Source organism: Eumetopias jubatus, unplaced genomic scaffold (genome assembly GCF_037043125.1).
Source record: "Eumetopias jubatus isolate StellerSeaLion01/CBP00866 unplaced genomic scaffold, mEumJub1_p1.0 scaffold_2, whole genome shotgun sequence".
Taxonomy (NCBI): Eukaryota; Metazoa; Chordata; class Mammalia; order Carnivora; family Otariidae; genus Eumetopias; species Eumetopias jubatus.
The window spans coordinates 47,219,252-47,363,430 of NW_028274808.1; the positions used below are offsets into that span (position 1 = coordinate 47,219,252).

Sequence of the window (144,179 nt, forward strand, 5' to 3'; positions counted from 1 at the left end):
GGATGGGTTAGCCTGGTAATGGGTATTAAAGAGGGCACATTCTGCGTGGAGCACTGGGTGTTATGCACAAACAATGAATCATGGAACACTACATCAGAAACTAATGATGTAATGTATGGTGATTAACATAACAATAAAAATTTTAAAAAAGCATTTGAAAAATGCACATAAAAAAATAAATAAAATAAATCCCTAACATTTAGTCAGCATTCAATAAGTTTAAGTTCGAATGAATGAATGAATGAATGAAAAGTAAGGACCTTTAAACCAGATTAGGCTTAATGCTTCCTCTATTTCTGCACCAAAGATGTGTCTTATCTGACATAGAATTAAACCTTCCAGCACGATTGTCTGTGAGGCCTATTACATTAGCTAAGTAGTAAAATGGTTAAAAATCACCGGATATTTGTTCATTTTAGAGCTGGGATTGGCAGTTTCTCCTCTGGTAGGATCTGAACCAATTAGTCATTGCCCAGTGTCTTCTGGAACAATTACATTTGCAAGAATGTCAGCATAAAGAGCAATGTTGAGGGCAAATTAACTCCCTGCTTTCCCCAGCCATTTCTGTGGCGGTTGTCAGAGTCTCACGAGAGGGTAGAGAAGATTTCAAGTATACTTGCAAACAGGGGAATTAAAAAAAAAAAAAAGTGATTTATTTCATTTAAATTACTTTATTTCTTTAGACACTGAATAATTTAAGTGCCATTTTGACATGAGACTTACCTCAGTGTAATACAAAGGTAATGAGAGGCTCTTTTTCAACAAGAGTTCATTATGTTTGAACAGTGTTCAAATTGTCCAATTGATTTTCTATTTGCTGAAAGAGGTGTGCTTCTAACAGTGTTCCTTAAGCAGATGTGGTCATTGGTCAGGACTAAGGAAATGGGAATTAAGATGTCTGACCCTTACTGTCATGTTAAGCACTTTGGTTAAGCATCAGTGGATTTCTTGTAGCTTATTTCTATCAGTTGGTATTAAACTTTTTTTTTAAGATTTTATTTATTTGAGAGAGAGAGAGAATGAGAGATGGAAAGCACGAGAGGGAAGAGGGTCAGAGGGAGAAGCAGACTCCCCGCTGAGCAGGAAGCCCGATGCGGGACTCGATCCCGGGACTCCAGGATCATGACCTGAGCCGAAGGCAGTCGCTTAACCAACTGAGCCACCCAGGCGCCTGGTATTAAACTTTTGAAACATGTTTTGAAATTTTTGAATGAACACAGCCACATGGAGTATGCTTTATGCCAAATCTGTGTCTTAGGGCACATATTCTTAGGGCACATAGATCTCAAGGGCAAAGGCCAGATTTATTTTCTACAGTATCAAGAGATCAAATATGAAATTAATGGAATTTCGATGTTTAGTGACAAACTTTGAACCTTTTCATAGTTCCAAGGATAGATCCCGTTTATCATGAAGCTTAATTTAGTAAACTGGCTTTAAGTAATTGGATTTTATAGTTGTCATAAGTTTTTTCTCAATTTAGAAATTTCCAGATCTTGAAGTGTATGGCTTTAGAGGGAAAATGGTTTCATTTTCAACATTATTAAAAGAAACAACTCAAAACTATTAAAGTGCTACAATAATGATTCCGTAATCTTGATGAGTGACGGATGCAAGCCTCTTTTTTGCCCTAATGTAAAATCTCAGCAGGAGGAATCCATGGTGAACTCCTGCTGACATAAAGGTTGTGAAAGGCTTTCAGAGAATTAATCCTTGCATAAGATGCTTTGTACAGAAAATGTAACCACTTTTCTTCGCAGAGGTGTACCTTTTAATTTTAAAGGTAATACCTCCTTGGAAATTTAATGAAATTCTAGGGCTTTTCATTAAACATGATTTGAAGTTGACATGGGGCTAGATTTACAGTATGTCACCAATTCATAAAATGAGCAACTGGAGAAAATATTCCAAGTCCTAATTTATGATAGTAACCTTCGTAAGAAAATGAGTTTGCAATATTTCCTACTAAAATTTTTTTGAAACTGTAGTTGGAAGAACTAGATTATATTACAACATAATACCCATGGCTCTGAACAATTACACAAATACTGAATTTTATCCATGTAGGTAATCTAATAATTTAGGTTAAAACTTTTCTCTAGTCCCCCACCCCATCTGTATTTTTACCTGTGTACAGACATGTTCCATCACTAGGTTTAATAGAAGTTTTACAATTTTGAAACTCCTCCCTCAAAATTTTCTCTCCCAGGAGTCAGGTGAGAATGTGTTGGGGAAAATGTTCTTAACCTAATAAAGCTAACTTGTAATGTTCATCAGCTAAAGAGTAACCCAAATTAGATGAATTATTGGGAGGCAGTCTTGTTGTTTCAGAATTGATGAAATCTCTTTGTGTTGTTAGCATGGTGGATTTTAAAAAGAGGGTCATAAAATAATCACGCTTTAAGAAGTAAATTTACTTTAACGGCACTTTCCAAGAGACTAATCGGTTCTAAGTGTTGCATCTCCTTTTCCACCCAGATCCTTGGGGTTGGTCATCAACATACGCTGAAGAAATGTAAGCAAAATATGGTAAAGTGCTGATTTTCAAAAGCACGACAAGAAACTCCTTTTCAGCATTTCACATCATTTATTAATGCAGTGTACATTAGATCCCAAATCCGCAGTTGCTAAGCAAACCACGTTTAGATCTTTCAGATTCTTCTGCAGTTTTCAGTTACGTCTACAGAGGTACCCTTAAGTGGATGAACAACACATTCTATAATTCTTGAAAATATATAGTACAGAGTGAAATGATTTAAATATAATTTAGGCACATATTGATTATGAAAATAGATATCTCTCAATACTTCTCTGTCTTGGTAAAAATAATAAAGCAAAGAAAATAATTCATTTCTGAAGTTGCTTTCCCTCACTTGTAAAGGTCCGATCTCCCACTATGCATGTTGTACCCTTTACTGTTAAGGAAAGCTTTGCATATGTATATATAGAAGAAGCGATGTGAATATTGAAGACATGTCATTCTCCCAGAGGAGACAAAGTAGTTCTTAATGATTCATTGCTTCAAACTGATGAGTCTGTAGAATTCAGAACCTATTTGGACACAGCTTATATCCCTGCTCTTGGGGCAGACATAAGGACACGCGTTACTGGTAAGGGAGGATAGGCCCTGTTTCTGCTACCGCAGAGATGAGGACTCAAGAAAATCAGGCTAGAATTTCTTTAAACAAAACCAGAAAATAGAAGTCAAAGACCCACAGGTGCTGACTGATTGGTATTACATCTTGGACCAGCCGAATGCCTTTATTCTTATTTCAGTTTTTGATGGCTATAATCAAACTGTCAGTTTAAAATCCCCTTATTCCCCACTGTAGGGTTCAGCTGCAGTTATGTTGAGGCCCAAAAGATGACTGCCACATTCATTCATATTTTATAGCTTGGACTGGGATTTATTAATACCTATTTCTAAGCTGGCCCTGTTTAAACTATTTGGCATCTGAATTAAATTAATAGTGCACCTTGGCTTTCTGCTTTTGACATATCTACCTATGCTTGTTTTGACTGTACAGGAGAAGACAAGGCTAGTAAAGTGGATAAAATTGCCTGGCCTGGCGTTGAGTGGAACTTGCTTCAAATGAAATTCTAAGGATGCTCACTTAAAAGCTGTAGTAATAGGTAAATTCTTTGTCCATCTGGAGAGTTCCACCTTAACTTGAGCTGACAATGATGTCTTTCCTTTCACTCTGTCTCAATCAGTAAGAACCGAGAATTTAACTTAGCTACTGCTTTGTTCTAAAAAATAAACATGATAAAAATGAACCTGAAAGAGAGAGCCTTGGGAAATCTGATCTCACCATATTCACACAGCGTGACAGGTATTTAAAGTAGGGGAGTGCATCACTAAAGCTATTAATAAACCTGAACTCTGCAAAATTTTCATAAAGTTTAACAATTTAAATATCCATACTGCATTTAGAGATTCAATAAATATAATTGCATATGTTGTGCTTTTCATAAATTAAAATCCTCAAGTACATTTCAAAACAAGATGGATTTCCACATCATGCCTATTTAAAAGCAAATATAATAGATCCTATTCCTGGTCATAAGGCCAGGCAAATCCCCCGACCTCCAGTCAAAAGGCAGCAAGATAATATAGCTTCCCTACATCCATTACATGAGTGCTTCTTTGTTAAAATCAGAATGTGGAAAAAAGTCACTTTTTTCCTTTATGCACCACGGAGAACGAGCATAATCCTCTAAATTTTTTTTTTTTTATTCCCTTACAGTGTTATTTCTTCTAGACAACTGAGTGGGTGGAGAAAAAAAAAGTGATCAGGAAAACATTTTGCATCTGGGACTCCTTCCTCCAGCCCTGAAATTCTCATCGGACACTTTGTGACATGTGTAGGGGTGTCAGCATCTCTTCAAATATCGCCCCCTTCACGTTGGAACCTCTCAGGTTGGCTTCTTGAAGATCACAGCCAGACAGATCACAGTTCTGCAAGACAAAAACAATATTCACGAGATTCAAATGGAGGTTTAGGGCCTTCTCTGTTCCCTATCAAAAGGACTCCTGGGGCACATGAAAATCAGTTATTTCTGGAAAACTTGTTTTAGGAAAGAAGTCAGATTTTCTTCGATTGGATTTGTTTTCTCTAGGTGATGCTCAGGCTGACCATTACAAATAGAGATAAAGGTTAAAGAGGAAGCATGTTTCTTCCTTTCATATATTTTAGAATCAGTCATTTAAAACCCAGAATGAGGGGCACCTGGGTGACTCAGACGTTAAACGTTTGCCTTGGCTCGGGTCATGATCCCAGGGTCCTGGGATCGAGCCCCACATCGGGCTCCCTGCTCGGCAGGAAGCCTGCTTCTCCCTCTCCCACTCCCCCTGCTTGTGTTCCCTCTCTCGCTGTATCTCTCTCTGTCAAATGAATGAATAAAATCTTAAAAAAAAAATAAAATAAAACCCAGAATGGACTCCAATGTAGTAAATATTATCTATGCAAATTTACTACAATCCAACAATGACAACAAAAGGCATGAGTAGGGCTGGGAAACACTATTAAAAAAAAATCTGAGCAAAAGAGATTTTACTTACTAAATTAAATTATGTAAGAGATTTTTGCCATTCCTCAACTCGAACATTTTTATAGCAGGGAACTGCCTTTTTTTTAAACCCCCAAATTATATGCAGTTCAATGATTTTTAGCAAATGTATACAACAGTTAACTACCACCACAATTGGGAGCTGTTTTTAAATTTCTCTTGAGATTACAGAATGGCAGATGAGACAGATTTTGGATAAGTCCCTGGGGATGGTGGGCAATGGCATATAACCTTTTAGGACAGAATGTCACCAGCTGCCCTTCAACAGTCAACCTGATTAGTCGTTGCAATCAGGAAGACTTTGACTACATGGTTAACTAAAACTAAGGGGAAAAATCATCATCTTTGGTCTGACAGTACCAATAATAAAAAATTAAATAATTGTGCTTATAATAGGTTTATACTTTTGGCCTTAGACTGGTTCTTTTTCCTTTAAGTTTAATGGGGACTGCCACTCTGTTGCTAAGATCTATCAAGAGAACAGGCAAAAACATTAAAAGAAACAAATCAATAACAAGCCAAATTTTGACCTACTATTCTCTCCAATCCAACCCAGGTCAGATTTTCTGGGACAGGGCTGTACTGTTCAATATGATGGCAACAACCACACATGGCTACTTATATTTAAATGAATTAAAATGAAATAAAATAAAAAATCCATTTCTCAGTAGCACTGGCCACATTTCAAGTGCTCAACAGCCCTAGTAGCTGGTTGCTACTGTACTAAACAGATTTAGAACGTGTCTAGCATTGCAAAAAGTGCTACTGGACAGCACTGAGAGACCCATCAACAGCGCTGAAGTCTGCTAGCTGCATTTGCCAAGTCAAGACAACATACAGAATTCTGATGAAAGAGATGCATGGACATGAGATTCAAAAAGAACATGATTCCGATTTAGAACAGGCTTTCTTTGAACCTGATTTCAAACCTGGATATCTTTTAAATTTCTCAAGTAGTTAAAAAAAAATCTGACTCCATTTAATTCTGTTTGGAATTAAAACTTAAGAAAAACACAATAAAGGGCGCCTGGGTGGCTCAGCTGGTTAAGTATCTGCCTTCAGCTCAGGTCACGATCCCAGAGTCCTGGGATCAAGCCCCGCATCAGGCTCCCTGCTCAGCGGGGAGCCTGCTTCTCCCTGGGCCTGCTGGTCCCCCTGCTTGTGTTCTCTATCTCTCTGTGTCAAATAAATAAAAATCTTAAAAAAAAAAACCACAGTAAGTCAGATTAATAAAAATACCCATCAAACTGATCTACTTGAAGGAGACCCAAGGAAAAGAGGAGAAATGAAATCAACTTAGAGCAAACGTCAGATGAATCTTCAAATCGGAGACTGGTATCTATGACTTGTGTAACTGAATCCTGCCCTGGGGTTTCAATTGGTTGAACCAAGCAATCGATAAAAAAAATCCCTCCAGCTGTGTTGGTATGCCACTTGGCAGTTTTTGCCAGCCAACTACTTTGTTTATGATTTCAATAAATTTTGCATGAGATACTCCGTAATTGTAGATTAACAAAAACTCTTTAGAAATTGGCGACTCACCTCTAAATCAGTTCCTGCCAGAGTTGCTCCTCTGAGATTACAGTTCTTCAACTTTGCATTTTTTAAGGTAGCAACTCTCAGGTTAATTCCTGTCATTTGACTTCCTTCCATATCCACACCTTTCAGATTAGCACCTAAAGTGAACATATTTGGGGAGCAGTTGAACTTAAAAATATTTATAGTCATCTACCTTTAAAAAACTGCAGGATGACTTAATGGAGGTGAATGATGACAAGCTCCTTTAATTTTTGGAAAGAACTCTGTGAACCATAAATCTCAGTCTCTCAACCAACTTCCACATAGAAAGAGTTCATTGTTAGAAAACTGTTTGCTTATACTATGAATTAAGAATGTTTTAGTCTGTATTTTTGAGGGAGGAATTCAATTCGCTCTTAAGTACTTTTATAACAGCCTCCGTAAGTTTATGATAAGGAAGGTAAATACCCTGTATTCTAAACATACAACTAAACAAAGTGACCAGTTCACTGACACAACAGAGCAACAGGAATTCATAAACAAAACATTAAATCTAACAATGACAAAAACTGACTGGCTTTGTGCAAACTGAAATTCATTTTAGTCAGTGTAAGGGTATGCTGTTTAGTTTCAAGGCTTGAGATGCTGATATTTAATTCTCCAACTAAAGCCTTATTCAATATTAAAGGCTGGATTTTTCCCTAACTTCTTGCGTGACACATGACTGAGACCAAGATAGGACTTACTCTTGTTTATTCTCCAAGTATGAGGAGAGAAGAAATCTATATCCCCCTACAGTGGTCATGACTTTCCCGTAACAATTATTTTGTTGGGCTTTTTACTTCACGGTGTTCTCACCTTAGAAAACATAATTATAGATAGAAGCTCACCTTCTAAATTGGCTTTAAGACCAGAAGGATCTTCAAAATTACACAGTTTCAGGGATGCTCCTTCTGCATTAGAACAGAGCATCTTGACTCCCTGGAGATTTGCGCACTGGCAAGGAAAGCAGAGAAGTCCATGTTTTAACCTTCAGAATTTTGTTTGGATAAGAAAAAATTGGCTCAAACAATAAAAGAAAAAATAGACAAGCTCAATTCCATACACTCACCATCAATTATTTTCTGTTTACAATGAAGACTTTTCCAACTAGACTAAGAACCGAGAACTATTTTAAGAAATAGTTCCTTCAGAAGAACCATTTTAAGAGAAAAAAACAGCCCAATTAACAATAGCATGTCCATTTTACACAAAATGTAAGAGTTTAGATGAAACAGCTGGAGAGTCAGAATTATGACATCCTAGTTCTATTTTCAGGAACAGCCCTGGGTGTGACGTGAGAGCTGAAATGTGTGGGCAAGGAAGGCATAGCCTTGTCAGGGGTAGGGATTTCTCTTCCTTATTTCTGTAGGAATCAACAAAATTCTTGATGTTCAATCCTGCTATTAACTACCTTCATTTCAAAGGTCAGAATATAAGGCCAGCAGTTCTAGGCCTCATTTGGCTATAAAACACTACAAGTTGTTTGCTGGGTCTTTCTGTACCAACCACTACTACACAACATTCACAACCTTGACACCGAAATTACAGTGCAAAATACAAAGTGTAAAAAACTAGAAAATATATGTTAGAATTTTAAATTATGTTAATTTATCTCTGAGGATTCAATGTCATCGGATTTGAACTCCAACGGCAACTGGATAAGACAGGAAGCTATGCAGGTGACATTAACATTAGAACTTCACAGATTGTGACCATCAAAGTAGATGATAAATGTAAAGCTGTCTTAAAAATTGTAAGGCACTCTATAAATGACAACTGTAGTTGTCATTAAAACAACAGTGAGGATTCTAAACTCCTAAGGCTGATCAAGTTATGTTATTGCCATACCTAACAAAAAAATCCTGTTTTGTAAGTGCAATTTCATTCACCCTATAGTCAATTCTATGGAAAGGGAGATACACTACAGATCATTTCAAATCACAGCAAATTGCGAAACGCACACATACTTTCCCATCTGCGCCTTGGCATTTACACAAGGTAGTACAGGAGCCCAGACTGAGAGGTAGGATAGGCGAGGACCCGGAAGGACCATGGTAACTAAAAGACCTAATAAGGTCTTTTAAATACTCGAAAATACTAACAAGACTGGAAGCTGAGAATATGAAAATAAATGTCTCTGGTTCTCTGTGGTGTGCACCCAGGTAAAACAGACTGTAACTATTATCGAAAGTTCCCACAGTGACAGCACAGGGAGAGCACCCTGCAGTTAGGTGTGACTGCAGCACCAGCCAACAGGTTGGGGGCTGGCATCTGGGCTGAGCCAACTATAAGCCCAAGGTGGCCCCAGACTGGCCCTTTACAGCACAGGGACCAAACCTGGCCACAACAGGAAAAAGCACTGAAGCAGCCAGCTGGACTGAAGGCAAAAGCAGCTCAGCCACAACAGTAGGGCACATGTAACACATATAGGAGACACTTCTGCCCGAAGTGCCTGGTTCTGGTGAACAAAGGCCATTGAACTACAGACCACTCCAGGACCTCTTCTTCATAAGGCCACTACTTTTAAGGGCAGAAGACATAGCTGACTCCCCTAATACACGGAAACACACAGAGAGTTGGACAAAATGAGGAAACAGAGGAATATGTCTCAAATGAAAGGACAGGACAGAATCACAGCAAAAGAGCTAAATGAAATGGAGATAAGCTATATGCCTGATGGAGAATTCAAAATAATGATCATAAAGAGCTGCGAAGAGTGAAGGATCTCAGTGAGACCCTTAACAAAGAGAAAATATAAAAGAATCAATCATAGACGAAGAACTGAAATTAAAAATACACTAGAGGGAGTAAACAGTAGACCAGAGGAAACAGAAGAATGGATCAGTGAGCTGGAGGACAGAGTAATGGAAAGCAACCAAGATGAACAGCAAAAAGAAAAAAGAATAAAAAAATGAGACTAGGTTAAGGGAACTCAGTGACATCAAGTGTACTAACATATGCACGGCACAGATCTCAGAGAAGAGACAGAAAGGGGGCAGAAAATTTATTTGCAGAAATAATAGCTACAAACATCCTGAATCTGGGGAAGGAAAGAGAAATCCAGATCCAGGGGGCACAGAGACCTCAAAAGAATCAACCCATGGACGTTCACACCAAGAGACATAATTAAAATTGCAAAAAGTAGTGATAGAGAATTTAAAAGCACCAAGAAAAAAAAAAAGTTATATACAAGGGAAACCCCGTAAGGTGATCTGCTGATTTTTCAGCAGACACAGGAGGCCAGAAGGGAGGGGCATGACATATTCAAAGTGCTGAAAGGAAAACACCTGAAACCCATTATACTCTACCCAGCAAGGTTATCATTAATAATACAAGGAGATAGAGAGTTTCCCAAACAAGGTTAAAGCAGTTCATCACCACTAAACCAGCTTTATAAGAAATGTTAAAGGCAATTCTTTAATGGAAAAAAAGGACATAATCAGGAGTAAGAGAATTAGGAAAGGAAAAATTTCACAGGTAAATGCAAATAAAATAAAAGTGGTAGATGAATCACTTATATATAAAACCAGTATGGAGGTTATAGCACCAAAGCATTAAAATCAGTTATACCCATAAAAATAAGTCAAGGAATTCACAAAATAAAAAGATGTAATATGACACCATCTACATAAAATGTGTGTGTGTTGGGGGCCGGAGAGGCGAGTGAGTAAAAAATTTAGTGCATTTAAGATGGGTTCAAATTTAAGCAACTATCAACCTTATATAGATACCTATACACCTAAGATGTAATATATGAGCCCACAAATCAAAAACCTGTAATGGATATACAAAAAAATAAAAAGAAAGGAATCCAAGCAAATCACTAAAGAAAGCCATCAAACCACAAGGGAAGAGTGCAAGAGAAAAAAGAAACAAAGAACTCCAAAAACAACTGTAAAACAAGTAACAAAATGGCAGTAAGTACATATATATCATTAATTACTTTGAATGTAAATACACTAAATGCTCCAATCAAAAGATATAGGCTGGGTTGCCTGGGTGGCTCAGCCAGTTGAGCGTTCAATACTTGGTTTTGGCTCAGGTCATAATCTCAGGGTCCTGGGATTGAGCCCAGCTTCACGCTCCACCTTCAGCGTGATGTCTGCTTGAGGATTTTCTCTCCCACTCCCTCTGCCTCTCCCCCCCTGCTCATTCTCTCACTCTCATAAATAAGTAAATCTTAAAAAAAAAAAAAAAAAAGATAAGAGGCTGACTGAATGGATAAAAAAAGCAAGAACCATCTATATGCTGCTTACAAGAGACTCATTTCAGACCTAAAGACATATGAAGATTGAAAGTGAAGGGGTGGAGAGGTGTCTGGGTGAAACAGTCAGTTAAGCATCCAACTCTTAAAATTAGGTCATGAACTCAGGGTCTTGGGATTGAGCCCCATATCAGACTCTACCCTCAGCAGGGAGCCTCTGAGGATTCTCTCTCTCCCTCTGCCCCTCCCTGTGCTCACTCGCTCTCTCAAATAAATAAATCTTAAAAAAAAAGTGAAGGAATGGAAGATCATTTACTATGCAAATGGAAGTGAAAAGAAAGCTGGAGTAGCAAAACTTGTATCTCAGACAAAATAGACTTTAAAACAAAGACTGTAACAAGCAACAAAGGACACTACATAATGATAAAGGGAACAATGCAACAAGAGGATAGAACAATGGCAAATATTTATTTGGAGTGACTAAATACATACAGCAATTATTAACAGACATAAAGGAAAAAAATTATTGTAATACATCAACAATACAGGACTTTAACACCCCACTTACATCAATGGATAGATCATCCAGACAGAAAATCAACAAGGAAACAGTGGCTTTGAATGACACATTAGACCAGATGGATCTAAAAGTTATTTCAGAACATTCCACCCCAAAACAATGTAATACACATTCTTTGTTTAGAATACACATACATGTTCCAGGTGCAAAGGGAACATTCTCCAGTATAGATCATATGTTAGGCCACAAACAAGTCTCAACAAATTCAAAAAGACAAATCATATCATGCAACTTTTCTGACCATAATGGCATGAAACTAGAAAAAAGTGGAAAGAACAAATACATGGAGATTAAATAACATGCTACTCAACAGTGGGTCAACGAAGAAATCAAAGAGGAAATAAAACACATACATGGAGAAAAATGAAAATGAAAATACAATGGTCCAAAATCTTTGGAATGCAGCAAAAGCTGTTCTCAGGGGAAGATTACAGCAATATAGGCCTACCTCAAGAAGCAAGAAAAATCTCAAACAACTTAACTTTATACCTAAAGGAACTAGAAAAAGAAGAATAAACAAAGCCCAAAGCCAGAAGAAGGAAGAGTAAAGATTAAAACAAAAATAAATGAAATAGAGACTAAAAGAACAATAGAACAGATCAATGAAACCAGGAGCTTCTTCTTTGAAAGGTTCAATAAAACTGATAAACCTTTAGCCAGACTCATAAAAAAAAAAAGAGGACTTGAATAAAATAATGAAAGAGGAGAAATAATAACTGACACCACAGAAATACTAAGGATTAAAGAGAATATTATGAAAAATTATGTGCCAATAAATGGGGCAACCTAGAAGAAATGGATAAATTCCTAGAAACATAATATTCTCCCAAAACTGCATCAGGAAGAAATAAAAAACTTGAACAGACTGATTAGTAGCAATGAAATTGAGTAAGTAATTGAAAAACTCCCATCAGAATTCTACCAAACGTTTAAGGAAGAGTTAATACACATTTTGTTCAAACTATTCCAAAAACTAAAAGAGGAAGGAAAGACTCCAAATTCCGTCTATGAGGAATTATTAACCTGATACCAAAACTAGATAAAGAGACTACAAAAAACAAAAAACAAAAACAAAAACCACAAACCAGTATCTCTGATGAACACAGATGCAAAAATCTTCAACACAACCGGAGCAAACCGAATGCAACAATATTTCATTAAAAAAAACTGAATTCACCATGATCAAGTGGAATTTATTCCCAGCACACAAAAATACAAATAATATTTGCAAATCAATCAACATGTATCAACATCACATTAACAAGAGAAAAGGTAACAACCATGTGACCATTTCAACAGATGCAGAAAAAGCATTTAGCAAGTACAACATCCATTTATGATAAAAACCCTCAACAAAGTAGGCTTAGAGGAACATACCTCAACATAATAAAGCCTATACATGAAAAACCCTCAGCTAATATTTAACGGGGAAAAACTGAGAGCTTTTCCTCTAAGGTAAGGAACAAGACAAGGATATCCACTCGAACCACTTTCATTTAACAGAGTACTGGAAGTCCTAGCCATAGCAATCAAACAAGAAAACAGAAATAAAAGGAATTCAAATTGGTAAGGAAGAAATAAAACTTTCACTATTTGTAGATGACATGATACTCTATAGAGAAAACCCAAAAGAGTCCACCAAAAAATCCTAAAACTGATAACTGAATTCAGTAAAGTCGCAGGATACAAAAATCAATATACAGAAATCTGTTGTATTTCCATACACTAATAATGAAGTAGAAGGAAGAGAAATTAAGAAAACAATCCTACTTAAAATTGCACCAAAAAGAATAAAATACCTAGGAATAAGCTTAACCAAGGAGATGACAGACCTGTACTCTGAAAACTATAAAACACTGATGAAACAAACTGAAGATGACACAAATAGAAAGATATTCTGTGCTTATGGATTGGGAGAACCTATACTGCTAAAATGTCCATACTACCCAAAGCAATCAAGAAGTTTAATGCAATCCCAATCAAAATACCAACAGCATTTTCCACAGAACTAGAACAAATAATCTTAAAATTTATATGGAAACACAAAAGACCCCGAATAGCAATCCTGAAAAAGAAGAACAAAACTCAAGGTATCACAATCCCAGATTTCAAGGTATACTACAGAGCTGTAGTAATCAAAATAGTATGATACTGACACAAAAACAGACATACAGCTCAACAGAACGGAGTCCAGAAATAAGCCCACACTTTTATTGTTGATTAATCTATGACAAAGGAGGGGCGCCTGGGTAACTCAGTTAAGTGTCTGACTCTTGATTTCAGCTCAGGTCATGATCTCAGGGTCATGAGATCGAGCCCCACGTCAGACTCCACTGGGTGGAGAGCCTACTCAAGATTCTCTCTCTTCCTCTCCCTTGCCCTGCCATCAAAAAAAAAAAAATCTATGACGAAGGAGGCAAGAATACACAATGGGAAAAAGTCTCTTCAACAAATGGTGCAGGGAAAACTGGACAGCTTCATGCAAAAGAATGAAACTGGACCACTTTCCTATATCATACACAAAAATAAACTCAAAATGGATTAAGGACCTAAATGTGAGACCTGAAACCGTAAAAATGCTAGAAGAGAACACAGGCAGTAAGTTCTTTGACATCAGCCATAGAAACATTTTTCTAGATAAGTCTCCTTTGGCAAGGGAAACAAAAACAAAATTAAATTATTGGGACTACATCAAAATAAAATACTTCTGCGCAGCAAGTGAAATCATAAAGCAAAAAGACAACCTACTGAATGGGAGAAGATATTTGCAAATTACATATCCAATAGGGGGTTAATATACAAAATATATGAAGAACCTATACAACTCAACACCAAAACAACAAATAATCCAGTTAAAAAATGGGCAGAAGAACAGATATTTCTCCAAAGACGACATTCAGATGGCCAACAGACACATTAAAAGATGCTCAACATCACTGATCATCAGGGAAATGCAATTCAAAACCACAATGAGATGTCACCTCATACCTGTTAGAATGGCTAAAATAAAAAACACAAGAAATAAGTGTTGACGAGGTTGTGGAGAAAAAGGAACCCTTGTGCACTGTTGGTGGGAAAGCAAACTGGGGCAGCCACTCCAGAAAACAGTATGGAGGTTCCTCAAAAAATTAAAAATAGAATTACCATATGATCCAGTAATCCCACTAATGGGTATCTACCCAAAGAAAATAAAAATACTAATTCAAAAAGATATATATGTACCCCAGTGTTTATAACAGCATTATTTACAAGAGCAAAGATATGGAAGAAACCCAAGTGTCCATCGATAAATGAATGGATAAAGATGTGGTACACACACACATATACACACACACACACACACGAATATTACTCAGCCATAAAAAAGAATGAAATCTTGTCATTTGTAACAACATGGATGGAGGTAGAGGGCATAATGAAGTAAGTCAGAGAAAGAAAAATAGCGTATGATTTCACTCTCATGGAATTTAAGAAATAAACAAACAAATGGGTGAAATAGGTGAAGGGGATTAAGAGGAGAGTCTAGCTCCAACTCTGTTAACAAACTAGCCTTTCTGGGCTTGGGCAAATCGCTTGGTTTCAGTGTCTCAGTCTACCAAACAAGAGGGTCATACTTGATGACCATCAAGGTCCCTGTTACCATTTATCAATCTTGGATGGGAATATGCAATGGATACGTAACAACTGAATTATTACACCAGCTTCTATGCAGCAGGCTGAAGTCACTGATAGCAGGCAGAGTATGTAGAACAAACACTCTAAAGCATGCTGACAAAATAGATAACATGGCACAGATTTCTGCTTAACAGGAGAGCAACTGCGATCACCCTGGCTGACAGGAGAATCGCATGGCTCCTATGGAAAGGCCTCACAGCCTGTGAGTGATACACTGGGTGAGAAGTTCAAAAAGAGTGGTGGACCCATTAAGTACATCTTGTGTGGCAGAGAGCTTAGCACACATCCTATTTTGTGGATATGACAGCTACTCATTAGCAATCATCCTCAATGCCAAGGAAAATTAGCAATTAGTTTTGACTTCACAACCTATATACCCTGGGCAATGACTCTTCAACATGCGCCATTTCCATCATTTAGTAATTAAACTTATAATTCTACAGCACTTCAGTTTACCAATTATACAGTATGGGTAGAACAAGTATTTACAGATAAGAAAATTATGGTTCAGGTTTGGTGTATTACTACAATTCAACAGAACTCAAAATCAGCTGTACTGAATGACCCAGTCTGTCTTTTTATCTTTTTTTGTTTTGTCCTTAACAAAACACACGAGTGGTCTCTCAACATTTCACTATTTAAAGACTAGGTCCTTCAAACCTTTCCTCTGTGCTAGTTGTCTTTTGCTTATTTTGCTACCACTGTTGTTCTTCCTCCTAAGATGGGACAAGGAGTGAAAATACTGGAAATGTATATTGGCAGATTTTTTTTACAGATCCGGTATCATAAACTTCATGAAAAAATAGGTTGCAAGTACGGAATAAAACTAAAATTATAAAATTCAATGAACATTTATTCAATGACTACTAAAAGCAAGGTACTGGGATGCCTGGGTGGCTCAGTTAAGTGTCTGCCTTGGGCTCAGGTCATGATCCCAGGTCCTGGGATCGAGTCCCGTGTCAGGCTCCACACTCAGCATGGAGTCTGCTTCTCTCCCTCCCTCTGCTCCTCCCCCTGCTCGTGCTTGCTCTCTCTCTCAAGTAAATGAAATCTCAAAAAAAAAAGCCAAGGTACCATGTTAGGTATTATTAATTCAAAACACCTATAGGCATGGGCCTTGGTATTAAGGAAACTGAAGTTGTTTAGAAGTTAAATTTCACTGTTGTTTCTGCATCTATTCTCCAACCCCAAATTAGCACAGGTAACTGTTACATAAATACATGATGTACATATGTACAGACACACACACCTATATATATAGTTGACCCTTGAACAACATGGGTTTGATTGCATGGGTCCACTTATATGTGGATTTTTTTTTTTTTTTTGACAGAGAGAGACACAGTGAGAGAGGGAACACAAGCAGGGGGAGTGGGAGAGGGAGAAGCAGGCTTCCTGCCAAGCAGGGAGACCGATGCAGGGCTCGATCCCAGGACCCTGGGATCACGACCTGAGCTGAAGGCAGATGCTTAATGACTGAGCCACCAGGCGCCCCCTTTTTTTAAGATTTTATCTATTTGACAGAGAGAGTGAGAGAACACCAGCAGGGGGAGAGACAGGCAGAGGGACAGGGAGAAGCAGGCTCCCCCTGAGCAAGGAGCAGGATGTGGGGCCCGATCCCATGATTCCGGGATCATGACCTGAGCTGAAGGCAAACCCTTAACTGTCAGCCACTAAGGTACCCCAATTCTTTAAGTAGGCACCACACCCAGCGTGGAGCCTAACATGGGGCTCGAATTCATGATTCTGAGATCAAGACCTGGATGCTTAACCAACTGAGCCACCCAGGTCCCCTATATGTGGATTTTTAAAAATCAATATAATACATTACTGTAAATATATTTTCTCTTCCTTATGATTTTCTTAATAACATTTTCTTTTCTCTATCTCATCTTATTGTAAGAGTATAGTATATAATACATATGACATACAAAATATATGCTAACTGTTTATGTTATTGGTAAGGCTTCTGGTCAACAGCAGACTATTAGTAGTTAGGTTTTGGGGGAGTCAAAAGTTATGTGCGGATTTTCGACTGCAGAGAGGTCAGTGCCCCTAGCCCCAGTGTTGTGCAAGGGTCAAGTGTGTGTATGTATATATGTATATATGTATATATATATGTGTGTGTGTATATATATACATATATATATATACACACATACATACATGTAAACACACACACACATAAGTATATATATAGAGAGAGGAGGAGAGCCACCGAGATGCTAACTTACACAGACTGACACACATCATGTTTATTTCACAATATCTCTGCCAAATACCTCTAGAGCAATAACATTTCCCCACTCCAGAAATGAGGCTGAATAGAAGATCTCAAAGGTCCTTTTCAACTTTACCCTCCTAATTCACTGAAAACAGAAGTCCTTCTAAAGTATACTATATTGAAGAGATGAGGATCTAATTTCAAGATTTAATTTCTTATTAGTTACTAAATCTTTCAGGTCTTCGTTTATTGAAGGATATCAAAGTTGCAAAACCAACACATTTCACTTTCAGAGCCTTGGGTTTTACCAACTTAATAAATTATCTGTTTTCAAGTAATAAGAGAGAAAGATCATTTCTGCTTGTTGAGACTGTTCAATAGACTAAACATTTAATTCTCTCTTATAACAAAAAAAACGATTCTTACGTCAAGCACTGATCCAGAGAGATCAGCTCGCTCAAGATTTGCACAGCAGAGATTAGCATGTGCAAGATTGCAGCGGCTTAAATTGGCCATTTTGAAGTTAATGTATCGAAGGTCCAAACGAGAAAGATCAGCACCACTGAAGTTTAAACCCTAAAATTAAAAAAAGACAAACTGTCACAAGATTTAAACCATCTGTTATATTACAGTTAATGACTAGCTAACCCCCAAGCTTCTTAGAAGCAATTGGCAGGTCAGTCAGTTGGAGTTTATTAGAAGACAGGATCAGATAAAACTCAGATATAAAACCAGTGTCCTTAATGGGTTCTTAGTAAAAGAACCTCTAAACATAATATTAGAATCCAGCCTGGCTATACTTCATTTATGTGCAGAAATTTCTAAAGAGCAATCTCTGTTGGCCATGTACCTACTGATAGGTATTATTTATATATTTTTATATATTTTATAAGTATTTAATAATTCAAGGTAGTTTTATTGAAAAGTGAGTACTGAGGTTTTTAAAATCTTTAATGTAATAAGACATAAAAGTAACTGCCAGTGACTGGCCATACATAACAATGTACAAACAATTGACTTTTTATTTTAATTGCTGCAATTCTGATGAACTCAAAAACTGCTACATGAAGCATATTAGATAATAAAAAAGGCCATTACATCTCTTTTTTTGCTAACCACTTTGGGATTAAATCAATGCTATCACCCATAATTAAATTCTATCTTGCATGAAAAAGGAACATAAGGCAAAAAAAAAATTGTGGTAGAATGCAAAGCTTTACTCACAAGCTTCGCTGACACAAAAAACTCATGCAAAAGTCAGCTTTAATTACCTGGCAACGCAATTCTGATTTGGTTGGCGTGGCTAGCAGAAATCGGACAAATTCCTTTCGAGATATTGGTGAGTGATCCTCTGGTGGTTGAGAGTTCTTGAAAAAGATATTAAAAAATTAGTGGAGCATTTTCAGAGACAGCTACAATAACTATATTACAATAACTGTAATACTGGCTAATGTAAAAAGAGCCTTACCTTTATTGCCACTTCCAGGTGTTCAATCAATGAGTCAATACCAAAAAATCTGGCTTCTTCTAACACACCTATCATAATAAAAATGATGCGACTTTTATAGAAAACTATTCATTTTAATATTTATAAAATTCTTTGTTAAATCCTCACAATACAAGTGAAATTCAACAAGCAGGCAATCAATATAGAAGAAAAATAACTCATGTGTAGAACATGTATACAGAATATTTTTAAATATTTGTAACACACAGTTTTTCTAAATAGTTTACATTCAGCAAAAGAAAAACAGAGACAACTAATGAATTAGAATGAAAGCCTTCTATATTTCAAAATTTTCTGACAATCACTTTAAATAGGCCATAAGCAAAAACTCCTAATTGCACAAGTTCCTAAAATAATTGAAATAAATTTGATTGTGAATCTAATATTAAATGACTAGTTCACCTCATCTTAACATTTAATTGACTTCAATGGAACAGATCTGAATGGGTTTGTCACAATTATCTTTTACTTACTGCATCAGAAAATTATAGAAATGAATAAAAGTAAATTAGTTTCAAAATAAGTCAACAGAATGACTCAGAAACTTCTCTCAAGGAAATTCAATTTTTAAAAAAAAAACGATTTCTAAATGATAAAAGGGATTTTATGTATCATTTGCTTTTCTTGGTAAAAAAAAAATCTGCACATTCTCTAGGTGACTTGTGTGTATACTGTTTTCTTACATCTGTTACACATCTTCATCAGGGTATTTGTGAAGAAATTGGGAATCCATTTTCCTTCAAATGAAGACCTCATTTAGTTAGCTGAGTTTTTTAACTTGTTAAAAAAATTCCTAAGGACTCAGAAATTACAAAGAAAGTAAGAGACATAATCTCTCTCTTCGAATAGTTCAAGCTAATAAGGGTAACTAGAGGTAGATATGGGAAGCTCAGCAGTTATCTGGGAAGATTATGATCTTCTCAGGGAAAGCCCAATTCCACCTCTAATATTCCAGTTACAAAACAAAGGTCATCTGATGAACAGCACACTGCTCAGGGAGCTGCTCTGGCATGACACTTTCCAGTCCACGCCAGAGGGGCCTCATCTCTGGATTCCTCTTGAAGGGGCACCCATATTTCCTATCTGTCCCTGGTAGACACCCACCATACAAAGGGGTTTCTAGTGGGCTTCACTCTCAGTGTGCCAAGATCTTCTGAGTCAGTCAGAAACCCCCCAAGGAATAGAGTAACGATTTTTTTTTTTTTTTACTTCTAGTTCAGAACCAAACCTTAAAAACTTCCGGAAAACCTTAGAAATACAAAAGGCACCTATGGGGGACAGTTGAGAAACCAAAGTAATATTTAGCAAATTTTTCTGTCAGCACAGTAGAAATTAGAGTTGAATCTCAGTTCTGCCACTCACTTCCTTTTTTGTCTTAGAGAAGCTACTTATTCTTTCTCTTAAAGTTCCTGTTTACATTTGTGAAATGGGAGTATTATCACTTTCTTCACAAAGTTGACACAAGTATTAAAAGAGATATGCATATATATTATTTGGTATAATGCCTGGCACTTGGTAGGTCCTCAATATATGATCACCTTGATCATTATTACATTGCATGTTCTCTGACATTTCAGACCATTCTCTTTTTACTGTATCAAACTGGGGTTCAGAAAATTTATGTGAACTTCAAGGAAATAAATACTGAAATGCTAGAAAAGTTTTCAAGTTAGAGAATAATTGGATTGAAGTGAAATTTACCTACAAGGTAGGGAAAGATGAGTTAAAGCAGGAAAAAGAAGGGCGCCTGGGTGGCTCAGTCAGTTAAGTGTCTGCCTTCGGCTCAGGTCATGATCTCAGGGTCCTGGGATCGAGCCCCACGTTGGGCTCCCTGCTCAGCAGTGAGTCTGCTTCTCTCCCTCCTTCTGTCCCTCCCCCCTGCCTGTGCACTCTCTCTCTCAAATAAAATCTTGAAAAAAAAATCAGAAAAAGAAGGTTTTGAAGACAAATGAAAGCAGAAAAGGAAGACATGATTCATTGGAAAAAGTGAAGGTCATTAATGGCAGAAAAATAATGAAAGCAAGCAAAAAATATATTCACTGATGAAAGCACAAATAAGGAAGAGTAAGAAATAAGGTCATGTAAGTAAATAGAGGAGAGGTAAAAAAGTCAGTGTAGATTATTATAAAGCATATAATTACTTGGGGCAACCTATAGATATTATAAAGAGTTTGGATAGATTTTGTACTAATTAGAACTAGTAATGCTTTATAAAATGAATCCAGTACAGAGCTCTGCTTGCTGAACAACTCAATAAATAAAGCAATGGCCGAGAAACCTGAAAAAGGAGCAAGCATTGCTTGGCAAATAGCCTGTAGTGCTAAAGTCTGGGAGAACATGGATATGTATTTCTGATGTTATTTCCTAGGCAGGGAGGATATGAAAGGCTATCAGTGATACAGAGAAAAATTAAACTAGGAAGCATCAAAGAGCCCATAGGATGCCTACGGTGAAGTTTAAATGTCCTCAGAAGAAAAGAGTGGCCACCAGAATGTAAGCAAAAGTGATCTACCTGCTAAAAAGCAAAGGATTGTACAAGAGAGGACCACTGCTTATTTTTCTAATAATTTCTGAAGAATGAGTAAAATAAAAATAGGTTATACAGGGTTTTAAGCAACAGTTGGTAGGTAAAAAATAAGAAAGCAACAAGAATTTGTAATGAATAGGTATGAAGCTAGATGAAAGGTCAAATAAGGTCATTTTTTGCAATGGGTAAGCTTTAAAGGCAATACAGACTTTAATACAGCAACAATAAAAGTTACTGAGTGTTGTCTATTATACTCCAGGGATTTTAAGTTAGCCCCTTTGCCCCACCACCAGCCCAGGCTGACTATAATGTGTTTGGCATGTAGTATTTTCAAAATCGTAAGATTTCACATAAAATTTTAGATTTCCAGCTTTTCTTTAAAAATCAAGGCTCTAATACCCTATGCCCACACACCCACATGGCAATAATCTGTGGAAGCTGAGTAGGCATTTGCAGTCAAGATCGCCACACACCCCCCACCACTCATCAAGTCAGACCAAATTTAGTCACATAGAGGCCCAGGAGCTTTGAATATGCATCTACTGCTTTATAAGGGCTCTGCCTGACATCATCTCCATGATGTGAAAATCCTGTGATGTAGTCAGGGACGAGTATATTTTTAATACTCAGTTTTCAAAGGAGACCCAGAGAGACTTTCCCCAAGTTAATTTTCTAGTAAGTTGTAGAATTGAGATTCTAATCCAGTCTTATGATTCTGAAGTATAATTTCCCCTTTCGATGACTCTACGTCTCAACACGATGGGAAGGTCCATAACTTGAAGTCAAGTCACAGTCATAATTCAATTAAAAAAACAACAAAATCCCTTAAAGTCCCTCGTGAAAAAATCTAACTCTGTTTAGAATCTAAAATCAGAATTTATGGTTAGACATATACCCATATACACAAAGACTATCTGTGCCTACAACTATTTCTATACCTATATATATTCATATATATAAAAATTTAGTTTTAAAAGTGGAAAAGATAGGGGTGCCTGGGTGGCTCAGTCATTAAGCGTCTGCCTTCAGCTCAGGTCGTGATCCCAGGGTCCTGGGATCGAGCCCTGCGTCGGGCTCCCTGCTCCGCGGGAAGCCTGCTTCTCCCTCTCCCACTCCCCCTGCTTATGTTCCCTCTCTCGCTGTCTCTCTCTCTGTCAAATAAATAAATAAAATCTTTTTTAAAAAAAAAGTGGAAAAGATATATTTTCCCTTTTTGAAAATGTACTATGTTACTAAGCAAGTGAAAACAAGAAAAAAAATCCTAACCTTACAAAAATGTGAGGAATCATATTAAAAACTCACCCAATAAATTAATGCCATCATTTACAATGAGCTGTCCATGACGCAAGTAGTTCAAAATGGGTTCAAAGTACTCAGGACTTCGGTCAATTAAGAAAGCTCCTCTATGATCTTGCTTATTTCCCCAGACACCTGTGTCACCATTACAGCGAAGAGAACCCCCCCCACAAAGAAAACCCAAAGTTAGAAATTTAAAAATTGTGTAACATACTAATGTTTTTACTCGTGTAAAAATTATTGATACCATTAAAAAGTACAGAAGGACAAGAGATAAGTCAATACAGCTACAAACAGATCACACAAAATGCGAAAACAATGTGTTGCACTCACCTTTGTCCTTAAACATGTGGGCCAGCATACTGTCGGGTTCTTTATTCACTAAAGTGCTCCTAAGAATTCAGGGAAAAAAATTGATTTCTCCATTTGTCTTTATAAACAAACATATTTAAGTCAAGAGTATACTCGATCCCAGCTGCTCTCTCAAAAAGATGCATGCTATAACCTGGTAGGAGTGACGCTGGGAAACAAAAACGTGCAATAAGTTGCCATTTGTCAAAATCCCTTCTATTCTGGCATTTCCTTTGATTCAAATATTGCTTTAGGTTCCTTTAACTTAAACACTAATCTATCTTTCTAGCAAGCCATTATATCACAATATTCTTGACCTAAACTTACATTGTTCTTTTTTTTAATAAAGATTTTTATTTATTTATTGAAAGAGAGAGAGAATGGTAGAGAGAGAGCATGAGAAGGAGGAAGGTCAGAGGGAGAAGCAGACTCCCTGCTGAGCAGGGAGCCCGATGCGGGACTGGATCCAGGGACGCCAGGATCATGACCTGAGCTGAAGGCAGTCGATTAACCAACTGAGCCACCCAGGCGCCCTAAACTTACATTGTTCTTATCCCTTTAACATAAGCAGCTGTAGTTGCTACAAATTTCAGTATTGTTAATTTTTACTTGTGTTGCATGTTTATTATCTGACATCTAAAAAACCTGTTCTAAAACCCTAAAATCCTTGATACCTAAAAAACATGTACCTAAAAAACAAATACCTTTCGTGCTTTCTTTGGAAGAACTTGTGGATCATTTTTCTACTCTTTAAAAAAACTTTCTAAAAAATGGTTTAAGATCACATAGTACTGGAGTCTCTTCTAAGGAAATGAGCAAAACTGAAGGAAAGAACAAATACTACATAGTGTCCTCTAACACACACCTGTGCACACATTCACATGCACTTACCGTGTAGTTGTAAAGTACCGCCCTCCAACATTTAAGGTTAGCCAGTCTGTGTGAGATCCTGACAATCCTTCAGATAGTTTAGAATCTGTCTGAGGATCTAGAAATGACATGTAGAAAATAATAAAAAAAAGTTAAGATTTGATTAATGGGGAAGATGGCAATAAGCTTCATTTTTGACACTAAAAACACACATAAAAGCATACCAGTGCTACTAGAGACCCACTGATAGCATTTAAGACAAATCTGGTAAGGTATTCCCACAGATAGAAGAGCACCATGGTATCAGCATCTTTGAAGAAGCTGACAGAAACAACAGGGTATATGATGAACCTAAGAATTCCAAAGTAATCCATACTCACTTCAAAGCTCAGCAAGTCTATTTGAGAATAGCAGACTGAAAGTGGAAGGGATATGTCCAATCCATGGGTGGGTGATGCAAGTAGTTTGCAGTAAGATCTGAGGAGGCTGGAAATGAACCTCAGAACCCACCAGCCAAAACTCCCTTCTAGGACAAAGCCCAATACACTAAGGACAAGATGTTGGAAAAAGAACCCAAGTTGAACAGAACAAAGACAACAGAGACAAAAGAGAAAGAAGTCCAGATAAAAGTTAAAAAGGTCTAACACAACCAGAATATATGAGAAGGTGACTTCCACATTTTTTAATACTTCACACAAACAACAAAAAAGGGAACTTCAGAGCCATGAAATTAGAAAACCTTCCCTAAGTCAGCTCTCCCTTCTCAAGTTAAAGAAACTAATTTTCACGTTAAACGGGCAACAGAAAATCCCCTACAAAAATTAAAAAAAAGAATTACATCCCTATAGACAATGAAAATGTGCCAGAAATGCCCACAAAATAGATAAAAACTATAATCAAATATTCCAAACATGCTAAAAGAATAATACAAAATATGAAAAGAACAACATAACCCAGATTTACAAAATTCACAAATGAGGTGAGAGAACTCAGGAGAGAATTAGAACTACAATGAAAACCCAATTCAGAAATGAAGATTAAACTAGAAGGAACACAGGAGAGAATAAACAGGTAATACCTTAAGGGAAAGAAAAGATGAAAAAGAGGAAAGCTTTAAAAATCAGTAAGAAATGAAGAAAGAGATGAAAAAGATTTCAAGAAAGATTTCCAATATAAAAGACAGGTGTAGAAGATCCAACATACAAACAATAGGAGTACTGAAAGGAGAAAATTAAAGCAAGGGGACAAAATGAATGCATAATTTAAACTTTTCTAAAATTAAAAGAAGATTTGAAAGTATATATTAACAGGGTTCACTACATATCAGACAGAGAGAATCAGCTCAGAAGACTCTGAGAGTCATTAAAAAAATCACTGTTTTTTAAAGAAAGAGAATAATCCTTTGAGTGACCTAGGAAAAATAATCATTATGAATGATCAGATTTTTTGGACACGAACATTTTATGTCAGAATAAGATTGAGTACAACATATTTAAGATACTTAAGAAAATGTGAACCAAGGATTTTTTTTAACAGCTTAATTGAGGAATAATTGATACACAATAAACCATACATTAAAGTTTTCAATTTGTTCAGTTTTGACATGATTTTATATCCAGTCAAAATGATTTTCAAGTATAGAAGCCACAAACTGTTATTAACATATGAGATGTCAGAGAACACTGTTCTTCTCAGAAGTTCTTTATAAAGAATCTACTATAGAACAAGTTTCAGACAACCACTGGAGGCATCAATGTAAGGACTGAGGGTGAGCATTAAATACATTTGGAAGAGTAAAGCTAAGTGACAGTTTTAAGAGAGAGTATAGTATATAATGGCTATGTAAGCTGATAATGTAGAAACAATACAATTGTTTTTTAAGTAAGGAAAGAAAGGAATGAGCACAGGCAAAAAATGTTTACCCGCCTTTAGCAATCATATTGGTACTGAAAGTATTGGAATTGTTACTGACACTTTTATGTGTGTTTTGTGTGGGATGAAATGAGTACTTATGTGACATAATTCTATCATTCTCTATGTCCCTGAAAACCAGAATTACTGATATGGAAGAAAGGAGATACAGGTGTAAGACAGAAAAAGTTAAATAAAAATCTTACAATCCTGATTATAAACCAAAGTAGGAGTATGAACCCAGGAGATATTTTACCTCTGTATAATGTCATATATTATATAAACCTTCATATCATATAACATATATTACACATAAATTTCATCTCTAGCTAGTTATGTATTTCCAACTCTGTCCACCAAAGAGCCTAGTAAAAATAATGAACCCAGTAGCAATGAGCCTATCTGGCACCCAGACTGTGTTCTGAAATGACATTTCCTACTAAAATTAAGATTTCTTGGAAAACGTATTGATCTGGGTCTGTGACAGAAGTATAAGATGAATACCTTGTTATTCCAGATAAGGAAGCTATAAAAGACCAATGGGGTTGTAATAAAAGGAGTTGAAGAGGTTTCCACCAGCCAAACATAAAATAATGTAGGCATCAATAAATGCAGAGCATGAAATACAAATATTTTTAAATCCAAGAGTTCATAACGATGAGACAAAAACACTACTTCATTACTTTTTGTTTGCATGTGTGCAAAGAACCAATTAAGTGACAGCTGTTTGCTAACCACTTTGTTAAGCTAATGGATAAAAGCTGTGGAAAAATTTGTGCTCATCGTTTTAAGTAGAGACAGAGAAGAGAATATACTTACTTCTAAGTTGGCAACTGCTTGTGTGATGATCCTGAGAACTCCCTCTACTCACCAAATACAATTACTGTGATGGCTTACGCAAATTAAATATTCAGGGTCAGACTGTATGGAGCTAAATATATCAAATACTCATTAAAGAACAGTGATGTTATCTAAGCCTTAGGCTCTTTCTCTTGAGATGCACAACGTATAAGCTTTCTTCCAAATCAAAAGGTAGTGTACGTGTCCTTGTGTGTGGTTGATGCCAAGTAATTTTGACTGATTTGATCTGAACACTGTGAATGATTGTCAAATGCTAACTTGTGCAAGCAGTACACTCAAAAATCTGTTACCTAACACACAGGAATTGCGACAATTACAATCAAGGAGAACATATCAGAACAAAAGTTGTAGTTTCCACAATCGAAATGACCTTATCATGTCATCTTTGATGAATCTGCGTACTTCAGAGCATTTTAAAGGCATGTAAAAAGATGAGGTATCCATACTAAAATATGGTAATATAATTCAAATTAAAACTTTACTTCAACACACACACATCCAATTTAGAATCAAAGAAGGTATGAAGAACAGAATGCTGCCATGAGGTCCTTTTCAATATTAAGCTTAGTAAGCGCATGTAAAATATTTGCCATCTTTTTCATTTTGGCAGACAAAATTGGCTTGTAAGGAAGTCACTTACCAATAAATGGTTCTCCTTCACACACAAACAAAACATCATCATCCCTGGGGAAATCAAAATTTAAAAGCCACCATCAAAATCCAGAAATCACATTAATTATCAGTTGACTAGAGGGCCTATAACTTAGAATTATGTAGAAGGCAGGTTTTGCTATCAATCTATATTGCAAGGAAGTTGACTAAGTTTCCAGTGCTTTGCTTAACTTCTTGATTTAGCGGTTTTTGGATTTAAATTCAAATAAGGTCCTGCACATGGAAGAACTTTTAAAATGACAAAAACAAAACAAAACCCACTATGCTAATTATGCAAATTCAGCTTTCTTATCAACTGAAGAACATAGTCTCATGCTCAAGGGATATGATTAAAGCCATGGCAATTCTTTTTTTACTTTAATTCTGTAAACCTCAATAAATTATTGAGGTTTTCTTCTAAATCATCAGCTGCTCTGGGCTTTGGAAATGAAAATACATTTTTATGTTACATCTAGGAAGAATATAATTTGCAAGCTAATGTCATATATTATATAAACCTTCATATCATATAATATATATTACACATAAATTTCATCTCTAGCTAGTTATGTATTTCCAACTCTGTCCACCAAAGAGCTCTGCTATAAAAACTTACTAACACCCACCACACCCCAAAGGTAAAATGATTGCACATAATCCAAAATTCTAGATTATCAGTGTATATTCTCCTCCCCTGCCTCAACATATCTCACCATTAGTGCAAATAAGTGGTCAGAGATTACACTATGAGCCACAAATACTTAATCAGGTAGATATTTTCTAGTTCAGAAGGCTTCAGTTCTGACCTTCTACGTTGTAGAAATTTTTATTTCCTGTAAGGCATCACAGGAATGCATTGAATATTTCTTAGAGGCAGCATCTGGGTTAAGGAGAAATTTAGCTTGATGCAAATCATCCAACAATGAGAATTATCTATTGAAACGGAAAGAAGCTAGGAGACAGATGCTGAAAAACTAAGAAATTCTAATTGATTTGGATTTTAAAGCTACATCTTTTAAGTCGACAATCTTTTGTACTTGCTCACTATGCCAATTAACCTAGACAGTATGAACATTTGTTTTCTTCTCATTAACAAAAATCAACTACTAAACTGTGTGACCCAGGTAAGATATTGAACTTCTCAAATGTTTAGTTTCCTCATTTATAAAATGAAGAGATTAGAAGTGATTACCTTCAAAAGCAGTGTATTACATTGAAAGGTCATTCTGACCTGAGTTTAAACAAAAACTAAACTTTGTATTAGTTTTGCTTAAAACTGTAGTTCTGTATTAGCTATTGTAATTTAGCGCATCATTATCTTCATACCATCAGTTTAAAAGACCTCCTGCCTCGCCAATTAAATGAGGTGACTTGGGCAGAGCCAATACAAGGCAACAGGCAAAGTCAGTTCTTAGCGTTCCCCTCCCATCTTCTTTCTTAAGCCTCTTCTTGCTCCAAAATTCTATAAGGCTATGAGAATGGAATGAGGTGAACTAACACTTGTTTTAAAGAGATAAATCTGCCTGGGATATTTAAAAAACAAAACCAAAACCCAACAAACAGAAAATCACTATTGTGGAGGATCACTGGTGAGTTTACCCTACTTAAAGCTCTACCTTATTTAGCAAGTTTTTACCAAAATAGGTCTTTGTAAGGTTCATAAAATTCAAAGCATTCTTAGGAGATGAATTGAACAATAAGCAGTAGCATATAAAATTAAAGAGATCAATCAGATTTCTAACATTAAAAAAATGCATGTCTTCCGAGTCAGAAGTTCTAGGCATCGGAATTTTGAAACATGCCAAATGGATATTAGCCAAACCCAAATTATAAGCAGTGGGAAAAGAGGTAGAAAAGATGTGGTGAAGGGCGCCTGGGTGGCTCAGATGGCTAGGCATCTGTCTTTGGCTCAGGTCATGATTTCCAGGTCCTGGGATCAAGCCCCACATTAGGCTCCCGGCTGACTCAGAGGGGAGCCTGCTTCTCCTTCTCTTTCTGCCTCTCCCCCTGCTTGTGTGCTCTGTCTCTCTCTCTCTCTCAAATGAATAAATAAAAAATCTTTAAAAAAAATAAAAAGATGTGGTGAAGTTAACACCTGGAAAACACTCGGCAAATTGGTCATTCGACAAACTGATTTTTGGTGAACTGGCTTTGTGTAAATTAGTCATTTAGCAAACTGGCCTGCTTCTCTGGGAGGGCTATTTTTATAACAAGTAGAGAAGAATCAGGATTTTAAATTTATCTTACAAAAACACATGTTCAGAGGCAATCAACTCATGAGTTAATGTATGTACATCAATTTTGTTAATACGAAAATAAATTTTGACACCCCTCCCAAATTGCATGTCTTATTAGATTCATCTCTAATAACAAAAAAATTCCTTAGTCATGTATGAAATATGCAGAAAAGACTATCAAAATATTGGAATGTACTGAGGATTTTCTACCTTATAGTAGAAGTCCAAATTATTTAAATTCTAAAGAGCAAATTTTAGGCAATCATTTGCCAAAATTCTGTATTCTTACCAGTAACTAAACTACTGCTTAAGGGAAACAGCAGAGCACCAAGATGCTGAGGGAACAGTGTAGACAGCTTATAAGAAGGTGAAGGTTACCTGATCAAAGCAATATCATCGATCAGTCCACCTTTCCCATTATACACACTGGTGGCTTTTATGCCGAGTTTACTGCTGGCCACAGAAAGCAAATCAGATAAAGTTCCATATACAGCGACCACCTGTGAACACACCAGATTAATTTGGACAACTTATATAATGAATTTCATTACTTACAAATTATAAACCACCATACTATAAACAGGACTAAAAATCAGACTATCAAATAAAAGGAGATTCTGAGAGGTTCTTCCATCTAATGTTGCTGAAATCCAAAACTAGAGTGTAAGAAATCATCTCTGCATGAAAATAATTTACAATCTTATGTATGTTAAATAACGCTCTAGTTCTGAAGATAGACCCACACCTGAATGTAGATTATGACATTTTCTAGCTGTCAACATGAGCCAAATTAACCTCTTTATGCTTCTGTTGTTTTAACAAGAAATGAATAAAAGTCACACCTATATCAGGTCATGAGGATGAAATGAGTTAATGCACGGTATGAGCTTAGCAAAGTGCCTGAGACCTATTAAGTCTTTATAATGTTGCTTTTACGTTATTCCTTTGTTATAGGAATGGTTTATTTTAAAAATAGGAATGATTTACTGTTTACAATAACATTTACTACATCAACCACCACGTGAAATAACTTCCCACTTCATTTATTTAATTCTTCAGCAACGACTTATAATTATAAAAGCCAGATCTTAGCTAACATTCTAAATACAGCCAACAGCTGGGATACAGTGAATTGCTCTCTCCTGCTTTACATCAGGCACAGTCTGATATATGCATAAGCAATGCAAATGCTTAGGTAGGGGGCTGAGAATCTCTACATGTAGTTAAGTTTTTTTTTTGCTCCAGTATAGTTTCAACTATGGGTTCCCAGTGGCTGAGTTGTATAGTTGTACTGTTATTGGTTAGGATCTCTGAAAATTACGAATAAAACATAGATGAGGGGCTGAACATGAAGAACGAACAGCCAATCAACTTCCCACGGGATATTGGATCAAAGTGCCATATGAAATAAGAAACAAGGCTGATCCTTTGTTTACCAGTGACTGGAGTTTAGTAGACCCTGAATTTTTAGTTAAATAAATGTAACGAATAGTGGGGTATGGAGGGAATTGCTTGCTAATATGGGAATGTGCAATCTTCATGGCAGGGTACTCAGATCCCCAACTGTTTTCTCTTGGATCATAAGGATGAAAGGACAGATAAGTATAGCAAGCTGGGGAGTCTAGGGAAGGGTTGTAGGTAAGCACAATTTAAAGGGAAGTAGGTGGATTAAAAGTCATACACAATCCAAGTGTCCTTAAACAGATGAATGGATAAACAAAAGGTGGTATATACACAATGGAATATTATTCAGCTATTAAAAGGAATGAAATTCTGATACATGCTACAACATAGATGAATCTTGAAGCCATATGCTAAGTAAAATAAACCAGACACATAAAAGGGCAAATATTATGTGATCCCACTTATATGCCATATTTAGGCAGAAAGTAGAATAAAGATTACCAGGGTGGAGGGTGAATTGGAAAGTCATTGCTTATGGGTAGTTTCTATTTGGTATGATAAATTTTGGAAGTAGTGGTGATGTTACACTGTGAATGTACCTAATGCCAATGAATTGTATGCTTAAAAATGGCTAAAATGCTAACTTTTATGTTATGTATATCTTGCCATGGTAAAAAAAAAAATAATGGAAAGCACTTGGCACAGTGTCTTGACAGAGCAGACATGCCATAAATAACTGAAACTTGAATAAAATGTGTCTCCTTTATTTCCTATCATTTTTTCACCTCTGTAATACAGCCTGGAATTCTGTTACTGCAGATACATGTTCCTGGGAGAAAAGGAAGAGAAAAAATATATAAGGCATTAGGTGCAGCAAACCCACCTGTGCTAAGAGAAAGGGTGTGGAGAGAAAACAAAAGAATCAAAAGCACAGAAACACAAGAGACTGACCAAAGCAAATGCAAATCGACTTTTATAGCCTGGAAACTGTCAGGGGAGGGTAAGAAAATCCTTTCCAACATCAGCATTCTTGTCATAGTTGCTATTATATAAAAATTTTCTAATTGACTTTTGCTTCTTATATGTTTTTACATGGCTTTGGTTAGCCTGACATTATCTCCTCCTTGCCAGAACATCAACTTTCTCCCCCAGCATTTCTTTTCACTTCTCTCCCTCAACCAGCCCTATCATAAAATGGATGAAAATTTAATATATCTATGTTATGCAATGGACACTTTCCTTTAAATAAGATAATCAAAAGGCCATCAATTAGAGAAAACAACAGTGAAATTATTGCAAGAAATCTTACAGTTCTGTAGATTTGAAAATTGCCCTTAAGTTGGGCTACCACACTTGTTTTTCATTTGGAGGGCATTTTTGGCATTTGTTTTTTAACTAGATCACTTTAGCTTTACTCTCTTGAGCATACTAACAAATAACATAGAATTATATGGCAAACATAATATTCAAAATCTGTCTTTCATATAAACCAATCAGAATATCTGATTTAAAAATAGATATATACCAACATAAAAATGTGATAGGCTTGGAAAACATTTTAAGTTGGTAAGAAAGTCTCTAATAGACTGGCTCATGTACCTTTCTTTATGTAACAAGTTTGTTGGGGAGAAAGCAGCAATGGAAATCTTGTAATATCACAGATTTGAGCTGTAATTGTTTATAATAAGCTTATTTTAGTCCTCAGAGAGGCCAAGCATTTGTAAAATGATCATGCTAAGAATGGCTATATGCTGCCCAGGGTGGACCAGGAGTTCCCATGTTACTGGGATTATCTACTTTAATAAACAAGGCACTATACTTAGAATGGAAGCATTCTATGGTGTAAACTGAGAAGGGCATCTAGTTAAGTTAATGAGAACCATATTACGTTACTATTTAACTTAACCCTTTCTAAATTTCAGACCCTAAGGCAAGAAAAAGCCATCTACCAACTGGGAAAGTAAATGTTATACTGTGACTAGGAGGGCATATCCGTTTAGTGAGTTTTAATTTGCCTTTAAACACCATTTTCAAATTGCAACCTATGTTATTCAAATTTAAAAATTAAAACCCGCACATGTACTTAAAGCATTTTTTCTTACATGCCCATATTATCTATTAACTAAGACACTATCAATACTTATTCAATTTATTTACCCAACCAAACTATCAATCACAATTACTAAATTTACTCTACCTACACTTTTAGTTTAATACATTTAAAATTAGGTTTTTTTTAATTTAAATTTCAGTTAACAGTTTAATATTAGCTTCAGGTGTACAATATGGCGACTCAACACTTGCATACAACACCTGGTGTTCATCACAAGTGCACTCCTTAATCCCGATCACCCATCACCTATTTAGCCCATCCCCCCCACCTCCCCTCTGGTAACCATCAGTTTGTTCTCTAGAGTTTTTTTTCTTGGTTTGTGCCTTTTTTCCCCCTATACTCTTTTGTCTTGTTTCTTAAATTCCACATACTTTTAAATTATTTTGTTCCTAAAAAAGATAACATAACTCTAAGAAGGCAAATATTAAAATATTAAATATTAAAAAGTCTGACAAAATCAAGTGTTGAAGAGGATGTGGATCAGTGGGAAGGTTTATGCAATGCTGGTGGGATATAAATTACTGCAATAACTCTGAAAAACAATTCAGCATTTAAAAAATTAAACATTCATATACCTAACATCCAATACAGTTGACTCTTGAACAATGCAGGGTTTTGGGGCACCAACTCCCCCTCCCCTGTGTAGTTAAAAATCCATATATAACTTTTATTATAACTATTATTATTCTGGCCTATTATTGACCAGAAGCCTCACCAATAATATAAACAATTAATATATGTTTTGTAAGTTATGTTACTCTATTTTTACAATAAAGTGTGCTAGAGAAAATATATAGTACTATAGGTATTTATCAAAAAAAAAATCTACACATAAGCGGGCCCATGTGGTTCAAATCCATGTTGTTCAAGGGTCAACCGTTAGGATAACTTATATTCACCAGGGCATTGGTTCTCAAAAGTGTGGGCCCTAGGGGTGCCTGGGTGGCTCAGTGGGCTAAGCAGCTGCCATCGGCTTGGGTTACGGTCCTTGAGTCTTGGGTCTGGGAAGGAGTCTGGCATCTCACTGGAGCAGGGGGATAGGAAAGTGGAGCCGGCTTCTTCCTCTGCCCCTCCCCCTGCTCATGTTTTCTCTCTCTCTCTCAAATAAATAAATAAAATCTAAAAAAAAAATTGTGGTCCCTAGATTGGCAGCATTAGGATCACCTTGGAAATATGTTAGAAATTCAAATTCCTAACCCCATCCCAGATCTTGAATCTGAAGCTCTGAGGGTGGGGCCCAGCAATGTGTTTGCTCGATTCCTCCAACTGATCCCAATGCATGCTAAAGTTTGCAATCCACTGCCCTAGAAAAATGCTTGCATGTGTGTACCAGGATACATACCAGGAATATTCAAGGCAACACTTTCAATTTAATAGCAAAATATAAAGAAAGAAACAACTCAAATGTCCAATGACAGGAGGACAGATAAAATGGGATAGTACTTGTATACAGTGGACTATTATAAAGCAGCAAAAATAACTAAATTATGTGGGACATTATGGATGTAATCTTAGAAATATTATATTGAATGAAAAATCTAAGTACAAAAAGATTACATATGACATCCATTTAGGGTATGTCCCGAAGATGACAAAACAACATATAATTTAGTTATACATATATATATATGTGGCTCAACTATTAAAGAGACATGGCAAAGAGAAATACAGCATTCATGAAATTGGCTGACTATGGATAAGCAAGGGAATAGGAAAGTGAACAAGCACATTAAGTTTTGATAATACACTTTTTCTTGCCTTCTGTGGCAGGTTTACTGATATTTGGTATATTATTTTCATCTTAATTTTTATGCATATTAATATTCTTTATGTGTACCAAATATATTTCTTAAATGTTTAAAGTTGAAGAGCAAAGTTCTTGTTAATGTTTAGATTTCAACAGGCAAAGGTCACACAGATTTCACCTTCCGTCAACTTAATATAATGGATTCAAATCTGGATACTTAACACCAACAACATATTTCTGACCTAATATCAAAGCCAGAAGAAAACAATTAAGTCCTGGACTAAGAGTATAAACATCAGTACAGAAGATCTATTTCATGTCCCATTATGTCTGCAGTGAGCTAGCATGGCTCCTTCTACAAAGAAGGTAATCAGTTAGTTTTGGCTGAATAAATAATGTATACAAAAGGTCTATGACTTGCACAGCCTATTCCTGAATATTCTTTAGTTAAAGCAACTTCTGTTCAAGATGTACAGAAATTTTGAACTGACATCAGGTTACTCAGAAATCACTCACTACATTCAGATATCTGAGTCCTCACTTCAAATTACTTAATGCTATTTACAGAGAATATCAAAAAGAGAAAAATGGGAATTCTGAGGCATATGGAGAAAGGATGAAGATACAACTGATTCTTTTGGAGCAACTAAAAAAGCTAAAATTTGAAGATCCCAATTTTTTAGAATTATGGCCTTCAAATGTTTTTGACTATGTACCCCATCAGTAAAACATTTTTGGGCATGTGCTCAAACATTTGTATATTTATTTATTTATAAAGTTTATGCCACAGTCAGAAAAAAATATGATTTCCCAAGTGAAGACCTTTATCGACTTAGAATATGGAGCTGGCCAGTAAAAATCCCCTAAATATTTATCATTAAATTTAGGGAAATCCTGCCAAATATAAAATTGATTTTAAACACTGAAAAGAAACAAGGAAAAGAAAAACATCTCAAATTGTCTTCATATGTTGGAAAATATTTTTAAACATCTTGCTAATTAGGATGACCTCATCTCATCATTGGCTAATGTTTCAAAGAACACTATACACTTGGGGAGTGGCTTAACAGCAGTTACTAAATAGGACTTCAAATAATCTTCTTTAAAATTCAGCACTTTTTGGGGTGCCTGGGTGGCTTAGTCAGTTGAGCGTCCAACTCTCGGTTTCGGCTCGGATCTCAGGATCATGGGACTGAGCCCCAATTCAGGCTCTGTGCTCAGTGGGGAGTCTGCTTGAAAGATTCTCTCCCTCTGCCCCTCCTCCCCACTTGCGCACATGTGCGTGCTCTCACAAATAGGTAAATCTTTAAAAAAATAAAATAAAATTCGGCACTTTTTGACCTCTCAGGTCCAGAGATCCTTCCCCCCCCACCGCCCTAAGTCTCATAGTTTATATTTGGAGAAGTGGTAGCTCTGCCATTTTCTCATCGCTTACTTGTGTTCATGTAACTAATATTCTTCGGTCTGCAGCTTCTTTGAAGGAATCTTTTAAAGCCACTTGGCATTTTGGTGAAGGTTAATTTAGTTAAAACTGGATAATGCAAATCTTAACCCGCACTTGTGTGCTTCAGTACATCACAATATACCAAAGTGAACCAACCAGTGAAGAAGTTTTCACATGTGAACGCGCTCCCTTCTCTCAGTAGACTTGAGACCACCTGACACATTAATTGAAAGCACTTCTGTCTTTACGGATTAAAAAATCAAGTTTTAATATGATTTTATATTTCTAAGTAAAAATATAAAGTATACTATTTCTTCTTAAACTCCCCTGTGGTGTACTGTCTCACTCTGGAAAGCACTATTTTAGAGCATGCACAGCCCTCTCTACAACTACAACATCAAAGCATGCACTAGTAACACTTATGTTTATTCAGTATACAGAAAAGTCATGGTAAGCATATGTAGTCCCCTGCAGTAATTCTGTGCCTCTCCAAGCCCAGGCTTTATGGCCCAGTCTGGAAACCACTGAAGAAGCTTTATAGGAGGGAAACTTATTTGAAAAAACAGACACTTATCTTATGACCAGGAAGCAAAAATAGAAGCTAAGTTAATGAGAGATTGAAAGTGCCAGATATTCTAACTGCTGGATGGAAAATCAAACTCTAATAGTAGTGCTCTGTTTCAGCATGTTTTTCATGAACATCATGTCACCATCATGCCAATCCTGGCTAGCTCTAGTCACATTATTTATACAAACATGTAAGCTGTTACGTATTATTCTGTGATTTTTTGTCAAATAAGAGTAATTGTAGTATATATTTTTTTTAAATCAGCTGGAGAGGAGAGGAAACAGAACTTTGGCAAAGAATATATTTTCCAATTGAGTAGTAAGGATTATAGTATGATTTTTTAATATTGAATATACTAGTATTCTGCAGTTTGGATCTTTCTGATCGTCACAACATAAATATATTTATCTTCCTTTACTTGAGATGGGTTTTTTCCAATTTTTTGAGACTCCCTAGAAAATATTTTTGAAACAAAAATTTTAAACCCAAAAACCTAGTCAAAACTAGATAGCTTAAAAAATACATATGGTAAGACTAACATAGCCGATCTTTGAAAGAACAAAATTCAGTGGTTTCAGAGGAGATTTAGAGCACAGTTAAATATTTATGACTGAGTCTAAACATCTTGTCTTTCAGAGAGGAACAATGAGATGCTGGATAAAAAGGTCAATCAAAGGTCTGCTTTTGAGAAAATATCACAATTGTTTGGATATACTATTTTTTTCTTCCAGTAACAAAAAGTTTTAGATTCTTAGTAGCTAACAGACAACACAGGTTTAGAAAAAGTTAATGGTCAGAAATAATATAAATCTTGTGAAGTATATTTTGAAGTAACATTTATGAAAACTCAAGAACTTGAATATATGCCAGTTGTTTTTATGTATTAAATCTCTAAAATCAGAATAACACAAAATTATAGTCAACAAACTAGACCGTGGTTCAAATTTTTAGAGATTTATTTAAAATTTCAGAGTAGTTGGAAAGCCATTTTTTATACCGGGGCACAATTACATTATTTAAAAACATACTGTTTTCAAAATATGCAGGAAACGAAGTACTGTATTCTGGCAAATAATATAGTGAAGTCAATTTACCTTTACTTTAAACTCTAAGGCATCGTTACTTCTAGATGTCATTAGCCACATCATAAATGTCTGCCTTGAGCAGTCAAATTTTCCAAAGAAGCCGAACAACTTTCATGGGTGGGGCAAGCGGCTTGAGAAGGAACAGGATTCATTTTGGCTTGCTCCAGCCTTGGAAAAAATATTTGGTACCACACCCTCAGCAAAGGCCTAACACAGCAACTAGTAATGTCAAATCAATCCATTTTAGTCTATTGTGACAGTCTTTCTAAGGAACTAAAACAAGGCGAAATAAAGTGAGTACGTAAGTTTGGCGGCGGCGGGGCTTAGGGCGCCTAAAAGACAGAGGTGGGAACCATCAAGAAAATGTCCCTAATTTTCAATTTTCTATTCACCCTACGATAGAAGAATATTTTATTTATCCACCGATAAACAGTTTTATTCTTTCTACCTGATCAACCTTCCGTGTCTGCCTTAGTTGTTAACCACCACTTTCTGGAGCAGACCATTACTCAGCACGAAGGTGGCAACAAGAGCCCTTCTACAGCCAGGGCTGGGGGGCAGCGGGGTCTTCGGGGAGGAGGTGGGAAGAGGGACATCAGCACCAGGCGCTCAGGTGACATTGGCCCTCCCATCGCCCTCCGAGTCCTCCGCTTTCCAGGACCCACACCTGGACGTGGGAACGATAAAGCACAAGCTGACCCGCGCTGGCCCCCAGGGCGGCTGGGGAATTGAAGGGCGGGCTCGGGTCAGGAATCCCGCGGGTTGGGAGGAGGCCGCGGGGACCCGACGTTCACCTCCTGGACGCCCCCCACCCCGGCGCACGCCCACCTCCCAGCCCCTCTCCCCAACTTTAGCCCTCTGCCCTGCCAGCCCGTTCCGCGCTCCGCTGCCCTCTCCCCCAGCAGGCGACCCGCCTCCTCCCGACCCCCTTACCTTTCCATTCTTGGGGCTGCCGTTAAGGAACAGGGTCACCCGCCTCATCGCGCTGCCCCCACTGGGTCCTGAGTGAGTCGCCACCCTCCCACCTGGCTCTCCTCCCACCTTTTTCTTCTCCCGCCCTTCCCCTCCCTCCACCCACTCGGACTCTCCTCCCTTCGCCACCTTCCTTCTCTTACAGAGACACACACACGCACGCACTCTAGGTCCCACACCCCAGGGTTGGCGGGTCCTCCTTCCCACCCCGCCCCTGGGCTCTTCAGTCAGCCTGGGACCCTTCCCCCACCTCTCCCAGACTGACTCCAAGCTCCACCAATCAACTGGCAGCGCCGGACAGAACTCAGCCAATCCTCGCTCTGCATTGGGTGGGCTCATACTAACCCAGCCCAGGTGGAGGGAGGGAAGAGAGGTTGCAGCCTTGCAGACGGGAAGGGTTATCAGCCAATCAGCACAACCTGGAGCCGAACGGCGGCTCTAGGCGTTACTGAGCAGGCGCAAACCCAACACCAGGTAGAGCTCATCTGCATAGGGAGGCGGGGTTGGAAGGAAAGAGGTGGAGCTCTAGCAGAGACCCATACAAGTCAGCTCCCCCCCCCACTCGCTCAAACCACGGACGAAACGGCTGCTGTCTGGACTGGATGATTGGGCAAGAGCCCTCCCGTCGTTCTTGCCAGGATTGGCCCAATGATTCTTTTCGAAGTTTGCAGCATCCAATTGAAAAACGGGGGCGGGGCTAAGATGATAACCGAAGGGTTCCTCCGCGAGACTCTCACGGAAAGTAGTCCCCCCGGATACGGGTTAGCAGCAGGTCTCTCTGGTCGGCGCGTCACCTGCAGCTAGTGGTGGCTTCTCTCGAGCTCACCAAGCCATTCCTGGTCCTGGGACGACGAGGTAGAGGCCCGGGAGAGTTCGGGGTGCGCGTGGACACGTGTGGACAGCGGCGGCGTAAAGATTCGTGGACTAACGCCGGTACCGAGGGGGCGGGGCCGGCGATTTGAATCTGGCGGCGGGCGGCAGGCAGCGGCCGGGTGGAGGAGAAGGTAGGGATCGCGGGCAGCGGGGTTGGAGTTCCTCGGGCCGGACGAGGTAGCTCCCGGCGGACGGCTTGACGGCCGAGAGTTGCCTTCTCGAGCGAACCGTCCGCACCTGCACGACACTCACCCGCGGTGGAGCGTTCCAAATAAACCCAGTGGGAGGAGAGCCAGGTTGCGGGAGTGAGAGGTAGGGCAAGGACCCTGGTCCAGCAGAGCTGCTTCTGGGGCGTGCTTCTCAAAACCTTGTTCTTACTTATCCTCCTTCACGGAGATAGTGGTTCTCCTGCGACCTGAGCCGGGCCACCCGCGTGCTTTCTAAAATGCAGATTTCCTGGAGCCCAGCCAGACCTACTTAGAATTTTTGGGAATCCGCAAAGCTGTGTCTATAACAGGGTACCCAGATGATTTAGATGTTCTCCCAGGTTGAAAAGCCATGGCTTCTGGTGTGGTCTGCTTTGTTTCATCCTCAACAGCAGTTTCCTCCATTTCTCTCTTTTTTAAAAGCTCTCAAATACTCTCGACATCTATTTTCATGCCTGTATAGGTTGTATTAGCATTCAGTCTTGAATGAGAATCTTGATCTACTCGTTAACTTGGAAGTGAGGTTTTTTTTTTTTTTCTTCTCTCTTTTCTTTTTTCTTTTTTTAGATGGATACCAACTCAAAAGACAGCGAGCCTCTTGAAACCAAGGAGCCTGGTATTCGTGATGCTGGTATGTAGTGATCTTTTGCCTCCTTGTGAAATGTAAGGTTTAGGTATTTGTTTTCATAATGACGTTTAGCCCTCACAATATGTTGTCTATTTCAGAAAATACCTCTTTCATTTCGGGAAACGGGAGGCTTGTAACTCCTCAGAAGCATGCACCTGAAGGGACTCCTAGTGGTTGCACACCAGATACTTTCAAGTCACCTTTGGATTTTAACACAGTAACAGTAGAGCAATTGGGAATTACACCTGAAAGCTTTGTAAAGAACTCTTCAGGTAAAAGAAGTTGTCCTTCTATTGCAGTGCTTTTAAAGTTTAAAAATAACTTTAACTCAGTTTTGTTCATCTGCTCTATCTCATTACTTTGACTCTGCAAACGTTCGATTAGGGACATTTCTGTGAATATGTACCATGCATCTAGCATAGCATAATATCAGGTTCATAGGGAATCCAGCATGATAACATTCAACAGTGTGCTCTGTGCCCAAACTGGAAAAGAAGACGCATGTGAATCACTTTTTGACCTGACTCATGGGATATAGGATATGTTTACTCTAAGTAGTAATAAATTTTATGCTCACATATGGCAAAAATAAGAGAAAGTCGAAGAGCAATTAAGAAAGATTGGGGTATGCCTCTTTCAAAATCACAAACAAAATTGACTTGGGCTAATCTTCAAGGAGTAGAAGTGAAATTCACCTGTGAAGTCTGATTTAGCTAAGAGAGCAAATAAACATGGACCTGGGATTAGATTGGAGAACAGCATTTAGAAATGGAGAGTGAGGGAAGGCTGGAAAGTCAGAGGACACTAGACTGGATAATGCATGATGTAGACAAGACCACAGTGGTGTGCCATTCTGTGTTCCCTTCTCAAGAACATTATTTATAAACCTTTAAAGAAAAAGCTGGATTTATTTTGTGCTCTTCAGCATATGCAACATAGTGTGTGGAAGGTGGATTGGTATCTCAGAGAAAAAAATGATCTTGAACAATTGAGAGCCTGGGAGTATATGTGCCTAAGTGGAGAGCTTTCCTTTCAGTTCTTGGGGATAAGAGGACTAATTCAGAAAGAAGAGAAGTTCTTAGTTCAAAGCAAGCAATTACCCATCCCTGTGTGCAAGAAATATGAAACAAAAATGGGAACTATTAAAATGTGTTCACGTGTTCATTCCATAACTCACTCTGATCAATGCTTTCTATATGCCAGACACTTTCAGCATCATGGAGTAAATTAATAGACAAAGATCCCTATCCAACTGACCATGTGTGAATAATTTTGCCTATAATACTCTATTTAGATTCCTGTAATAGGTGTTTATGTGTTCTCTCTTAGGCTGGTATATTACAGAGAATTCAGTACATGATTACCAGTGATTGCCTTGCTTTATTCCAATTTAAAAGAGTTTTCGTTACAGGAAAGTCCTCATCCTACCTTAAAAAATCCAGACGACGCTCTACAATCGGCGCTAGGGGCTCCCCTGAAACAAACCATCTTATTCGTTTCATTGCTCAGCAGCGCAGTCTAAAGAAGGCAGAGAAATCTTCTTTGACACAGAATTCCCCTTTTCTGGTATGATATTCTTCTAACATGTCATGAATTCTTTGGGGAGAAGGTTTTGTTCTGTTACAAATCTTTCGTACTGTGTTTCTACCTTCCTGTGCATCTCATCTGTTTTGGATCTGGGGAGATAAGGTTTTCTCTGTCTTACAGAGAGTGTTCAGTTTGCATTGATGGTGATGTTGAACATGGCTAGGTTAAGAATTGGGAAATCCTGTATAGAAATGGTTTTCTAGAGGAGCTATTTTATTTTGCAGGGGTTTTTGCCGGTTAATGTTTTTTTTCTACAATGAAGTGAGGCAATGTTTTTCAACCTTTTTCTTTTAATATTTTTTCTTTAAGTGTCTAATTTTTTTTGACTCCTACATGTAGGAGTAAGAGTTCCCCAGGACAAAATATATTTGGGATAACTTGGCAAAAAGGAAAAAATTACTTGTCTGCTGATGAGGAAGGATGTAGCTATTTTTGGGGATGTTTATCAGAATAATTCATGTTCCTAAAAAGTCAAATAGTGTACAAGGGTTACAATGAAAGACAGTTAATGCTCCCTCTTCTTGAAGGACAACTATTTATATTGTCTCTTTTGGTCCTGGCCTTCCTATTTTTTTTTTTTTTCTTAAGATTTTATTTATTTGACAGAGAGAGACTGCGAGAGAGAGAACACAAGCAGGGGGAATGGGAGAGGGAGAGGGAGAAGCAGGCTTCCCATGGAGCAGGGAGCCCGATGCGGGGCTTGATACCAGGACCCTGGGATCATGACCTGAGCTGAAGGCAGATGCTTAACGACTGAGCCACCAGGCGCCCCCTGGCCTTCCTATTTTAAAACGTACTTATATAGCCACTTTATTTTTCGGTTTTAGACACTGTGCACAGGCTATGTAGTGTGGTGATTCTCAGAGATTATCTGCTCATCCCTGGGGATCCCTGAGTCCCATTCAAGAGGTCAATGAGGTTAAAACAGATTTTTGTAATAGCACTGAGGTGTTTGCCTTTTTTCCACTATGTTGATGTTTGCACTCACAGTGCTCAAGCAGTGGTGGGTAAAATTGATGGCACCAAGCTGTCATTTTCCACAGTGCTAAGCCGTCACAGGAAATGATAATGCCAGGTTCATTTAATATCCTTGATGATGCAGTGAAAATTGTGAATTTTATTAATTCTCCACCCTTGTGTATTATGTGTGACTGAAATGGGAAGTATGCATCAGGCACTTCCAAAGTACATACAGAAGTATGATGGATGTTGTGAAAAAAATCGTGTGCATAATTGTTTTGAGCTGTGATCTGAACTCTGGCCACTTTTTTTCATGGCGCATCATTTTTACTTGGAAGAATGACAGACATCATGGTTAGTCAGACTTGGGAATGTGAACAACATTTTCTGAAAAGGAACAGTGAACCTGCCCCTTCAAGGAGAAACTGAAATATTTCTTACTGATTAAAAAACTTGAGTTTTCAGGAGAAAATTAGAATTTTGGAAAACTTCTAGGCAGCACCGTGAGCTTGAGAACTTCCCACTAGCTAGACTTTTCTGATGAGATCAGTGGAGATATTAATGAATTTGATTTTTTGATATTATATAATAAAAGGGTATCAATATTTAGAAGATCTGCAGAAGTAAGTGAATCAATATTTTCCTAATGACCAGTGCATGCAAAATATACCCTCAAATGCAAGAGACTTACAGATTTTAACGTAACAAAATCTAAGAAGTTCATTGATAGGATTTCATATTTGACATTGCAACTAACTTTTAGGAAATCTTTGTTGAGTTTTATGTTCCATGAAAGGAAGAATAGCCACAATTCTGAAAAGCCTGTTAAAACATTCTTGATAGCTATAATGCACACGAATTAGGAGCCTTTGGTGTTCTCAATAATTTTAAGAGTGTGAAGACTTCCTGAGAACTGCTGTTAGGATAGGTACAAACATGGACTGTGGAACTATTTGCTAAGGTTTGATTCTTGGCTTTATTATTAATTAATTGTGCCTTTGGCAAGTTACTTAATTTTCTTTCTGTCTGTCTTTCTGTCTCAAGATTTTATTTTTATGTAATCTTTACACCCATTATGGGGCTCGAACTTAAACCCGGAGATCACGAGTTGGGTGCTTTATAGACTGAGCCAGGCAAGCACTTCAAGTTTGTCTCAGTTTTCTCACATATAAAATGGGGGTGATAATAATAGCAAGGTTTTTAATGAGGATGATTAAATTAGTGGAGATGAAGTACTTAGAACCGTGCCTGGAACGTGGTATGCATTGGATTTACTATCATTGTAGTTATTTCTGCGAAAAATGAGGATTTTGCTCTTACGCCTCCTAGCCATAGCTGTCCTAACACTATCTCTTGTCCCCATCCTTCCAATACAATTATAATTTTTGTTTAAATTAGGACTTCGTATGTGTTATTTAACCATGTAGATATTTTTCACAAACTGCCAGGTAGTATGCTATAGTCCCATTTCTTCTCTTACACAACTTTTGTTTTTCCTCTAGTTAATAAGTACTTTTTATTATTTTTTGGTTTAGTCTTTTATCACATAATTTCATCCCCAAACTTTGGCAGATCTGCAAACCCTGAGGGTCTGTGGGTTCTTTTCTTTTTCCTTGGTGTTCTCTGTCTTCTGTGGCTTGCTTGCCATCTGGGTCTCCTGGACAGCTGTCACTGTGATTTCCTTTTCTTCTTCTGTTTGGATTTTTCTGTTTCCTTGACATCATATCTTTCTCTCTTGTTTTACTATCTAATTTTTCTGGAGCCTCTGCATATCTGATGACGTTTACTCCACTAGCACATTTAGATTTTGGTTTGTCTTAGTATAGAAATCTAGGTTGCACATATTTTCCATCAAAATTTTGAAGGCATTGCTCCATTGTTATTTTAGCTTACAGAGTTGAAGAATCCTATTCATTCATTCATTCATTCATTCAACACATAATTTTGATTCCCTATCTTTTGCATGGCCTGCTTTTTCATTTGAAGCTCTGTTCTTGGTATTAACACTGTGGGCCCTTGGGGACATTATATTTTTATGGATGTTTTCTTCCTCCCCTTGCAGGATCTCTTTGCCTTCAGGTTCCATTTTGCTACCTAATTATTTCAGGCTTTGTCTCATGCTCAAATATTTATTCAGATGTCTGATGATCTGTGACACTGTTCATTTTTAAAAGCGAGTCACTTTAAAAACTTGACTGAGAGCTCAATGTGCATGGTCTGGTTTCATCAACTGGTGGATTTCTGTGTAGACATGGCCACTTTTTCATTCCCAAGTATCAGAATTCTGTAGCTCTTTTTTTTTGGCAGATCTGTTTTTTCTGAAAGGAATTCCTGGGGATATAAACCTGAGCCCTGGGACTCTGGAAGTCAGGTGTCAAAATGGAAGTCAAACTGTTCACTGAGAAGACTTGGATGGGCTCCGCTTTCAGTGCACACTCTCCTCTCCTCAGCTGTTTGTGGAGTCTTACATCTCATGGAATCCTGAATCTCTGTGTTCCCTCCAGAATGTAAAGGTCCTTTCTTCTTTATGAAGAGACCTGTGGGTTCAAGTGCTACTGATAAGAGTTTCAGTGTTCCTGTTCTGAGTCCTGTCCTTGACCCTGGTTTTCAGAAATACCTGATGCTTTAAATACCTGAGCCTTTCTGGGGTCTGCTGCAGGTCTGATTGTTTCCTTTTGTCAGAATGCCCTAAAGAATCCCTGTCAGTTTCAGCTTTCTCTGACCTAAGTCGGTTTTTGTTTGTTGACATTCCATATCTGCTGTTGGTATTTCTGTTTTTTTTTTTTCCTTAAGGGTATGCCTATGAATATATACATATGTGTGTGTGTATGTATATAGAAATGTACATATGAAAACACCCCACACCTATATCATGTGATTATATATAGTAAAAGAATTCCTTGAATATATAACTCTAGTATCTAGCACTGTTAAAAGTAAGGGCTTTCCACTTGAGCAGTTTTTATGGACAATCATTGCTGTCCTTTGACCTTTGGAGATTTGTCTCTATAGTAAATACCCTTGGTGGCTCTCCTCTTTCAGTTCTCACCCTATCTCTTCTTCCCTTACTCAATAAATTTATTGACTGCATAAATAATATTAGTTTACACGTTTTAATTTTAATTTAATTAGTGCAAATATACTAGTAGTACTTGTTTTTTTCTTTTTGTAAAGTGTAAGGGCCTCCATGCTTACATAGTTCATCTCTTATTTTCTCCACCTTCTCTTGCTTTGTTTTTTAACTATTTTTTTTTTAGGATTTTATTTATTTATTTGAGAGAAAGAATGAGTGAGAGCGCAAGAGCAGGGGGAGGGAGAAGCAGACTCCCCGCTGAGCAGGGAGCCCGACTTGGGGTTCGATCCCGCGATGCTGGGATCATGACCTGAGTTGAAGGCAGATGCTTAACTGACTGAGCCACCCAGGTACCCCGACCTTCTCCTGTTTTGGAGAACATTTTAGAGGAAAAGTTGAAGGGCAGCGGCTCTCCATCTTTTCTCCACTACTCTTGCTTTCATTCTTGACTATTTCAACAAGCACATGGATGATCATCCACCATCCCGGAAGTCAGGCTCCTTGACTTCTGTAGCTCCTATTATCTTTTCTACCTCAGGCATCTGCTTATGTGGTTCCTTGCTACTGTATCACCTTTGAGATCTTCTTTCGGCTCACCTCACTCTGACCAACATTTCATCTTTCCAGTTTACTTCACAGTTCTCTCGTCTTATCGAAGCCTCCAGACTATTGATCTTACCGCACCTGTACTGTCTATTGATCACTTTATGTCTCTCTTACCCTTATTCAGTCTAGATCTATGTTCTAACACTCGGAAGTTTTCTTACAAACACGTTTTTTAAAGTTTTAAAAATTTATATAAATAAAAATATTACCTATGCACATTGTTTAAGGAATCAGTTAGTACTTGAGGATTTATTTATAAGAACAACGGTTTGCAGCTACCTTTTTCCCATGTTTCCTTTCCCGAGGCCCTCATTTTCAACTTTTGTAGCTGTTGCTTTGATAGCTGTTTTCCTATCTCTTAATAAAATGCTTGTTCTGTTTTTTTCCCCTTGTAATTCCTTTTTTTAATTGAAGTCTAATTGAAATACAACATTATATTAGTTTCAGGTGTACAACGTACTGATTCAAAATTTTATACACAGTTGAGCCTTGAACAATGTGGGGACACCAACCCCCACGCTGTCAAAATCTTAACTACTTGTAGCCTACTGTTGACCAGAAGCCTTACTGATAACACAATCAATTAACACATTTTGTATGCTACATGCACCGTGTACTGTAAAGTATACAATAAACTAGAGAAAGGAAAATGTTATTAAAAAAAAAACAAAACAAGAGGGCGCCTGGGTGGCTCAGTTGGTTAAGCCACTGTCTTCGGCTCAAGTCATGATCCTGGAGTCCCGGGATCGAGTCCTGCATCGGGCTCCCTGCTCAGCAGGGAGTCTGCTTCTCCCTCTGACCCTACCCCCTCTCACATTCTATCTCATTCTCTCTCTCAAATAAATAAAGTCTTTAAAAAAAAAAAAAGAAAATACAGTAACAGAATTGTATTTATTGAAAAAAAATCCACATATAAAGTGGATACTTTCAGTTCAAACCCATGTTGTTCAAGGGTCAACTGTGTTCCAAATTGATCACCACCATAAGTCTGGTTAATATCCACCATACAGTTACAAATTTTTAGGTGTGTGTGATAAGAACTTCTAAGATCTCTTCTTAGCAACTTTCAAATATAGAATATAGTATTAATTCTAGTCACCATGTTCTACATTACATCCTTATGACTTATTTTATAATTGGAAGTTTGTACCTTTGATTCCCTTTACCCATTTTGCCTACTCCTGCCTCTGACAACACCAGCCTCTCCTCTGTATCTATGAGCACTTTCTTTCTTTTTAAACTTTGAGATTCTGCATGTAAGTGCAACATTACAGTATTTGTCTTTCCCTGACTTATTTCTCCTAGCATAATGCCCTCAGGGTCGGTCCATCCATGTTGTCACAAATGGCAAGATTTCCTTCTTTTTTTTCTGGCCTAAAAATATTCTGTTGTGTATATATACCATATCTTCTTTACCTATCCATTCATTGATGGGCATTTAGGTTGTTTTCATATCTTGGCTATTGCAAATAATGATGCAGTGAACATGGGGGTACATATATCCTTTCAAGTTAGTGTTTTCATTTTCATTGGATAAATACGCAGAAGTAGAATTACTGGATCTTATGGTCATCTTACTTTTAATTTTTTGAGGGACCTCCGTACTATTTTCCATAGTGGCTCATCAAGTCACATTCCCACCAACAGTGCATGAGGGGTCCCTTCATATCCTTGCCAACACTTATGGCTTATTATTTTTTTTTTAATAATAGCCATTCTGATAGGTGTCAGCTTTTGATATGTTCAACCACTCCCTCCTTGAAACACTTTCTGCACTTGGTTTCTGGGATTCCGTTCTGACCTAATTTTCCTTCTGTGTTGTTGGTCATTCCCTCTGTGTTTCACGTGCTGATTCTATCCCTTCTTCTAGTTTTTCCTCAGAAATGCTTGAGGGCCCCACGGCTCCCCTCTGCCCCCTTTTGTTTGCTTTCCTTGCAACCTAATCCCTTCCCGTGGCTTCCAGCATCAGCTGTAGACTGACTCCAAAATGTCTAACTTTGGCCCAGAGCTTCCTAGAACTCCAGACTTTGTGAGATATTCAGTTGCCTATTCCACATCTTCACCTGGGTGTTTTAATAAGCATTTGGCCCCAACCAAACTGTACATTTCTTCTCCCCACCAGATCCTCTAGCCTAACTTCCCAGTCATAGTACGTGCCACCATCATCCAGTTGTTCAGGCCAACTACCTGTCAATCTTCCTGGTTCCTTTTTTCCACATGCAGCCCATCACTACCTTTCAGAAACCTTTCTGTAAGTCCTCATGTCCCACAGCTCCACTGCTATAACCCTAATGTGATCCTGCCTAGATTACCAACTGCTACGTCCTGACTGTTTTCCTCACTTCCGTCCTTCCCTAATCCACCCAGCATCCCGCAGAGCTGTCAGAGATAGACTAACTCAGATCATTTCTTCTGCTGCTTAAAACCTTCCAGTGGCTTTCTGTTATGCCTTGAATTAAACCCAGACCCCTTCTTTGAAGCCTTTATCACCCTTCCTGATATGAGCCTTGTCTGCCATTAGCCTCATATCCCCATCTCCTTCCGTTTCCTGGGCATGGTGGCTTTTTTTCCTGCTGTGTCCTGTTTCCATCTTAAGCTTTTGTTATTGCAGAATGCCTTACTCCTCCTACATCTTTGCTCCACCCCCAGTTTCTCATTGTTTTGGTTTCAGCTCAGCTATTGCTTTAGATAGGATGCTCTTCTGACTCAAGTCAAAGCAGCACTTCATTATGTTTCTTTTTCATCTTCTCACTAGCACTTCTTGTACCTGAAACTATTTTAATGTTTTCAGAATTTCAGTCCAGAATGTAACACCCCCCCCCCCCGCCCCCTGTGTCCTGAGCCCTTGGAACACTATCTGGTATGTGGAAGGAATGTTGTTGACTGACAAGGTTCATAAGACAAAAGAAGAAAGCAGTGCATTTTGAATGTTTCGTTTCCCTTGTATATTCCCCGTTCTTCATCAGGAAATAGAGCAAAATGATTCAAACTAGGGACCTTTCATTTGTTTTAGGCAGCATTTCAGAGTGCTTTAAATTCCTAGCACATTAAACCTACCCCTACCATGTTTACATAGGAGTACAAAAAAAAAGCCCATTGGAGGTAAATTGTATGAGTTTGGGATAATCCGTTTCTTTTCTCCATATCTTCTAGAGAAGAGTTGACCACCAGCTTTTTATGAATGTTATGTGTTATGTCATAAAGGTTTACATCATCAACCATATTTGGATTTAAAATATTCTATTATGTAACAGTTTGCTTTGTGAATGTATTTAACTGGGAATAGAATCAAGTGTGTGAGTAGATCCAGCATCAAACATGGCTTCAAGCTTTTAACTGATTTTCCTCCATATGATATCATAAAGGGAGGTAATTTTTTACTTTTGTCTGTTGGTGTAATTTTTCAATTGTTACAAGCTCCAAATTAGTGGAAATATGTTAGTCTAAATAGTAAAGGGGGGAAAAAAACCTGGATAGAGAACTTAATGATTTGTGGGTAACAGAACTCTTGAATTGTATGTTATTTGCATGTATCTGGCACTTTGGTCCCTGCCAGTGTCTATTTCATTTGATGACTTCTTGGCTAAAACCCTGTTAGCAGAGTTTCCACAGCGCTCTTGTGCTTAAACCATCTAACTGTTTGGCTTTGTGGTTTTCACGGATAGCCAGCGTTTAGCGCTAAGGAAGTAAGGTCCCATGAAATCAGGAAAATTTAGCTGGGGAGAGGGTAAGTGTGAAGGTGGGTATCTGAGCTGCTACGGAACATCTGTGTCTTGTCCTGGCCTCTTGGGGAGAGGATGTGTATGGATGGAAATAGGCAGTCAGACTGGCTTGGACTGAACATTTTTGTGCTCAACTTCTTTTCCTTTCCAGTTTGATTCGCTGAGGCAGTCTCAGGTTATGGACTCTAAGTTAGGGACTCTAAAAGAGGGGCCTTAAGCTCCCCAGAAAGAATCCTTTTAAAGAGTTGTTTAGCTCCCAAATAATTGGGGATGTGTTTTGCACGGGTGCTTTTTTAAAGCTCTTCCCCACCTACTCCAGACTTCTGTCATGTGCATGGCCTAATAACAGTATTGAGCCAGGCTGTAGCTACACTTCTAGACATACCACACAGCTGTTCTCTGTGCTCGGGTTAAAAACCAAGGGAGGAGCAGAGGAGAAACTAGGATGATGGCAGCACCCGAAATACTCAAACCGAAAATACATGATTCAAGGGAGAAGAGGCTCTGCAACACTCATTTATTACCTCTGATCTTCAAATAGCCTTTATGTATTTAGTCCTGGATGCAGTCGTTATAGGCCTAGAATAGAGACACTGTGCTTGATTTCATTTATAATACCCTCCATGTCTCTGTATTTTAACAGGGCAGTCCTGTGCTGTATCGAAATGTTAATTCTTTAAGGGAGCGAATGTCTGCCTTCCAGTCCGCTTTTCACTGCATAAAGGAGAATGAAAACATGATTGACCAACCTGGATTCTCAGAGGCAGAAGGAGAGTTCAAGACAACAGGCTCGAGTGAGTAGAAAGAGTTTAGTTTGTTTGGACTTCCGTATTTATTCAGACAAGCCTGTGAGGTATGAAAAAGATTTAGTTCCACAGTGTGAAGGCAGTCTTTTCTGAGCAGAGCTGGATTTTTAAATGGAGACTAACATTTAAAATTTGGGAAATTTCACACAAAAATTTGGATTTCTGGTTTGTCTTGAAAAAAACCTGATTTTTCAGGCATTCCTGAGGCTACAGTTCTGCATGGCCACAATTGAGTTTTACGTGTTAACTTGTCAGAGCCGGTTGGTTTGTTTCATTGTTAGAGTAAGGGCATGTGACAAATTTGAGCATTTAAACCTTGATTTTTAGAGGTTGCTTATTAAGCTTGGCAAGCATTTCTATGAATACCAAATACCCAACCCTGATGTTATAAAAAGATATATCTAATCTGACATCTTAATAGCCTGTCCTCTTCTTTACCATAACTTTGATTGTAATTCATTTGGTTACTTTTTCCTGTCACTTCTGATTTTCCAATCACAAGGCATTTGAAACACCAGAATTAGACAAAATCTTGGCATTACCATAATCATCATGACCATTCCTCTGGTGCTTTGCACCCTGAGATTCCAAATAATTTTGTTTTGGTTTCTTGAACCATCTTCAAGTACATTTCAACACCTCCACGTGCAGTGCACCATTACTCAAGTGCCGTTCATCTACCTCTCCAGTGCGTGACCCACTCCGACGTACTCGTTTGTGTTTGTAGTTCGTAACTTACCTATTTTTCACTTCTGACCTGCATTTTAAAATATTTTACTGACACGATTGCTCTAGTTCTGCAGACAATTAAATTGACTTTTTGTAGCTGGGAAGAACTGAGGCACATTTTGGCTGTATGTTTCATAAAATCATACACAAAGCAGAACCAGTATTAGAACATAACCACATCCTTTAAAATGTTCAAAAGAGGGGCCCCTGGGTGACTCAGTCAGTTAAGCATCTGCCTTCGGTTTCAGCTTATGATCCCAGCATCCTGCGATTGAGCCCCACATCAGGCTCCCTGCTGAGCGGGGAGCCTGCTTCTCCCTCTCCTCTGCCGCTCGACCTGCTCACATGAGCTCTTTCTCTCAAATAAATAAATCTTAAAAAAAAAAAAAAAGTTCAATAGGAAAGGTTTCATTGTAAATTTTAAAATAGGGTGAGATGATATATCAGAAATGGAAATGCATATTAGCATATCTTTGTACATTTTTAAAGTCTAGAAAAAATTTTTAATGTTTGTTATCCTTTTAGTAGTGATGTTCTCTTACCTTTCAGTTAGATTTCTTCTGAATAGAAAAATGTACTTTTAATTGATAAAGTATTTAGATTCAAGCATTACATTTTACTGAAATTATTATGTGCAAAATTTAAAAGTGATATAGTAAAAGAAAATATTTTTGCCTGTGTTATGTTTATACATAAAGCCAAAAAAGAAAGTCTTGGTGAATGTCAAGAGTCTGAGTTCCCTGCGAACTTATCCAAACGTCGAAGGATATCCTATCAGAGCAACTTTGATGAAAATCTAACCGATGCGGTTCATCTCCAGATACTCAGTGGTGCCACTTCTCCTAATACAGGCAAAATGTGTGCTGTTGAATCTGCTCCTGCAGGTTTTTCTGAGGTAATTCACTGACCAAAATCCTAGGAAAATGAAGCTTTGGTTTTCTGGCTAGACCGTTTTAAGACTGTCAGAACCCTTTTTCAGCGATGGTACATTGTATTTTTATATTGTAGCTGAGTTTTAAAGTATGCTGTGTGTGTATGTATCTCCTACTCGTTAAGTTTTTTTTACTGGTGGTTATCTTATTGGTTAGATAGTTTTGATTAATATGTTGCTTTTGGTTACGAAAAACACTTAATGAAAATATTAAGCCCTGTGGTCTTCTGCTTGCCAGGTATTCTAGATACTGATGGTACAACCTTGGGGGAATCATAGTCCTGCCCTTGAGCAGCTTTTAGTCCGCTGGAGGAGGCAGACGCAGGAGCTTATTATTTACACAACTGGCAAATCATTTGAAGATTCTGTATGGGCCGTGCAGCTTAGGTCTGGGGGGTCTTGCATTTTGGCCTTTCTGCCCCTAACTGGTTTAAAACTGGTGCTATTTAGCAGTTTCTCCTTTGCTCTGCTCACTTCTTTCAAGTAGGTGTAGGGATTTTTGTTGTTTATAACTACCTAAAGCCTGTCAAGATTATCAAAAGATCATAAGCAACGTGAATTAAATACTACTATTGAGGATCTTTGACCTTCACGCCCATGTAAACAGGAAGCTGGTTCTCTCATCACTGGCCTTCCTTGCTTTAGTTCTAGTGTGACACAGCTGGTTCCCATGTCTTTAGTGAGAGGAGACCCCTGACACCATTAGATCTGAAACTTTTTTTCTATAACTTCTCTGTCACAAAGATTTAGTACATATCCTATTGATCTTATTTGGACTGGCATAGTAAATGTTTGATAGTAAGATTCTTTGGGGTCCAATAAGTTTTGTTTGTAGCTTAGAGTCACTTATAATCTCTGCCCCGCCTCTGCTTTTTTCTAGTTGATATGAAATCATCATCTGGCAAAACCAATAGTTTCTCATCAGAACTTTGTTTGGACATACACCATGATTTAGAAATGGTGTCCACATTAATAAGAATGTGTTTTCTATCCTAGCCATTAATGATTTTCCTATCCTAGTTATTGATACCTTTTTTAATAATTACATAACATTTTTTGTTATTTTTTTTTAAGATTTATTTATTTATTTTAGAGGGTGTGGGAGAGAGCACGAGTGGGAGGGGTAGAAGCAGAGGGAGAGAGAATCTCAAGCAGACTCCACACTGAGCATGGAGCCCGGCATGGGGCTTGATCTCACAACTCTGAGATCATGACCTGAGCCAAAACCAAGAGTTGGATGCTTAACCCACTGTGCCACCCAGACACCCCCACTTTTTGTTATTTTTGAGAATTTCCCCCTTTAAAATTAATCAATATAGTTTTCTAGACTTCAAACAGTAAGGCAACAAAAACGTGCCCTATAAACTTTTCCTAGGGAGCTGAAATTTGTTTAGTAGGATGTTTAGGCTGCAGTTACAGTGAGTAGTCTGTTTTTAGTTCAATTCTTGTATGCTTTCTTAATGGTAGGAAATGAATGATTGATTTAACATCAGATTCCTAGATAATCTGTAATGCTTAAATCTTTACAAAGATCTCAGTACTCCTGTAAGTAATAAGACTTAATATTTCTTTAATTTTATCCCCCCCCAAGAAATCTTTTGAATCTGGCTTAACACAGTTTGGATATTTAGTTGGAGAGTCTGTTTCACTTTCTGAGCTCACAGAGGCTTCAAGTGGTAAGTATTTAATCTTTCCTTAGTACCCATGCCAGTTTACCTGTTGAAACATATGTTCAACAGACATTTATGGTTGGTTTACCTATGTGCTAAACTTTGGGAAAACTGAAGCAGTGCCCTACATTTTAGGAGCTCTCAGTCTAGTAGAAATGTTTCAGAATTCTTGTTATAGGAGAGATGACTTTTTTTTTTCTTAAACTGCCACTGATAAGAGTGAGTGAAATATTTCCAAGTTGACAGAATCTGTTAAAAAAAAAAGGATGAACACGTAACATGTATTTTGTAAGAGAAAACACTACATGTGTGTTGTTTTTGTTGTTGTTTTGTTTTTGTTTCTAAGTGTGTGGAAATGGACCCGCATTCAAAACTTTCCCCAAATCAGTATGCTTGTATTGAGTGAAAGTCACCAGTAAGGTATTAGGTTTACTATCGACCTACCTGTGTCTTTATCTTTAAAGTAAAACTTAGAGACATATAGTTAGGTCTTGCTTTTTTGTCCATTCTGAGAGCCTCTGCCTTTCCATAGGGGTATTTGGCCCATTAACCTTTCATGTCATTATTGATATGGTTTGATTTATAAATCTACCATTTTTGGGGCGCCTCGGTGGCTCAGTCGTTAAGCATCTGCCTTCGGGTCCTGGGATCGAGCCCTGCGTCGGGCTCCCTACTCCATGGGAAGCCTGCTTCTCCCTCTCCCGCTCCCCCTGCTTATGTTCCCTCTCTCTCTTTCTCTCTGTGTCAAATAAATAAAATCTTTAAAAAAAAAAAAATCTACCATTTTTTGATGTGTTTTCTGTTCCTCTGTTTCCCTTCTCCTGTCTTTTTTGGGGTTTATTTGAAATACTCTTTTTGGAAATCCACTTATCCGTTACCTTTTATTTATTTTTTAATATTTGTTTAAAATTTTTTAAAGTAAGCTCTAATCCTCACATGGGGCTCGAACTCATGTCCCCGAGATCAAAAGTTGCGTGCTCTACTGACTGAGCCAACCAGACGCCCCTACACATTACCTTTTAACCTATACCTCATTGCATCTTTTTTGTTAAGGTTACCCTAGAGATTGCAAGATACATCCTTAACCTTTCAGTCCACTTAGAGTTGATATTGTACAACATTATGTAAAAGTGTGATATAATGATTTATAAAAAAGTATATGTTGGTTATCTAAATGAATAGTGAATGAATAAATATTAATAATATTCAGATGACTGAATACACAGTTTTCTAATAGATCTAGTCTTCATCCACAGTTCCTGAAAATACTTTACAGCTATAAAGGTGACATGGGTGTCTTACTACTACTAATGGAGGTGACATTTGGACCCCCCCCCAGTGGGGGGGGGGGGGGCTGGTTGCCAAGAGGACCAAACCATGTGATTGGAGGGTGGAACTTTAAGTCCCACCCCTGACTTCTGAGGAGGGTACTGGGGCTAGAGATTGAATCAGCCAATGATGTTATTGGTCATGGCCACGGAATGAAGCCCCTATAAAAATTCAGAAACACAGGGTTCAGAGAGCATCCTGGTTGGTGAACACATGGAAATGTGGGAAGAGTGTTACTTCTAGAGAGGTCATGAAAGCTCTGTACCTCTTCCCCAGACCTCTCCTTTGTTCTCATCCTCTGGCTGTTGATTCGTATCCTTTTGCATTTCCTTTAATAAACTGGTAAACACAGTGTTTCCCTGAGTTCTGTGAGCTGCTCTGGCAAATTAAAAAAACATTAAAAGAACCTCTTTTTTCTTTATTATTATTACGTTACGTTAATCACCATACATCATCACATCATTAGTTTTTTTTTTATTTTTTTATTATGTTAATCACCGTACATTTCATCATTAGTTTTGGATGTAGTGTTCCATGATTCATTGTTTGTGCATAACACCCAGTGCTCCACGCAGAACGTGCCCTCTTTAATACCCATCACCAGGCTAACCCATCCCCCCACCCCCCTCCCTTCTAGAACCCTCGGTTTGTTTTTCAGAGTCCATTGTCTAAGAGAACCTCTTGATTGATAGTCACTCAGAAGTTTAGCAATCTGGACTTGCTGGTATCTGAAGTCCAAGGAGGAGGTTGTTGGAACCTCCAGTCTGTGACACGTCGGTCAGAGGCACAGGTGACAGCCTAGGACTTGGGACTGGCATCCAAAAAAGAACTGACGTTCTTGTAGGACTGAGCCCTTAACCTGTGGAACCTGATGCTATCTCTGGGTAGGGTCAGACTTGGGTTGAATTCTTGGATACCCTGCTGGTGTCTGAGAATTGCTTGGTGGCACTGTGTAAGAGAATCCCTTCCCCCAAGTTGGAATTGGGTCCTGGAACCCAAAAAGAGTTGGTGTTAGGGGAAATAGATCTAGACAGTTTGTAAAGTTTCTATTTCCTGTCCGCCCACCCATGTCTTTTATGGTCTTTTACACTATAGATATCCTCTATATTACTTTTATATTCATTTTAAATCCTGCAGTGTTTTTGCTTTACATAGTATAAGTATGTTTCATGCAGTGTTTTTCTTTTATATCAACATACATACACATAAATAATTAGATATAATTCAAAATTGACCTGGGCCTCATGGATTTGTATTTGCTAAATCTGGCAGCCCTAGTCAGGAATGACTGAGATAAAGTTCCCTGGTGCCCCTTTGTCGTCCCTGGCTGCTGCTTTCACCGAGAGAACGAAAGATGTCTGAAGCAAATGGCCTGGGCCACTCACCACCACACGCTCATGCCGCTGCGAACAAGAGTGCCCCTTCCCCCTTTCCTCCTGTTATAGTAGATCCTCTGATCCAAGGCCAACCCCTTCAGGGTGGTCCCTTCCCTCTTCGAGGACCTTCTGCCTAAGGTGTCCCCTCTTTTCTGAGTTGTTCATTTCTCCCATTAACATACAATGTGCGGTATTATCTGCAGTCTTAAACTGGCCCTTGTCCCAGGATTTCCTTCCAGACAAAACCCCATTTCCCTGCTTTCCTCTATGGCAAAGCTCCCTTTAAGCACAGGTCGCACTCGGTCTCCTCGCCTCCCATTCTCGCTTGCTGCAGCTCCAAACGGGCCTCGGTCACCTCTTCATTGCTATCCTATTAGTCACTCCAACAGACACTCTCCTCAGGGTCCCAGTGTGGCAGGCAGAGCTGCCAGGGCCTTTCTGGGAGAAACCATTTCTTCACTGGGCATCAGGACACCATTCTCTCTTGTTTTCCCCTGTTTAATTCACCATTCCTTATTTGTGTTTTTTCTTATTCCTTCTCTTCCATCCTTTAACCGTTAAACTTTTTTTTTTTTTAAAGATTTTATTTATTTGACAGAGAGAGACACAGCGAGAGAGGGAACACAAGCAGGGGGAGTGGGAGAGGGAGAAGCAGGCTTCCCGCCGAGCAGGGAACCCGATGTGGGGCTCGATCCCAGGACCCTGGGACCATGACCTGAGCCGGAGGCAGACGCTTAACGACTGAGCCACCCAGGCGCCCCTAACCGTTAAACATTAGAATGCCCTGGGTTTAGTGCTTGGACTTTTTCTCTCTGCACTCACTCCCTAGGTGATCGTGGGCATTCCCACAGCAGCATTCAATGCTGTCTGCATGCTGTTGACTTCAAAATTTAAATACCTGTCCTTGGCCTCTTTCCTGAACTCTTAAGTGCCCAACTGCCTTTTCTGGTCTCCACAGGAATGTCTAATAAGCATCTCAGACTTAACATACTCAAAAAGGTCTCGACTATTTTTCCTTCCCCAGTCTGCTCATCTCTGTTTTTTTTTTTTTTTTTGGTCTTTCATCTCAATTCACCCAATTGCTTGCATCAAAAACGTTGGAGTAACCTTGACTACCCCCTTTTAAAGGTTAAACTTGCAGGGGCAGACGGGTGGCTCAGTTGGTTAAATGTCTGGCTCTTGATTTCAGCTCAGGTCGTGATCTCACAGTCCTGGGACTGAGCCCATGTTGGGCTCCACACTCAGCAGGGAGTCTGCTTGAGTTTCTCTCTCTCTCTCTCTCAAATAAATAGTTAAACTTCAGTCCCATTAACAAATGCTGTTGGTTTTATCTTGACGATATATCAAATGTCTAACCACTCCCCACCCCCTAACTATTATCACTGTGGCCCAGGCTCGCACCTTCTCTTGCCTGGGTTGTTTTGTGTTTCCTCTTATGTGCTTTCCCTGCTTCCATCCTTGCTGACCCCCCTCTTCAGAGTCTTCAACATGGTGTCCAGGGTGCTCCTTTTAAAATGCTAGGTACACATCACTTCTCGGCCTTTTGGCTAAGATCAAGTATAAAACGCTAGCTACACTATGTCATTCCCCTTCTCAAAATCTTTCACTGACCTCCCACTGTACTTAGAATAGTACCCAGTCCACACCTGACCTAGTCCTTAGCCTTCTCTTGGAGCTTCTTAGCTCTCTTCTCCTTGCTCACGCTGTTCCAGCCACACTGGCCTTGTTCTACCTCTATGTGTCTGGTACATTACCATCTCAGATCTCTGCACTTGGCTTCATGCATGTAAGGTTCTTCCCTAGATATATGCATGGCTCACTTCCTCACTTCAGATGCCTGCTTGATCCCTGAACACCTCAAAACAGCAACTGCCCCCTCCCACTTTATCCCGCCATATCCCCTTAATTTCGACATTATTTCCTTTAAAGGCACATATTACTTATTACCTGTACATTTCTTTTACTTTTTATTTTGAGGTGACTATAGAGTCACATGCAGTTGTACAAAAACCATATGTAAAGGCATTCTGTGTCCCCTCCTGCCATATTCCCCACGGGGTAACATCTTGGGTAGCGGTCATACAGTGTCACAAGCAGGAAATTGACATTGATACAGTCCACTGACTTTTTTTCAAATTTCACCCGTTTTACGTCCATTCATTTGTGTGTATATTTAGTTCCATGTAATTTTATCATGTGTAGACTCATGTGACCACACTGCAGACAAGTTCGAGAACAGTTCCCGCACAGGGGGTCCCTCACACTATGCTCCCCTTCAACAGCCATAGCTCCCTCTCTCCTTCCCCACCCCCAGGTGTTTTATATTGTCTGTCTCCCAAAATACCAGAGATTTTTGTGTTTTATTCATCGTTGTCTCTCTAGCTCCTAGAAAACAGTGCCTGTCACATCATAAGCGCCCAATATATATTTGTTAAATGTCGATCATAAGGAAGTTCTCTCTTGTGAGAAAAAATATGCAGGAGGAAGCCTTGCCTTGTTTGAGAGCACACACAGCATATACAATTTTGATTTAATCCTTTCTCCTCACCCCTCCTCTTTTCCCTCCCACCACCCTTGGGTGTGAAGTGCCTCTGACCCCAGCAGTGAAACTGGTCCTTCTTCATTGCTCACCTCAGGTAGGTTTTCTGGTGCCAGGCACAGGGGTCTCGAGTACAGGAGGCCTGGGCACTTCCTTAGATTCACGGGAGCCAAAACTCCTTGCTTACCTTTACCCTCAGTAGTTAGATTTGAACTGAAAGCTACAGCCAGCACCACTTCTCTTCTTTATATATCCAAATGAAATTCCAGATGTCATTCCCTAAGCTGGATATATGAGGGTAGAACTTCTTACAGTGTGTTACTCTCTTTGCAAACACATAATATTTTTGGTGTGGAACAACCTGATTCAGATGTCTCTCTCTTGTTTACATGTTTCCTTTGAAGGAGTCAAGGTTGCTGAGTGTATAGAGGGCAAAAGGGCTTGGGATGCTGTTCCACTTGACAACTTTATAGAAGTAAGCACAGACACCACTCCCCAAGTCAGGTCCCCGGTCACTACACAGTGTAAGAGGGACGTTCCATCCTCTGAGACCTTTGTACTTCGTTCTGTGCTAAAGAAGCCCTCTGTTAAGCTGTTTCCAGAAGGCCTGCAGGTAAGTTTAGAGCTACTTTTCCTAAAGCAAATTGAATACCATTTTGGCTTAAAGCGATTCTTGTGAATTGTTGTATGTCCTACTGGTTTCAAAGGCGATCTCTTGCCCTAAATGTTTACCCCTCCTTTTGTTACTTAGAGCACCGTGCAGAGTCCCTTCCTTCCTTTCTTCCTTTCTTTCTAAACTCAGTATGGAATATAACTTGTAGATTTTAATATATGTAGACTGTATAAGAGTTTCATAGTTATTAAAGTGTGTTAATTATTTCCACCTAAAATATTTGGTCTCAGAGATAGCTTTTTCACAGGCATGTATGTTTCTCTAAACTCAGCTCGTATGAGATAAGAGTAGGTTGATGGGAACTAGCTGGCACTTATTGAGTATTTTTTTTTATTGTTTTTTATTTTTTTATGAGTGTGCGAGCACACGAGTTGTGGCAGGGAGGGGTAGAGGGAGACGAGGACAGAGAATCTTAAGCAGGCTCCACACTCAGCACAGAGCCTGATGCGGGGCTCCATCTCATGACCCTGAGATCATGACCTGCGTCGGATGCTTAATGGACTGAGCCACCCATGCACCCCTTATTGAGTACTTTCTATGGACGGTTCTGGCATAGATCATGTATATGCAGCACTAATACTCCAAGGAGAATATTAGCCCCATTTTAAGTAAACTTAGGCTTGAGGTTGTTAAATGAACCCAGATAAACCTGATACTGAAATTCATGGCAGCTATAAGTGCTCTGAGAGGTTGAGAGGATGGGTTGTGGAGTTCCAAGTGCCTGGTTTCAGATCCTCTGAAGTTTAAGAGCTGGGCCAATTATGTACCCTTTTTGTACCCTGGTTTCCTTATCTCTGAAAGGACAATATTAGTGACTACCTTACAGGGTGATTTGAGCATTTACTGGGATAATAACATGAAATTAGCACCAGTGCCTGGCAAATGAGAAGTAATTTTTTTTCAATCCATAGGCATTTAAATATATAACCGTGCCTACACATCTGTTTCTAAAGCCAAAATGAACTAGACCGCCTTCTATCGACATGAATAGTTATGGTCATTGGTTATTTTAAATGTTTAACAGTTTTTCTGGTTAAAGAGCTGATGTGGGTCTCTATGCAGCACTTCTTATTCATATCTTGTATTCGTTTTATCTTCTCAAACAGACTTCACGGCTCTCCATGATCCGTATAACCCTTACTGATTAACAGCATCACATAGCAAACATCAAGTCCTACCACTAAAATTATACAAAGATTTTTATAATCGACGATCTTTTTACTGAGCTCTCCAAAGTTTGTAGGTGTATACAGTTTGAGTTGTTGCTAAATTTTCATGGTGGTTTTAATTAAAGATAGCCTAAAAGTTCTCAAGAATTTTGTTTTCTACATTCACTTATTTCACAAATACTGATATGGGCATTTTCCTGGTCAGGAAAATAAAATGGACTTGAGAGTTGCTCAGGGAGGTTTGTTTGGGGCAGGACAGTTGTTGAGAGATGCTGCTGCTCCTGGAATTGGGTGTACTGGCGAAAATGAATAGCTGTAGAGAGCAGGGGCTGGTCTGGGGTTTAGGAAGCAGGCGATGATTTGGAGGTGACTCATGGAGCCCACAGCCCTGGCTCCCGCCTGCGTCACTCCAGTGGCCCTGTGTGGAGTGGGGCCCTGTCTGGTGTTTCAGGACTTGCACTGTCCCTCCCCAGCTTGCCAACTCTAAACTTTTGGGGAAGTAGAGAGGGTCAGACACTACCTTCTTTCCTTGTTCCTAACTCAAGAATACAGTAATGTGGACAGGAGGTTTACACACTTAGAAAAGGTGTGATTCCCATATTTTAAAAGACAGAACACCCCATCATGCCATTTACCTTTTTATTTTCGTGCAATTCTTATACCTGTAGATAGTCAGCCTTATCTGACACCCATCTGTGGTATAACTCTAGCCACTCACATTTTCCTTATCTTCATTTGCCAGATTAGAAATGATGGAATGAGTTTAGCCCATATTATGGATTTCTGTTCTTTAATCTTGGCTTAAAATATTATTTACTAAAGTAATGTTTAGGGCATCCAGTTTTTCTTTGTGGCTCATGTCATTAAGCCAGAACAATTATGAAAGTAAAGGTAATCTGCAACGCTACATAGTATCTATCCTTGGAAGACAGAGGAGTTCAGAGTGTCCCTTCTTAATGATTGTGGATATGCATTTATATGTGTAAGATTATTCACCGATGTTTATTTTGTTTAGGAACACTGTGACAATCTCTGTGATGATGGGACTCATCCAAGCTTAATCTCAAATCTTGCAAACTGTTGCAAAGAACAAAAAGCAGGTAAAAAATTCACATTTATTTTGAAGCCTGAGGATATCATTTTCTTGTGAAATATCTGATCTAGTATGTGGTATTTTCAATGATCTTTTAAATGCCTTGATGCTTCTCACATTACATGGGAATGAGGAACAGTTGGCTGGAATCTCTTTGGAGAGTCTCTCAATTGGTCTGTCCATTTCATCTGCCCATTTGTGCTTAATGGCAATATTTGTAAAGGAAATTGATATTCCAATTTTGTAAACTTCTAAGACATTTATGCAAAATTTACTTTAAAATCTATTAACCATATTTTAGGACTACTGCCTACCTTTTCCATTTTGAATTTCTTTTTTCTACAAACTGTATTTTCTATTATACAAATAAGAGCTAAATCTAATCATGTTAAAAGAGTCTAGGATATGCATTTTTAGATAAGAGATAGCCTAATTATTTTTATCTATCCATTTATTATCTATAGAAGGTCAAGAAAATTGTAACGTGCCAGCTTTTCTAAATACCAGGAAGAGGAAGAGAGTTACTTTTGGAGAGGATCTAAGCCCTGAGGTGTTTGATGAGTCTTTGCCAGCAAATACTCCATTGCGTAAAGGAGGAACACCTGTCTGCAAAAAGGATTTAAGTAGTATCAGTCCCCTGCTACTTGAGCAATCACCGGTTCCTGGGCAGTTGCAGTTATCACAACCAAATTTTGATGACAAGGGGGAGAATCTTGTAAGTGTGAAAAATGTGGAACAAACTTCTTTCTGTTTTCATCAGACCTCACCTGTTTTGTGTGAACAATAACTGTACTTCAAATCATGAAATGGACTAAATGTTATGTCATGGTATAAATTAATGCATTTTTCTAGGTAGGTTTTTTTTTCCCCCACCCTGTGTTCATCATGACAGGTGCACGGGGTATTAGCCGTGTTCTCATACTTGCATGACTCCTTGTACATAGCATATTTCATGGACCCTAAATACTGTTGACTGTAAGATGTACCATGGTTTTATGTATAACCAAGAAAAGAGTCTAGAACTAAGCTATTACACACGATGAATTGTAGGATATACTCAGATTTCAGAGGTGTGAAGATGTGAGAGAGCAACAACCTTAGAACTGATACAGTGTAAATACAAACTTTTTTCCTCTAAGATGAGTTTCTGTGGGTAGAATTACTGGATGAAAAAATAGGATTTTTTTTTTTTTTTTTTACCTTTTTGATACATATTGCTGAGTATCCAGAAAGTATACTAACTTGGACTTAACAGCAGTATAAATGGTTTTAATTTACCACACTTGGTAAACCCTGCATATTAACTGTACTTTTTTGTTTTGTTTTGTTTTGTTTTAATTTTTGCAAGATTTTATGAGAGAAGAAACTTTTTTGTCCGTTATCAGTATAAACTAACATCTTTTGAATTGTTGATTTCCTTAAAATATGTTTACAGTAGAACTTACAATATGTACTTATTGAACAGACCTAAATATATATTGACTATCGTGCTTTTTTAGGACTTAAGAATACTAAATAGATGATCTTAGCCAAGTGTTTTGTTTTTGCCACAAATAGTATCAGTATGCTATTATATCCAAGTCATCTATTATCTTTAAATAAGTTAGAATTTTTTCCTGACAGTTTATTTCCAATGATGCTCCCTCTGTTAACACACAATCTTTTAAATTGAGCATCTCTTTAACTGTACTTTTTAAAATAGCTTAATAGGAGAAAAAGATGACTTGAAAACTTTTAGTTTACTAATGTGGTTTGAACATTTTTCATGTGTTTATAAGCCATTTGAATTTCTTTAGAGAATTTTCTGTTAATCTTTACCCATTTTTATACTGGGACCATCATTCATTCTCTCCCTTGCCTATTATACTTTGAAATAAAAATATTCCACTTTCGGCCAAGGTGGAGTAACAGGGACCTAATTTACGTTTTCAAAAGAAACAAAAAAACAAAAACAAACTAGAAAATATACGCCACAATGGTTCTCAGACATAGAACATCAGGAAGCACAGGAGAATAATCCCTAAGAGAGGGGTAACAAATGAGGCAAGCTGTACAGGAGCCCCAACTTACTGCCTGGGCTGGACTTCCAGGCGACAGCACAGGAAGGGTCTACCTTGGCATATAGAAAGACTGCCTGGCAGTCTCCATGAGTTGAGAAAATGGAGCTGGGGTCCGGGAAAGCAAAGGAGGCTAGAGCTTGTGGCAAAGGACCAGAGAGGAGGGAGCTGCCCAGAGAGCTCTGGAGATGTGCATAGGGTCTCACTTGAGCCTCATTGGAGTACTGGTCAGTGTGTGCTTGTGAATAAACTGCCTGATGCCAGGGAAAGGGCTACCCAAATGGAACAGAGGGAACAATCCTTAGAGCTTACAGAGGGGCAGGAAGTGTCCCCAGCAACCTGAGTGATAGAAAAACCTTATAATGGGCATCAGGTACTCAGGAGAGTATTGCCTCACTAGTAGAACAAAATTAGACTAAAAGCCTAGCAGAGCTTAAAAGCAAGCTTTGAAAGGACACAGCTTTCCTCCAAGTGACTTTACTGCATTGTATAACCTAGCTCAAGAACAGCAAAACTATCCAGTGTCAGATAACATTAAATTCAAAACGTCTGACATTTCAATTAAAAACTAATAGATGTAAGAAAAGATGCCCCATAATGAGAAAAATCAATCCCTAGAAGTAGACCCAGAAATTACACATATGGTAGAATTTGTAGACAAAGGCATTAAAAAAGTTACTTTCACTATTTTTCATATGTTCAGGGAAGTGGAAGAAAGATTGAACTTGTTCAGAACATGAAAGATACAGAAAAGATCCAACTTGAACTCTGTACATTACGGTCACTGAAAATTATAATCTTTGGGAAGAAAAATATGTTGAATGAGATTAATATAACATATTAGAGATTGCAAAAGAAAAAATTAGCAAACTCAAAGATGTAGCAATAGAAATTATGCTCCATGAAAGAATAAAAATGACTGAACAAAAATGAGCAATTGGTGAGCTTGGTACAACTTTAGGTGACATAATATGCATGCAATTAGAGTCCCCAAAGGAGAGAAGAGATCAGAAAGAACAGAAAAAATATTTGAAACATAATGGCTGAAAATTTTCCAATTTTATAAAATTATAAACTCAAATCTGAAGTTTAAATTCCTAGCACAAGAAACATGAAATAGTATGAAAAGACACATCATTGCTTAGAATCCATGATATATGGCCTGGGAGGACCTAGAGCAAAAGTACCCGTGACATAAAGAACAACAAACATGAGAGGCAGCAGAACGCTCATTAGAAACTACAAGCCAAAGGACAACGCAGCAGCATTTACTTGGAGCAGAAAACCAAACCAGTAACAACAACAAAGCTTGTCAAACTAGAATTCTATATCCAGTGAAGCCATCTTTCAAAACAAAGGTGAAGGTCAGGCTTTTTCAGTCATGGGGAAGCTGAGCGGATTCATTGCCATAGTGGGTGAGCATTAGAAGAAATGCTGGAGGAAGTCCTTTAGTCAAAAAAAAAAAAAAAAGAAAGGCTCCCAATGGAAATCTAACAAAGGAATGAAGAGCACTGAAGCTGCTAACCCATGTGGGCAAATGTAACAGATTTTATTATTATTAATCTCTATAACAGATTCTTTAAAGCAAGGATAACAAGAGCATATTGTTTGGTTTATACCATGTCAGTAAGATACATAACAAAAGTAATATGGCATAGAGGCTGAGAGGGGTTCTTATGCTGTACACAAAATAGTGTGAGTTAAACACGTATGCTGTAAACCTTAAACACTATAGAACGACAGCAAAAATGTGTGGGATGCACGAAAGCAGGCTTAGAGGGAAATAATTAAAGCCTGTATTTCAGCATAAGAGACATCTCAAATTAATGATCCCAACTTCCATTTTAAGAAACTAATAAAAGGGGGTGCCTGGGTGGCTCAGTCATTAAGCATCTGCCTTCGGCTCAGGTCATGATCCTGGGGTCCTGGGATCGAGTCCTGCATCAGGCTCACTGCTCAGTAGGAAGCCTGCTTCTCCCTCTCCCACCCGCCCTGCTTGTGTTCCCTCTCTCACTGTCTCTTCCTGTAGAATAAATAAATAAAATCTCAAAAAAAAAACCCAATAAAAGCAAATTAAAGCCAAAGTAAACAGCAGGAATTAAGAAAGATAAATGCAGAAATAAAGTAAAAAACAAAAATAGAGAAAAATCATTGAAATAAAAAAGATGCTTTAGAAAAATAAATGAGTAAACTTCTAATCAAACTATTCAGAGGAAAAAAAAGGGGAAATACTCAAATTACCAATATAAGGAATGAAATGTGACATGACCACATATTCTAACAGGTTTTAGAAGGATAATACAGATAAAAAGATAATAAGGGTATTATAAAAAACTTAATGCCAATAAATTCAACAACATGAGTAAACTAGATACACTCCTTGAAAAACACGAACAACCAAATCTTGGACTAGAAGATATAAATTACCTCATTAACCCAATATCAACTGAAGAAATTTAAGTTGTAGTTAAAACCTTCCCACAAAGAAAACTGCATGTCCAGATGATTTTGCTAATGAATTCTACCAAACACTTAAGGAAGACCTAATTTTATGTATACTCTTTCAAACAAATTGGGGAGGTGAGAGTAATTCCCAGTTCATAAATGTCAACATTAACCTGATACCATAGTCAGACATTATAAGAAAACTATCGCCTCATGAACATAATACATCATGACCAAGTGAGATTTAACCCAGAGATGCCAGGTTGGTTGAGTATCTGAAAAACGATCTATAATTCACCATGTTAACAAATTAAGAAAAACCATATGGTCATTTCTGATAAGAACTCTTGAGCAAACTGGTGATTAAAGAAAATTTCTTCAAACTGACAAGTTTTGTTTATGAAAAACCAACAGCTACCATCATACTGACAATGTGGGAAAAAAAGATTTGACATCTGCATTTGTATTGCCATTTTCCCTGAAGTTCCCCTGAATAATACTGAAATGTTAGGTTGTGTTTATTAATGGAATGTTCCATTTACTATAGAATTAGGACATGTGATTTTAAGTAACTCAAAAGAGTAAGTTATTGATAGAACATTATGGCTACTTCCATTTAATATTTTATTTGTTGGACTGTAGTTAGTAAACAGTTTCATTAAAGATTAGTAAATATAAAATTTTTATATTCAATATCTTTGTTTTGCTTTGACTTTTTTTCTTAATCTTTTATTGATTTCCCATCTCTATGCTTACTATAGTTCCACTTACAAAAAGGGTACATTACATATCCACTGAATTTAAGGATGTCTAATTTCTACTCTTGTTTTTCTTTGTTTAGGAAAACATAGAACCTCTTCAGGTATCATTTGCAGTTCTGAGTCCTCTTAGTAAGTCTTCAATCTCTGAGACTCTTTCAGGTAGTAACTTTTATTTATCTTAACTTTTATTTATCTTAAAGCCAGATAAGTGTCATTTTCAATATGTATATATATGAAACTAAACCTTAATTTCCTTTTAAAATTTTATTATAACAATGCATGCTTGCTTTAAAAAACCATATAGTATAGTAAAGCTTATAAGAAGTCTCTTGGGGCCCCTGGGTGGCTCAGTTGGTTAAGCGTCTGACTCTTGATTTTGGCTCAGGTCATGATTTCAGTGTGGTAAGATTGAGCCCTGTGTAGGGCCCCAAACTCAGCAGGGAGTCAGAGCCTGCTTGAGATTCTCTCCCTCTCCTTCTGCCCTTCCCCCTGCTTGTGTGCTTTCTCTCTAAAATAAATAAATCTTAAAAAAAAAGGGGGGGTCTGTTGCCCATCCAGGTCTCACACCTTGTAATCACCCACAGTTAACTTCCATAGATGGTAGCCCCATTTTTCAAGTCCCTGCAGACAGTGGAGTTGCCCTCTCAACTCCTGTCAACAGTAAGCTCCTGGTGACAGTTGGCACAACTGAATGACATGGACCACAATGGTCATTTTTCAGGGTCCAGAATTGTTCACCAACATTAAGTTGGCCTCTGGGGCACTTGTACTTTTCGAGTCCCTGTCTTTATGATATGACAAGGCAAGCCGGGACTTGGATGACAGATGTCATGGGAACGATTATTCATGTCTCTCCCCTGACGGAAATCCCTTAGTGGCTTCTCGTTGGCTGGAAGACACAAACCAGATTCACTGCTACAGAATCCAAGACCTGGAGTGTGAAGTTAGAGCTAAACCTGGAAGTGTAGTCTGTCATGTTCCAAAGCCCATGCTCTTTTATACATTACACTGCTTTTCATTTCTACCATTAAAAGTGATTAAATGAAAAAGTTACCTGAATTTTGTAAGTTAAAAAAATTATTTTCACGATCATCTTAATTCCCTTTATTGCAACTTCACTGTACAAGATGTAGCTTGGAATAAATGGACATGAGTTAAATATGGTATTTACTGTAATGTGATTTCATCTGTTAGGGTAATACGGTATGCATTCTCTATGGAAAGTAGTGAAAGTTTCTGGGTATTCAGTAAACTTAAAGTTCTGAAACATGTTTTTGAATCTCAAAATTTATTCTGGGTAGTTAAATTATTTATGTTTAGATATTATATTATGCTAAAAGCAGAGGTGCCTATCCAAAACAGTATCCAGTATATCTGAAAAATGATGGCTTTTACAACTTTTTGTTAGCTACCCTAATTATTCTTATGTCTTCTTCATCAGGAACTGATACCTTTAGCTCTTCAAAAAACCATGAGAAAATAGCCTCCCATAAAGTTGGTAGAATAACACGGGCCTCTAACAGAAGAAGTGTAAGTGTTTGTATTTGGCACAGTGTATTTGTTTTTAAATCTTGCTATAGATTTTTTCTGTTTTTATGATCACAGGATTATGGGTAAAATCTTGATTTGATTAATGTCACTGAGAGCTAATACCTTACCTATGTAGCATATAACCCATGGTAATGCTCTTTTTCTGATTTGATTTTAATTCTGTTAGAAGAAAAATACAATAAAACAAGCTGCTTTCAGAGTTTGTGTTAATGTAGAAGGTAATCTGTTTGGAACATTTATTTGGGATCTATGTGGTTTTATGGATTTTATTGAGGTACACAGTGGACAAGAGTAGTGTGTAATTGGGGCGCCTGGGTGGCTCAGTCATTAAGTGTCCGCCTTCGGCTCAGGTCATGATCCCAGTGTCCTGGGATTGAGCCCCGCATCGGGCTCCCTGCTCTGCGGGAAGCCTGCTTCCCCATCTCCCACTCCCCCTGCTTGTGTTCCCTCTCTTGCTGTCTCTCTCTGTCAAGTAAATAAATAAAATCTGTAAAAAAAAAAAAAAAAATTAGTGTGTAATTAACAGAGCCAGAAAATGGCATAAATATATCTTTTTACAAAAATATTTCCTTTTTTAATTTTTTTTAACACTGGGTTTTTTTTTAAATTAATTTATTTATTTGAGAGCGTGAGAAAGAGAGAGAGAGAGTGTACATGGGGGGGGGTAGGGGCAGAGGAAGAAGCAGGCTCCTCGCTGAGCAGGGAGCCCAATGCGGGGCTCAATCCCTGGACTTCGGGATCATGACCTGAGCCGAAGGCAGTCGCCCAACCAACTGAGCCACCCAGGCGCCCCGTTAACACTGGGTTTTAACTCTTTTCAGTAGGAGCATAACTCCCATTGAATGCATGTCTTTTCCTATTTCATCAAACTAGATAAAATTGGATTTTTGTCTAAATTCATAAATATATAACATACCATTATGGGGCTTTTAGCTGATATTTTTGGGTGATAAACCTAGAATTCACATTTAGATAATTTAAATGCATGTTTCCACCCATAACTCAATAGGAGTTAGTTCCTAAATTGTAGATGCTTAGTAAATATTTGATAAAGAAATAAATCAACTAATTAAAAAATTTTTTTTCTTTCTTAAAATAATGGACAGAATGCATATGCTTCTGGGTCTGTTTAATAAGATCAGAAATTGGTAGTTACTCTTCTCCCCCATTCAAGTTTAAGATGGTTAAAGTACCTCTAATGGGGGCGCCTGGGTGGCTCAGTCGTTAGGCATCTGCCTTAGGCTTAGGTCATGATCCCAGGGTCCTGGGATCGAGCCCCGTATCGGGCTCCCTGCTCTGCGGGGAGCCTGCTTCTCCCTCTCCTGCTCTCCCTGCTTGTGTTCCCTCTCTCACCGTCTCTCTCTCTCTGTCAAATAAATAAATTAAATCTTTAAAAAAATAAAGTACTTCTAATGGAATTTGTGAATTAAAAGGAACTGGGATGGAAAATGTAGAAGCAGTGTGGGAAGGAAAATAAATGTGAGAAACATAAATCATAATGCACTTGCTTGTGTTTTATGGTATCCTTCCTTTGAATTTTCTTTATAGCAATTGATCACTTTTGCAGAAGAGAATGTTTGCAACTTACTTAATAGAGAAGCTCAGCCTTGTAAAGAAAAGAAAATTACTAGGAGGAAATCTCAGGAAAGGAAGCGCACAGGAGGGGTACTTCCTAAAAAGAATCAGGTAAGTGTGTGTTTAAAGATATAATAAGGGTAGAAGTGGTACATTTCTTTGTTGTATGATTAGGAAAGCATGGAAACAAAATTTTTCTAGTTAACATTAGACCAAGAGTATTAAAATCATCATAGAATAGAAAGGGCCAGAGGCAGTTATGTACTCAGCTGTAATTACCCGAGAACCATTTCTATATCTTCATTGTATTATGTACATTTAGCACAGTAAAACATCAGCACTCAAATGTTAAATTCTTACCTTTGAATCGAATCTAACCTCACCCTATGAAAGGAACCCTCTCATTTCTTAGACAAAGATGAGTGTGCCATCTGCCCCTTGTTTGCCTTCACTTCTGCCAGGGGCTGGATCTCTTCCCATATTTGAGGAAGAATTTAGAAACTGGTTCTTCATCTTCCTCGACACTTCAAGGCCTGTTCTGGCTCAGGGGGACTTCATGATCTCTTTATGGATAGCCAATCTAGCACCTTAACTCAGTCACCGGACCTCGGCCACTTCAGTGATCCAGACCTTCCTCTGCCATTCCCCACAGCTTGTTGGTCCCTAAGACCTGCCCACTTTTAATAGTCCACATTTCTGTGTCCCATTCACTGCCCCCAGCTGCCTCTCCAGCCAGCATTCTCACTCCCTCACATACCTGTTTCAGTACTAATGATCTTCTGGCCCCTCTGCATACCCTCCAGCCTTCAGATATCCCGTCGTTTCCTGCGTTTCCTTGTTCACCCGGAGCTGCCTGATCTGTTTCACCACCTCTTATCAGTAATGCCCGTTCTCCATCCCTTTCATTCCACTTCACCTCTGGATTAATCCACCCCCACTCCCTCTCCCATCCAATGTTGCTCCTAGAGAGACTCACAGGTGCTCCGATGGCAGTCATAGCTTCAGATAAGACCTGAAGTCTGGTCTCACTTTCCATCTCTTCACTTGAATTGTTTTCCCAAGGTGTTGAGTAACTTAGTGACTAAAAGCTAGTACAGCTTTTGAGATCTCGTGGTTCCTTGCCACCTCAGCAGCATTTGACAAAACTGAGAGCATCCCTTTACAGTCTCCGTTAAAGGTTTATTTTTTTTCCACCCAGCCTTTGTCTGTATTACCCAGAGTTCTACTCTTTGTCTTTCTAAATTGTGTATTTTCCGGGTGATGTCATAGGCGGCATGGTTGATGTGTCCCAGATCTTTCTGATCTATAAACATGATTAATGGCCTACTAGACTTCTTAACCCATCCTACAAGCACCTCAGCTATCAACTTTTCCAAAACTAAACTCCTCAATTTTACCCCAAACCATCCCCCCCACAAAAAAAAACAGTAAACTTCCATCCTGTTCCATGAAACAGAAACTGGCTTAAACATGGCCCAAACATCTGCAAGTCTGCAAAGCCAGAAGAAACTGGAAGTTTTTCTGGTTCAATCCCTCTTTTAGATCACCTCCTTTGAAAGATCCCTTTGCTGAAAAAAAATACACGTAAGTTAAAAAATGTGCATACACCTTTATTATTGCATCAGAAATTGGTTTTCTTCAGACTCTTTAAAAAACACTGCTACAAAGAATGTACACGTACTTTTTGACATAAAATCAATAGCCAGAAAGTTCAAGGAGGATTGAGCATTAAGGTTTGTTCCAACCCCTCCCAGGACCCCATGGAATTAAAATAATTGATATAATAAAGACTAGACTCAGCAGTGAGAAGAGGAAGGAAGGGAGCAGGGTTGTTAAGCAACAGATGACAGCCTTCAGTGACTCTCTGGAAGAAAAAGTGGATGAGGGCACATTGACAGATGAAAGAGGTAGATTTATAGCCCAGGATGCGCTCAGAGGGAGTTAGAGAGGCATTGGGAACCAGCCTGCACACTGCGTGATCCCAGGAGACTCTGGGCCCAGTGTTGGCAAGTCCAGTGGAAGATGAGAGTGGGAAGTGGTAATGGAAAACAGAATAACTGAAGTTCTGTATATGAGACAATTTGTACCAGTTGGCACCCCACCCCCTGTCCTGCCATGTTCTCCCATCTCAGAACAGCTGTTGTCATGTAGGTGAAAGCCCTCATTCTGGCATTTGGAAAGTCCCATCGTCTTGACAGCCTGCTCTTGCCCTCAAGCAAAGCCTACAGATGAGACTCCCCATTCTGCCCTGCCCCACCCTGCACAGAGTTGCCAGTAGAATTTCCCTGCCGGAAAGAGATGGAGCTGGAAAGCAGAGGAAACTCTCAGACCAATTTATGAAGTCTTCTGTAAAATCAGACAACTGAGTAGAAAGAAGAGATGATAGATCAATTTTTAAAAGTTGAAAAACTGACCCCAGAAAGAGAGATTATTCTGGGAATGGAAGGAAACTTTATTTAAAAAAAAACCTGACATACTTGGATTTAAGAAAATATTATCTGCATAGAACTAAGAGGCTGCTATAAAAAAGGAGCAGAGGGAGAAATATTCATAAATATGTAAAATTTAGTGGTTGGACTAGAGAATAAAGGAAAGTCTCCCAGAAGGTAGAGCAAAAGAGAAACAAGCTAGTAATAAGAGACATGAAAGTTGAATCTAGGAGACTAGGTATCTCAGAAAGAACACAAAGATAGAATGAGAGAAATTGTCAAAAGAAGGGGATTTCTAATAGTGGAAGAAAGGAATCTTCAGGTTCTAAGGGCCTACTGAAAGCCTAGTACAATTAAAAAAAAAAAGACCAGGACTTCAGCCTGTCAGTATGAAATTGAACAATAAGGAGAACAAGAAAAGTGGACTTTTCCTCCCAGAAACAAGAATCTGAGTAGTATCAAGTTTACCAGCAGTCCGAATGCTGAAAGGTAATTGAACAGGACCTTTAAAGTTTTGAATGAAACTTGATTTCAGCCCAATATTATGAACCCAGCCAAATTCAATTAAGTGTAAAAGAAAAAATAAAGACATTTAGACACTCTGGGACTCTGAATCTTTTTCTTTGGGTATTATTGGAGGAGATACTCTAGCAAACTGAGGAAGTAAGCTTAAGGATTCAGAACACAGCGAATCTAATAATACAGGAGAGAAGTGCAAGGGAAGTCTCTGAACATGGTTGTTCAGCCAGCCTTAAAAAGCAGCCAGTCCCAATTTGAGCAAGAGGAAAGGGTGCTCCAGGGATATATGGTCTCTGGAGAGAAAAACAAAAAGACCCATGGTTGAGAAAGTGGAAGGTGTGTCATATAAGAAGAAAAAGAAAGGTAATTATATAAAATATAATAAAAAATAAAAGTCCGTGTATAAAAGTTTTAGAGTAAATACGAAGCAAACGTTAAATGTGATTCCAAGCAGTAAAGGAGTGTAAGGAAAAGTATGTTTTCTAGTGCTAGGAGTCACCTACAGGGGGCGCCAGAGGAAAGGAAGATGAGCTTTGTCCTTGGCAGAGCAATGAAAAATGTTTACAGTCATAATGTAAATGCTCTTTGTTTTCAACTAAGGGCAAAGCTTTAAGAACTTGATTGTTGTGCACGACGGTCTAAATGTAGCTACTAGCAGAAGATGAAAAGTGGGTAGAGAAGATGTCAGTGAGGGTGTTAGCATTCGGTATAAGGGGTTAACAGTGCACGTTCTGTGGCCAGACATCCTAGGTTCTAAATTCTGGCTTGACCGCCTCCTACCAGTGGAATGGCAGGCAAGATTCTTGATTTCTCTATTGGTTTTTAAATAAAGGTAATAACGGTACTTAATTTATAAGCTTGTGTGCATTAAATGAGTTAATGCTTGTAAAATGGTTAGAACAGTGCCTGACCATAGCAAGCACTACAGCTGTCATTATGATTATCTTTACAGGTCAGGGGTTCAAGATATATTTTAAAAGTTGATGAAAAGAAACAAATTTACCTTTTGGCTCAGCAATCTCATGTCTGGGAATCTGTCTCAGATCCAATGACAAAATGCAAAAAGGCATATGGACAAAGTTATTTTTTGCAGTACCCTCTGTAATGCAAAAAAAACTAAACAACTATGTCCGTCAGTATGAGACTGGTTGAATAAACTGTGGTGTGTTGACAAAGTATTTTGCAGCTGTGGAAAATAGTGAAGAGAATTTGCAGTGATGGGATGATGCCAGGATGTACTGTTAAGTGAAAAAAAAAATGTAAAATAACGTATTATAGTAGGTTTCTTGGTACTGAATTGTGATCCCACCCCCACCCTGCCCCCAAAATACTTCTGCATTGAAACCCTAACCTCCAGCACCTCAGAATGTGACTATGTTTAGAGATAAGGCCTTTGATTGGGTGATTGAGTTAACATGAGGCCGTTGGGATGGTCTCTAGTCTGACTTGTGTCCTTATAAGAGGAAGTTTGGACACAAAAGGAGACCCTAAGTGTGCACACACCCAGGGAGAAGACCATGTAAAGAGGCAGCAGGAAGGTGGCCATCTGCACACTGAAGAGGGAGGCCTCAGAGGAGACCAACCCTACCAGCACCTTGATCTTGGACTTCCAGCCCCCAAAACTGAGAAAAGAGATTAAAGCTGTGTAAGCCACCTAGTCTGTGGTGTTTTGTTATGGCAGCCAATATGACAAATGAATATATCTATTCATTTTTTATCTAAGAAAATAGGGAACATTAAACGTGTTTGTATGTGTCAATGTGTGTATATATTCATACACATAAAATCTTTTCATAAAAGTGGGAAAATAAAAACAACTGATTACCTCTAGGGAGAGAGGACAGAGGAGGCACTAGGAAGGACTCAAAGCTGGACTTCATTGAACATGTTTTGTACTTTTGACATTGAACTGTGTCAGGGTTATACATGACTGTGAAACAAGTCAAAATTATGAAAAAGAGAATGGTCCTTAAAAATTGGAAATAAAATGAAACAAATTAATCTGGGTATCAAGTTGGTGACTTAACCTCACAAAGAATTCTTTCAAACCTAGAACTTTCCTTGTGGAAAGCATCCTAAGGACAAGAGTGACTGAAGAGAGAGTGAGCTTAAACAGCATGAAGATTCCTATTGAGAGAGGAGTGCAATCTAGAATAAAGAAAATAAAGATTTTTGTGGGTTTTTTTTTTAACTGTCATTAGGAATCCAGACTTTACCATTAGACAAAAAATAAAAATTCAAATTCAGAATTTTGTTAGGCCACATTTGAATTGGAAACATCAGTATGGATTCATGTTTTTTTCCTTTAAAAAGATTTCCTAGCTCTTTCAAGGCTTAGAAGCAGCGTGCACCCCGGGTCCCTAGGTTGCCATTTCTGAATACCATTTTCAACTAAAACTGATCAAGGTTCCAGTGTGAGATGGCTGCTTTCAGGTTTATGAACAGCACATGTAGGAAACGAGCCTGAGTTGGTACCGGTGTGCAATGAAGGACGCTTAAGAAACCACTGGGGCTACAGGGAAGGACCTCAAACCATCTCGAAGGGGCTCCACTCACCAAATGTGGGACAGTGTGATTCTCATTAATAACAATTGCAGGATGCCTGGGTGGCTCAGTCTAAGTTAAATGTCTGCCTGGGATCAAGCCCCGCATCAGGCTTGCTGCTCAGCAGGGAGCCTGCTTCTCCCTCTCCCTCTGCCTCTCCCCGTGCTTGTGCTCTCGCTCTCTCTGTCAAATAAATAAAATCCTTTAAAAAAAAATAATTGCAGTGGGTTGAAACATATTTCAAATATGAAAAAACACTTCATAATAGTTAAAAAATCTTAAAGGTCACCTTAGAAGCTGTCTAGGACACCAACTCATTTTTGTGAAAACTGGAAAATATGGGAATTCTGTTTCAGGGAAGCAAATCATTGATAAGGGAAAGTTATTTATAGGAGAATTTCTGCTAATAAATAAAAAAGACACGTTCATGGAAGTTGTTGATCATGAAGTAGAAGGCTGATGTGGGAGCCAGAATGGATGGATTGGACTGAACACCTGAGCCCAACCAGTCAATCACAGTGTCACAGGGGAGAGAACAGGGTCCTTCCAGTGCAATGAGGATGTCTACAGGCATCATGAAATGCTCTTTGCAAAAAACAAAAATCAAAGCTGAATCTAATCAAGCCTAGATCTAATGACCAGTTGTAGGAAGTGTAGGGGAGAGAGGAAAATAAAGACGCCTTAATTGCAGTCAACCAAATCCAGAGTTTGGCTAATTCTCTGAGACAAGTGCCTCAGTTTACTCATCAAATAAATGGTAAGGGAAAAAAAACAGAACCATATATTAAAAGATCTGTCAACCAAATGGAATGTGTAAGGACCTTATTGGGATCCTGATTTGAATAGTTGTAAAAAGACATTTATGGACCAATTGGAGAAATTTGATCTCTGAGGAAATAATAGGGAAAATTGCTGTCTTTGTTCTTTGTGTCTAAGCTGTTTGAGATCATTTTAGATGTTAGGATGTTGTAACAAGAATTACAGAGATTTCCCAGGTACCCTCTACCCAGTTTCCCCCAGTGATGACCTGTAAAATTTAGACAATATCACACAGAAAAATGCCAGCACAGTCAAGATACAGAACATTTCCATTGCCACAGCGGTCTCCTCTTGCCCTTTTGTAGCCCTGCTTACTTCCCATGCCTGTCCCCACCTTAAGTGGCAACCACTAATCTGTTCTCCATTTCTTTCATTTTGTCATTTCCAGAATGTTATGTAAATGTAATCACACTCTATGTGACTTCTTGGGACTGGCTTCTTTCACTCAGCGTAATCCTCAGAAGATTTATCCAGGTTGTTGCATGTATCAGTAGTTAGCTTCGTGTGTGTGTGTGTGTGTGTGTGTGTGTGTTTTATTTTAACTGTCATTATGTATCAGTAGTTAGCTTCTTGTGTGTGTGTGTGTGTGTGTGTGTGTGTGTGTTTTATTTTAACTGTCATTAGGAATCCAGACTTTACCATTAGATAAAATATAAAAATTTCAGAACTTTGTTAGGCTGCATTTGAATTGGAAACATCAGTACTGACTCATGTTTTTTTTTTTCCTTTAAAAGGATTTCCTAGCTCTGTCAAGGCTTAGAAGTAGTGAATGGTATTTGTTGTTATTTAAAAAAGTAATCAATTTGCAGTATATACATATATCAAGTCATTACATTATATACCTTAAATTTTATCTGTCAATTATATTTCAATAAAACTGGGGGAAATGGCATTGTAAAAGGGAAAAATCAACAATAAAATACAATGCCAGGTAATAAAAGGTTTCATTTTATTATGGAATGAAAAAAGGAACTCTGTCTCCTAAGGATACTGCAGGATTTTCACACAAAATGGGGTAATGCCTGGGATTTGCTTTAAAATAATCTGAGGGAAGGGGATTATAAATGAATCCTGATTTCTATATGTTAGTAATTCTTGAAGCTAGAGGATGGGTACCTGGGGCTCAATATATTGTTCTACCTGTTGTGTGTTTAAATTTTCCGTTATAGAAAGTTAAAAATACAACACTATGAGCCTCTTATTTAGAGAGATGGAGCTAGCTATAAGAACTCAAAATGGAACCAATAAGTAAACATGAGAGTTTAGAAGAACAAGAAAGCTGACACATAGCTCTTCTGTATATGGCTCAAGCCTTATTTTAACCATTTCACTTATGTTAACTAACTTTAACTTAATACTCACTGCTGTTATCTGTGGTGTGTGCTGGTGTGGTTCTGATTCTGCAGAGGAGGAGGAGGAGGTACAGAGGTGAAGTAACTTGCCTAAGATCGTAAGGCTGTTAGGTAGTAGAGTCAGGCATCCAGCACCAGAGGTCGAATGTTCTCTTTTGCATCTCATCGTGGAGCCCAAGTTAAGATTTTTCTCTTGGTTTCCATATCCATTGACCAAGCTGTCGATTCCCCAACTGTTCCATGGAATGTCAACAGATGTTCCATAAAAGAAAAAAAATTTCATGGAAAAATAGTTAACCCAGCATTTTCCTAGTGTGTATGGAGATTATTTATACTGAGGACTTCTCAGAGAATTTAATGTTAAATGTATATTGTAAATCACCAAGAGGAACATTTATCTTGTACAGTTCTAAAATTATTTTTCCATGGAATGTTTTATTTTGTTTTGTTTTTACAGGATATCTATAGATATCTCCAGGAACATACAGTTCTGTGCCATTTTTGTACTCTTCTTGAATATCATCCACTCTTTCACATCATTAGTTTCTGTGCTTTCACCCAAATGATCTTTCTTAAATGTAAAATCAAATGTTGTCACTCCCTGAATCACCATGCAGTGAAACTTCATTCTTTTCAGACTCATACTCATTGCATACAAGGGCCTTGCTTGCTTTATGAAGCAGTCTTGAAAGCCCCCTGTAGGCCAGATACTCATCTCGGTCCATATAGAGTCTGTCATGGTTTGTATGTATTACAGTTACTTGCTGTTAGACTGGGAGCCCTCTAAAGACCACATCCTGTTTGGTTTTTGTTTTCTATCTCGCCAGTTAATACCTGTACATAGTGGTTTCTCAATAAATGTTTGAATGGATTCTATTTTCTGGCAGTTTTAATTGCTAAAAACATGTTCCTTATGTTGACCTAAAGTCTGGTTCTCTCCAATATTATCACATAGAGTGTGTTTCTTTTTGCTCATAACAATACAATGTTTGAGTTTCCCTGAGGTCCTTTCCGTGTGAAACTTTTTTTTTAACAGTGAACATTAGTTCTCAGTTGCTAACATGGCAGTCAAAACTGAATTTAATACTACATTCTAGATATTATTAGAACAGTTTTTATTTTTATAGAAACCCACGTGTTTTCCATCAGTTATCACCAGACCATTGTCCATCATCTTCTACTTGTGCTCGTTAGCCCATCTTATTTTGACCTATTCATTTTAATCTTGATTAAATCATCTGTTGTTAGAAAGCAGCTCAGCTAGCTTTGTGTTATCTTTAACTTTTATGTATACAACTGACCTATTCATTTTAATCTTGATTAAATCATCTGTTGTTAGAAAGCAGCTCAGCTAGCTTTGTGTTATCTTTAACTTTTATGTATACAACTGTTGTTTCTTCTTCCAAACCTCTGAGCAGAAGACAATCTCCCATAGCTTCCAGTAGATAGCTCATCCTAGGTTAATCGCGGGTCAGCCTAACTGTATCCTACTTAAAAAATATCTTCACGTCTTAAGTCTGTCAACTCTACAGCATCTAATCTGTCTTTCACTCACCCAGAACTTACTTTGGCAAATGTTTTGTGGAAATGTAGACCATTGATTACCATAGCATCTGTAAATTGAGTTCTGCTTCATATTCTCTTTGACTTTGTGTAAGCTACCCAGCCCCCCACGCCTGACTCAGAATTTCTAACATTTTAAATGGCCTAACTGGTCTCAGGTTTTTCGTTAAGAATTAATTAAAGGGCCAAAATTGTATATGGTGTGACATCTTTCCCAATTACGGCATTTTAATACATTTCACAGGCTTTAAAAAGTTGCAGGAAGAAGAAAGCAAAGGGAAAGAAGAGCGTTCAGAAGTCTTTATACGGGGAAAGAGACCTTGCTTCGAAGAAGCCGCTCCTCAGTCCTATCCCCGAGCTGCCTGAGCTCTCCGAGATAATGCCTCCCACTCCAGGCAGCGACAGGCTGTGTTCAGGTACCCTGCTCTTGTCCTGTTGCTGTTTTATCTTCTCTGCCACTTTCTTGCTGCTGCACCCTCTTTCCCTTTTTCCCATTCACTATTAAAGAGCATACAAATAAAAATAGCAACCTTCCCTCATATTACCATGAGAATTTTAAGTTAAGGAAGCAATAGTTCGTAAATTTTACCCTCTTCAGAATCTGATAGGAGCTCTGGACCCTCTCCCCAGAGAAACTAAGACACAAGAGAGTGCATATAGTTTTAGGGGAAATAATTTCCTTCCATCCTTTTTTCTTTTTAAAGCATTTTAATGTGTTTTTATAGCATTCTGCTCAAATGAATTCTGTGTAGTGTTATGGTCCATCATGAAGAGTAAACAAGGTGATGGCTCAGTAATAGATAAATCTTTTATAATTAAGGACAAAAAAAAAATACTTGCCCTGTGATGTTTCAGTAGAGTTGACACTGCTAAGCATCTACTAGAAATAACATTTATAAATTGAACTGGATTACTTTGAAACAGTTTTGTTGGAAGGCAAAGATTAAGTCACTTGACATACTGGTTAGATAAAAATTGGAATTGCTTCTGTTTTATAATGGCTGAGTTTGAAAATTCACTAAAATCATGCTGAAATTAATAAGAGTATGTATTCATTCGGTGTGTTCATTTTGTATAGAATAATTTTAAAAATAGGCGTGTTTGTCAGTCATCAGAGATTTAGAGCCTGCATTCCATTTGCAACATATATGTAGGGTTTATAATAGATCCAAGGATGAATAAGGTATATGCCACCCTAGACTGTTGGCTTCTACCTACTTCTCAACTTCCGGAAAGCACAGAGTTTAAACAAACCCCTGCTAGCCCATCATCACGCACAAGCTGCTCCAGCCCCTGGGCTCCTTCCCCAGTCTCTTTATGTGCTTGTCTTGGGGCAGGGGATTGGCCACCCCGCCTCTTTTTAATCTGGCCTAATGCTGCTTATCCTTGAAGATTTAGCTGTGCCAGCTGCCTTTCCAGGAAAAGTCTTTGTTCGCATTACACCTTTACCATCAAGTTTGTAATGTGCCGTCTACCTCCCTCCCCTACAAACTGCAGTCCCCTTGAGACTGAAAACTAAGTCTTACTTCATTATATCTCCAGTTCCTGACCGGAGTTTTTCCAAAGATGTTTAAACAATGACTATTAGTATGTGTTTTCCATCTTGCATCTTACTAGAGAATTTCTTTTTTTTAAAAATACCTGAAGGATTTTGTATCTATCACCAGTGGTATCATCTGTTATAAGGGTTTAAAGCAAAATCTTGCTTCCCTCCTTTTCCATTTTTCCCTGTCCCTTTCTGTCTCTCTTCCTCCCTCTATCCCTGTCCCCTACCTTTCTTCTCTAGCATGTCATTTCCATGAAAAATACATAAACATCGATTTTTAAAGTTGTATAAAGAGCCCAAGTGGCATATTAGTTGGTTGCCACTGAGTGGCACCCTGTGCTAATCTCTGCCTTTCGTGACCTGATTTTAAGTACCCAGATCATGAAGTAATGGAGAGAGTGTGTGCACGCACACACGTGGGAGCTGGAGGAGGGGCAGGGAGGGAAGGAGAGGAAGAGAATCTGCAGCAGACTTCCTGTTGAGTGTAGAGCCTGACCTGGGACTCCATCTCACCACCCTGAGATCATGACCTAAGCTGAAATCAAGAGTTGGAGACTTAACCGACTGAGCCACCCAGGCACCCCCCATTTTTAAAAAAATTTATTTTAAGATGTATTTATTTAAGGGCGCCTGTGTGGCTCAGTTGGTTAAGCAACTGCCTTCGGCTCAGGTCATGATCCTGGAGTCCCGGGATCGAGTCCTGCATCGGGCTCCCTGCTCAGCAGGGAGTCTGCTTCTCCCTCGGACCCTCCCCCCTCTCATGCTCTCTCTCTCTCTCATTCTCACTTTCTCAAAATAAATAAATACATCTTTTTTTTTAAAAAAAAGATGTATTTATTTAAGGCTGTGTTACATAGCTTTAAAACATTGATGATGTTTCGTTCACCTGTGTGATATGATGCAGTGTGTCAAACCCACAGGACTGCCTCCACATGGCATGTCTTCCTGGAGTCTTTTAGTCAGATTGAGGTGGAAGGGGAAGACTTTTAGAATATTGAAACAAACATAGCTCCGTTTGAGAGTACAGTGCTGTTTAAATCATATTAAAATTTTTAACACAGGGCATAAGACCTAAGTGTCTTCAAAAACACCCTTTCGGCTAAATCCTCGGATCCCCCAGAATTCCAAGTTTTCTTTTCTCTATTTCTGGGGAAACATAGCTAGAAAATTTGCGGAAGGACGGTGGTGCCCATTTTCAGTAATTCGTTTTTCGGGAAATGGGAAAAGTGGCTGCCTCATGCTAATTGAGTGTGGAAAGTACATTAGAATAGAGGAAGCAATTTGAGATACACTTCTCAGTTTCATGGTCTGAGATTATGTACTTTATTCACTCATGTATTAAATACATATTTTCTTAACCTGTGGCTTGGGGAAGAACTAAAAAAAAGGAAGAGCAGGATGACAGATGGTGGCAAGTACAGCATAGCATTTGTAAGTCTTGTGAGTTTTGAAAGCCTAAAACACAGAATATGCTATGGCACCTGTTTGATTTCCATTGTTACTTTTTAGTGAGATTTAAACTTATGTCCATGCCCTTAGATGATTTCAACTCCAACGGTGAACTTGAAGAAGCGAAGCTTCCTGAAAGAAAGACTCTTTTGCCCCAGAACCCAGAAGATTTGCAGATGAATCAAGGCTTTAATAAATACTATCTGTCTGCATTCTGCAGCTCTTACACAAAAAGTTCCTTGTCGCTTATTAACGCTACTTTAGATCAAGATTTAAATATAAGTGCCGTAGCAACTAATGAACGTAAAACTATTCTAAAAGCTGAGATTAAATCGGAAGGCGAAAATGGACTGAGAGCTGGCCCTGAGAGTGAAAGCAGTCATGTTTCTTGTGCTCCTGTGACCGCAGAGCCCCTGGCATCAGATGATGCAGAATCCAGTGCTATCCTGCCGTGCCGGGAATTGGCTGCTGCCGGTCAAAACGTGGAAAACCTTTTTCAAATCTTTAAGATTTCAGAAGATGTAAACATAAAGTGTGAAAAACAGGATGACTTTTTAATAGCTACCGGAGGAAAAGTGCAGCCCACGCGCTTATCGTCTGACTTACAAAATGAAGAGGTGTTAAGTGGCAATGTAAAAGAAAGTAAAAGTCCGAGTGCGGGTTTGGGAAGAAACTCCATAGAAGGTCAAAGTAGCACTGGTGTGAGTGGTGGAAAAAAGATGCATAGAAGACGCTCTATGTGTTATTCCGACGGCCAGAGTTTATATTTGGAGAAAAATGGAAATCACAAACCTCCCTACATAGTGAGCAGCTCTCTAGAAATTGGTTTAGAAAATTCTGAACTGTATAAAGATTTGTCAGCCTCCATAGAGCAAACCTTCCAGAGAACAAATAGCGAAACAAAAGTAAGACGTAGCACAAGGCTACGGAAAGATTTGGAAGATGAAGGGCTTGTATGGATTTCACTTCCATTTCCTTCCACATCCTGCACTTCCCAAAGAATGAAAAGGAGAACAATATGTACGGTTGACAGCAGAGGATTTGAAAGCCTGTCCCTCTCTCAAGAAACTGTGTCTTCTGGACAGAAACCAAGTCTGTCGCTCCCCGTATCAGGTAAAGAAAACAAGGAGGGCTTTGCTGCTGGTTTTTCCCGTTTACCTGGGAAGAGGAGGAAGAGCCTCTGTATGTCTACACTCGCAAATTCGGAAGATACAACTCAGTCCAAGTGCTACAAAAGAAGAACCTCTTTCAGCCAGAAGGGAGAGAGCTCTCTAAAGGACTTCGAAAGAGTGGGACATGTCTGGGAACTAAAGCAGTGACTGACTGACATTTCCTACAGAGCATGTGACCGCAGAGAAGGTAACCGTCCGTGCTTAAAAGATCCTTTCATTCTGCTTCTCATCCTTTGTTCAACTTCCGCGTTTTAAAAGTTTCAAATAAAATCATTTGAGTTGAACCTATTTTTAAGTAGAAATAAGTGAATTTCTTCATTCAAGGGGGAAATGTTCTATTAAAATGTTCTTCTCTCCCCACATAGTACATACTTACTGAAGCTTTCACATTAGTACATGTTTGCTGAAGCTTTAGAGTCTCTTGTAAAAAACATCAACTGTCTTTTAGGATTGACTCATTCTGTCTGCAGGAGAAGAGTTTAAAAAACAAAATGATAGAATTAATGTAATTTTACAAAAATTGAAGGTAATACAAGGTTAAACACTGTTAGAAAATGAGAAAAGATGTGTTTTAAAATGCTGCCCCCCCCCAAAAAACCTGGTTATAAATGTTAACAGGAAAGATGGAAATCATAAGACTTGTTTTAAAGTTGAGAAGCTTTAATGATTTACTTTGTCTCAAATGAAAATTGTATAATAATAGGTTACAATCACAACTTAAACATGACATTTTGGAATTTTCTTCCAATAAGAATATTACAAATCTAGCATTATAAAATGAATATATAGTTTATAAATAACTAAGGTAAAAGCATTTTGTCCTTCAAACAAGATTCTTACATGCTTTGTGAGCTGGGAGGTGCAGGATTGCTTTTGGTGAAAACAGAACAGTTTAGTTGAATGATCTTCCAGATCATTCCAATTAGTCACATTTAGGATTTATTCCAAGAAATCCCAAATTAGCAATTTGGGATTTAATTCGTGGTTCTCCATTAAAAAATTTTTTTTAATCCAGAAACTCATAAGAAAGGGCCCTGGAAAATTCTTTACTTAACATGAAGTTGGTGGTGGTCTTTTTTAACATGCTCTTTTCCAGCAGTTCTCTTTATTTCACAATATCAAGTACTATCACTTGTTTTGGATTTTCCAGTTATATTTCAGCAGTGGCCTCTCCTATCACTGTTTTGATGACAGCAGTTTGAAAATCTAAATTGCTGTATATCTGGAATTTGTGAATGCACATAAATCATTATATCATTAAACAATTGTCTTTGAAATCCTTTAAATCATTAAACTCTCCCTCTCCCTGATAGCAGAAACATGTTAACAAATAGAGCTCTCTATAAATAACCCAACAGGGAAGAAAGCTCCTGCTGAGCGCCCATTTCCCCCGCCTCAGAGAGAGACTATTTGTTACCTTCTTGGCACCAATAGGTCTGGAAGTCCTGCTGCTAAAGACTAAATGTATTTTACATTAACACTCAAAGTGATCCCCAATTTCTTCTGCTAAAGGGTGGATTGTTTAAAAAATTCTTTTATCTTTACACGTAAATTATTTATGGGCTTTTTTCGCCCGGTTTATAGTTTGGTATGGTTGGCAAATCTCTATCACTGAAAACAATCCCCCCCACCACCTGCCCCCCTCCCCCAAAAAACGGAGCTTTTTGGTTTTGGTAATTTAAAAAGAAAAGAGTAAAAACTTTCAGAAACATGCAGTGTTGAGGGCTTTGTTTTTTAAAAGCTTTTTGTTCTTGGTTAATGTAAAGGCTAAAACTACTGATCGTTTTTTCCTCCCCTTTTTGCTGTATGATGATGTATGATCTCAGTTGTATTTGAATTTTAAGAATTTCACATGCTATGTTTTATTCCTCAAAATGTGCTAATGAGGATGAGGGAAACATTTGATCTGTGGGATTTTTTGGCTTGAGCTTTCAAATGTAAAATTCTTGTTTTCTGGCATCTCCAGTTAAAAATGTAAACACTTGATGCATTTTGTTGGTTTCAGGATGTGTCCTTATAAATGTTTTGTTGATATTTGTAAATAACAAATAGGCAGTTTTTTTAAAAAGAAGAGGTCTGAGGAATCAAAGCAATTTGGATATAGTTTTATCCACTGTCTCGTTTGTATCCTAAGATTTGTGAAAAATTAATTATTTCTGTGTTTGATCATGCTTGCTTGTTTTTAGCTGTTTCTTTTCATTAATGGTTGAAATGGAAACTGGGCTTCAGAAGAGTTTGTCCTTGCCTTATCTTTTCTTACTGCAGTGACACTTGTCATTTTGCCTTACAAAGTCTGTATCTTTTGTTGCTCCTGTAGATGCTTGTTTGTTCCAGAAGATGGCAGCATGACATCTGGATCCATTACCTTAAACCCCAGGCAGCTCTTCATTGTTGCTGGGGATGCTGCTTCTCTTTAACTTTTATTTTCACTCATTTTTATCATGAAAGTGATATTTGTCTACTGGAAAAAGTGGAGAATGGTACACAATTGAAAACTCTTCCTTCACCCCATGCAAGCATCCTGCAGCCACACCTGCCTCTTCCCGAAAGCTTTCTGTGTAAACACTTAACAACTGGCCTGTGTCTTCCAGACCTTCGCCTGTGCAAACATGTTTTCTAACGGAATCACTATAATGTGCCGTTCTGCAGCTTAATTTTTTTATTCAATAAACTTCTGTGTTGTTATGGGGAGCCCTCATGCTCCTTTGGTCTTTTGAATCCCTGCATAGAGTTGTGTACTCTGCACATCCATAACATAGTTAGCCGTCTCCTTACTGAGGGATGCTAGTTGTCTCCACTTCTTTGTGATTGAAAATTATGCCATGCTGGGCTTGTGTGCAAATGTCCGTAAGATAAATTCCTTGACATTAAAATTAAATGGATATCAAGTTATCCCCCACAGTTCTTACCTTATACAGTTCTCTCATAAAGATTTTGGCATGCATCTCCTTCACTCTACCTATCACGTTCTTCTGCTACAATGCCACTTTGCTTCCATTTTCTCTCGCTGCCCCTGCTTGGCCCTTGAGCTGTGGAAGGGAGCGTGGGGCTTACACTTGGGTGTGACAAGGAGAAAATGATTATTAATGCCCGATTCATGCTTTAGATCGAAAGAACTTTGTTTTTACTGAAGACAGGGTTATTGAGGTGTAACTAACTCTAGTAAACTGAGTGAAGTTTACCTTTTTAAGCGTACAGTGTGAATTTTGGCAAATTCATCCAGTCATCTAATGACTACCGCAGTTACATAATAGAACATGTCCATCACCCTGAGACCTCCTCCCTCTTTGTGGTCAGTCCCCTCTCCCCCAACCCCAGCCCCTTGCAACCCCTTAGAGCAGATTTCTGTCCTTCGAGTTTTGCCTTTTCCGCAGCATCGTAGAAATGGATATAAGAGTTAGAGCCTTTTGTCTTTTTTGAAATTTAGCAGAATGCTTTAGAGATTCATCCATGTTTCGTGTCATAAGTAGTTGATTCCTGTTTATCGCTAAGTAGTAGTATTCTGTTTTATGGATGTACCAGGTTTCTTATTCACCAGTTGATGGATATTTGGATTGTTTGTTTTTTTGACTATTACAAATAAAGCTGCTATAAACATTCACATATGGATTTTTTTTTAAGAGACGTTTTCATTTTTCTTGGGTAAATACCTAGGAGTGGGGATTCCTGGGGTGTATGGTTGGGATATGTTTAACTTTTTGAGGAACTGCCAGGCTTTTCCATTGTGGCTGCACAATTGTGCATGCTCACCTGCAACGTGTTCAGTTGTGCACATTTTTACCAGCACCCGGCATTGTCTGCCTTTTTCATTGTAGGATTCTGGTCGCTGTGCAGTCCTATCTACTGTGGTCTGGGTAGATTTCCCTAATGACTAATGATGGAGAACATCTTTTCCTGCGCTTATGTGCCATTCTTGTATCCTCTTTAGTGAAGTGTCTATTCAGATTTTTTGCCCACATTTTCTTATTGATGTTTTCCTATTGAGTGAAAGAGTTCTGTGTTTATTTGGATACAAATTCTTTATTGGATGTGTCTTGCCAATATTTTTCCCCAGTCTGTGGCTTGTCTTTTTTATTTTCTTAGCAGTGTCTTTTTTAATTTTGGGGTAATCTGTAACTTACTTATTTTTTTCTTTAATGGCTCATGCTTTCGTGTTTTATCTGAGAAGTCTTTGCTAATTCAAGAGCCTAGGGATTTTCTCCTGTGTTTTCTTATAGAAGTTTTAGAGTTTTAGCTCTCAGGTATTGAGTTAATTTTTGTATATTCTGTAAAGACCAGGTTTTTTTTTTTTTTTTAATGGAAATTATTCACCATTCGTTGAAAAGATTAGGCATTCCTCATTGAATTTCTGTGGCACTTTTGTTGAAATTGGTTGAGCTTATATATACAGGTCTATGTCTGGACTTTATTCTTCTCCATTAATCTGTGTGTCTATTCTTAAACCAACATCACACCATCTTGATTATTATGGAAAGCTTTTTTTCCCCTTTATTTTGATTCTTTATCGTAGTTTATGTTTAAAAGTTCTTTTTGTGAGGGAGGCCAGTAGAAGCAAAAGATTGACCAATCAATTCTATCGGGAGCCTACAATTATACCCAGACCTGCATTTCCATTTAGGGCTAAGAATCAATACTAAGCTATAAGAAATATGGGAAGGAAACCATCTTCCTCGAGTCCATATACATTTGGCCCAGTGTCTTGTAAACTGGTTTGCTACAGTTCATGATGCTAAATTGTCACCCTGAGCCACTATAAGATTTAGTCATTGAGAAAGAATTCTCTTTTTGAACACTACCATATAAAATCAGCAAGAAAATAAAGTGAGTTGAATTAAAATAAGGTTCAAAAGTCTTTGCCAAAAATATTATGTCTGATTCATTTCTTCTCATAAATAAGGTTGTTCCTATAGTTTGGTTTTCGTGTAAAAACTGCCACTACCCTTACTCATAACGTAGCCTTAGCATTTGAGAATTACTTCTAAACATGGGAAAATTTTCCTGCAGTAGGTCACCCGAGGCAGGCAGATTGTAGATTCATTAAAAAATGTATGCCAGGCATTAATTTCTAATGTGATCACTGCCTTCAAGATACTCAGTTTTCTCTAAGGGGCAGAATTATAATCCAGGGTGATTCTAGAGGAATGTCCTGGTCCTCTCAACCTTGCATTGTTACCACCTGGAGATCAGGTAAGTTTGGTTTCTTTCTGGAAGAAGTGATGCTTGAACAAAATACACTAATGGGAATTTTAAGGGAATGGGATCCAAAAGATATATTCTATTTCAAACATAATTATTTTGTAATTTTTGCAATTATTTGCTGTGATGAGGCAATGTAAGTTGGCTTCATCTCATACATATTTTTGCTTTCAGTATTTTTCTTAACTTCTCATTAAATTCTAACCTATGAATAAATCTGGACAAAGCATGGATTCAAAACTAGAGATTGTGAATGTACATAACCAAGTTCTAAAGAAATCTCTCCTCTTGAATGCTAATGCATTTCTATCTTTTGTATTACCAGATTTCTTGGTAGTGTGTCAAAGGGTTGACTCTGGGCTTGGAATCCTCATGATCAAGTGAACAGAATTTGGATGAAATTAAATAACAATAAATAATTATACATACAAAAGAAAAATGTTGGGTTTTGTGGGTTTTTTTGGCCTTAAATTTATTTGGAGATTATTTCCTTTTTTTTTTTTTGAGATATTTCATAACCTTAACTTGGCTCTAGAATGGGCTAATTACTAATGTACTATGGCCTAACAATTTCAAATTTGTCTACTGTTGGTGTGTTCATTTTTGTACATTCTTTGATGCTTCTCTGTTTTTTATTAAATCATGATACAGACTAAAAGTAACATAATAGCTTTGGTGAGAAGATGAGTAATTACTGCCATTCTCCTGATACATAGTTTGGTCCCACATCTTCAACCAAAATCTTGCTTAGCCTGGGGGTGACCTTAATTTTAAGATTTATTAGGACTTTGGGAAATTTTAGAATATTGAGAAACAAGTGTTTTCTGGAGCTGCTATTTGTAGATACTTTAAGCATTATGTCAGTTATATGAAAAGGGAGAATGAATGAGCATGCACATTAAAGAAAAATACAAGTTTGCATTTTCTTTTTATGGAGATTTTTTTCTTAAGTTTGCATTTTCTAAGGGGTAGGTTGGGATTGCCAAAATTTCCGAACACCATTTGTAGAGCAGCCTTTCTTAAGGCTTCCTTCTCATCTGTCCACAGCATACACAGTGTCCAATAAATGGTTTACTTCATAATATCTGTGATAAAAGTGGCCTGTGGGGATGCAAACAGTTGGCATTTTGGTTTTAGATATAATTTAATAAAATTCCAATTATATATATATATGTATGTATGTATTTTTTTAAGTTCTAAATTCCTAAGTGTATTTGTGAATTTTTTTAAGATTTTTATTTTTTGACAGAGACACAGCGAGAGAGGGAACATAAGCAGGGGGAGTGGGAGAGGGAGAACCAGGCCTCCCGCCGAGCAGGGAGCCCGATGCAGGACTCGATCCCAGGACCCTGGGATCATGACCTGAGCCGAAGGCAGACGCTTAACAACTGAGACACCCAGGCACCCCTGTATTTGTGAATTTTTAAGCTCTGAAATGTAGATAGCTCTTGTATTTGCTACGTCTAATAATTTTTTTATTCTCATGGCTTTTTTTACCCACTTAAAATTTGCTTTAAAAAAATAATTCTTCCACTTGTTTGTAATGTTAAATATGGTGATTTGTTAGTGACATTTCTATTTTTGCTGTTTAAAAACAGACTGCATTTCCAGGGTTGTGGTATCTGGTAAGCACAAAGTAAATGTCAATTTTTTTCTCTATTTAGGCATATCAAAGAACTGCTAAGTACCATCAGGTGTTTGCAAAAATTGGTTCTTCCACATGTATGGCCCAAACAGTGACATAATTTTTGTTTAGTATAAAATTGGTGTCGAACAGTTGAAACTTCATAGAGAGCAAAAGGATTTTTTGGTTCAAGTAAGTTTAGTTCAGATGCCAGACTCAAGGATGTGAAGTGTGATTTTATGCCTAACATGTGAATACGGACAGTGTGTTCGTTTTTTAATTGTTCATAACAGAACAATAATCCAAAGCGACCAGTCTTTTCTTGTTTTAAGTATACGTTGGGAATGAAGATTTCAGAAGTATTCCCTCAAACCTGAAAAACCTGGTGTTAGTCTTGGGTGATTTCCAGTGACCCTGTGACTCCCTTCTTCCTGCCCCCTGTGTAGATTTGGAACTGGGCAGCCATTTTTGTTTTTGGAAGGGAAAGGAGACAGATATAATGAATGACTTTTATTGTGCAATATTTCAAACTCTGTTGAATGCATTCGAATGGGATGGAAAGTGTTCTGCCCTATGTCATAGCCAAAACAAACAAAACATATTCCCTAAACCTGGATGTGTGTTTCTCTCAAACTGGCAGTAGTTAGAGCTCAGCTCTCAAACAAGAATTTGGTTTGACAATTTTTAGCCCTTGTTCAACTGAATATTAGGATAGGTCACAGCCAAAGCAAATATTGTGGGGAAAAATTAATACACATATTTACAGCTTGCAGGTGGCATTTTTTGTTTCTTACATGTTTGGTATTTGTCTTAAGTAATTGCATTTGTAGTAATACTTTTAAATAGACTATTTTTTTTTTGCTGATATTTTTTAAGTGAACTTCTCTCTGATAATAGTAACTCCAAATGTGAATAAATTCTACAGAGGTCCCTGAAGAGTGATAAATGTTTGAATTTAAGTATTTAAACATTTAGAAAGACCACTAAGAATTTGAGAATTCTAGGAATATCAGATCCAGCAAATATGCAGTAAAACTCACTTGATGGTAGCCTTCTATGGCCCCCGAAGAATTCATTTTAGTGAGTATCAATGACTCCTTTATGATGATGCCTCCAACACTGTTACTGACTCCAACCACCCCCACTTAGGTTGTTAAGTATTCCCACCCTTTGGATCTGTAGGGAGAAAGTACTCTGCACAATCAAGGTAATTCATTTTGTAATGCACCATTGTGCTTCATGACCCTGGCAAAATATATTTTTTATTAGAATAATAACTTTAAATTTATGGTCACCCATGACCATGGTTTGTGCCTTAACCAAGAAATACTGGAAACATAAATTTTTGAGCCAGGCAGTCTGCCTCAAGAAATGGTAGCAAACACTTCATTCAATCCACCTTTTAGGTTCTTCCTTTGAAACAGAAAATTCAAACGTTCATCAGATGTTTTGTTGAACAGTATCAGACATCTGTGCGAATGGACATAAGCCACTGGATAATTTCATTGGCCGTTAACTTTTCATACAATAAACACTACAGACAGAACGCCGCCTGTATCTTGCATTTTAGTTAGCAACATTGCACATTGCTGCAAAGATAGCTACTTACCAAGCACTGCAAAGTCCAAGTGTATTCCCGTCAAGTAGCCTGACTGGCATGTTCTGGACATAAATCATTTGAAGGAGCGGGTGCTTTGTGTTGTGTGGTGTGTCTAAATGGTGGGAAATGGAAAGACTTCTGTGTTGGGTAAGTGGGTCCACGAGGTCCATGGCTTTCGGGCTGTCGAGAGCAAATGCGAGTGTAAGATTTAAGATGGAGGGAAGGGAGGTGGAATGCAAACTTCTTGGTAAAAAAAAGAATAAGCTCTTTTCTATTTTAAATGTTGCTCTAAGTTCTTCAACTTTTAAGTATTCAAACCTAAAAGCAGATGCATAGGGTTCTTTCACTAGGTAGTCTAGGAATAATTGGACACCGATTTATCAAAGTTCAACCCCATGAGAGCTGAAGGGTTTTTTTCCCCCCTAAAAATAAGCTTATTTTTAGATTTTAAAAGTACGTTTCTTAGTCAAATTGGAATCTCTTAATGTGCACTATGGCTTCCTTTCCCCTCAGAAATCTTTTCTTTAGGTATGTAACTTGGGCCCCCCTGCTTTTCACTCACAACCCTTAATCAAGGTTTTAATTCTTCCACGTTGTGGGTTTTTTTTTTTTTTCAACCCACACTATAGTAAAACATACAGACCCCCTTCTGAAGTATTCTTCTATCTCTCGAAGTACATAGCAAGACATACGATAAGATGAACAAGAGGGAAGTGGTTTTCTCTGCCTACAGAAAGAAGCAATAATAAAACCTGGAAAGATGGGAGGTCTTCTGATACTGGGTCCGTTGCTTATTTCACTTGTTTCAGCAGCCTCCTGCCCCCCCCCCCCGCCCCCCGTCTTCCACCTGCGTGCTTAAGGAGGTCAGGCCATTTGGGTACTTGTTGGCTGTTCTTGTAAAAATTTAGTGGGAGGAGCCCTTGAAATCAATAGCTGCCATGGGGTTTTGAAGGCGTCCAGAATCTCACAAATAATCAAAAGTTGCATCTCTCTTCATAAAATTAAGTGAATGATGAGTGTTGATTTACCATTTATTCTATAATATATTGAGGAGGGTGTGAAGAGGGGATTGGGAACAGGAAAGAAGCCAGAAGAAATAGTGTTTAAACCAGAAACCAGGACTGCATCTGCATTTAGATGCCAACACTTGGAAAAAGCAGCACTCTCAACCCAATCCCCGAAATGTGCCCAGTGTCCCGCTGCTGTCATGTAAATGTCTGCGGGGATCTATATCCCGCATACCCCAAACACTTCCGAGGCATGTGTCCTTTGACGTGTCCTTGCCTTCCCTGGCCAGGGCTCTGCCATCTCCACAAGCAAAGAGCTGTTACTGCCAGGCCAAAGCTGTAACAATATTAAGATGTTTTCCTCAACCTTGTCCCCAGAAAGATACTCTGTTTCCAGAAGGCTCTTCTCCCCTGGGCATTACATCATGAATTGATTCAGTTCTTGGAGGAAGAAATTGGACAAAATATAATAGATTACCTCCTGGGGAAACATACTTAGGTTGTTAAGTATTCCCACCAGAAAACTAAGAAACTGCTTATATATTACTACTCTGTCCACATTTAACCTTTCACCTTCTCGCGGCTGAGCAGGGTGCTTTTTTCTGTAATGGTTTTTGTTTTAGCGGGGGTCGGAGAAGAACATTTCTTCTCTATTTTTTTAAGGAATACAAGTATTCTTTGTTTTTGCCATCACCCGGACTAGGTCAGTTTCATGAGCCGGGCTGTGCCACCAGGCCCTGGGGCAGGGGGGGATGCCGCAGCCTCCAAGGGGTGTCCTATCCACGCCGAAGCTCTGCCTCCCAGTGGGCAGCGGGGGGGGGGGGGGTAGCTGGGGTGCAGGGAGCCGCTAGATGGATTTAATTTTCCTTAAGGGTTTTTGGCCCCTCGGGCCTCGTGGCCCACAGGAAAGATGTCACATATGGAGCATTGGGGGGAGCATCACCTCGGTCGTGTGGATAGCGCGGCCCGGCAGGCTACATGTGTTGAAGAAAAGAATCGAGTTCCCTCTTTTCCTGGGAACCAGTTCTCGGAGAAGGATGTTTATGATTGATGAAGTCACTCCCATCCAGTAAAGAGCGCTGGGAGAAATGTGGGAGCTATTTTCTCTTCCAAGTCCGAAAGTTGGCGTGCAGAAGGGGCGGGGTACCATTGGCCCTATACATTTGCTGGCTTCATATGGGGCTAACTTGGAATGGTAAGCGGAGCGGATGGAAGAGCAGATGAGCCGGAGGGGCCGGTAATAAAATAGCAAGCCTTTCACCACCCCGTGCCCAGCCGGTGACTGGAAGCCAGTCAGCATCCAGAGCCTCGTTAGCGGATTAGGGGACCATGTAGAGAGCTGGCACCGTCCCCACGCGGGATCGCAGACGACCAGGCTGGGAGGGCCAGTTTCCTTCTCTGAGGCAGAAGCAGCCGAGCCCGTCAGCGAACCTCCATTCCTGTCTTGTCTCAGAAATCTCCCATCAGGGGTTCGTGCAGGCACTCCGGAGCACTGACATCTATTCATTTATTCCTTTATCCCAATAAAAGCCTTCTAGCGGCCCCAACCACACTCCCGACTGTCCGCCTCAGAGGGCTGGGCTCCACTTCCCAGACGTGCACCTGAGAAATAGGAACAACATCCACGTTTAGGTGAGACGCAGCCATTGGGGGGTGGAAGGGGCTACGTAACCGGTACATGGGACCTCTACTATTTGTGCAACTTCCTGTGAATCCATAATTACAGTTGACCCTTGAACGACATGGGTTTGAATGGCCTGAGTCCCCTTACATCCCCTTATTTTTGACAATAAGTACAGTACTATAAATACTTTATGATTTTCTCATTTTCTCTAGCTTACTGTATTATGAGAATCCAAGCTAGCACACACATAACATAAAAAATATGTGTTAATCAACTGTTTATGATATCAGTAAGGCTTCTCTGGTCAACAGTAGGCTATTAGTATGAGTTTTTTGAGAGTCAGAAGTTAACACATGGATTTTCAACTGGGAGGACCAGTGTTGGTGCCCCTAACCTCTGATTTGTTTGAGGGTCAACTGTGAGAAGTTTAAAAAAAAAAAAAGTAAAGTGTGGGGCGCCTGGGTGGCTCAGTCCTTTACAAGCGTCCAGGTCCTGGGATCAAGCCCCACATCGGGCTCCCTGCTCAGCAGGAAGCCTGCTTCTCCCTCTCCCACTCCCCCTGCTTGTTTTCCCTCTCTCGATATCTCTCTGTCAAATAAATAAGTGAAGTCTTTAAAAAAAAAGTGCTTAAAACAGTAACAACAAAAGTGTCCCCTAGTTACCTTGTCTGTAAAATGGGCAAGTTAGTGGTACCTCCTTTATGTGGCTGCTAGGAAAATCAACTAATACAGATGTGGTGCCCCTTGTTTTCATCATCCTTCTACACTTTCCTCTTACAGAAGCCCATTTCCTTTCTCGTGTGTCTATCCACAGTGTTGTCGCTGTAGGGTTTCCATTGGGCCCTCATTTTACGTGCTGTCATTATTATGCCCACATTACAGATAAGGAAGCTGAGACTTTAAGAGGTTCGTGTGACTTGCTCAAGATCACATAGCTAGTAAGTGACAGAGCTGGAATTAGGAGTTTGTTGTGCTCTCAAGTCCATTCTCCTTTAAGGAAAATGCTATAAATAGTCAAGGATTTGAAGGTGAGAATTTTCTCTGTGCTAGACTTGCTCATGTTATTAGAAATGCCACTGATGGAAAGCTGTTGCCCTCTGCCTCAGGATTACAGACACGAGGGCCCCCTTTGCTCCATTTGGGGGAGCATCTTCCCACTTCTGGTCTTGCTCTCATATCCTTAGCCCCTGGCCTCATCCTGCATGTCTTCAAAAGGAAATTGGTCCCATTAGTACCTAAACTTCAACCACTGCATTACCTACTGCACCCCTCACTCCTAGTTTAGATGTTTCTGTATCAAACAGGGGTTACGGCTGGCGTACATAAGCAGCAAGGGGGTTAGTTGTCATAATGTTCTGAATGCACTGGCTTTTGCTAAAATTTTATATTATCTTACTCAAAATTTTCCCTAGGGTTTTCCTAGCTATGGAAATCAAATACTTTCATCGACCCAAAATATATTCACCTATGGTTTCACAGCAAGGGGTCAGGTGTGCATTTTAGCCAAAAAAAAAAAAAAAAAAAAAAATGGAGGAAGCTCGCTAGAGGTTCTCCCTAGAGTCTGACAGAAGAACAGAGTTTCCATGAGGGAGTCTTGTCCATCCTAAATCCAGTTCTGGGCATAGTTCGAGTTAAATAGACACTCCTCCACCCTGCTGAGCACCTCAACCCCAGGGAGAAATCTCTCTGAGTTGTGGGCAGCTGTTGTCATTTGTGTCCAGGGCCCCAGAAGGTGGGACTGCCCCAAGTCCTGAGTTGAGGGCTCAGGGCAGCAAGTGCCAAAAGAAATGTTTAGTAAATGATCGTTAATTACCAGACAATGAGTAGAGCATAAATTTAGTTGGCATGCTAGCTTTAAGCTGAGAGGCTGGTTAGAGTTAAGGGGTCACTTCAGCTCATTGCTCTGGTTCAGGCAGTGGTACCAAAATATTTCAGGGTGAGAATGGGAGCTCCCTCCTAAAGGAGTTAGTATCCACATTTGGGGCATGCTACCCTACTTTCCCTAATAGCTTCTGCAAAGGGCATTGAGAACAGACATTTTTAAAACTTTATTTTATACTGCACGATGACCCCATTTCACCTGTATGTAACATGTACTGTGGACATTGATGTACATAAAATGTCAATTATAAATTTCAAGATCGATTATTTTGTGCTTGTAGTTTGGAAGCCTTAAGATACACAAGTGCATAAAACAATTTTAGAAAATGTATTGAATGGAACACTAGGTGTTATATGCAAACAATGAATCATGGAACACTACATCAAAAACTAATGATGTAATGTATCATGATTAACATAATAAAATTAAAAAAACAAAAAAAGATGAAAACTACAGAATGATAGAGATGAAAAACAAAGTAGGGACTATTTTTTTTTTCCCAAACTTCTCACTTTGTATATATGGAAACTGAGGCCGGGGACTTGGAACCCCTTGCTCACCACTTGCCAGGATAAGGTCTCTCGATTATAGGGCGTTTGTCTTTTCCCTCTCCATCTTGCTTTTGTGGGATATATGATATTCTATCACCTAACCATGCTCTAACCTTCTTGAAATGACCACCAACTGGGCTTTCCATGTATTGGGTATCGACCACAGCAACAGGCTCACTGCTGGTCACAGAACAGATGTCATCGATGCTTGTTGAGGGACTGAGGGGCTGTGCTATGTAATAATATACCTGCATTAGGTGCTAAGTCTATTGTTTCTGTTGGAAAAGCATGTCATCCAAATTCATTCTACATCTTTGGGACAGATGTTGAGTGGGAGGGGCTGGATAAGTCTCCTGTGATCATTCCAGTATTTCTCAAAGCGTGGTCCACTTTAAACAAGTCAGGGAACTTATTTAAAAGGCAGGTGACAACACTCTTGTCCCATTTTAAGGTCAGCATTTTATCCAAGGATAGTGTCCCTTTTGACCCATTGTTGCCAACAGCTGATGGACCCTGAGACACACTGATCTCAAGCTTCCTAAGCTCTCTGCTTCCTAATCGTTTGGTAAGCTTTGCCTCTGATGCCAGTTGCCAGTGAGAACTCTGTGGGTCAAGAGCAAGGGATTTGAGGTTAGACCTGAGTTTGAATCTCAGTGCCCTAGTTACTATATTATTCGCTGAATTACTTAGCCTCTTGGGGCCTCTCGGAACCTCTCGGTTGCTGCATCTGTAAAACGAGGGTAATAATATTTTCTCTTGCAGTAATTGTGAGGGTTGAATTATGTCGTATGTGTAAAGTTCCTTGTTTAGTGCTTGGCATGAGATTGAATAAGATAACATTAATTTTTACTTTTTCTAATGTGATTTCAGACTTACAGAAATTTCAGACTTAAAGAAAAGTTGACAGAAATATTACAAATCACCTTCACTAAGATTTCCCAAATATTAGTATTTTACTGTATCCGTTTTCTCTCGATAAATGTATATCTATATAGATACAGATCTTTGACTTACAATCGGGTTACCTCCCAATAAATTAGAAATCCTGAATTGGACATCTCCTAAGTTGAAATACATTTAATGCGCCTAACCTACTGATCATCAGAGCTCAGCCTAGGAAGGCTTACGTGCTCAGAACACTGACATTAGCCTACAGCTGGGCAAAATCATCTGACACAAAGCCTGTTGGATACTAGTGTTGACGATCTCGTGCAGTTATTGAATGCCGCGCTGAAAGCGACGAGAGAACAGTTGTGTGGGCACAGAATGGTGCTAAGCATATGGGTTGCTCCCCCTCGTGATGGTGTGGCCCACTGGGATTTGCCACCATTGCCCCACATCGTGAGACAGGATCGTGCTGCTTGTCACCAGCCCAGGAAAAGATCCAAATCCAAAATTTGGAGTCTGGTTTCTATTGAATGGGTATCACTTTTGCACTATCGTAAAGTCAAATCGTTAAGTTGAAACATCCTAAGTTGGGGACCATAATATCTATCTATGTCTATATCCTTATTTATCTATCTATCTATAAATATATTTTTTTCTGACCCACTTAATAAGGTTGCAGATATGATGCCTCTGTGCCCCTAGATCCCTCAGTGTAAATCTCCTAAAAACACAGGATAACGTGTCACAATGATTATTATCAAGGGGCTGTAATTACAGTGATGGGAATACTTCCACAGTTTCACAGTGTTTCTCTGACTCAGATTCAGATCAGGAGCCAACCGTCTTTTTTTTTTTTTTTAAAGATTTTATTTATTTGACAGAGAGAGACACAGTGAGAGAGGGAACACAAGCACGGGGAGTGGGAGAGGGAGAGGGAGAGGGAGAAGCAGGCCTCCCGCTAAGCAAGGAGCCTGATGCGGGGCTCGATCCCAGGACCCTGAGATCAGGACCTGAGCCGAAGGCAGACGCTTAACGACTGAGCCACCCAGGCACCCCAGGAGCCAACCGTCTTTTACTGAGCATGTATTATGTGCCAGCCATACTGCTGGATGCTTTGGAAAATATTCCATCGAATTCTCTCAATAGCATCACAAAGCAGATATTATTAACAACATTTTGCAGAACAAAGTAACCAAAGAGACTTAAGGAGTTGGTAAATTTCCTGCAGGAACTTAATTAGTGGAAGACCTGGGATTTGAACCCATTTCTGAGTACTCAAAGCCCTGTGTTCTTTCCAAAACTGCACTCTTTTTTTTTTAAACAGTTTTATTCAGGTATAATTTACATACTATATAATTTGCTCAAACCTCTCTTTGCAGTTAATATTAAGCAATACTGAATGTCAAGATTTATGTCTTAATTCTATTTTGTATTATATAAACAAATGTCCCTCCATCCGCCTTTCATTGGTTCATATATATTTTTACACTCCTTTGATTTTAAAATTTTGAAAATATTTTTGCCTTAAATATATTTATTATATTCTTTAAATGACAGGTTTTCTCTTTTATTCCATTCTAATAGTCCTACACTCTTAACAAAAACCGTGTTCTTTGTTCTAGGTTGCTGACCACGTTCTATTATAAAAATGAAAAAAAGTAGGAAAAACTAGGAGCAACTCTACTGGGGCCCCTAGATCAGTGTGTGCTAATCTTGGTTAACCGGTCACGTGCTTTTGTGGCCCGAGCTATAGGGGTTTTGTTTTCACAGTTCTTTCTAATTCCGACGAGCTCTCCAGAACTCTATTTCAAAGCAATTGTAATCCTTTGCAGTTTTGTTGCTGGCTGGAAACCAACACTTTATCTTCAGATACCTTTAGTCAGGTTTATTTTTGAAATGAAGGTTTATTTTCTCAGGGAGTGCTGACGATATTGTTAACATTTTGGTGGTGAGGACTTGAGAAACTGGAGATGTGGTCTGTTGGCATGCCTTTGGCTCCGGCCAGACTCTAGCAGCAATCTAGCTGTCGATTTGCTCTCGTTCTCAGCTAACTGGAGCTGATTGGTCTGACTCAATGTCCTCATGCCTAAACACGGAGAATAATAACAGCACAATCCATTGGGGTGACATATCCTTTAGAGATTTTCACTGAGGAATTCTGGTGCGACCCTTTTGGTACCAGTATTAATTTACTTCAAGTAAAATCCTGTACTTTAATAATCAGCCCTGGCTTGCAGTCATGTTAAAAATTCAAATTCAGTGGGAAAAGAATATTAATTCACAGACCAGCCACTTTAATAGAGCACTCCAAGTAGCTTGGGAACCAGCAGTTAGCCATTGTCTGGCCAAGATGAGAGACCGTATCTGGGAATATTTGAGGTCCCGGCTTACAGAGCTTGGAAATGGGGCAACAGTCCTCTCTGGAGGTCAACAACTCAGGCTCCGTAGTCAGACTCACCCGGCTTTGGATTCAGCTCCACTGCCTCGCTGTGCGACCCTGAGCAAGGTAAACTCAGATTCATTGTCTAAAATAATGGCAATGTTTTTCTTTCAAGGGTTTTTGTGAGACGTCGTGTAAGTAAAACACCCTGTGTACAGAGGGCGGCCCTTAGGAGATTCTCAAAGTGGTCGCTAATTAGAACAGCAATAATCTTGAGTGGGGCCAACTCCAGTTTTTTCTGTATTCTTTTCCTTCCTCTGCTCCTTCTTTCTCCTTTCCTGTTCTCTCCCCTATCCCTCCCACACCCTCCTCACTGCCCCCCTCTACCCCAGCCCCATTCTGGATGAGCTGAAGGAAGACGCTAATGATTAAAGAACATCCAGTTCTTGGCATTCCATGTAGAAGAAATCAGTGATTTTGAGGACCCTAAAGAGAATCACTGATTTTGTAAGGGCTTAATAAAAAGTCAACCATCAAACAAAAGCTTTTTCCCCTCTGAATCATTATAGTCTGTTGTTCCTGAACATCTGGGCAGAGGGGAAGGCTGCCTTCGCTGGGGCCTCAAAACACAGCTTCTTGGGCTGCAGCTACGTCTCTGTTTATGCCTCATTTGGAACATAAGCCATCATTCCAGGATTCTCTTTCTGGAGCTGCCACTAACTATGTGGGTGAATTATTTTCCAACTTTGAACTTCGGTTTTTAAAATGGAACAAGTCAGGCGAGACTTGCTGTAATTGATGGAAGTCGATGTAAATACCACTCAGATTTAATGCTTAATCGTATACTCTTATGTTGTTTCCTGTGTATCCATCTTGTCTTGACAGCCAGCTCTTCAAACGGGGGGACAGTGTCACACTCCACAGGAAACACCATAAGGTTTAGAAGCAGAGGCCCCAGGTTCAAGCCCCAGCTCTGCAACCTACCAGCCCGCATGACCTTGGGTGAGTCGCTGCACCCCCACCATCTGTGCTTTCCTCTGCTATAAAATGGGTCTGATGCATCCTTTTAAAACACCAGGTTATTGTGAGGACTAAATAAGGTAATAATTAATACAGCACTTGGTAAACTTAAAAAAGAGGTTCATTATTGTTCATTGTATTGCCCACAGAGCCTACCACTGTGCAACTTTCATAAGTTTTTGTTGAATGCCATCTGTTTTAAGAACAAAGCTAAGACTTGGTATTATTGATTTTAAAATCACTGAAGAAGAGTATTGTTGGTATATGATTAAAACATTTCATTTCCAATGCAAAATGTTAAACACAAAAAATACACTTTCTAAACCAGTAAAAGGCTTTGAATAATGTTATGTAAATAATATTGATGTTAATATTCTCTAGGTGTCTTAAGATTTATGTGGTAAGAATAAATATCAAAATTAAACCTGAAATGAAATACTAGTGCTCTCAGTGGGATTAATTTTGTGAGGCTCCCTTTGCATAGTACATGGTTCTTAAATTTGCATAGATAAATTTTAAAATTTATTTTCTAATTATAAAAATAATATTGTAGAAGATAGTAAAGTATAAAGGCAAAACTAGTTGTATTACTTAGAGTTCTCCAGAGAAACAGAACTAATAAGATATATTTTATATATAGATATATATAAAGAGATTTATTATAAGAAATTGGCTCATACAATTATGGAAACCGAGTCCCAAGATCAGCAGTTGGCAAGGTAGAAATCCAGGAGAGCCAATACTGTAGTTTCACTCTGAGTCTGTGTCAGGAAGCAGGAGAAGACCAATGTCCCGGCTCAAAGACAGTCAGACAGAGAGGGTCCCTCTTACCCAGCCTTGTTATTCTAGTCAGGTCTTCAACTGATTGGATGAGGCCCACCCACATTAGGGAGAGCAATCTGCTTTACTCAATCTACCAATTCAGATATCAGTCTCATCCAAAACCACCCCTCATAGACACACCCAGAATAATATTTGACCAAATATCAGGCCAAGTCAAGTTGACACATAAAGTTTACCATCACACTACTATAATAGACTATTTGGGAAATTCAGGAAAGAAGGGGAAAAGAACTCCTCAAACTCCGCCACCCAAAAGTAACCATTATTAGAGGTTTGACATGTTTCTTTTCAATCTTTTCTCTTTGGTTTGTTTAGTGTGCCATGGATCACTTTTTTAATCACTTGTTCTATTTGACCAGAGATTTCATGTTGTCTCTTCTTATTTACCTAGAAAGGTATCTAAAATTTCCATGCCTCTGGTTTTGTACTTATAAAACAATTTTTGTTAGAAAACCTGTCTTGAATATATGACACTGTCATTATAACCAAATAAAATGAGCATGACCCACAACCCCATGTCTTACCCTAAGGAAACAGAAGTGACACCCAAGTTAGGGAGGTGGAGGTGGGGTGGAGAGAGGTATTAGGAATTCCTGAGAGACACCAGGGAATTCCATCCCCTTTCTCCAAGCTGATGCCTACCTTGGAAATGTCCCCAGATGACCAGTCTATTGCTTTTTCCCCTGATCCAGCACTGACGGTGTTAATAGCCCATCTCACCCGCTCTGTATCCCAAGGCTGAGGTGTGAGCAACTAGGGAACCCCCCCATAAATTAAGGGCGGCAGCCTCTCTGAGGAGGGAGAGGTGGCTTGTTCAGCATTTTAAGCCTTTTAGTTGGTGTCCTTTATCACTGATTGATTTATTGGATATTTGTGCAGCAGGCAGGGGGATTTGAAATATAACATAAGCGCTTCCTGAGATGTCAGTACTCTAATGTTAGTGGTCTGCATGAGGATGTAATTCATATCTGCAGGTGCTTACTCTAGTATCAAATACTTCAATAACATCATGCTTGTGGAATCCACTGCTCCCAAGTGCCCTATTTGTATTCCGATATGCCCACGTCTTTTCCTATGTGTGTTTTCCTTTCTTAAGGAGCTCTCATTTCCTTCAATAGGATATGTTTTATTTCATCCCTTTTCCTGCATTTACTCATATTAATGTCACCGCATTCACTGGTAATAGCCGGGCCTGGAAATAGCCCGCACAGCCACAGAAATACTAGTGTGTTATTATGAAAGAATGGAATGGAACCAGTAACGGTGCTTTTAGAGTGCTAACCAAATGTTGCCCAGTTTGAGAACACGGGAGGGAACAAGTCAAGAGAACATGATGGCCTCTCACTAGTGCTGGCAGGGCTGGGAGCCAGGAAGGAGAATTTCGAGTTTTGAGTACTTCCTTTCCAGTTAGGAAGTTCTTGGTTGATTGATAGAAGCCGGGCACAGTCAAAACATCCCTTTGGGTTTTGCGTGCAATAGCTGAATGTTTCCGATTGGCCAACGCAGAAGACTTTGAACAATTGAAGCCCCTAGATCTGCAGGGTGGGAGCATGGTGATAAAGTGCTGTCTTTTGGGCAAGGCCCACTCTCCTTCTCTTTTTCTAGCACTTCACTCATGTATCTGGGAGACTGATGTGTGCAGGCAAGCGGTCCTGCTTAGCAGAAGGAGAATCGGCTCTGGACCTCAGGTGAATTTGTTTTGTTTTATCTTCTCTCTAGCCTCCACATTTTCCATTTATAGGATGGAGATGGTGCTTTGCCTGCTATTTATCTCACAAGAAAGTGTGGAGAGAAAAACATGTTTTTTGGAATGTTGCAGGATATAGGACATTATAAGCATAAAGGCACGAAGGATTGTGTTCAAAATTACTTGTTTAGAACACAAGATGAATTTTCCTCCCGAAACTATTTTGCAGTGTGGGATGCAGAAAATTACTACACTCCTCTCTTATTACTATGCTGATAGAGTTATAGATGTTTTAATTCAAATGGTATAAGTTTGCTCTTCCCTATATCTGTTAAATTCTCATTTTATCTGCTATATAAATGTAGGGTAGAGGGACTCTTGTCCCACTGTTAGGAACAGAGACTCTGGAGGGAAGTCTCAAGGGTACAGGGGGACAGGCAAGGGCAGCCCTCCATAGGCTTGGGCTGTTATAAGTCAGCAAACATATAATGTAGTGTGTTAATATATTACCTATAATATATGTATATTGTGATATATACATGTTATATCTTATATGTATATCCCATATATGTGTGTATATGCGTGTGTGTCCTATAATAGGATACAAGCTGGAACCCCTGGGGTGTGCTGTGGGTGGCCAGCTTCCCATTTTAGGCTGTGGGTTTAGAAGTATTTCCTTTTTGCCTAAACCTCTGAGGTGTCTGTAGGGGAAAGACAAAAACAGATACTGTGAACTTGAGCCCTGCCAAAGAATTAGTCCTGGGATCTTGGAAATTTTGGGAAAAAATATACTTTTAGAAGATGGGGTCTTGAGGAATTTTAGGACAAATATTTCTTGGTTGCAGGAAAACCAGCTTAGTGGAAGCTTGGTTTTGCAAATTTAAAGATCTTTTCCTTCTTGGAAAGGGTAGTTCTCAAATAAATTAGAGTCTCTAAGAAGAATAAGCTGTTCTGCAGAATAATGTAGAAGGTTGTCTTTGTGGGTAAGTCGTATCTCTGCAGATTACTTTCTTTTTTAGGAAAAAATTTCTCCCCCTATGATGGACTCTGAAAAACAAACTGAGGGTTCTAGAGGGGAGGGGGGTAGGGGGATGGGTTAGCCTGGTGATGGGTATTGAGGAGGGCACGTTCTGCATGGAGCACTGGGTGTTATGAACAAACAATGAATCATGGAACACTGCACCAAAAACTAATGATGTAATATAGTGATTAACACAACAATAAAAAATTTAAAAAAAAATCCACTTAACTGGGCACATGTGAACTGCAGCACGTTGAAATACACTGAAAATAAACTAACAGATGATGTACATTATCAATTCCTCCCAATTATGAAAATATTCCATTCTCAGAATAAAAATGTATAAAACTAAAAAAAAAAAAAAAAAAAAAAAAAAATTTCTCCCCCTGCACAGATTTTGATAGACCTCTCACTAAAAATGATCATTGGCTCCTGATAAAGGCATTCCTCAGCCGGAAGATCAGAAGCAAGCCCCAGACAAGGCTGATAGAGGCACCCTGAGATGAGACCAAACTGAGTGCTTAAAACTCTATGTGTGAAAGGCCCACGGGAATGTTATTCCAAACTAAGTAATCCAGCCCTGTGCAGCATGCTGATGGTGATGACTGGGCTCCACCAGATGAGAGAGATTTAGGGTGAGCCTCCTTGAGGTCAGGGAGCTGAGTTTTCCCTGAGAGTGAAAATCCCTATGGTCAATCACCCAGCAAGGGGACAGATCCAGGGGTGGAGAAGGAAGACAGGGGTGGTGTTGGGGTGCAAAGGAAATGGGGCATCAAGGACATGTGTTTTCATGGAAAGGAGGGATGCTAGAGACCCTTCTAGCTCCAGTGATAGAGAGGAATCAAAAGGAGGGGGGACAGGTTTCAGGCTGGTGGACAAGAGGTAGGAGAGTACGGGGAGTGGGGGGAGCAAAGACCTAATTAGATTAGGGGTCAGTGGGGGCGCCCATTGATTTTGCCCACTGAGGTGCTTTCTGTTGACTGAGTTCATCATAAGGTATGTTCTGAGAGTTGCTTTGAACGTGCAAGTCTTGCATATCTTTTGTGAAATTTATCTGTATTTCATATATTTTTTTAAAAGATTTTATTTATTTATTTGACAGAGAGAGACACAGTGAGAGAGGGAACACAAACAGGGGGAGTGGGAGAGGGAGAAGCAGGCTTCCTGAGGAGCAGGGAGCCCGATGCGGGGCTAGGTCCCAGGACCCTGGGATCATGACCTGAGCCAAAGGCAGATGCTTAATGACTGAGCCACCCAGGCACCCCTATTTTTTTTTATTTTTATAAATGGTATTGTTTTAAATTCCATTTTCCAATTGTTCCTTGCTACTATATATATATATATCGTATTTTTGTATATTAATTTTTCATCCTGAAACCTTGCCAAATTCACTTATTAGTTCTAGTAGTTTTCTTGTATTTGTTCTAACAACTTTCTTACTTTGGTTCTTTTAAAATACCTTCTATGTCTCAGGGCACCCATGTGGCACAGTCGGTTGAGTTCTGACTCTTGGTTTCCTCTCAGGTCTGATCTCAGGGTCATGAGGTCAAACCCTGTTTTGGGCTCCACACTCAGCACGGAGTCTGCTTGTGTTTCTTCCTCTTCCCCACCTTACTCTCTCTAAAATAAATAAAATAAATCTTTAAAAAAATAAAATACCTTCTATGTCTCTATTTAGCTGTTCTATCTTTCCTCTAGCATCTTGAATATATGGAATACAGCTATACAACTTTTATTGTCTTTTTTTTTTTTTTTTTGTCCTTTTCTACCATCTGTGTCATTTCTGGGTCAGTTTCAATTGATTTTTTCTTTTCATTATGGATTGTATATTTCTTCTTTGTATGCCTGGCAATTTTTGTTGGATGCTAGACATCATGAATTTTATATTATTTGGTGATGGATATTTTTGCATTCTAACAAATAGCCTTGAGCTTTGTTCTGGGATGCTGTTGCTTAAAAATAGTTTGATCCTTTTTTTCCCTTTCTTCTTCTTTTTTTTTTTTTTTTTGTTAAGTAGGCTCCATGCTGGGTGTGGAGCCCAATCAATGCAGGGCTTAAACTCACTACCCTGAGATCAAGACCTGAACTGAAATCATGAGTCAGACTGTTAACTGACTGAGCTACCCAGGTGCCCCAGCTTGATCCTTTTGGATAAGCCTTTTTAGGTGAGACCAGAGCAGTGTTAAAGATTAATCTTTCTTCAGTTGTGAGGCAAGACTCTTTTTTAGTACTCTGATACTTTATATACTATGAGATTTTCCACTCTGGCTGTTTGGAACAGGTACTGATCCTTGCCCTGTGTATGCTCTGAGCATTGTCCTCTCTAATCCTTTAGAGTGTTCTTTTCCTGGCCTCAGGTAGTTTACTTATGCGCATGTGCTAAGTGATACTCAACTGAGTACTCAGTGGAGACTGTCTACAGAGCCCCAGAGTTCTCTCTCTGTGCAGCACCCTCTGCCATCTCCCGGACTCTGGCCTGTGGACTCTAGCTCCTTCTGCTTCTCCACACTCCCAGCTCCATATCTTCAATTCAGGGAGATGGATGGGCTCAGCCCAGATTCCCACTCCCTGTGCTGCACACTGGAAACTTTCTCTAGGCAGTTAAGTTTGGGCAATCATTGGGTTCACCTTATTTCTTTCCCATCACTCCAGGATCACTGCCCTTTGTTTCCTGATGTCCTATGTCTTGAGAACCATCACTTCATATATATTGTCTGATATGTTAGTCATTTTGGACATGAGGGTAAATCTAGTCCCTGCTACTCTATTTTAGCCAGAAACAGGAGTGCTTGCTCACTGCCCAAGTCCATACAACTCCACTGAATTTCTGTTCATGAAAACTAGTCCTGTGGCTCCACTTGGATACAAGAAGGGTGGGGAAATCTAGTTTCTGGCTGATGATTACTTCCCAGAAACAACTCTGCACTAGGAAGGGAGGCACAAATTTGGGTGGCCAGCTAGCTGTCTCTACCACAGTGTTCTTGTCCTTATCTTGCAGATGAGCAAGCTGAGGCCCCGTGGAGCAAAAGCAAGCATCAACCAAGGTAAATTAGTATGTGGTCATAACAGAGTTGCACTTACAGCTCCCTTGTCTCCTCAACTGTGTTTCTGTTCTGGGGATTCAGAAAGCCACAAACTCTGCTGACCTCATCCACTATCAGTTAGAGCCAGGAGGAGCTTTGATTGTGAGAACAAACCTCTCAGTCTTCAAAGTAGGATTGCATATGTGGTGAAAGAAATTTTTAAAGCAAAACAGAGTTCAGTGTCTATGGAGCCTAGCTTTGTTTTCTTTGTTTGACTAAAACCTCAAGTAAGAGAGAGGAATGTAGTGGGAATAATTAGCCACAACGGGTGGTATAAATCCAAGGAGAAAAATAATTCATCAGCTTTAAAGCAACTCATTTAAAACTGTGAGGGTAGTTTATTTGACCTGCATTTGGGAGCAAATATTAATGAAGAAGTAAAGGAAGCTTATGGCTTTTTCAGTTCTTTCATTTCCCACTAGATGTCCTTGATAGAAACTAATTATCAATGCTCTTGATTTAATTTGGAAAAAAATTGGATGAAGGTTTTCCTTTAGTCCCAAGTCAGTGTTCACCACCCAGGAGAACTAAAATTAACCCCTGATCCTTCCTCAGTAACTGCTCTAGCCATTGAGGTCCAAGGAGTCCACTTGAGAAGATAAGAAAAATTATGATGATTATTATGGTGATTATTATTTTTTAAATAAAAATTTCTTGTGGGAATGCAGGAAGACTAGAGGAAATTTTCCCAGTGCTAAAGTTGCTTTTATTAAACCACTAAGCAGATACCACAAAACTTTCATTAATTGAAACCCAACTAAATTGAACTCATTTTTATCCCATATTCCACTTTCAAGAAAAAAGTCAAAGGCAAGAAAGCAAGATGCTGTCAGCAACTTATCTTTTTTTTCAAAAAAAAAGATTTATTTATTTATCTTAAAGAGAGAGAGAGAGCAGGGACAGGGGCAAAGGGAGAGGGAGAGAGAGAATCTCAAGTGGACTCCCCTCTGAGCATGGAGCCCGACACAGGGCTTAATTTCATGACTCTGAGATCATGACCGTGAGCCGGAATCAAGAGTTGGATGCTCAACCAACTGTGCCATCCAGGCGCCCCTGTCAGCAACTTATCTTAAAATCAACTTTCAAGACCATACTTAGGATCTATTACCCATATCTCAACATTATACAATTTCTATATTTTCTCTGCAGTATGTTCTTAATAATGATGTTCTCCAGGATTATGTCTTCACTTCTCTTTTTTTTGGCAGACTAACATTGGGATTAAGAGTGTGGGCTCTGGATTTCAATCCTAGTACCATCATTATGAGTTTTGTGATGTCATATGTAGAATAGGAAAAATACTAATACCTACATATAGGGTTGTTTAGATATTGAGTGTGCTAGAGTAGTGGCTTGCCAGCGACTCTATGGAGGAAGTGCTCAATATGTTTTGCTATCGTTATTATTATTGTTATTACTAATGATATCTTTTTTTTTTTTTTTGAGGGAGAGAGAGGGGGTGGGAGGGAGGGACAAAGGGAGAGGGAGAGAGAGAAAGCCAAGCAGGCTCCATGCCCAGTGTGGAGCCCACAGAGGGCTCCATCTCATGACCCTGAGCTGAAATCAAGAGTCATATGCTTAACCTACTAAACAACCCAGGAGTCCCTCTAATGATATCTTCAGATGGTACTTGTATGACTCTTTGTCCCATGTTTTAACTGTCTGCTGGACTTTTCTTTCATTGACCTTCACCCTTGAGGGACTCACAATATCATTTCCAAGTAGTCACCTGTATATATAAGGTTCTACATCTCCTTAAATTCCGCTGCAGGACAGTATAATGGTCTATGAGAACCCATGTCATCAGTCTTGACTACTGCTGTCTTCTTCCAGGGATGCCAGAATCTACGCATCCAGTAGACCAGGCCTCCCTTGCAAGTGGCAGCCATCCAAGCCCTGGGTGACTCAAGGCCTGAGTGTCCTTCTCCCCATCCACCAGGAGACTGCTATGACTTACTCTTGTAAGAAACCCACCACCAGCAAATCCATCACGCCTCCCCTCTCTGTTATTCTTGGTTACCATCCGGGTAACTTCCTCTCATCTTTATAGCTCTCTGCTCTGACTCCCCAACCCACCTTCCCACTGTTCTCTTTCCGAGCCTTTCTTGGTCCCATAGGAAGCAAATTCTCTGCATCCTCAACCTTTTCACTAAAGATTACCTTTATTTCCATTCCTTCACTGAAACCAGCCTCTTTCCTAAGTACACTGCTTCTCTCGGTAGTTATCTCAAATGGATAATTCTCATTTTCTGATTCTACACATGCCTCCAGGGGAAAGAAAAGCCCTGTTTCCTTCCAGCCTGTGCCATAGGGCTATCCCCTCTGGTTGTATCACTAGCTGTCCTCTTGACATATACCTTTCATTCAGTGAAGACAGTGGTGGTGACCTCATCCGCCTAACTTCTACTCTAAGTCCAGCTCATCCCTGAGAGCTTTATCTACTCCTCATCTGCCATCATTTTCATAAACACATCATGTTTCCTATCGCCACCCATAGCTATTCCAACCCAGAAAGAATAAGTGTAGACATGCTGCTGTTGCCTGAAACTCTTAATTTCATACCTCTCTCATGTAGTTACTCCTATTCTATATGTTCCGTAATTATATGGCCTTGTTATTATTGTTTTCCTTGAGTCTCTTGAAGCCCAGGTCTTCCCCTATCTACTGTTCACTTTATTGCCCACCCAGCTTAGTCTTCATGGTTCATTGTTTCCACATTTCTCTTGCCAATTAAATTCATTGCCCCCTTTTCTTTTTCTGTTACGTCCACTCTAAAAAACTCTGGATCGATGGAGTGTCTGGCTTCAACTTGCCTAAACTGGGACTGCTGCACTGCTAAAGAAATAGCATTATCGCGGAGGCTGGTGCAATCTACACTTGGGTTTTTCAGCCCTCTGATTCTCTGAATTAATTATTTCAAAACTTTTTCATTCTTCCCAGTGGCCTACAGCACCCTGCATTTCAGGCTCTCACCTCCTACTGCTCTCTTGCCTACACCTGTCCAACCACAGTGGCCTCCTTGCTGAATTTTGAACATGACTATGATGGTCCGTTTATGTGTCAACTTGACTAGGCTGTCATTCCTAGTTGTTCAAACACCAATCTAGGTGTTGCTGTGAAGGTGTTTTGTAGATGTAGATTAAAGCTCATAATCAGCTGACTTTAAGTAAGGGAGATTATCTTAGATACTGTGGTTGGACCTTATGCAGTGAGTGAAAGGCCTTAAGAGCATAACAGGCTTTCTTGTGGATTGCAGCTTTAGCTCATATCTGAAGTTCCAGCCCACCATCCTGATGGCCTGCCCTACAGATTTAGCACTTGACTAGCCAACTTCCTGACTGTCTGCCGGACTTTTCTTTCCATTGACCTTCCCCCCCTGAGGGGCTCACAATATCATTTCCAAGTATTTCCAATAAATCTCTTAATATATATCTGATTCTACTGGTTGTATTTCTCTGGTTGAACGCTGGCATGGATTTACATGCCCTGAAAGTGGGGTGCTGCTCTGATAAATACCTAAAAATGTGGAAGTGGCTTTGGAATTGGGGGATGGGCAGAAGCCAGAAAAATTTTGAAGGGTATGTTAGAAAAAGCCTAGCTAGATTGCCTTCAACAGACTGTTAGTAGAAACGTGGATGTTAAAACTCTGCCTGTGAGGGCTCAGAAGGAAGTGGGGACCCCTTCCCTGGTAAAGAAAGTCCATATTGTCTTGGAGAATACACAAATTACCATAAGCAAATTGTTGGTAGAAATTTGGACATTAAAGGTGCTACCATTGTGGACTCTGAAGGAAATGAGGAGCACGTTTTTGGAAACTGGAGAAAGAAGAATCTTTGGTATAAAGCAGCCAAAAGCTTAGAAGAGTTGTGTCCTACAGTTTTGTGGAAAGCAGAACTGTTAAACAATGAATGGAAATATTTAGCTGAGATTCCTGAGCAAGTTGTTGAAGGCACAGCCTTCTGTGAAGCAAGAACTATTAAGAAAAGTGAATAGGACTTGTTGATTTGGGGAATTCTCAACTTATCTAGATGGCAAAAGATGCTAAAATTAGATTTACTATCAGGAAAGCTGTGTTCTGGAGAGACAGCCAAGGGTGTATGACTGGGCAAACTTCAGTTAGTGCCTAGGATCACAACTTAGAATATTCGGTCATAAATTGGCTATTTGAAGAGATTAGGTGTGTGACTCAGCCATCTCCACAGAAGCCAGGAACAGAGAAGAGATTACCAGGAAAAGTCTGTAGAAGGGGCAAATGGAGTCAAATGGATCCCTATGACATACATAGGAGACCCGCAAGGTTTCTGAGAACGTCACACCAGCAGAAACACCACCAGCTTGACCTGAGAGGACAAACTGAAAGGGGTCTGTAGAACTCCCCAAATTCTATAGACAGGAAGCAGGCTGGTAAAACTATTCAGCTGCAAACACATGCTACTCTTCATGAAAAAGGAAGGATGACTCAGAAAGTAGAAACTTGGGTCCAAAGCATACAGTCTCGGGCCACAGGATATTATTTACAGGACTTGAAAACTAATAGCATTTACCCTGCTGGATTACAAAATTGTCTAGGACCAGTGATGCTTTTTTCCATCCATTTTCTTCCTTTTTGAATGGGAATGTCTGTACATGGCAGCCTATGATGTTCCCACCATTGAATTTTAGGAACAGATAACTTGTTTTCTAGTTTTATAGGTCCATAAATGGAGAGGAAATTTGCATCAGAATTGGTCATATCCAGAATTCTATCCATACCTGACTTAGACAATATTTGAGATTTTTGAGTTCATGATATCTAGATGAAATTTTGGACTTTGAATTGATGCTGTATAGGATTGAGACTTTTAGCTATGTTGCAATGGGAGTACTTGTGATTTTTTTTAAGAGAGTGCACATGCATGTGTGCACACACACGCACGTATGGGGGAGGGGCAGAGAGGGGGGAGCGGGAGAGAATCTTAAGCAGATTCCACACTGGGTGGGGCTCCATCTCATGACCCTGAGATCATGACCTGAGCTGAAATTAAGAGCCAGAGTTTAACCAGCTGAGCCACCCAGTACCCGCCCTGGGGTACATGTATTTTGCATATTGGATGGATGTGAATCTGTGGGAGCCAAAGTATGGACTGTGGGAGTCTGAAGAATGGCCCCCAAATATATGCAGGTTCTAATCCCTCAACCTATGACTATTACCTTACATGGCAAAGGGACTTTGAAGTTGTGATTGAGGATCTTGAGATAGGGAGATTATCCTGGATTATCTTGGTGGGCACTAAATGTAATCACAAGTGCTCTTAGAAGAGGAGGCAGAGGGAGATTTGACTACAGGAGAGGAAGTAGGAGAAGTGAGGATGGAAGCAAGAGATTGGATTGATGAGCGAAAGGAATCATGAGCAAAGAAACTCAGGCAGCCTGCAGAAGCTAGAAGAGGCATCCCCTAAAGCCTCCAGAAGGAACTAGTCCTGCTGACGCCTTGACTTTAACCCTGTGAAACTGATCTTAAACGTCTGCTTTGTGAATCATAAGAGAATAAATTTTGTGTTATTTTTTTTAAAAGATTCATTTATTTATTTTAGAGAGAGAACGAGTGCATGAATGGGACCAGAGGGAGAGGGAGAGAGAGACAGAGAGAATCTCAAGCAGACTTCCCTTGGGGCACGGAGCCCCGTGAGGGGCTCAGTCCCACAGTCCATGAGATCATGACCTGAACCGAAACCAAGAGTTGGACACTTAAACAACTGTGCCACCCAGGTGCCCCAATTTTGTGTTGTTTTAAAGCAGTTCATGGTAATTTGTTACAGCAGAAATGGGAAACTTATACAGGGTCCATCATGCTCCCACCTTAGAACTTCTGCACTATTTCTTCCTCCAGATAGCCAACTAATTCCTTCATCATATTCAAATATTTCCTCACACTTCCTATTCTCAGCGAAGCCCACCTTTACCTCTAGGTTGGACATTGTAAGCTGCTCTCTGCCCCCCTGTTCAGCACTCTCTACCTCCTTCTCCCTCTACTTTCTCACAGTATTTATAACCTAACACACCACATAACTCATTTATTATGTTCATTGTTTATTATCTATCTTCACATGCTGGAATATAAACTCCACAATGACAGGCATCTTTGTTTTTTCCATTAATGTATTCTAAGTACCCAAGACAGTGCCTGGGCAGAGTAGGTGCCCCGTAAATATTTGTGAAGTGAATAAATAAAACCTCCTATCCAATCACTTCATAGTTTCTCCTCAGTAGATCTCACTTCCGATTTCATAGGAAAAAATAGAAACCATCAATTTTATTTGATCATGCCTATTCGTGGCCATCTCTCCTCTACCTTTTACAATAGAATAGGAATTTCCCCTCCCTTTCAAGGTAAATCCCTCCACCAGTGTCCTGCTTTCTACTACTCCCACCTACTCAGGAAGATGGAATATAAGTTATCCCCTTTCTGACATTATCATTCTTTACCTCTTTTTCTTGGCTTTTCCCTATCAGTATTTAAACATGTTCGTGTCTCTCCCGATCTAAAAACAGCAATAGTCTCTTGACCCGTGGGTCATTCCTATATCTGTGGCTCCCTCACTGCCAGACATTTTGAGTTGTCATTACTGGAAGCTCTACTACCATCATAAAACCCATTCATTCCTCATCCCTCCATGTGGCTTTCACCCTCCATCCTTCAATGAATCTGCTCCTGCGAAAGTAGAGGATGACCTCTTTCAAATTCAAGAGACCCCCTTTCGTCCTTATCTTAGAGGAACTCGTGGTGGCATTAGGCAATGACTGCCACGCCCTCCTTGAAATAATCTCATCCTTTGCTTTTTGCAAGAGCTACTCTTCTGATTCGCTCTCTGCTTCTCTACTTTCACAGTTGCCTTTTTGCCTCCTTTTAAATAGACTTTGTTTTTTTTGGAGCAGTTTAAGAGGAAGGTATGGAGAGTTCCTGTTTACCCCCTGCTTCCACACATGCCCAGTGCCCCCCCCCCCCTTATCAATGTTCCTCACCAGGGTGGCATATTTGTTACAATCCATGAAGCTACATTGACACATCATCATCCAAAGTGCAGATAATTTATATTCGAGTTCACTCCTGGTATTGTGCCTTCCATGGGTTTGGACAAATGTATAATGGCATGTATCCACCATTGCAGTATCATACAGAATAGTTTCATTGCCCTAAACATCTGCATTCTGCCTAGTCATCTCCCCCTCCCCCAACTCCTGGCAACCACGGATCTTTCTCTGGCTCTGTAATTTTGTGTCATATAGTTGGAATCACACAGTATACATACTGTGAATAGATTGGCTTCTTCTTAGTATTAAGTTTCCTCCATGTTTTTCCACGGCCTGATAGCTCTTTTCTTCTTCTTGTATTTTATTATTATTATTATTATTATTATTATTATTATTATTTTTAGCACTGAGTACTATTCCATTGTTTGGATGTACCACAGTTTATTTATCCATTTACCTACTGAAGGACATCTTGGTTGCTTCCAAGTGGTAGTAATCATGAATAAAGCTGCTATACTTATCTGCGTACAAGTTCTTATGTGGACATAAATTTTCAACTGCTTTGGATGTATACCAAGGAGCACAATTGCTGCTGGCTCATAGTATGCTGATAAGAGTATGTTTAGTTTTGTAAGAAACCTCCAAATTGTCTTCCAAAGTGGCTATTCCATTTTGCACTCCCGCCAGCAGTGAATGAGAGTTCTGTTGCTCTACATCCTGACCAAAATTTGATATTTCAATTACCTTTTTAGATTCCTCTTTTTTCCCCCACGAGGTGTTGCTGTCTCCCAGAGTTTTGTCTTAGACTAGCCTTTCTTTTCATATCATACATTCTTTGAAGCACACAGGCTTCAACGACCATCTCTAACCCAGTTATTCCCAAATGCATTATTTTATCAGACATGGACAGCCACTGTTATGGGTACTGTTGCTGGAACCGTGAAGAAGATGGACACAGTGCATGGATTTTCTATCTGGGGGTGGAAGACAGAACTTAAGAAAAAATTTAAAAGCGGGGCGCCTGGGTGGCTCAGTCAGTTAAGCATCTGCCTTCGGCTCAGGTCATGATCTTGGGGTCCTGGGATCGAGTCCTGTGTCCGGCTTTCTGATCTTCGGGGAGTCTGCTTCTCCCTCTCCTCCCTGCTCGTGCTCTCTCTCGCTATCTCTGTCTCTCTCAAATAAATGAATAAAATCTTTAAAAAAAAAAAAAGGAAAATTTAAAAGCTAAGTAAGATGATTTAGAATAATAGAGTTACTTCTAAAACTAAATCAGGGTAACAGTAGACAAGGTAACCAGGCGGGTGCAGGCTGGGAAGGCTACTTTGTTTTTTGTTTTTTTAAAGATTTTATTTATTTATTTGATAGAGAGAGACACAGCAAGCGAGGGAATACAAGCAAGGGGAGCGGAAGAGGGAGAAGCAGCCTTCCCGCTGAGCAGGGAGCCCGATGAGCAGGAAGCCCAATGCGGAGATTGATGCGGGGCTCGATCCCAGGACCCTGGGATCATGACCTGAGCCAAAGGCAGACGCTTAACGACTGAGCCACCCAGGCGCCCCTGGGAAGGCTACTTTGAATAGAGGGTGAGGGAAGGCCTCTTTGAGGAACTGGCCTTTGAGATGAACAGGCTTGTGACCACATGTGGCTGGTAAGCACAGAATTGGGCACAGAATTTAGGGGGGGCACCAAAATATCAGTAACCAAAATAAATACTATTTTTAGGAAATATTTTTAAAAAGCAAAATTAGTGCCAAAAACATGAGGAACAAAATATCAAAACTTAATTTAAATAAAAGAGGATCAGTAAGGGGAAGCTAGTTAAAAATTATTTAAGATCATCACTTGGTCAGGAGAGGTTATGAAATATGGCCGTTCTCTCAATTGAAAATGAGATCATCTAGGAAGAAATTTTGAACATATTCTTGGTGAGTTTGCTTCTGTTGAAACCAAAAAATTCTGGTTTGGGTATAAATAAAATGTTTAAACTTAATGTGAGTTTTAATATACTTTTTAAGTTTTCGATATTTTTTTCAACTACTTTAATGTTCTGGAAAAATATTAATCATTCAAAAAATACTTGAAAACATAGAGAGGGAAGCATATTTCTCCTCTGGCCTCAGACTCCTATATGGTTCTGGACAGTCCTGGAGATGAGACCTGAATGACGTGTGGAAGTGTGGGGAAACGCGTGTGGATCCGATCATGTGTAGACCAGAGGAAGAAGTGCGGCTGTTTTTTCTAGTTGCCTTAGGGAGTCATAGAAAGGTTTTTAGCAGGAGCGTGGTATAATTATTTTTTATTGAGATATAGTTGATGTTTAATATTATGTTAGTTTCACGTAGACAGCATAATGATCCAATATTTGTAAATATTGTGAAGTGATCACCACAGTAAGTCTAGTTCACATCCATCACCACACATCGTTACAATTTCTTTTTCTTGTGATGGGAACTTTTAAGATATATTTTCCTAGTAATTTCAAATATGCAGCAGAGTGTTGTTAACCATAGTCATTATGCTGTACATTTGCATCCCACAACTTATTTATCTTATAACTAGAGGTTTGTACCTTTTGACCCCCTTCACCCATTTTGCCCGCTCCTCCTCCCCACGCCCTGTCTCTGGCAACCACCTCAGTTCAATTTGTTTGTTGGTTTAGATTCTATATGTGAGAGAGATCATACAATATTTTGTCTTTCTCTGACTTATCTCACTTAGTATAATACCATGAAGTTCCATCCATGTTTTTGCAAATGGCAGGACTTCCTTCTTTTTTATAGCTGAGTGATATTCCATTGTATCAATAGACCACATTTTCTTTATCTATACATCCCAACTTAGGTTGCTTCCATGTCTTGGCCATTGTGAATAATGCTGCAATGAACACAGGGGTGCAGATCTTTTTGACTCAGTGTTGTTGTTTTCTTTAGATGAATATCCAGAGGTAGAATTATGGGATCCTATGGTATTTCTATTTTTAATTTTTTTAGTAACCTCCACACTGTTTTCTATAATGGCTGCACCAATTTGCATTTGTCTCACAATTTCATAGCAATTATGGTAATAGTGTTTACTTGCCTGCAAAACCACTCCTCTGTAAGCTCCATGAGAGTAAGACATACAGAGAGTATGTCTTACTTGTTATGTATCCCAAGCACACTGGCTGAGTCTCTCCATATTTTCCTTTTCAAATTCTGATGGGAGAGCAAGGTTTCTCAGTACCTTGTGGGTAGATTGTTTTATGCCAGACCACCTCACTGGTTGAGATCAGTCTACAGATTGGCCAACCTTGGATCAGGTGCCCATTTCTGGTGCAATTAAGTCTACCCCTTGCTCAAGAAATGTATGCCATCACTCAAGGACTATGGGTGCTTAAGTCTCCTTAAAAATGGCTGGTGGTCTTGTTAAGCATTCTGAGTGACATATCCAATATCTATAACAGCTTTGGAACAGGGAACTGAACTCAGTTAGCTCACCTTCTCTTTATTTCATAGCATTTATTCTTTCCAAAAGAGAGTACGTAGTTGGATTGGGTTGTTATCATTCAGTTGAGAGCGCATTCATTGAGCAGTGTTTACCCGCCAGTCCTCAGAGGTGCTTGGCCTTCCTCAAGGCTGGAGGATTGGTGGCCTGTTGTTTGCATTGATATCTGGTTCCTCGTGGCCCATGTGGGTTTCCTTAACTGGGAGCACAAGGCAAGAGTGAGGCAACACAAGGAGGGGAAAAAAACCCTCTTGGAGCTTACTTCCCTCCCCTCGAAAGGAGGCCGTGGAGGCAGAACTGAACTTTCTGAACTCTCTGGTTACTTATTTATCAGGCATTATTGGAAAGTGAGGGGTTCTGCATCAGCGAGTCTTCCAGACAACTGAGTGTATTCCATTTTAAATGCCAACCTAGACAGAAACTTAAAGCATCTTATGAGAATATTTCTAAAAGGATTTGATACTTTCTTCTTTCATCAACTAAGAACATTGAACATTATTTAACTTTTTCAATGATGCTTTGATGACTTGATTATGTGTATCAGTCATTGTGCCAGGCCCTAAGGTCCTGTTGAGCTGTGAAGAGCTATTTGCTCCAGCACTAAATGGCCTCAGCCTGCTGACTTTTATTAGTTTTGTATATATTTTTAATCATTATCCAATATCTTTTCTAGACTCTGTGTCTTAGCCTAACATCTTTTCCCTGCTGCGTCCTACTCTCTTCAGATGTGCTGTTCTGAATCTACGGTTGGCTGAGAATCCAGAAAACCAAGGCTGGGATGGGTGGCTGTTGAGTGTTGATAATTATTGGAACGAGGAGATTCTCTTGTCCAAAAGAATTATGACTTTCCTGCAGAGGTGCATGTCCTCCTTCCTTCCTCACTTACTTTCACATCATGTCTCAGATTCCTGTGGCTTGAGTATTAACTATGTGCTGATTCTTAGAAGTACTAATTAAAAATCATAGCGTCAAAATCTAGGTTTGAAAAAAATCTTTATTTTCCATTTTTTAAATTGTGGTAAAATACACCTAACATAAAATTTACTATCTTAACTATTTGTAAGTGTACAATTCAGTGGTAGAAACCACATTGTTGTGCCATTGTCACCACCATTCATCTGTATAACTCATTTCACCTTCTAAATCTGAAACTCTGTCCCTTTAAATAATAAATCTCCATGGGCTCCTTCCCCCAAGCCCCTGGCAACCACCATTCTACTTTCTGGGTTTGTTTGTTTTGTTTTGTTTTGTTTTTTGCTTTCTTCCCTCCCTCCCTTTCCTTCCTCCCTCCCCTTCCTTCTTTCCTTCTTCTTTTTCTCTTTCTTTCCTTTTCTGTGTCCTTAGATTTGAAAAGATCTTTTATTGTAATCTGGTTTCACCTTCCATCCACATAGTTTAGGTTCTCTCTAAGGCATGCTCTGACCCTAGTCAATTATTCAATATTCTTTATCGTGGCTTGTTTCCTTATATGTTAAAGGAAGTAAGGTAAAGGGTTGACATTGTAAGTTTTCAGGAAATAGGGATGGTAACAGGAATAATTAAAATAATCATACCTTCCCTGCCTGGAGACAATAGTCTGAAAGATGTGTGAAAGGCGAAAGATGTGTGGTTTTGGACAGAGATTGCTAATGATGTAGACAGAATGCTTATTTGAGAAGGGTGGCCCAGAGGCATGGGAGGGAGCTGGGAGTCACCTTGAGGCTCTTTAGTGGAGAAACAGGCCTGGGTATGGAAAGAAGCCCAGGAGCAGAATGGCCATGGGCTGACGCAGGAAGATGGATGAGCCTAGTCAGCCTCTTCTGTGTAATGACTTCCTCCTTTCCCTGTTCCCCTTCTCATGCTGGGATAAAAAGAAGCCAATCAGGAGGTTGTGTGGGTTTCAGTGGCTGAGTAAGCGAGGCCCGCTCCACCACGCTTAGCCACAGTGTCCTGGAGTACTTCCTATCTGTGAAGAGGAGGGCTTGGGAGGAAAACTGACCTGTTGTCCAGAGTCTGATAACAGAACAGAATTGAAGTCATATTTCAGAGGACCCAAGGGAGCTAGGGTGGGGGCAAGGATTGTTACAAATGATGAGCAGAATTTTGTAGACCCCAGCAGATATTTACCAGCTGTATCTTTAAAGAAGGATTAATCTTGGTCTTTCCCAATGTTCCTCTGCCTGGCCTTATACTTAAAAAGAGAGGCCATATATCTTCTCTAGAATATATTCTTGGAATAGTAGACCAAGAGAATTAGGGAAAAATAGCCCAAGTTAAATCAGACATATAATTATAAAATCATAGACCTCGGGTGTAAAGAGCCTTGAAGATTTTATTAAATATGTAAGGTCTTATCTACATGGGTTTGATTACAGAAACTAATAAAGTATTCTCTAAATAAAAAAAAAGAGCCTTGAAGATTTTCTAATTAACTAGATGCTAGCCCATGCATTTCAACTATAACAGTATAGATAATAAACTGTCTCTTTTTGAGCACTTCTAGCAACAGGGAATTCAGAACATCCTCAGGTAACCTGGGCCAGCCTTGGCCAGTTCTGATTGTCAAGAGATTGTTGTAAGAAATCTGATTTTCTGGACTTTTCACCTGTTGATGTTTGCTTTGTCTGGGAGAATAACTCCAGTCCTTTATATGCCAGTGTGGTCTACTCAGCACAAAGAGGAGCAAGAGGATCCCTTCTTTTATGATAGACTCATCACTTCTGATAGCACATCTTAGGATCACATTGGCTTTGGGTTCATAATCAATTGAATATGAGGTGCTGCTGCCTCTGTGCTTGTCTAACTGGTTTTTAAAATGCAACCAACTATAATTACCTATCATATGTCACAGGGGCCATAGTGCCAAAGTGTTAAGGAGCAAAGAAGGGTTGGCTTTTCGATGACATCAGTGATCAAACAGAGCCTTCCGGACAGAGGATAGTGCAACTTCACAAAGTGAGCCCAGGATGGTCACCATGGGCAGAAACCCTGTCCAGTCTCCAGTCTTTCCAGTCTCATCACAAGGCAAATTGCAAGAATTGGTGAGTTCCTCACCAGGAAGGGAAGTAGAGTACTATGAGCTCTAAGTAGAGGTTGAGACTTGGAAACGTTTTATTGGTGAGTAGGGCATGAAGGCAAGGGACTGAGGAGGCATTCCGAAGGTCAGTCCTTACCAAGAGCCAGGGGATGACATTAAAGTGTTGTGACATTATTCTGACCACAAAACAAAACAGTCAGGAGACTGGAAAGCAAGTTGTTTTTGGTGGAATGATCATGGAAAATGGTGGAAGCTGGAAACAGGGATGATAACAGGAATAATTAAAATAATCACTCAGGCAAAGTTCTGGCTTTATCCTATCTGGTCTTTCAAGGAGCTAAAGGGAGTGTTTGTCAACATGGACTAGGGCAGATCCTCACACTGAAAATTTATTAAAGTTGGCCCATTTTCTCAGACTGAGAAAATTTGGGGCCTGAAATCTGTTATCTATCCCTCCTAGTTTCCTGTCATCTGCTGATTTAATAAACATACCACCACTGTCCTCATCTAAGTCATGCAAATGTTTAGTGGAGCATGCCAAGGACAAATAGTTCTATGGCATGATCTAAAAGCCTCCCTTTAGGTTGACAGCCATCTATTAATCACAGCTTTTTGAGGATAGCCATCCAAGTGCTTACTATCTATCCAATGGTACCAGCATTTAGCTTAAATTTCTAAATCTTGTCCAAAGGATCTAATGAGAGACCCCTTCAAATGCCTTGCTGAAGTGCAATTTAGTATGTGTTTTTGCAATTCTCTGTGCCAAAAGCAGAATGTAGGGTAGACTGGCATGATTTATTCTCAGTGAACCCATTCTGACTCTTGGTGATCACTGCTTTCCTTTCAAAGTTTGTCCACAAACCATCTCCCTTAAAACCCACTTTGAAATTGTTCTAGAGATTGTCATCAAGCCTATTGGTCTTCAGTTGATGGAGCCTTTTTCCTACCCTTTCTTGAAAACTGGGAAAATGTTGAGTCCGCTCCAGCCTACTGACCCTTCTCTCATTCTCCACAGTTGTTCAGAAGGTATCTATGACATTTCAGCTTTCATTATTTCTACAAGATGCCGGTGGCATAATTTGTGTAGACCAGGAGATTTGAACTCACTGAGGGCAATGAGGTGTGTTATAATAACCAACTTTGGCTTATCTCTTACAATGTTTGCATTCTCTTTTCTCACATGAAGATTAATCTCCTTAAGATGAAATAGGAGGAAAAAAAATGAAGAGGAGCCAAGTAGTTCTATTTCTATCCATGATCAATGAACATGAACTTCTGCCCCAAACATGAAGACTTCCTTATTCTTCTTGCCTTTGATATACCCTTTAAATGCCATTTTTATCATTTTATCATGGACATTTATCAGTGCTAAAACCCAGAAAAGAGCTTATACAGTTTTTATAGGTGTCTGACATCATGTTTTTGAAAAAATTGTGAAAATGTCTTCCAGAGCCACCCAAACACTATGAGACCCAGGTGTCTTTAGCTGATTTGGGAGGTCTGAAAGGTCTTACCCCCGGTACGGAAGAAGTACAGCTTTTCTACAACTACTGGCATCATTTGCTCAAGCTGATGTGGGGGGTGTCTGTTCTTTCTCATAACCAAACCAGCCTAACCAGAACCAGTAGCAACCACTCATCCATCCAGTGAAGTTTCGGAGACCTGTGTGCCAGGGCCCCCTGAAACTGTCTAAGACCAAAATCCCTTCCTTCTTGTTTTGGCATTTTTCCTCTTAAAAATCCCACAATACAGGGTTTGACTACCCTTAACTTCTCCATCATCTGATACAATGTCACCTGACGTCCATTGTACACATTTACTCTATCCTGTCTAGGAGTCCTATGTCCTTTCATATGAGCTTCTAATATTCTGTATCTGTGCTGTCTCATGTGATAGCCACTAGCTTCATGTGGTATTGGACAGCAGAGATAGAGAACATTCCCATGATCCTAGAGTCCTGTTGGACAGCACTGCTGTAGCTATTCCTTGAGCCCTTTGGAATTTTCAAGCAGGAAAGCTGGATGCGTTAGACACACACAGAGCTGGCCCCTGCCAATGGTCCTTGCAAGGCTTTATTGCGGTGGGCTCCTGAGCCTGTCACTTTTAAGGTAGTCCGTGTGCTTGGTTTGGGCATTCCTTTAGAGGCAAGTGGTTATAATGAGCATCAGCTCCTTGGGTTCCCCCCAAGGAACCACGGTTTGCATATCGGTGTGAGCAAATATTCCCCAGATCCCGTTGGTGGTCATTGTCATTTACCGTGCCTAACGAAATGCTGGCACCTACAGACACTCAGAAAGTTTGCCTGAAGGAACAAATGAATTAAGAGAGGTTTCTTTAGTCCCTGAAAAGCCAAAGAAAAGTGCCATGGGATTAGGGAGGAAGGAAAGAAGGAAGGAAGGAAGATCCCACCACCTTTGAATTTCTCTATCTTTGTCTCTCTGCTTCCCTGCCAGCGAGAGCCTCTGAGGGAGGTTACAGAGGAAGGAAATAAAGAGAAGGAAGGAAGAAGATGAGAAAGAGAAGGAAAGGAGCATCATGTGATAGCAGAGGGAGAAAGTCACAGCATTGTAAACCTAAAAAGGACTGCAGAGTCCAATTGGCCTAACTCCTCATGTCGCCCATGAAATATGAGCATTTCGTTTGGCGTTTAATACAAATCTGCTGAAAAAAATGAAGCAATGGGGTCGAAAGACATAGGTTAAGCGACTTGTCTAGAGTTACAAAGCTAGTGAGTGTCAGAGCAAGGGCTAGAAGCCAGCCCACCTATCCAGTGATTTCCCACCACCCCAGGGTGGCTGAGGGAGGAGGAAGATGAGAGGGGGTGCAGGCAAGGAGGGGAAGAGGTGGGGTGGGGCCCAACCTGAAGGGGGGTAGAAAAAGTAAATGTGTCTGTCAGCTGTCAGCCTCCCTTGTGACTTTTTTCTAAAAATGTTCCACAGTTGCTTCACCTACTCGATCTGAACTTCACGGTTTCCCGATCCCAGCAGAGACTTCTAGCTGGCCAGAGACTCGCCTAGACGGCACTATGCCTGCGTGACTCCAGGCGAGGTACTGCTTGACTCACACGACCAGGCTGCATTTAGTTTAGTAACCCCTGGTCCCTCGTAAGTTTGGTCCAGAGCCAAACTGATTTCTGAAGCAACTTTGCGTTCCTTAAATTTCACCTGCGCTAGAATATAAAAACACACTGAAGCAGAATTTGGCCAGGATTTTAAACAGAGCTCTCAAGCGACTTTGTCACATTCCCTCCCCGAGTGATCCTTCCACAGTCAAGTCCTGGAGCAGGTTTTTTTTGGAAAATGGTTCACGTTCCCTTTACTTCTCCTCTCTAGAAAACTCTCCAGGTCAAGAACTTTGGCATCGGAGGAGGGAGTTGGAGGTCATACAGAACTGATTCCAAATGCAAGCTGTCACGGGGTTGTATCACCCTGCGGAGGGAACTTATTTTTTTCTGATACAATTTTGATAGTAAGAGGAAACATGGGAGGACAGTGGAGCCGTCATTATCAGGTGGGGCCCCAGTGCCTGGGAAACATCACATGACCAGCATATGTTAATTATAGGTGTGGCTCAGAGTGACGAGCCCTGGGTTTGAATCCTGGCACCTTAGCATTGCAGCGGTGTGACCTGGGGACAAGTTGGTCGATTTCTTTCTATCTTGGCTTTCTCATCTGTATCTTGGGATTACGAAAGCATGTAGCATGCCTAGCGCAGAACTTGGCACATGATATAAACATCGGCTATCACTACGACCTCCTAACGCGTCCTGTGATTTCTTTATCTACACTGCATTGTCCTCGGGGGCATCAAGCAAGCGGGTTTAAAATCCTTGGCCAAAAACATCTGCCCAGTGGCAGCATTCACACCACACTTTGCGATAAATGTCCTAACTCCAACACAGCTTCAGCTGGGCCAAGTGAGGCCAGCATCAGGTTTTATGGGTCTGACGAAGATGTTTGAAATATTGTAGGAGACTGTCAAAGAATACTTAGACCCACTCCGAAAAGGGGCCGTTCTTAATTTTCATCTTTCCTGCAAGTCAGAAAGATATATACTCTCCAAATAAAGGCAGTTTCCTCGTCCTGAAGTTATGGCAGTTTGGTCATACAATAAACAGCACCCTGTCATAAGGACCGCATAAAACATGGTCTGACAGTTCTTTAAAAGTAAAAAGAAACACGACTGCAGCCGATGACCTTTCCTCCGAGGGCACAGCTGTTTTGTGTGGTTGGAGGGACCCGTGGTTTCATACTTAGGGGCTACGATATATGACTGGCTTTTCACAAAGTGTTTCCATGAGAAATTACAGTATGTTCTAAAGGGGAGCGCCAATTGGGCTCATTCGCATTAGGCAGGAGCACTTTTCTCCCCTCTCTTGATGTTTTCCAAATGACATTGTGCTGAATACTCGTGATTAGAAACTTCTTTAGTAGATGAAGTGTAAGCGGTCTCAAGAATACCGGGTCATCTTCGATTTCCTGGGGGATTTTAATTATGGGCCTTTTGTTGGGTTGGTGGGTCAGCGCCTTGGAGGACTTCTCCATTTATGAGGACTTACCCAAAACCCAGTGCTTCTGTGGGTAAGGACTGGAAATCTCCGGGGAAAATGTAAAATAATAGCTTTGTTAGAGATGGTAGGTGATTTCCATTTTCTTGAAAAATGTTTATTCCTCCTGTAAAATGTTATTTGTGCAGTGCATTGAAATGATAATGAAAAAGCGATGTCTAAAATTTCTAATTGTGCATGTGTTGTGTGGGTGAGAATGGATGTTTTTCTTCCTTTGCTTGTTTTCCAAGTTATCTTTAACATGTTTTCTTTACTTCATAATGAAATTAAAAAGAAGGGTTGCATCTCCATTTCATTTTTTGATTTCCCCCTACGTATCGGTGGTTACTGAAACATTCCAGTTAAAGCACCGGATTCCCCCACCCCCCAACACCCCCCACCCCTTCAATCTCTATGCTCTAAATTAGAATAATAAGTCCTTTGAGATGGGAGTTTGGCCGCCTGCCTCTCGCAGGATGGGGTGGGGTATATGCCAATTACTGATGGCTGTCGTTCCAATATAAAAACATGCTCTCCTTGCACGTATCCCAAACCCTGCTACTGACCTGCCAACAGCAGGGCATTGAGTGCAAGTCCCAGTACGGTGGGAGATTTGTTCTGATTTATCTGTGCTCTCTCACCTCGTCCCCTGAGTGACCAAAGCTGGGCATATGCAAAATGGCTGGCTTGGTTTAGAAATACAAGCGGAGACCCTGAAACAGTTGACTTATTGGTAATTAGACCACACTGGTATTGAACCCATGACCTCAGTCTCATTAGAGCTGCATTTGGGCCAACCGAGTTGACCAGAAACAGATTCAAAACAGTGAGTGATAGAGGTCTTTGGTGCAGGGTCAAAGGCCTACTTATACTAGCCAGTATCGTAAGTGGAGTCTTAAACTCTGCCATGTTGAAGGAGCGGCCGCAGATGAAAATGGCCATGGGGATAGGTCATTGCTCCCCGCTTCATAGATGTGGCTGGTATAGCGTTGCTCATCTGGCCAACTCTCTTCCTTCAACGGCATCTCCTTTTAATTCAAGGGTTAACAAAGAGAGAGACAAGAGTTTCTGCAGGACCTCCCCCTCCCTCCTTTCAGTTGCTAATGGCTGATGGTAACAGAAACACCGGGATTAAAGCCTATTTCTTTAAGAATGGTTTCCTTTGAAATGACACTCTTCGATTTAAAAAATATCCATTGTTGATCATTATTTTCACTCTTCAAGGAGCTCTAAAAGCAGGCGACTTGTCTTCATTTCGTGTAGAAAAGGCATCCGTTTCCCAGTGGTGGAGCAGGATAAATGAAAAAGGCAGGACAGAAGAATGATGAGAGACACTATGTGTGCAATCAATGAAATGGAATAGAAAGAGACTCCAAATATAACAGAATTTTTTTATGTGATAACACTGGCCTTTCAGGTCAGTGGGAAGAGAATGGATTACCTGAGAATGACTAGCCATTTAATAAAGGTAGGTTTCTGCTTCAGAGCACACCCAAAATAAAGATTTAAATGTGAAAAAAAAAAAAAGACTTTACAGTTCTAAAAAATAATGAAGTAAATTTTCTTATAATCTTGGAAGGCCTTTCTAAGGGTGCCGGAAAGTACAAAAATCATAAAGAAAAATACAGAATAATTTGACTCCATAAAAATATATCATGAAAACCTATGTATACCAAGTACTAAATAATATTAAAAAGCAAACGGGGAGACAATATTTTTGGTGCCTATGATATTTATGAGGCAAGTGGAAGATTTAATAATAAAGCATTTAGAAATCAACAAGAAAAAGAGGAACAAGTTAATACAAAGCAGACAAAAGAAAGGAACATCACTTTACATAAGAAGAAATGTAAATAAATGGCCAGTGAACACATAAAAAATATATTTAACCGCCCTGGCAAATGTCAAGAATTGCACATTTTAAACAACTGAAAGTTAATTTTTCTTCCAAAAAATTGGCAAAGATAAAAATAAAAATGCTGGCAGTGTTGCAGGGAAATTAGTGCTTGTTTTTGTACTACTTGTGGCCATGTAAATTGCTATAATTTTCTCGAGGGATATTTGGCAATATACAGAAGAAAGGCCTTACTCTCTCACTGTGCTGTGACCCAGAAATTCTACTTGTAGGAACCAGTCTGAAAGGAATAATCATGGATATGTGCAAAGATTTTGCTTTTAGAATGTTGATCAAAGCCTCTTTATAATAACTAAAAATTGGACACAGCGTAAGTCCCCGACAATAACCAGTTGAATGTATCATGATGTATGGTGTATGATGGAACTTCATGTAACCTTATCATGTTGTAGGAAAAAAAATATATCTCATGTCACGGAAAAATATTCACTATTATCGTGTTCAGAAAACAAGTAGCTTTAAAATTGCAGTATTATAAAGTTGTATGTTATATATGCATAGGAAAAGATGGTAGAATAATATATATCATATATATCAAAAATATTAAAATACTTTTCTCTAGGTGTAGGAATAATAGATAATTTTAAAATGTCTCCTTTTGGGGTGCCTCAGTGGCTCAGTCGTTAAGTGTCTGCCTTCGGCTCAGGTCATGATCCCAGGGTCCTGGGATTCAGCCCCACATCAGGCTCCCCGCTTGGCGGGGAGCCTGCTTCTCCCTCTCCCACTCCTCCTGCTTGTGTTCCCGCTCTCACTATCTCTCTCTGTCAAAATAAATAAATAAAATCTTTAAAAAAATAAAATAAGATAAATAAAAATGTCTCCTTTTATCAGTTTTTTGTTTTAGAGTGAACATGTATTACTTGGAGAATAAAAGATGCAATATATTTTGTTTCAAATATCATAGCTGGCACAGTTTCATACTGGAGATTAAAAGGGATAATGTATAAGAAATTTCCTAGCACAGGATTAGAAAGTTAAGGGGGCCTTGGTACTTAAGGTTTGAATTTGAATCTAAAAAGTTACCACATAGCCCAAGAACTTAGAGCACTCTCTGTTAAAGATTGACTTCCCTAGCCAGTGGATTGAATGAGTCCCAACCCACTCTCTGTTTCTTTTGCTTTGTAGCTAGACTTTCTATTTTAATGGTTCAAACATATGTCTACAAGATATCAGGAAAGGAATACACACGCACACACACAAAAATTCCAGCCTGTCATTTTTTTTAAAAGATTTTATTTATTTATGAGAGAAAGAACATGAGCGGAGGGAGAGGGAGAAGCAGGCTCCCCGCTGAGGAGGGAGCCCTCCTTGGGGCTTGATCCCAGGACCCTGAGATGATGACCTGAGCCGAAGGTGGCCGCTTAACCGACTGAGCCACCCAGGCATCCCCTCCAGCCTGTCATTTTAAAATGATTTCTACAGTATTCATCTTCTCCACTATATTGTGAGGCCCGCTGGACTGTGACCTTTTCTTTAAGGTGAACTGAGGCAATGGGTCTTCCTTTACAAGCATTCCTGGACTCCAGAGCAGTTGCTGTATTATCTATCACGCTATGCAAAAATAGAAATTACGTACATGTAACCATAACATCAAAAGCTTGTGACCTGTGGATCGATTCTGGAACCCTTGGGATGTTTTGGATGACAGGAGGAAGAGGAGTATTTGGCAGATGAAGTGCGTGCACAGGTTATGGGAGGCACGGGGCTGGAGGATAGCATTGGAGTTGTTCTGGAGCCTGGTTCCCTGTTAGCACCATGGATTTACATCTGGGTCCATGGGAAATGAAAGGACTACACAGGGGAATGGAAAAGGGTGCTCTGCCTAAAGGATTCCTTTAAGATTTGGCATATAACACGGCACTAAATGTGGGATCATTTTGACAGACCTTGTCACTAAGGGCTGTGTGTGTGTGTGTGCACCATGTGCTCACAGGCTACACTAATGGTTCCTGTAGGTGGGTATTAGGAATTAGAGTAAGGTTTTTCTTTATATCCGTGGAATATGGTGTTGCTACATTGCTGGCATCCAAAGGACGCAATGACAATCCTTTTGGTGACATTAAAGGGGCAGAGAGAGAGGATGGAAAGGAGAATATGGAGGTGAACTCCATGCTGAAGCCATCAGGGCTTAGTTTTGTGTGTTGTAAAATCCCCTCAGAGGTCCCAAAACAGAATTTGGGGGAACTTGTTAGGAAGTTGGATATTCTGTTAGAGCATGGCAGGGTGGAAAAACTCAGCAAGATATGGATTGCAACTATTAATGTAACTTCCCTTTAAGCCCAGAGCTTAAGTGCCCTGGGACAACGTGTCTTACATAGACAAGTGTTCATTTCTATGATTAATTCAGCTGGCTAGAGCTTAGTACTAATGAGACCAAGGCCAAGGCTATTGGCTCTATTCCCATAGGAGCTGTTAGCGTCTCATGGCTCTAAAACTGAGGTGACACCCTTCACCCTTGCACATAGTGGGGATTGGGTGAGAGAGTATGATGTCTGAGTCCACTTTGAATGCTTTTCAACCCCCACGCTTTCCCCTCTAACACAATGCCACCGCTCTGAATACACTTCCAGTTGGGATTTTGCAAAGTGACAATCTAATCAATGATACGGTCTCCAGAGCCACATGCATTTGAAAAGCAGAGGCTGCCCAAATCAGAGACATCACAGGTTACTCTGCTGCCAGTCACTTTGATGGATACAAGTTGCTGTACCAACTGGTTTTCACAGACAGATGCATCTTGAAAGAAACCATACCCTGGTCACCGTGCCACTTGAGAGTTTGGGATCATGCATAAAACCAGCCTACATTCTTTCCCCACCTTCTAAGAAGTCGTTGGCAATTTGTAGCCATGTACATTTGGAAAGGAATCAAGTTGGATGTTTTGCCTGGGTCCCTTAGATCCTCTATCTTGAAGTGTCCCATCAGGAGCTTTTCATCCTGAGCTTTATTTACTCCCACACCCTCTCAATCTCTGTATTTATCAGGCTTGTTTAGTTGCAAGTAACCGAAACTCAACTCAAACCATCTTTGTTTATCAACTCACATACCTGGGAAGGTTACCAGGTTTGTTCACAGAATTTAAAAAGAGCTGCTGAGATCAGAGTCTTCGAAATTGGAACTGGGACACAACCCTAACCAGAGACCTTTCACTTTCTTTCTTTCTCCTCATCTCGGCTTCTTTCTGAGAACGGTTCCCTCTGTGTGGTAGCCAGCATCCCCAAATGCACATTCTCCTGGGTTAGCAAACACAGCCAGAATCTTCAAGATAATCCGAGGTACTCTTTAAGGTAAGGGCTCTCCTATGTCCATTTCTTAGACCAAACATTGTTTGCCGAGGGAATAAAGTACTAAGGTTGATTGGGTCTAGGTCATGTGTCCATTCCTCTAGCTTGTGTGTATCATGTTGAGGAGTGGGGGAAACAGGGAAATTGTGTAAAATAAATAAATAAATAAATAAATAAATAAACAAACTGTGCAGATCTAAGAAAAATAGTTATTGCAGTTCTTAACCTTCCCTAAGACTTAACTGGTCAGTCTCATCTGCTTAGAGCCCAACAAAACAGTGGAGTCTTGTGAAGGAGCCCAGAGGAATATAAATGCAGATCAGAGGAGAAAAGAAGTCCATTTTTGATAAATTTGGAATTTAATTTTTATATTGTCATAAGGACTATCATTTAGGTCCTTCTTTAATAGGTAAGGAAAGTAATTCACAGTTAATTGAAGTGAACTGCCCAAGCCAAATTGCCCAGTTGGTGGATAACTGGACAAAAAACCCCAAAGCTCCTTCATCCAGATTTATTGTTTTTTTTTTTTCCTGTGTTGGTCTGCCTTCAACAGACTGATCATCAAACTCATTACTGACTTTAATGGTGGGAATTTCAAGGAGTAGATGAAGGTCAGCCTTGATGGTCTTTAAATCCCATTGCTAGGGCACCAACTCTCTTTTCTTGCCTCTAGGTCAGTAGGCACATCTGCTTCTAGAGGTAAATGGAATATGTGGGGCCAGTTGGCTATGGACCTTGGACTCAGAGTAAATCCAGGCCTCCTTGTCTTCTTGGTCATGTGGGCTTTCTGGGACCTGTGTCACAGTATCTGGTCAGAAGGAAAAGAAGGGAGAGATCAAAATCCAAATCCAGTCTAGGGTTTCACTTCTACCTAAGATGTAGATAACCACAGAGAACATTGCTTCTGCCCTAATAATGAGAAAAAGCTGGATATTCAATAAAATCATGACTTTTTTTGGAGCCCATTAGAGAGCTGAGGTCATAGGGCATCCCAAACTGAATTCCACTGTTGGAAGGTAGTAAGCCCCTCCCGGGAGACATGGGGACACATGAAGAGGTAGCAGCCATAAACAACTGAAATTTTTCAGCAAATTCTTATAGACCAAGTGTGGGCTGACCTAATTTGTTCCTTATTTGACCACTGACAGTATGCTGGGCACTGAGCAGAGTAGGGACCTTTCCAAAGTGGTCAGCCTGCTTTTGACCCTTTTCCTTCTACACTACAGGAAAGTGGGTATACTGGTTTTGATTGCTGTGTTACAAATTACCCCTTTAAATTACCCCTTTAAGCAGCTTAAAACACCAAATATTTATCTCAGTTTCTGTGAGTCAGAAATCCTGGTGCAGCTTAGCTGGGGATTTCTGGCTCTGGGTCTTTCCTAAGGCTGCAAGGGAGGCATGGATCCTGGCTCTGATCATCTCAAGGCATGCCTGGGGAAGGATCACCCAAGCTCATGCCCCTGACTGTTGGCAGGGCTTAGGTCCCTCGTGGCAGCTGGTTAGAGGCAGAAGTTCCTTGCCACGTGGGCTCTCCATAGGACAGCTCAAACATGGTAGCTGGCTCCCCTCCGAACAAGTGGGTAAGCAAGAAAGCCAGAGAGGATACCCAAGAGGAAAGCCACAGGCTTTTTGTCACCTAATCTCAGAAGTGACATTCCTTCATTTCTGTTGTCTTTTGCTCATTAGGAGTGAATCACTAGGTCCATCTAAAACTCAGGGGAAGGGAATTGCACAGGAACGTACTGGCAGTCAGAGATCATTGGCGACCATCTTAGTGGCTGCCTACCACACAGCAGAAGACTGTTTTGGGGGACCCGTAGCTAACTATTATACCCTTGGGGTAGGAGGTGGTAAGCAGAAGTAAAAGGTATGCTTTATGTTATGTCATTAAGTTCTCACACAAACCCATATAGAAGGTATTAGCCCCATTTTACAGATGAAGAAATTAAGGCCCAGAGAGGTTAAATATCTTTCTCAAGATTACAAAGGTAATTACAAAGGTATGGTCGTGATGGTTGCACAACTCTGTAAATACACTAAAAATCATTGGATTGTACACTCACACCAGCTACATTCTATGATATGTAAATTGTATTTTAATAAGATACTAAAAAAAGAAAAAAAAAAAAAGACCACACAGGTAGTATGTGGTGAAATGGGAATGTCAGACCTAATCGTTTTCAGCTCTGCGTTAGTCAGCTCAGGCTGCCATCAGAAAATGCCTCAGATTGGCTGGCTTCAACAGACATTTCTTTTCCCACAGTCCTGGAGGTTAGCAGTCTGAGATCCAGGTGTTGGCATGTTTGGTTTCTTCTGTGGCCTCTCTCCTTGGCTTGCAGACCGCTGGCTTCTCCCTGTGTCGTGACACTCTCTTCTGTGTATACCCATCCCTGGTGTCTCTTTGTCCAAATCCCCTCTTCTTATAAGGATCCAAGTGAGATTGGATTAGGACCCACCCTTATGGCCTCATTTTAACTTAATGATCTCCTTAAAAACTTTATCTCCAAATATGGTTATATCCTAAGTCAGTGGGTGTTAGAACTTCAACATCTGACTCATAATTCACAGGGAGGGGTGTACAATTCAGCCCATAACAGACTCCAAAGCTTATGCTCTTTTGTATACACTTTTTCAGACAATAGAAGTCTATTGTATTTGTTAATGAGATCTGCTGATAAACATTCACCTGGCTTTATTAGTACAGTATTTGTTCGCTTAAAACAGTATTGGGAAAATTCTAATTCATACAGACAAGTATTTGCAAATGGTAACAGTTTTAAATTCGCTCATATTGCAATCTCTAGATACTCTTCAAATGAATTGATGCAAAGCCCAAAAGAGGAACAGTTGGATTTAAAACAAAAATTAAATTGAATTACTACCAATATTTAACATCTGTTAATATCATTTATCACAGAAAGAGAACTTAAACAAAACCATCCAGAAAGCATAAAAATTGCTAAAGCTATGTTTAATGTGATGTTATCATGAGTCTTGTCATCTCTTTCCGTATTACTACACAACTCACGGTGTATTGGGAGAGCACATCCTCTGAGCGGACTCAGGTGAGCCTGCGCTGTCGGAGCCTGCCACAGCCAATGCAAACTAAGAGAACATACGTGTGCAATATTGCAGGAGGAGACATGCATAGGCCTAGGTTTTTAAAAAGTTCAGACACACAAGTTAACTTATTGCTGTCCTGATGTGTTCAAATTTGACATAGAAGACATTTGAGAATGCGTTTTACTTTTTTTAAAGTTAAAAATAATTTTTAAAGATACTTGAACTGAGGTGCCTGGGTGGCTCGGTCGGTCTGCCTTTGGCTCAGGTCATGATCCCAGGGTCCTGGGATGGAGCCGCGCATCGGGCTCCCAGCTCAGCAGAGTTTGCTTCTCCCTCTCCCTCTTGCCGCTCCCCCTGCTTGTGCTCTCTCTCTCAAATGAATAAATAAAATCTTAAAAAAAAAAAAGGATACTTGAATCAAACTTTTGTGGGACCCCAGTGCAACTTAGGGTTCAGGAGCACAAAGTTTGGAACTACCTGCAATATATCCTGAGGCACCTCACACACCCCCCCCCCCCCACGGGCCATTGGTAACCGACCTGGGGACCTGCCTGGTGCAGACACCGCGGGCAACTGGCTGCAAGTTTCCAGAGACAAGACCCTGGCTGCTGGGCTTTGACCAGCTGCATACAGAATGGGAGACCCACTGAGGGAAACACCGGGTATGTGCTGGAAGGAAAAGCTCTAGGACAATGTGAACTACACACACCATCCTGGGTTAACAAACCCATGGATTTAAAGAGTGACTCAAGAATCCCTACTATCTGCTCTCCAGATCAACCACAAACCTTAGCATTCCTCAGGAAGAATCCAATGTCATTTAAAACTGCCTTTTTGTCTGCTTCCTCCCTCAATTAGAGATGCCTTTGTAGCGCTGAGACCAAATGAGTCCATAAAAAGGGCTTATATACCATTTGGCACTCCGATGAAGCCAGAGCCTCTCACGCTCTCCCTGGTTCTTATTTATCCTCGCCCATACCCCGCTCACCTGTCTCTTAAGCCAATTAAGGGAACGGGCAGATTTTGTTCAAGTGCCACAAAAGTTGTTCTTTTTTGAGTATTGAATTTTTCAGTCAACAAGGAGGGGCCAGTCAAGATCCCTTTACCTCAAAGACAAACAAAAGCGGCTAATGAGGGAGGGGAGAGGACCCCGGGGGAAGGAGAAAGGACATTCTGAAAGCTTTAGTAATTCTTTGGAGGAGACAACATGATTTCATGCAGGCTGAATTTTATGGACTGAATCATTTTGGTGAAGAATCTCCCCACCACACGGTTCTTATCCACTGGATGGCAACAGAGAGCCGCGTATGCCTTCATCCCTCTTCTGGAATAACTTCGCCTCTTACCTTGCTGAAGTCGAAAATCCCGTCTGTTTATCGAATGGAATAATACCAAGAATTTTGCTTAAGAAACATCTGATTCTTGGCCATTTAGACCCTTCCTTCCCACCCTCTGCCCCGATCCTACAAGTGTAGCCACATTTGTTCTGTTCATTACTTTACTGGGTATATACTGTCACTCATGTTTTCGCCTCTGGGAGAAACTGCCAAGCCAACATTTTCCTCTTTCTCCTTTATACAAGAGGCTTTGATGTTCTTTGAAAAAAAATTTTTTGTGTGTGGTTTATTTCCAATTGAGAAGAACTAAGTAGCCAGCCTCGCTGGGTATGAAATTGTTTGCCACCCACAGACAAGAGTTTGACCAGGTCCCTGTCCGACTCTAGGCTCAGGGGCTCCCCACCTTGGGAACGTGGTTCCCTCCTAGCTTAGTCTGATTACTGAGGGGGCAACATGGGGTTTTTGTGGGAGGTGTGGGAAAAGAGCGGGGAGGCTCAAATGCCTTCCTGCTCACGGAAGAGAAAGCTCAAGTTAGAAAGGGTATACTTTGATGCTGTCCTGGCATTTCGTTCATGATGTTGTTTTAAAAACAGAAAAATTGCTGAGAGGGAGCTGCAGCAAGATGGGGACAGAGAAAAAACAGGGGCTTTGTGTCGTAGCCACATGGCAAATCTGAAATAGAAAGCCCTCTGGTTCTGTGTGCGATGGGTCAGTGGAGGTGCCACTGGCTTGCCTAACTATCATTTAAGAAAGGAGAGAAGGGAAAGAGAAAGAAGGAGAAGAGAAGACAAGAAAGAAGAAGGAGAAAGTCTGGAAGAATGATGGAATGTTCTCATGATGCAGCTTGCCTGCTGATGCTTTGAAGACAACCCTAGCTGGAACCCCCCAAGCCTTCTGTTTTGGGGTCAGTGGCCACGTACCTGGCTTTCTGCCCCAGTTGTGTGTGGGGCACACTGAAAGCCAGATTCTGACCATGGGAAAGTCAAGGTGGCCAGTCTGCCTGGGGAAATCCAAATCGCTTATGGCTTGAGCAGCTTGAGAGTCCCCTGGCCTGTGGCTCGGAGTGGGAGGCCAGAAAATGCCCCAAAGCAGTGTCTGCTTAGCTGGGAACCGAGATGGATGGTACAAGTTGCCCTGGATCCTGAAACCACTGAGCATAGTGTCAGCTACTGCCGGTCCCTTTAGCCTAGAGCTCTGACGGAAGGGTCCCGGCCAGTTGGGGGGCCACTGCCTGAGGACACATGCGTGAACAAGGGAGAGGGAGAAAGGAGAAGCCTGGGAGCCTGGGGTGCGAATATTCAGGAGACTCTTCGGTGGAGAGGCCCGGATTCTTCAAGGCAGGGACTTCTCTGGGGACATTTGTTGAATCAAATGGAATATAATCTCATATTGGATCAAATAACACTACTTTGTATTTATATAACCTTATATAACAAAACGAAAGCGTGTTCTTGGCTAAGAGCATATTGAAAGACAAGAGAGGGAACTCTTGAGAGATGACAGAATTTGGTCTTGCTTTTGGATCAAATAAGAAATCATTTTTCTGTTTCAAGGTCAATGATACCCATTTATTGTGTTTGGAGCACTTTAGATTTTCTGAATGTTTTGGTGGCCAACGTCTCTTCCTTTCATGACGAGTAACACCAAGGTCAGGGGATGATAGAAACTGATTCTCAGATGATTTGACATTCCTGACTTGATCACTGAATTATTTTTGTTCACCTCAACCCCCAGGAAAAATAATACTATATATTTGTTCAAGACTTACCATGTTTTGAAGCCTCGTGGTACCCACTCCCTGCTTTGCTCCATACAGGAGTTGTGAGGTAGGGAGGGCACCATTGGTAGTCCCAGTTCACCAGGTACAGGTATTTTGGCCCAGAAACAATTGAGTAGCTGATGCATGGTCTCCGGGAAGATGCTAAAAAGAGTAGGGCAGAAGTCAGGTCTCCCGTGTCCCAATCTCATGTTTTACTTTTTTAGCTTGATGTTTTCATTTTTATATATTTTACAAGATATTATATTTATGTTCATGAGATGCTCTATGACATACGTTTTATTTATTTTACTTTTTAGCTTTGTAGTTATTAACTTTATATACTTCCTATATACTTACTATAAGTGACAGCAGAAAATGTGACATCGGAAAAATCAAGAGGTCAGCCCTGGGAAAACCGTGGACTGATTCTATTTTCTCCCTTCTGGAGCAAGCCCCCTAAGAGATGCGGTCCTGGCCAGTACTGACCGCTTTCTTCCCGCTGTGACAATCGTCTTGTTTATCTTAGACACAGCTTTTGTACACCTTAAAATTACTAGACAGTAAATGAAAAGAATTTCTGCTTAAGCAAAGGAATCTGATTGTTCCAAGTCAGAGGTTTTTACCTGATGATTAGAAGGGGGAATACTTTTTAAAGGTGAACCCACATCAGGTGTGATTATCCTGAAGAATTCTTTGAGTATGTCTTGATAATTTTCAATGTAATGAGTTTGGGAAATCTCTGAAGCCATAGATCGACATTGGCAGGCGGCAAAATGGTTTCAAAACACATCTTCGAGCTAGCCACTTTTTGGTTGCTCTCCTTGTTCTAAATCACCCAGATATCCAGTGGGATTTAGAACTGGCCCTAATGGAACCTCTAGCAACAAGACTTCATTAGACTAACCCTCATTTAATCTTCTCCTGTAAGATATTCCTAACACCGGGTCCCTTGACAAAGGCCCTGAAGAAGTTTCATTTCAATAACATTGCTTTGTATTTATATAACCTCTATATCTAAGGAGCTTAAAAACACTTATGGCCCATGCTTCATTACTTAGTTTAACCAAAAAGAAAGCCAACCCATTTCATATTAACAAATTTAAGCTCTCCCTTTGGAGATGGGTAATAATCATAACACTTTGTCTGTATGACACATTTCTCTTCCACGAAGCTCAAAGTAATTTGAGCAACTGAACTCCTGGAGAAAATAAAGAACAGATAAGGCAAGCACTTGGCTTAAGGTAACCCAGCAAAATGGGGGCAGAGTGTAAATCGCCGATAGAAACTCTGACGCTCCTGTCACCCCTCCATTAACACTGGTCACAAGTATGGTGACAGCAAACTTTTAAAAAAAGTGGAAGGTGACTTCCTTTTGCTGTTCCCTGTTGCAAATCTGTGCAGTTTAATTTTTTTTCTCCACTAAAGGGAGAAGTCTCTAAATCCTGCCTCTGCTTCTGGGTGTGAGGCTGCATTCTTTATGTCCTGGTTAGCTCTCCTAAGGTTCGCAGAGATGGTGCAGAACGTTACATATGGCGAAGTCCTAATTAAACCGGTACTTTGAGGTGAGCATTTTAGTTCTTTGAGTCAAGTAGTTCAGTGAATGTTGCATAGTAAACCTTCTCATTTCAGTGCTTGTTATATGTCCCTCTAAAGTCTGGAGTCCCTGGTTGAATTTGTCTTTGATGATTCGGGCTCTCGGAGTTCTCTGTCCGGACTGGGGCTCTTCGCAGTCAGACCTGATGATATATCAAACGTTTAGAAGTGGGAATGGGTGTATTCTGATCTCTGGATGTACCCTGGAGAACCACTGTGTGTTTGACGTTTACCTGTCCCTCGACCCCTCTTCTCTCCTCCAGTTCTTTTGGAGGCTTGGCTGAGTAACTCCTGAATTCAACATGGGTTTGCCATAGAAAGGGTACATACACATAGGATGTGGTGGGGACTGCCTGTGGCTGCCCGGGGGCACTGCGAGTTGCCAATCTGGGATTTCTGTCCTTTGTATATTTCCCTTTTGCACTTCTCTTGGGAAGACTCAGCATGCAGTTTGGGAAAGGTAGAACTTTGTATTGCTCTTTCTTTCTTCATATAGTATGTCCTTCTATTGAAATATATTTGACGTATAACATTGTGTAAGCTTATGGCATAGAACATGTTGATTTGATACATTTGTATATTGCGATATAATTGCCATTGTAGCATTAGTTAACACCTCTATTGCATCACATAATTATCATTTCTTTTTTGGGTGGGAATAATTAAGATCTAGCCTCTAAGCAAGTTTGACATTTATATCCATATTGTATTTTTTAAACTGCCTTTGATGCCAGATCTCATACCCTGTGTCCTGGAGCTGCACAGTTTCTGTATTTGTCATTGAATTTGGAGTGGCGGGAACAGTATATTTTGTCTCCTATAAGGAACACTCCCATTCCCCTAAGAGAAATCTGTCTCCCCAGTTCCCTTAAAAAATGTGAGCTCGTGCCTCAAACACAGCCCAACAGGTAATTCCTTGGGAGAAGCATAGTGTAACTGACTGCTCTTATGTTCTTAGGGTGGGTTTTCTTGCCCCAAAGTAGTCTGATTTAAGGTGAAGGGAAATGGAAGCTGAGAGATCAGTTGTCTGGAGACTCCAGGCTTCTTAGAGCAAATATTCCATAGCAGAGACCTCTGGGCTGCTTGGCGTAGATATGGCAACCTGAACTTGGCCCCCGTCTCAGAGCGCATATGGTGTTCCAAGTCAAGATCACACACAGCAATGTACCATACTGTGCATGGGGAAAATATTTATGGGATAATAAATGTGAGCAAAGCATGTTTGTGCTCTGTGCATAATTGGCAGTAGACTATGTAGATGAACTGATTTCTTATTTTCCCTTTTTGTGAGCTGTGGCCAAATGCCCTCTCCAACATGCCCAGGAGCAAAATAGTCTTCAACTCCAGGGCAGGGGATGAGCCCCGGGGGAAGAGGTCACTTGTCAGCTGGCTTAGGACAAATGCTTGTAAAGGACACAGGGAATTCCATGTGTGGTCTGGCTGAACAATGAACACAGAATTTTTTTCCCCTCTAAAAACCAATGTTATGGTTTTTTTTTTTTTAAATATGAAGGGTAGATCAACCCTGTGAAATAGGCTTTATGTAGACCCTTGCAAGCACCAAGAAGAAAGTTAGCATGCTATGACCATTGTCTTGGCAAATATGGAAAAAATCCAGGGGAAATTGCCTAATTCAGATAAACTTCTGTGTTTGAAATGTCCATCTCATTGTTCAGGGGTTTTTAGACTGAGAATTCAGAAAGTACATTTTCTGCATTAGATACTACGTGATCATTCCAGCGTTACTGCAACATCATTACATTGTTATCGTGTCTTTATTTTGAAAGAGCTCATACAAAGAACAATAAAGAAAAGCCTCAAAAACTAAATTCCAAAGGTTAGATTTTAAAAATTTCACCTTTTAGTAACTGTTGTACAAGTATATCAGTAGAGGCAGACTTATTGACTAAAAGAAATATTGGTGTTTGAGCATAAATTTGCACATTTGTTGTGTAAATTTTTAAATAAAATTTAAAAGTGAGGTTGCATTTCTTTTTGTGAAAGAAATCTCTTGTAGTTTTCCTGCCCGCTTGCTATTGTTATGTAGTGGATAGATTTCTCTTCACATTCTTTTTGCATTATTGTAACAGACAAGTCTAAGACACTGTCTAATGTTAATTCTACACACTCCTGCCAATTATAATCAGAGCTAGTCAAAATAAACAAATTAAACAAATAAACATGTCAAAACATCTCTGAGTTAGCGAAAATAAGCCAAGTCTGAACTCTCCCAGTGTTTCGGCATAAATGATGGGCTGTGGGTTGTAAAACGCTCCATAACATTTTTTCACCTTTGCTAGGGGGAAGGTGGGTCAGTTTAGAATTACAGTGCAGTTCAACTTTGAGAAAGGGGTCTGTGACTGAAACCAAATCAAACCCAAATGTTGCTGGCTTCACCTAGGGTAGTAATGATCTGCCGCATGTTCTAAATGCTTTAAAAAAGAAAGAAGGAAAGAAAGGAAAAGCAGTTGATTCTTTGCTGATGTGATGCCAGAACCCCTAAATCACCAGAGAGGTTGAACACAATGCAGGTGAAAATATACCAAAGGCGGATGTACATTTCAATATGAAACATACTGTCACTGTGACATTTCCCAATCAGCACATTTAAAATACTAGGCAATTAAGTTAGAAAGCTCTATTGGCTTCAAGAAGGAACATAAAACATGACTTTGCTACCCAAGTAGGATATCTTGGCCAGAGCTATGCTTAAATAATGAGGGGTATGAGGTAGAAGAGTATGTGTGTGTGTGTGTGTGTGTGTGTGTGTGTGTGTGTGTGTGTGTGTGTGTGTGTGTGTGTGGTGCTATGTTAACCTATACAAATATGGAGAGAGGTTAGGGGAGAAGGCTGTCACTCTGGCAGGTGGTTCTCGTAAAAAGGTGATCTCTTGAAGTTCAAGAAATTTAAACATATCTACACGCACTCCTGGGCAGCATGCCGCAAAGCAGGTGATTCGTGCAAATCCCTCAGTGTTCTTCATTCAACGAATATCGATCCAGCACTAACTCCACGCGGGGCGCAGGGCAATGAAGATGAGCAGGGCTCAGTCTGTGCCTTCGAGGAATGCCCTTGGTCCCCACGGGGAAGTTGAAATGTTGGGTTTCAGGGGGAAGTCAGGGATGGGCAGCGAGGAAGAGCAAGGGAGACCAGGCTCTGACATCTCTCACTGTTCCAGCTTCACCTTTCATTTGTCCGGGAAGAGGATTCAGGTAAGGTTATACTCCAAGGAGAGGGGCTTTGCACTGGAGTGAGAGGAATGACATTGGAAAGGAGCGGGCGGTGGAAATCATTGTGCCTTTGAAATGTTGTTTTCTGAGGACAGTATATAGATTCTTGGTTATTAACAACCTCTCACAAGACAGTTATTTTTGGAGTGGCCTCTTAGGACGCAACCTCTTGGAAGTGAACTCATTTATTTTGCGTCTCACTGTCCTGCCATTTCCTGCGGAGAGAGGGGAAAAGTGAAACCACATGTTTTGAGGAGCGAATGGAGGAAATCCCTCCGAAGACAAATGACGACTCCTCTCCCCTGGCAATTAGTCAAACCTGGGCTTCAGGCCAGCCCAGGTGTTCCCGACTGTGTATAAATTTGCCAAAGAACAATGAAAATAGCAGCTGATTGTGCTGACAGATTCTTCTGGTAATTTCCTGTTGTTTGGCATCTTCACGTTACTTTCCCACAATTATGGCTGCTGATGAAGTCTGGGGCCCTTCGAAGCAATTTGCTAACTCTCCTCTTGCCCCTTTCTGTCATCCCAGCAGCAAGCAGCCTCTTACCCCCAAACTAAAAGAAATGAAACAATCAGAATCTGAAGCTGTTAAAAAAATATTTGAGTTGTAGCTATTTTCTCCCCTTTCCCAGATGTTTGAATTTAATCCCCTTGCAAAATACATATTTTAATGAGTCTGAATTTAAAAGAGGGGAAAAATGATTTGCACCTGCATCATATAGAGTTTCTTGGCAACTGTAAGCTGGGATTCAGGTTCCTTCAGATTCTCCAACGTACAAGTTGGAAGCTTTCCTTGTGTTGTCCATGAGTATCTAATCTCAACGAAGCGGGGTCAGCTGGTCCTGCTGTTGAAAGGGATTGGACTCCAGCCCAGCACTGACCAAAAGGGGCAGCCCCAAATGGGATTGGGCGCCATTTTGATGGCCCC

At 39.6% G+C, this 144,179-nt stretch overlaps 2 protein-coding genes across 3 annotated transcripts; one reads left to right on the forward strand and one right to left on the reverse strand.

Annotated features, from left to right (window-relative positions):
- Positions 1-2,567: 2,567 nt before the first annotated feature.
- Positions 2,568-38,910, reverse strand: KCTD9 (potassium channel tetramerization domain containing 9). Of its 2 annotated transcripts, XM_028114423.2 has the most exons (12): positions 38,819-38,910; positions 29,903-30,024; positions 27,277-27,320; positions 23,886-23,982; positions 22,977-23,035; positions 22,650-22,778; positions 18,782-18,849; positions 18,585-18,680; positions 17,740-17,889; positions 7,479-7,584; positions 6,613-6,746; positions 2,568-4,459 (listed from the first exon to the last, which is right to left on the reverse strand). In XM_028114423.2, exons 1-12 carry the CDS (start codon positions 38,864-38,866, stop codon positions 4,343-4,345), a joined length of 1,170 nt encoding a protein of 389 aa, XP_027970224.1. In that variant the 5' UTR covers positions 38,867-38,910; the 3' UTR covers positions 2,568-4,342. The 2 variants fall into 2 exon arrangements, with proteins under 2 accessions (XP_027970224.1, XP_027970225.1); XM_028114424.2 differs by lacking the exon at positions 22,650-22,778.
- Positions 38,911-39,853: 943 nt separating this feature from the next.
- On the forward strand, positions 39,854-88,147 carry CDCA2 (cell division cycle associated 2). Its single transcript, XM_028114211.2, has 15 exons — positions 39,854-40,042; positions 40,504-40,567; positions 40,663-40,836; positions 41,976-42,130; positions 51,156-51,306; positions 52,746-52,942; positions 54,570-54,654; positions 60,297-60,505; positions 62,750-62,834; positions 63,292-63,542; positions 68,171-68,249; positions 69,532-69,620; positions 71,190-71,327; positions 80,687-80,858; positions 83,528-88,147. Exons 2-15 carry the CDS (start codon positions 40,504-40,506, stop codon positions 84,754-84,756), a joined length of 3,078 nt encoding a protein of 1,025 aa, XP_027970012.2. The 5' UTR covers positions 39,854-40,042; the 3' UTR covers positions 84,757-88,147.
- Positions 88,148-144,179: the final 56,032 nt, after the last annotated feature.

Coding starts and splice junctions, on each gene's coding strand:
- KCTD9 (XM_028114423.2), bottom strand. CDS start 38,866: ATGAGGCGGGTGACCCTGTTCCTTAACGGCAGCCCCAAGAATGGAAAG. Junction 23,983..27,276: donor TGAAGGAGAACCATTTATTG/GTAAGTGACTTC, acceptor TGTCATTTCTAG/ATCCTCAGACAGATTCTAAA. Junction 4,460..6,612: donor TGGCAGGAACTGATTTAGAG/GTGAGTCGCCAA, acceptor TTTGTCTTGCAG/AACTGTGATCTGTCTGGCTG.
- CDCA2 (XM_028114211.2), top strand. CDS start 40,504: ATGGATACCAACTCAAAAGACAGCGAGCCTCTTGAAACCAAGGAGCCT. Junction 40,837..41,975: donor CTTTGTAAAGAACTCTTCAG/GTAAAAGAAGTT, acceptor TTTTCGTTACAG/GAAAGTCCTCATCCTACCTT. Junction 69,621..71,189: donor GGGCCTCTAACAGAAGAAGT/GTAAGTGTTTGT, acceptor TTTTCTTTATAG/CAATTGATCACTTTTGCAGA.